This window comes from Panthera tigris, chromosome C1 (genome assembly GCF_018350195.1).
Source record: "Panthera tigris isolate Pti1 chromosome C1, P.tigris_Pti1_mat1.1, whole genome shotgun sequence".
Lineage (NCBI taxonomy): Eukaryota > Metazoa > Chordata > Mammalia > Carnivora > Felidae > Panthera > Panthera tigris.
Window position 1 is genome coordinate 162,651,020 of NC_056667.1, and position 144,179 is coordinate 162,795,198.

Sequence of the window (144,179 nt, forward strand, 5' to 3'; positions counted from 1 at the left end):
GTCTACTTTAATCTTACACAACAGTTATATGTCAATTATATCTTAATAAACCTGGGGTGGGGTGGGCAGGACACAAATGAAACAACAATGAGAACCAAAAAAAGATGGGTAATATCGGAAGGATTTTGAGCAGGCTTGCTCTCGCTGCTGCTGGGAATGGATTGGGAGGAAACCAGAAGAGTGCCTGCTGCCTGCTAACCCAGAAGAGAGACGAGAAGGGCTGAGAGCTGAGGGCAGGGCCCCTGTCTGGACAGCACAGAACATGAATGAGACTAGAGGCTGCCTCCAGGGACAGCCAGTATCTAGGTTACAGATGAATGTATTTACCAATTCCAATTTATAGCATTTATGTATTATTATGATTTCATAAAATCAGCCCATCAGAAAGAACACAAATTAGTTGCCTCTGGTATTAACACTGGTTGTAAAATAGACTGATGTATGCATCCTTTAAAGTTTCTACACACTCATGTTAAAAATTGAGACAAATGTTTGAAGAGTCACAGAAGGACCCTTGTGGAATCTTGGGGTTCTGTGGAACACAGCATGAAAACTAGAACTCCCTGGGCTGCTGGGAAAGATGCCATGCACTGGGAAGACCGATGGTCCCAGCTGTCAGGAGAGGTAGACTGTGAAGTGCTTAAAGGCAATAGGACGACCCACTTCCCCATCACTCTCTTTGGAGGGCCTGGGGCTCATAACCCTGAACTATTTCCTTACCTGCCTTACCAAACAACTGGCAATAATGCTTGACAGCAAAATGTGTTAGTAGAAGCTTGTAGAAGGCATGCTCTTTGTGAATAGACCCGTCACAACATGTGAGTTACATATAATAAACAAGAGTCATGAAAACTCCATGGAAAAGCTATCGAAGACCAAGGTAAAGGTTAATACCCCAAATCCAATAGCAGGGCATTCAAAGTATGGAGGTGCTGATGCTAGGCAAGCACAGGGTGACTGCACAGGAAGGATGTCAGAGGAAGGGGAGAGGGTCCAGACAAGGCAGCCAACTAGGGTGGGACCCTTTCTAGGGCCAGAGCCTCTAACCAAAGGTTAAGTGGAGAAAGGCAGCTGGTCGTCGATGCCTGAACCTCCAGGTAAATCCCAAGGGAATGGGACCTGTGGATAGCAAGTAGTCCAGACCCTTCCCTCTCTGACTTCCGTAGAAGACATGGAGGTACAAGGGAATCCAAAATTAAGGCTTCTTCCGCCCATTCAGGAGTCCCAAATTTCAAAGATAAGCATCTGTATCGGGGGGCACGATGTTTTGCTAAGAAACAATTTAACAAACATGCATGGAGCACATACTGTTTGCCAAGCACTGTTCTAAGTGGACAGTTGAAGGTACCTAAGAGAACAATTAATCTCTCGGCGAATGTGAAGTCCAGGAAGAAGTCTGCATCCTTTGTATAAACCAAACCAGCATTTGACAGATTGAAACACAGACAGAAAAACGTTTTGGTAGACAAAAAAAAAAAAAAAAAAAAAAATTAGAGTGCTCTCAGTAACAATCTCACTGGAAAGACAATTTTTTAAGCAACACAGTATCAAAGAATTTAGATGTTGATTTTAAAGTTCACTTAGTACCAAGAATAGGAATGTAATTTATATACAGAGCAACTTAGAATCATTTCTGTTGTCACAAATCAACTCAATTCTGCATGGCATCACAGAAGAGACATAGTCAATGACGAAAGCAGAAAGCATGCACACTACCCCTTATAAAGGGGAGGAGAAGCCAGCAAGCACTATAATATTCTTTTCCAGCTTTTAAAATAATAGTGACACCTCCAAAAGTGTTTTGCAAAATCAGGACCACCTAAGGAGTGGCCGTCTTCCTTAAAGGGATACTTGAAGGGGCGCCTGGGTGGTTCAGTCGGTTGAGTGTCCGACTTTGGCTCAGGCCATGACCTCACAGCTCGTGGGTTCCAGCCCCACATTGGGCGCTGTGCTGACAGCTCAGAGCCTGGAGCCTGCCTCAACTTCCGTGTCTCCTTCTCTGCCCCTCCCCAGCTCATGCTCTCGCTCTCTCTCTCTGTCTCAAATATAAATAAATTTTTAAAAAGGGATACTTGAAGATATTCTTCAGAATATTAGACAAAATTACGGAACATTTTTACAGGATATTTCCATCACTTTAAAGCATATAAGGTAAAGGAAGTGTGGATGTTAAAAAGCCAACTTTAACCAATAGATGAGATGGGAAATAGTGTGATACAATGAAACACATATCACGTATAGATAAACCTAGCTTCAAAGGCTGCCTTTGCCACTTGCTAAGTGCATGACCTTAGGTGAATTACTCACATGCTTTGAATTTCTGCTTGCTTATCTATAGGACGGAGATGAAAATTATCTATTTTGAAGAATCCTTTTAAGGATCAAATGACACTGTGTATATAAGATGCCTCATAGCAGCTCGGGTGTAGATTAAGCATTTGGTTAATTACAGTTCTTAAGTAGGAATCTGCGACATCAGAGTGGGCTCCAGGTACATCACTATACAGAAGCAGACACGTACAATAAGTGCCCACAAAGTAGATGTTTCTCCAAAATCTTACATATAGCGTTAATTTACCTATCTCATCTTCTAAATCATGAAATCCATTCTTATCCCTACCACAGACTACCAGAAATTCTCAATTGGGGATGCTATAATCAAATTTTGCTATAAATGCTATCACAAGGTAATTGTAGGCTAAACTCTACTAAGATGCCTTACTGTATACTGCATTATGATTATTTCTTAATGTTTATCAGAACCCAGATTTAGGAAAGTGTTTGAACATCCAAAAAAGTCTGGATAGTTGTGAGATTTCCAAAGAAGTATTTTAAGGGAAGATCAAAGATTACGGTGCCACGTTGCATATAACAAAGCAACTACTTATTCGAAGACAAAACCTTTGACTCATTCCTCTTAACTAAAGGAGTTAATAAGCTGTGTATGTCTATATATGTGAGCATAAAGGTGTGTAGAGAAAATATGTTAATGAAGGGGGGGGGGGCTTTCATACCACTCTACAAGCTGAGAGCGCTTCATTTAAGCTGCTGGTTCTAAAAAAGAAAATGATCCAAGCTTCTCAGATTCCTTCCTCATTTTTAAGTCTGTATCATTCATAAAGCATTCATCTTTCTCCTTTATTCCAAGGTTACCAAGGTCTCTATAAAAATATAGATACTGCTCAGATAAACTCATTCTTTTCTCATCCTTCTGAAGTTAAACTAAAATCAACTCTTTCCCATGACGTTGCCCATGTGAAAATATTCTGAATTTGGGAATAACTGAATTGTCAACTTAAATTTAAAAATCTTTCTGTGACACAGTGATTTGTTGTAGATCATTATTCCAGATTTTTAAAATTTTTTTTACTTGAAAAATTAGAATTGGTGAAAGTAATACACATTCTTGGTATTCAATTTGGAAAATACAGGAAAAAGAAGGTAAAGAAAAAAAAAAGTAAGCCATATACTACAACCCAAACATAGTTAAAATGTGTTGTATTTCTTTCCAGTCTCTCTCTCTCTCTCTCTCTCTCTCTCTCTCTCTCTCTCTCTATATATATATATATATATATATAGGAAATGTATATATATAGATATATATATATATAGGAGATATATATATATAGATATATATATATAGGAGATATATATATATATATATCCTTGCTTACAAGACCAGACTATAAGACTGTGCAAATGTATACCCACTTTTCTCTCAATATTAAATCATGAACATTTTCTTACATTATTAAAAAGACTTCAAAAATATTTAAACGCATTAAACACTCTCCCATTCTGGAACATTTTGATCACCTATTTTTTCACTATCAAAAATAATTCTGTGATGAACCTCATTTTACAATGCAGTATGTTTAGATCCACAAAGCAAATGTACAAACTTAAACTCTATGAAGGAGAAATGCAAGAGGAGATATTACAGGGAGGAGTAAGACCAGGCACCCAAGCCGTCAGTCTGTGTTTGCCTGAGTACAAGGGGAAAAACTTATTATCCCTTAACAGCTGCTCTGTGGCCTGTAAAAAGTTGAGGGTGCAAGCCTCTTCTCAAGTATCAGATGTCCATGGCTTGAGGTGTTTCGGAATGGACAGTAATTGACTCACAAGTCTGACAACAGCCCATGTGCAGGAAGCTGCAAGAGGCAAGTGGGACCCCACACAGTGCACCTCACTCTGTTTGGTTTAAGAATACAACTGTGTACAGGGGCATGCGGGTGGCTCAGTTGGTTAAGCGTCTGACTTTGGTTCAGGTCATGATCTCACGGTTCATGGGTTCGAGCTCCTCATCCAGCTCTGTGCTGAAGCCGGGCTCTGTGCTGACAGCCCGGAGCCTGGAGCCTGCTTCAGATTCTGTGTCCCCCTCTCTCTCTGACCCTTCCCATCGCACTCTGTGTGTGTGTGTGTGTGTGTGTGTGTGTGTGCCTCAAAAGTAAATAAACATTGAAAAAATACAACTGTGTACATATCAATCTGTAAAACATACAAGCTAAAAGGACTAAAGACTAAAAGGAAACCTAAGGAAGAAAAACAGTGGGTTACAACAATAGAATGTAGTAAAGAGCTTTTTAAATTTCTCTCTTACCATTGTGCTTTACATTTCTTATACTAAAAACCGAGAGAAAAAAATAAGCAGGCATCGGTGGAAAAAAAACAACTCTAACTTCATGACAGTATTGCATGAGCAGGAGATTCGGGGGTGCAGGGACAATTAAAGAACAATCTAGGGGGTGGAACTATAATATTTATAATATCAAAATCCAGTAAGATATCTGTGATCCCTTATAATACCGCATCTCATTTTCAAAATTCAACTTTGCTAGCTTGGCAAATTTTAAGCAATTTGCATGTCTAAAAGAGACCATCGATAAAGCTATTAGCAGTTGGAAAGCATATAGATATAAGACCTATACACTGAACTAGAGTTCCATTTTTATATTAATTTTGCCACCAGCGTGGCATTGCTGCTTTGCACCTGGCATACAGCTTCTGGCCACAGGGATCATTTAAAGGATTCTTTAATGCCCAGAGAAAGGTACTTGAGATTCAATTGATTTTTTTACATCATTAATCCAAATATTACAGTAATGTTAAGTAATATCTTTGATGGCTGTTCCCCTAGAAGAGAGCCGCAGCATGCCTGCTCTATTGACTCATGGTCCAACTTTGAAAATGACATAAGGGCTATGTATTCTCTCCCTGGAAAGATGTGCATGCACATACACAAAATCGTGTAGGAAATTTCTGGAGGTCCTTGGACCCTGTTATCCACCTCTGAACCAGGAAAAAAAAAAAAGTATAGAGAAATAGTGAACTGGCTAATTGAGAAGTGTAGGCGGAGGCAGAAGAAGGGTAGGAAGTAGAAAAAGAGGGTTTCTGTTCTGGGCCACACTTGGCCTAGAATTTCCTATTCTCTACTTTCCACAGCAGCTCTGTGCACTACATATTATTTTTTGATAGCCACAGAAACTAAGGTTCAGAGAGGTTATGTAACATCTCCAAGGTCAGACTGCGGGAAAGTGGCAGAACCAAAATGTGAACCCGGTCTCCTGCCTTTTTTAAGTCCAGCATACGTTTCACTTAGCACTCACTAAGTCAGCTTACTGCTTGCCCATCTTGGGACTTCTCGAGAGAGAACTGAGCTATTAGCCTAAACTCATCCGCTAGACTGGGAACTCCCTGAGAGCAGGGGCCATGCGTCATTCATTTTCCATCTCCTGCGCCTGGCACATAGAAGGCACTCATTAAAGGAGAAATGAATGTATAAATGATCACACTGGAGCGACAATCCCATAGAGAACGGCAGACACTCTCTACAGCTGTGTGTTGCTGCAACATAAAGGTCCCTGTCATCACTAAATACTCCTTTAGATGACCACTGGGAACAGACTTTAATACATTTGAAAACACATGTGGTAAAACGCTTTTGTAAAGAAACAGCATTTAATCCTTTTGAAAAATAACCTACTCATAAAACACAAAACAGCTTTACAACAATCTGCCTAAAATCATCAGGTCAGCAATTAACATCCTCTGGTAGCGAACTACTGCATCATATAAACACCAAACTCATGTGGAAAATAAGTGCATAAATTAGGACTATTTCTAAAGGTACTTAATTCTACAAAATTCATAATAAAAACTCCAATGCGTTTTGTTTTGCTTTTGCAATAATGGCTCTAAAGATGAAAACTAAAGCACCATTTCAATGTACTAAAGGTAATTGCAGCATTTACTGCTCATGTCATGTTGATGTATGACTATGTATCAAAGGTCATCCTTCTGTACTCATACATTATCAAATTTGAAAGCACAGTATTTGATTCTGACCAACCTTTAAACTGCCCACAATGCGTGTGAAAAATAGATGGAGTTCTACCTCGGGTTTTTTGTTTTTTGTTTTTAAATGAACCCATGTTTCGGAAGCAGAAGGGTCAAGAAGCCAGTGGCAAGGTTAGATGTCAGCACTATGAATCCCACACTGTCTTAGCTTATCAATGAGGTCTAGTACAATGATCACAAGCTAAAATTGCTGTACTAATGAAGACAAAGGTCTAAAAAATTAGATGGTACAGGCCCTCTGACGGAGGGCAGTACCTTGTGGGCGATAATGCAGAAATAAGGACATAAATCACTCTTTAGAGACAATAAAACCTATAATGAACAAAGTGAATTGTTTACATGTCTACTGGAGGCCCTGTTAAAAACTGAAGTGGCGACTGCCATACCTCTTGTTACTCATCTAGAACACAGCAGCCCTAAATTCAGCTTCTTTATTAAGACAAATCATCTGCTCCCCACTTCTCCTCTTCCAACTCCTAATACATAGCACGACTGTCCCCACAGACAGTTTAGTAGTTTTGTGCCATCCTACCCTGAAAGGAGTGCTGGATATTCACGCTTGCGTTGAACTATTGCTTACAACCATTTGCTGGGTGGATAAGTCACTCATACCCAAATCTACTAAAACCTGATGCTCTCCCCTTTGGTGGTTGGGGTGTGTGTGGAAGGGTAGGGAGAGGTGGAGAGCAGCAGGAAAGAGAAAATCCCCACACTTTAGTAATGATTGTGGTTGTCTTTCAATACATAAAATACTATTTAATTTCATCAAGCCCAACTACAGGAGATTGCCTACTGAAAAGAAGAAAGATCATACAAACCCACAGAGTCCAAGGTCTTCAAAAACTAAAAGAAAAAAAAAAGTGCTGAAAAGAATCCACAACATCCACCCAAAACATGTTTCAAGCATATCAATTTTATTTCAGCCTGTACTCAGTTTATAAAACTCACAGCATCCTAGTCTAAAACTTCGTGTATTATTTGGTTGTGTGAACAGTCATAATCAAGAATACAAGTTCATTCCAAACATTGAGTCCTTTTGGTTCCTAGGAAAAATATTTTTTAAAAAGCAAGCCACTATAATTTAATAAAATGTGTCAACTCTTGAAAGGTAGGCAAAGGCTTTAGAATTCTTGCTAGAGACAATAAGGCACAAATAGCCTATTTCATTTTTAGAAAAATAAATAACTTAGCCGACTATAATTCACAAAATATGTCATATGAGTGCAAGTTGTAATTAATACTTGCCATGTGCAGTATACAATACCTTTTAATGTTTTTTTTTGAGGCAAGCACTCAGCTTTAAGGTCTCAATTCCAATGACCTATAAAATGAAAGAGGAAATATTCCTAAATTGTATTTTGTGAGCGTGTCTATCCAGACTCCACCAGATACGGTATCAAAAAAGCACCTACTTAATCCAGAAAGGTCCTAAATTAACATCAGTCATAACATTAAATGGGTCAGAAATGAGATAATAAAAATAAACAGAAAAACAAAAAACAAAAAAATACCCCATTTGAAGTTAAATATGAGGTCATAGGGTGGGGAACGTAGAGATCATCGAGAATGGGGGTTAAACCACGTTATTTTATATACAATTTAGAAACCTTGCCCAAACATTGGATTCACGTGAATTAGGGAACAGCTTCCACACTGTAATCCCACCAACTAGCACACTGGTTATCTCCAGTTCGGTTCATTCAGTTACTGAGCATCTATGTTGGGCACTAAGAATATAAAAACAAACGAACCTTCCCCACGCTCAGTGTGCTCACAGTTTCCATATCCTCAAATCTTGAGCTAGTGCTTCTCACTTTCTAGCCACAATTACTTTATTTATTTATTTATTTATTATATTTATTTACAGCCCCAGTGGCTGACCCGGTCAGGTCTCTCACTTACTTATATGAATCGACTCTCTAAACATACATGGAGCAGGCACCACACCAGGTTTTAGTTTTGTTTCGTGTTGTGTTGTTTGAGGAGAGCGCGAGTGAGAAAATACAAATCGGGGGGACACAGCCTGTCCTCAGCGTTCACAATCAAATGAGGGAGGCAGACAGTATAACAAGAGGTCAGGAGACTGTAAGTTACATATGAATGTATAAGGTACAATGAGAACAAAAAGTAACTGCTTAGGAAAGCTGAGGAAGAGGTCACTCAGAAGATTATAAACCGGGGGCTAAAAGAAGTGAGAGTTTAACAAGAATAGCATCATGTAAGCTCAGTGCAGAGCATCTCTCAGAAGCACCAAACACTCATCTGTGGTCAGAGCATAAGGGAGAGCAGTGGGAGAGAAAGCTGGACTAGGGTATCCTCCCAGGCCGCCTAAGGAGTCAGCTGTATACAAAGGAATCTTAGAATAGTTTTTTAAACTTGTGTTTTAGAAAGCTCCTACGGCAATATGGATGGATGAATCAAAAACAAAAATAAAAACAAAAACAAAAAAGACAAAGGAGACTATTGAAATTCACCTAAATTGTGAGGATCGAATTATCTGGCCCTCTCCCTACTCAATAATTCAAAGTTGAGATTTACAGAATTGCCCACACTATAAAATCTGCACGAAGACTACAGCAGTTATTTCCTACTCTGTGTGTGTGTGTGCACTTGCACGCACCCGGGTGTGCATACGACCCATTCAACAGCTAACTTATCGTGTCTTTTACATGCCAGCCACTAGGAATATATTGACAAGTAAAAACAGATAGGGGCCTGCCTTCAAGGAGTTCACAGTCTGGCGTAGGAGACAATGTTATGAAGGAATTTCAAGGGGAGGGTGTGTGAGTAGAGAGACAAGTGTTCAGCTGAGAAGACTGTCCTGAAGAAGCAATACTTGAATGACCACAAAAATATGAGAAATCCAAAAGAACAGTAATCTATTCTTTCACCCAGCAAAAGAGAAGCCTCCCAGATAGCGACTAGGACAAGGACTTAAGGATCCTAGGTTCTGGGGCGCCTGGGTGGCTCAGGTCATGATCTCACCGTTCATGCGTTCGAGCCCTGTGTCCGGCTCTACACTGACAGTGGACGGCCTGCTTGGGATTCTTTCCCCGTCCTCTCTCCCTACCCGTCCTCCCCCTCATACTCTTTCTTTCAAAATAAACTTTTAAAAAAAAGGGTTAAAAAAAAAATCCTAGGTTCTGATTCCATTTACAACATCCATAAACTAAGAGGTCTTGGGGAATTAATTTAATTCCTGCTTGATAAGATTTCACCTCCTCACATGGTTGTAAGAGATGTATGTGAAAGTATCTAGCACCCAGGGCCTGACCAGGAGCAGGTATTCAAAAAATGTTAAGTCCCCACTTTCTTCACCCTCCAAAATCAGACTAAGATAAAAATATTTATTTTCACAAAAATAAATTATTTTCCCTAGTTTTCCTAAATCAAATGCCAGGGATCTGGTAAAAGTCTTTGGCAGCTGAAAATTTGGCCTGTTCCCATATAATCCTGGAATAAGAACTTAAAAAAACTAATTTATGAAGGAGATTTTTGAGAATACATTTTAATCTTCTCAGAGCTCTTCCAACTTCTACCATTTTTGCTGCCAAAGAAAAAAGAAAGGTATAAATATTAAAAAAAAAAAAAAAAAAAAAAAACCTAGAGAAAAATGAAGCAGAAAATCTAGGTTGTAAAAAACATCAAATAATATAGAATTATATAAGTGGATAGTGTTTTCTTCTCCTAAAGTCTACAAGTAGTATAAATTAAACCACATAGCAGGACCTCTGGACAAAGAATGGAAAATTAAGTGGAAGCTAAGTTTCACACAAAGGCAAACTAAAGGGCACTTGGGGGGGATACCTACTATCCAATAAATTCAACAATTTTTTTTAAATTTTTTTTTAATGTTTATTTATTTTTGAGACAGAGAGAGACAGAGCGTGAACGGGGGAGGGTCAGAGAGAGGGAGACACAGAATCTGAAACAGGCTCCAGGCTCTGAGCTGTCAGCACAGAGCCCGACGCGGGGCTCGAACTCACGGACTGCGAGATCGCGAGATCGTGACCTGAGCTGAAGTCGGACACTTAACCGACTGAGCCACCCAGGCGCCCCACCCCAACAATTTTTAAAAAAACATTTTTAAATAGTATCAAAGTAGAAAATGTAGATTCACTTCTGAGGAGGAAAGAAATTAGGTTGAGACAAATTAATAGTTTATGGAGCAATAAAATTTAGTAAGGTTTTTATTCTTTTTAATTTTTACTCTTATGTTTGTATTCTAATAAACGTACTCTGCTCTGTTTATAAATTTTTCTAAATTCAGAGCCTGAATACATTTACTTATCAGCTAGGTGGAGTTAATAAATTTAGATCTTCAATAAGTTTGAAACAGGAGTGCTTGGGTAGCTCAATCGGTTGAGAGCTTGAGTGTCTAACTCTTGATTTTGGCTCAGGTCATGATCTTACACTCGTGAGGCTGAGCCCTGTGTCAGGCTCCAAGCTCACCATGCTGAGCATGGGGCCTGCTTGGGATTCTCTCTGCCCCTCCCCCCATTCACTCGCACATACCCACGCACTCTGTCTCTCAAAATAAACATTAAAAAAAAAAAAAAAAAAACACTTTGAAACAAGTCAAATTACAAACTAAGATTTAGCAGATCATCAATTCATGATCATCTTTATATATATTAATAGTTATTTTGGAGTCCATAAACTATATCTAAATCTCTACAATTTTTACAATGAATTGAAGTTATACCATATAATAACTTACCACATTATTTTCTTCCGATTTTCTAAAGCAGCTCTGTTCTCCATGATTGTTTCAAAATAGCCAGTCACAATTCTGTAAATTACCCCCATTCTTTGACCCTTTGACTGATTTGCACACGATCTAACAGGTAGTATTATAATTTTGCAAAGTAATATTAGAAAAAAATAAGAAAACAGGTTACATTTTTAAAGTAATCTTAAACTCTAACACTATTATTGATTGGCAGTGTAAAATGGATGGTTCAGTGTAAAGTATCCTGCATTAAGAGCTGAGATCTGAGTTCCAGCTTGGTTTAGATGCTAGCTACTCCTGTGACATTAAATCATTTAGCTTTTCTGACACACTCAGCATATAATACTTAATGACAATCATTATATAATTAGAATATCTCTCCCTTTCTCTCTGTCTCACACACAAAAACACATATACACTCAAAGCTGTAACTCTCCTGACTCAGTCGTGTTCTCCATAACATTGTGTATCTAATGCATAAAATGCAAAAGACAAATTTCAGCAATAAAAGGCATAGGTTAACAACTAGCAAAATTTCCAAATGTGGGTTCTATTAGTATTTTGATGCAATTTGGCAACTATTTATTGAGTGTCCCCATGTCTGTGTGAGTGGGAGGATATCCCAAGCACGGGAAGAGGAAGCTAGGGGATTATAAAAAAAACTTTGCATATGCAAACCACAGAAAACATTAGGACAGCTACATTAGAAGTGGGACGGGGAGGGGAGCGGGGAGACCGGAGAACAATGGCAATAGTTGTGTTCTAGAAGCAAAATTACACAGGCTCTGTTGGCCCGATCAGTAAGTTTGAACCGCATCCCAAGAACAAGGAGGAATCATTGAACAGTTTAAGCAATGGTAGCAGGATTCCTTTTCCAATTCTGAAAATTCATTCGGGCTATAGTGCACATCATAAATAGCAAGTGGGCAAGACTGAAGATAGAAACCAGTGAAGAGACAGTTTGGAGATAATGGAAGCCTGAATTAGAAGGCAGCACAACAGTAATTAAGAGCAAGACTTCTGAAGTAATTTGCCTACATTCAAATCCCAGATTTTCCATTGCCCAAGTTGCTTACTCTCTCTACAGCTCAGGTTTCTCATCTATAATCCAGAAATAAAAATCCTCACAGGGTTATGCCAAAGAACAAATAAAATAAGATACATACAACAGTTAGCATGTTGCCTGGCACAGAGTAAGAATGCAAATGTTTTATTATCATTTATTGACGTAATGTTAATGGGATGGAAAAATGAGAAAATAACTCGAAGATGTTTTGGAGACAGAAACTGACAGTGAAGATATAAGAAAAAGGGGGAAAGGGTTGAATGGGCACTGTAGTTCAAACACATAATGTTTGAAAGTTTTGAAGGTCTGAAGGAGAAAATGGTGTTCGTTTTTTGATATACTGATTGTAAGAGACATTAAGAAGGCAGGTAAATATATCTCTCTGAAGTGAAGCAAACAGATCAAGGCTGGAGATTTGAGAATCAGAGAGACAGGTGTTAATTAAATTCATGGGGTTGATGATCCTCCAGGGACAGAATATGCAGAGTGAAAAAATGCTGGCACTAGGTAGAAGCTATGGAACACCAGTATTTAATGGGCACACAGGGAAAGAGAAAGGACGCTGAGAGAAAGGGGCCAGGGTGTGAGAGGTCAAAAGCCAAAACAACAAAAGAAAGTGTTTCAAACCAAGGGGAATGCTCAGCAATGTCAATACTGTCAAACAGTGAAATAAGTTAAGGACTGAGCGTTTTCACTGGATTTAGCAACAAGTTATTCATTCACATAATGAATATGTGTCAAACACTGTGTTAGACCTGGAGATACAGCCATGCATAAGACAAAAAAAGAGCCTTGCACACACAGATTTTATGTTGCGAAGGCAGACAGTAAACTGGTAAACAAATAAAATACTGGAAGTGTCCAATAGTAGAGATTAAGTGATATGACAGAAAGCAACAGGCAGAGGCCAGCTTTAGACCAGGAATGTAAGAGCGTACCTCTCTGAGAAGAGACCATTTAAGCGGAGACCTAATGCAGGAACAGGCTTAGCGTGGTCACAGAATTGGAAGGGCCCGTGAAGCTGTAGCAAATGGTGGAAGAGGCATGGAGGGGTAGCAGCCAGACCATGTTTGTAGATCATGCTGAGGACACAGTGAGAAGAGTTTAGAAAATATCTGTTGAGCATTTCTTAGTAGGGAAGCTCACTCTAGCTAATGGCACTCAATAGTTTGTTTTTCCTAGCCTCAATAGTAGTTTCTTATAGTAGTCTTAAGAATCGGAACATTTTACCACTCTCGCAAACCATTAACTACTTATTACAATATCAGAATAACCTTTTCTGTTTTCAAGCGTACTATACAATCACTATACAATGGGTAAGCATGTTACCCATTGCATTAATTTGACTAATCCCCTTTTAACCTTCTTCCACATTTCTTGCAAAGTTATTTCTCATAATATTTGCTTGATTCTATCATTAAGTTATATTTCTCTGAAATACTCCTCATTTTCAAGCAATGTATATCAGAATTTGAATGTTTTAAAACAAGACGACTCAACAAGATGTTACTAAAATATTTATGAGCCCATAACGTACAAAATCTGATGGATTCACTCCCCCCACCCCAAAAAATTACATTCAGAGATGATATTCCACAGCTTCAGGTTCCTATTTCCTTAATCTATGTGTTTCTATACATGTATAAGATAGAGAAAAGCTGATGCAGAGAATACTGGCTTGATTCTGAGCAGCTGAATTCTATGTTCACATTATTTTTTCATTTCCTTATTTGCAAGAGGAAGAATTTATAGCCCTTCATATTTCACAAGGATATCAATAATATAAATGCTACCATCTGCTTAATTATCTATGAATAATAGGCATATTATACAAATTATTTCTCACCTTCCCTATACTCCAACAAGTAGGTACCATACTTCCCATTTTACAGTTGAAAAACCAGTCTCAGGTTGAGTTACTTGCCCAAGACTGCAGAGCTGAAATTTAAAGCGTTTTGTAATCTCAAAAACTCTGGTCCCTGTGCCATAACGCCTCAGACTATTAACAGATTGGGTTCATTAAAATACCTATCATATATAAGATATTAAATCATAAATATGAATTTTTTAATAACAAATATTATTTTATTAAATTTTTAATAAACTACGTACAATTTAGAAATATTTCCCATATGTACCATTCCTGTATATGCTTCCCTTTGGCATAACTTGATTTCAATTTTTTGAATAATGGAGAAGAAAGATAAAAGGAAAATAAGATCACCAACCACACTGTATGCAAGGTATGAGAATTACCATTCTGGGTCTAATTTTTTGCCAGTTAATACATATATTAAACCCAATGAACTACTAGTAACTACCTATTCTCACAATACTTATTTGTCTCTCAAAATAAAAAATTACAAATGGCTTAAGGTTTTCCCGAATCAGGAAACTCTAATCTCTGATTAGAACGTCTACATGTCACTATTTCTCTGAGTTTGAAAGGCAATTGGTCTGAACAGAAGCATCAAAATTTGCTCTCAGGAGAGTCTATGGACTAATTTTATTGTGAGCTCCCCTTACTAAGATTTTTCAGATAGCCAAGTCATCTACCAAGACACTGTCTGAAGAAGTCTAGATATTTAACAAAAAGAAACTGCTGCCAGATCATCTTTATTTTCCTTAACAATACACACACAAGAGCACAAAATTCACTTATAATATCACCATTATTTTACAAGTATAAATAATGCTCAGAATTCAAGTACAGTCAAGTGCAGAGATATTTCCTATATGTTAATATGTAAACATAAGCTAATTATATACATCATGTGCCTTTGGCCCAGCTGCAAAATAAGAAACATCAAAAAGAAACACTGCACTTGACTGTTGTTCAGTTGCATTCTTACTGAGAATTCGTACCAATGCCTATATAGTTATTTGTAACTTTCATACCACTTAATGTAAATGCCTAAATAGACATTTCCCCTCCTGGAAAATATCTCAAGAATTAAAATTTTATCCATTTTTGATAATGAATTATTTAAAATCTTAATTGGGTTTCATTCCTTAAAACGAACACTATTAGAACTTACTCATAACCAAAGTTCTTCCTATGTCAAAATGGGTATTATTTACAGGTCACACATAGAGAAAACAAGAATGCTATGTTTGTTTACTTTTAGAATGGAAGAAAACATCTAAACGCTGGCTAAACAGTGTGGGTCTTTGTACATTCCAAAGGATCTTCCTTTAGTGATATCACTTGCCTTTAATTTAATACCCAGTAGCTACAATTCTGACATATTGAAATAGCTAAGTAATCTGAATTCAAATGATATCAAGCACATCCTTAGAGGGGAAAAAAAGAAAGCAGCACCTAAAAAGCAGTAACTGACATCAACAAGTCTACGAATGTCCAGTGGAAGGCACGTGGAAGCATTTACTACACTGCCATCAAAGATTCTCCACTGAGTTCAGGATTCGGAATAGAATCCACTCTGGGAACTGTTGATTTGGCTTCATTCACCGAGGTCTCCTCATTCTCGGTCTCTTGTCTCTCCTCTGGGTCCTCTGTGCCAGAAATTTTTTCAATCCCTTGGTTTGTCTGCTCTGTATCTGATATTTTCTGATCTGTCTGCTCTGTACTGTTATCAAGAACATCTTGTTCTTCTAAAGATTCTGAAAAGATAAAGAGTCAAGATTTTAGGCATACCCAAATGTTAACACTGCTAAATAAGATAAACAAAAGATAAGCCCACACATACATGAACTAAGAAACAGAAGAATGGTCTAACATTATCCTTAAAATCTTTTAAAATATGTACTTAACTCCTTGTAGCATACCCATATATGAGTTGGTATGAATGAAGGATGAAAAAAAACAATTTGGGGAAAACAAATGCATAAACACACTTTTACCCAAAGCCCTATATTTTCCTAAAATTTAGCAACTTTCACAATATTCAGGAAATTTCGTAAAGATGTATTTGAAAGTTAAATGTCCAAATAAAGCAAACTAAGTTCCAACAGATTTATGTGCCATAAGAAAACAGTACAGCAAATGAGGCCAATGTATTAACTCCCAGATCATGTTTCTTGAAAGAACTATGTCCCTGGCACCCAGGCAACCCTGTAAACAATAAATGTGTGTGTGTGTGTGTGTGTGTGTGTGTGTGTGTGTGTGTGTGTGTGTGTAGGCTGTGCTATTCCCCACACTGATTTGCATCTCTATTATCCAAAGACTGGGGTGATCTGGATCTACCTTTTCCCATGAAAAGTCTCCCTTCAACCCTCTGCAAGACAAGTTCTCAGGATTTAAACCTCTGGGTCAGAATATACTATATACCTAGAATACTAAGAGAAGGGAAGGGTCTTTGGCCCCTGTCGCCATAGTAGAAGCTAAGGGAGGGTCTTGGTTCCTACCTGAAAATTTACTCCCTTTAAACTCTCTTTTGAGTTTCATTAAACTCAAATCCCTAATAATAATTATTATTATTTTATTCAATAAAGTCCCTTTAATTCTTTAAAGTTTAAAAAAATTAAATGCCAGTGGGGAGGGGCAGATGTCAGAAGCAGAAAGCTTTGGGCCTCTTATTTTCCAAGTCAAAAATAAAAATCTAGCTTTTGTTTTTTGTAATAGATAGTAACAAATATCCTTGCTAGGAGAAATATCGTTAAATCACATCAGCTAAACAAATAAGCAGATTTTATTATGCTCATACAAGATCCCTTACGATACACTACAAATGTTATTAATTCAAAAAATCAGAGGAAAAACCAGTTTACGTTAGTAAAAAGTTCAAGTTCAAGTTTAGTTCCTTTACAGTACAGGTCAGAGTCTTGCTAAATAAATAAAATTAGTTAATAGTTTTGCAAAGAAATTATGTGCTGTATGCACACAGAAATGTGAAGGTCTTACAAAGTCGTGGTTTACCATTATCAGTTTTAATAAATACAAATTATCTATATTTCACATATATAGTAATTATGTAATTACATATATAGTAATTCACATAAAGTAATTATGTCTTTAAACATATCTTGGACTATAGTTTACAGAATTAGTTACAACCTCCTTCCCTCTTTCATATATAGAATGAAAGGCCAAAATTCCACAGTTGGGAACATCCAAGTTAATGAGGTTTTACTGTATGAAAATTCACATGATCCCCAAAAGTAGTGAGTAATGTTCACAAATCCTATTTATGTCAAATGTCACAAAAATGCTATTCTCATCTTAAAAGGAACTGAAAATGGCATTGCTGTACCACTTGGAATCTTCCAAAACTCAAGGTAGAAAGGCAGTAGATTGTTTGAGTTTTGTTATATGAATGTTCCAGTGCATAAAGGAAAAGCAGAAAGTACATACGAAACTCTCTAAACATGTACAGAGCATTTCTGCCACAAGGGCAAGCAAGTTCTTCAGTGGAAAACTTCAGGAGTTGCCAACCATTTGTAATTCTACCCTCTCAGAAATTATCCAGGGTAGAATTCTAAGACTCATGGTTTTCCACAACTCTCTGGCCATTGAGAGTTCTTACTTGCCAAGAACTTTACAATTTGTTGTATTTTAGAAAGCCTTCTGGAAAAAAAAAAAAAACACAAAACAAAACAATAAAGCCACACAAAATGAAAAGAAAAAGCTCAGAATCCGGGACTCACCAATAAATGTGTTTAAGTGAATAGAGGCCCATGTAATTTGTCACATTGTCTGACCAACTGCCTCAGTACTGAACTTAAACAGAAGTACTCAAGTTGATTGTTTATCATCTTAAAGCTTTGTCATGTAACTATTTTCAGAAGCAGACACATCATTGGTCAAATCCAATTTAATTAAAAAATTCTGGGGTCTTAAAGCAGATAACACAAAAAGAAGTACTACAATACTTAAATTTTTAAATGTCTATTAAGATGAATTCTAAGAAATACCATGGGCTATCATAATTAGAAAATGACATCGGGGCGCCTGGGTGGCTCAGTCAGTTAAGCAACCAACTTCAGCTCAGGTGATGATCTTGCAGTTTGTGAGTTCAAGCCTCATGTCGGGCTCTGTGCTGACAACTCAGAGCCTGGAGCCTACTTCAGATTCTGTGTCTCCCACTCTCTCTACCCCTCCCCTGCTCACCCTCTGTGTCTCTCTGTCTCTCAAAAATAAATATTAAAGAAAAAAAATTTTTAATTAAAAAAAAGAAAATGACATCACACACAAAGTTTGCTTGTCAATACTGTATCATATTGCAAAGAATACACAGAATACTAAAAATTGGTGAAATTATGGGTAGGGCTTGAAAATAATCAAAAAGCTATTAATGACTACTTCTCCTCTCCCAGGTTAATTTGCAGAAAAGTCATTTTAAGAATAGTAATACTACAGAAAAACCAGTATGTGTCATGATGCCTATATTGCAGACATAAGTCTAAATGACATAAATATTCGATTTTTAGGTGCCAATGCCATTTTGTGAAAAGTCATCCAAACAAGATTTAAGTGAATTAGGTGTACAAGATTAACAGAGAATTACGTGTTTAATAACTAAACCACAGGGCTTTATAATAAGATCATTAAATGTATTCTAAATTTACTTTATTTCTATGGGAGAATATCATTTGCCTATTCTAATAAAAACAGCAAATTTTTTCTGCAAAGTTGTAGTTTAAAATAGCTTGGTGGTAAAAAATACATTACAAAAGATGTCAACATCTGGGCAGAAAATACTAAAAAAGAAACCAGCCTGTGTGTTTACACTAATTAAACAGGCCTCTTCTCCCCTGTGCAAAACCAATTTAACACCAAAATTAAAACAAAGTTACCTGAATGACCTATGTAAGAAAATTTTAAAAATCAGTTTCGGCAAGCATAATGTTAAGAAACCAACATATCACAATCATAAAACAAAAATGACCCATGGAATTTGTTCCTTCCCCCACTCCTACCCCCTGCCCCACTCTCACCTCAGTATCTTTGAGAGAGAAGCTTTCTCTACCAAATTGTAACAACTGGCTTCCAGTTGGTTTGGGCAAAGCCTCCACTCAGCTAGACAACTCAAACTCATAACACTGAGTATAACTGTATAACAAATACCAATGCCTCATCTATAAACCATGCACATGCAAAAACATGTAAGAACATCACCTTACTTTTAGGTTTTTATTCTAGCTCTTGAAAGAATAATTTTCTAAGAAAACTAAAGAATAGTCTAGCAAAACAAATTCATGTATTTCCTTTAGAAATATATAATTTCCACAGGGAAAAAAACCCCACGATTCTATTTAGTTTATGCCTTTGAAAACCCTTCATATTTTAGTGGATTCATTTAGATTCTTACTTTTTATTCCTTTTACAATAACAAAAATTTGTCTTGCTAATGCATCAAACTTTTGCCTTGCCCACACATCAGTACCCACTATATGTGTAAAACTTACCCAAAGGAGAATTTGTTCAAATAAAATGAACAGTTTGTCTTTGAACTAACTCATAGGTTTTAAGCAAAGCAGTTTTTACAAGATTTTTCTGCCTTCAGGAAAATGGTCAACTTATATTAAGGAACAAAGACATGAATCCCATCTCATCTCAAAACTTAACCCAATAGTTCAATGAATAAAATTCAATTAAATAAAAACCACCTATGAGAAAATAACTCATAATGAGCAATAGAATATTGTTTAACAATAGTACTGTTATTTAGCATTGGTAAAAAAAAAATCCATTAGATGAGTAAGAAATGTCATTATTAGGCAACAATGTAAAACTATTAGGTGAAGGCGTTTTAGAAAAGAGAATCAGAAGGGCATAAGATCTCTATGTCTAAAACAAACATGCAAAAACATCCTATAGGCAAATATACACCTTGAGGAAGTTGTACATAATTAAATATCAACAAAGGTACAAGCTTTTTGGATCTGATAAATACACAGAATTCAACAAAGTTTACATTATCAAATAGTTCAATTTCCTAGAGCCTCACAACAAACAACACTAAAAATAGAATTTTCTCTAGTTTAACATACCTAACAGTAACAGTATATTGCTTAAAAGAAAAAAGCAGAAATCAATTACCAAAATAAATTTCACCTTAAATGAATTTTACTATTTTTGATAATATTGATTAAAGGTCATGAGTTTTATTATTAGCAAATTATTTCCAATTAAGTAAAAGCTATTTTTTATTAAAATAATTACATATGAGCTAGACAAATACAACTGAGCAATTAGAACAACATTAACATTTTTCAAACATGCTAACCTAAAATCACCGTACTGGTACACTAACAATACAGAAATCTCTTTTTCTAATTATTATCATAGTTAACAAAAAAGAATGCTACATATCAAGTATTCTGGAAAGCACATTTTAACAAAGCAAAACTGATAAACCACTTTAATGTGGCTTAGCGGAGATTCAGGTATTATTGCACCACTCATTTAGCCATTAAAGAAACCCAGTAACCTAAAAGTACTTCATTACTTTGGCATACCACATCTAGTATGCTCCTAGATAAAAAGAAAATCCATAGTCCTAACTTCTTGTGTTTCTTCAATATTCTATTACCAAAGCATCTGGACACACAATTCTAGAAAAAAAATTCTAGGAATCCAAATGAGTAATTAACGGGAGAAATTTCTTCCAGGTCTCCTTCTTTGATGAAAACTTTCCAACATTTCATATGTTGTTCTAAAGAGTGATCCAAAAATTTTTCAAAAACCTTGTGTCTCATCCTAAATGCAAAATCTTCCAGTAGCAGAATCAAGACAAAACTTAATTTCAAAGTCTTATATCATAGATTGAAAAAAAAAAAAAAAAAGGCTGCTTCTAATGACTCAAGATTATTCATATAAATGGTTATAGAATATTTGTTGAAAGAAAAATCCAGATGGAAAAAAGTTACCTTTTAGTTCCATCTGTGAATTCAATCACCTAATCTCTGCAGTTTCTATAATGACTAAGGAGCTACTTCACTACTTTTAAAAAATATGAAAATAAAAGCAGGAAAGATTTTTTTTTTCTTTTGGACCTCAAGTTTTTACATCAAGAATGTGGAAATCAGAAATATAAGCCCTCCATTATACTGGCTCTTGGCACCAAAAGTAGATGATTGAGATGATATGGCCTTACTTACTGTTCAATTTAAACTTAAGGGTATGCCGCCAGCAGTCACAACAAATGCAGCTTCATCTTTCATCAGAATACTTCCTAGTCGTCTACTAAAGAACTGCAGCTTGGAAATGATAACTGTGTATCACAGTGCTGAGACAGAATCTTGGAGAAAAGTTTCAATCTTCTGGAAAGCCAAAGAAGTAAAAAATTCTCATAGCCATTTCAATGAATCCAAAGAGAAGTATGAAAAAGTTACTCCTCCAAAGACCATCTCAACCAAATGGAATTGTTGCTTCAGTTTCCAGCCCTACACAGCTGTCAGACCTTGCCTCGAGCTTTGTCTTCACCTACAAACATTACCTTATTAGGGCTGAGTCTGAGCCAGTTAGACTTCGTTCTGGAGATTTCAGATAGAAAATGAGACATCTGGGGTATTGCTCCTCCTAGATTTGATGAGAAGGAAAGGTATAGCTGGGTGTTGTTTGCTAACTATCCATCTCAACCCTGGGAGAAGATATAAAGCATGGGACTCATCAAGATTTTTATTTTGTTGGCTGTTTTTCCTTTTGTTTCTTTTGTGTGTGTGTGTCCCAACTATTGGCTTTCAAATATTCACTTTAGCTTTCATAAGCAAGGTTACTTATTTATGGAAAGGACTTCAAATTTTCCTGTAGGCATCTTCAGTATGAAATTCCTTAGTTTTCAGTTCCAAGAGGCTGCAATAGCAAGGCAGGTGATTTGCATGCAATAATCAGCTTCAGAGCATGACTTAAGCAAAAGAAAAAATGTGATATGTTTGGAGTTGATACTGCAGACTTGGAGAAAATGAATGTATTGATTCAGTGTTGAAAGTATACACACTTCTTGTCATGGTTATCTGTGTTCAAATTCATTCTGATGCATGTTAGTAAGCCAAAAGCCAAGCCCAAATCAACACACGTATTTTAGGTTCGCTCTTCAAAGTTAAAAAAAAAAAAAAAAAAAAAAGATACTCAAATTTTTATATTAACCTTCCGATATCTGAAAATTCACTGCTTTATTGTTCTCAGTTAAAGCAGTTTTTTCACTACTCAGTGTTTGTATAAAGAAGAAATCAAATATCTATAAATGAGAATTCCTAGAAATTAAAAGGATGAATACAGACTGCTAAATACACTATGTGAACTAAACTTCGAATATGGATTTTTTTCTACATCAGGCATAGCACCAAAATATCATGGCCTGTGCCATAATTTTAGCATCTCCATGACTAGGAGCTGCTTAACAAATAGCTCTCCACCTAATATTAACAAGAAACAGTTGGCAATTAATAGTCAGATCTTCCACCTCATCTTTTCCATTTGCTTATGAAACTTCCACAAGAAGTCCTAAAACAGAATTAAAGATGAATCCTAAAAACCAATGAATTCTGATAAATTCTGTTTCTCTTTTGCAAAAGGTTGTTTTACATCAAAGGCATACAGCAGCAATGTTAAATCTTGTGCACCTCAATAAATTGTTTCAAAGAAACACCAGTCCTATCAACATACTTATCCAAAGAATGCCAAGGACGACTTTCCAGTTCCAAAGTTTCTTGCTTCTGGTAACCTTACCAATTCCAATGGTAGGCACGAATCTATTTTATCAATGTTAACTACAAATTATAGCAGAATTTTACCCTTACAAGTAGTTGCGTAATTCTTATAACATGCTTCACTTAAATAAATTGAAAAAATGATTCCATTAAAGTACCACTAGTCAAATCTCCCAACAGTTCCTAGATGTCACTCCATAAACAGTGTTTACCCAGCTGTGGGTGGATGCTGCTTAACACAGGGTAACCTACATTTTAAACCTGAAACACATCATACCAATCACACAGGAGGGCTGAGTATCAGAGCAATAGCTGATATATGCATGCTGCAAAATCTGATAAATTAATCCATTCTTATCTAAAAGCATTATGCTTTTAATGTTAAATAGCAAACATTATTAAGAGATAAAACTTTTTAATTAACATATTCATACCTTCACTGGTCTGGTTCTCTGACGAAATCACACTTCCTGAGGGCAAGGGACCAACTGAACTTGAGCTTTCCACTGCCTGCCTCTTCTCAAAACTAAACTCTGGAAGTCTTGGAGCCTGAGGTCTAGTTTTTCTTGCAGGATTCAAGAAAAAACAGTAGGCACATCGAAAAGCTGCAGAGAATTTTTTTAAAAAATAAACCAAACCACAAACCAAAAAAAAAAAAAAATTCAAGGACTAATCAGATCATTCTCAAGATTACTTTTGCAAATAGTCAAAGAACCCTTCAAAAGTTATTTATCCCTTGTGAAACTACATCTAGTTTTAATAACAATGCCAGGTGCTCTAACAAAAGCTAATTTTAAAGCATAATTTCTAATTATTATTAGAATTAGAATATTAATTTTAAAACAGAAAAGTCAGAGAAAGACAGATATATGTTTTCAGTCATATGAGGAATTTGAGAAACTTAACAGAAGACCATGGGAGAAGGGAAGGAGAAAAAAGTAGTTTCAACCAGAGAGGGAGGCAAATCATAAGAGACTCTTAAATACAGAGAACAAACTGAAGGTGGATGGGGGGGGGGGTTGAGGAATACGTAATGGGCATTGAAAAGAACACTTGTTGGGATGAGCACTGAGTGTTGTATGTAAGCAATGAGTCATGGGAATCTACTCCCGAAGCCAAGAGCACACTATGTACACTGTATGTTAGCTAACTTGACAATAAATTGTATTTTTAAAAATAATAAATAAATAATAAGTAAATAAATAAATCAGAAAAGATGGTAAGTTACACAGCAGGTTATCTAATAGCAAAATAATATTAATATTATGATCCAAATGTATTACAGAAATTACATTTCTAGTCACTATAATCATTAGGGATTTTAAAATCCAGAACATTGCTCACGTGCCCAAGAAACTATAGTATGTCATATTTAAGAAACACAAGTAATTTAGTACAATAATTTTTAATAGTGGCTGCACAAGAGAATCCTCTGAGGAGCTTAAAAAAAAAAAGCTTGGACCTACCCCAAATCAATTAAAACAGACTCTTAGTTGGTGGGTCTTGGGCATGGTATTTTTAAAAGCTCTTCAGGTGATTCTGATGCACAATGAAGTTTGAAAAGACCTAGAAGTTGTACACTATATGAGGAAAAAACCTGCATTGTTGTTCCTGCTTTGCTCTGTGTTCTAAAATAAGGACAATATGCCTGAACAATACAAACAGAGCACCTAAAACAAAGTGACATTACATGGGACTTGGCATAGGATGAAATATTTAAGAGTAAAATATTTTAATCTAAATGCCCAATAATTCTTACCAATGTATTCAAATTCTTCTTTCAAAGCCATTCCATTATGAGAAAAACACTGCTGACATATAAGGGCATACCTACACCAAAAGGAAAAATGAACAGATCAGTTACAAATGCAGACAAAGCCCATGAAAATAGCCATCACAGCTAACCAATATTTTACACAGCTAAATATGCCATAACAGACTAAATGTTACTTAGTAAACAATAAACAATACCCTTTAACCGTAACAGCCAAAATTTCAACCTTTCTAAAATATAATTTATACACAAAACGAAAAACAAACTAAGCAACAGTCAAATGAATATATCCTTACTAAGGTAACAAACATATTCAGTAACAGAACACTTAAATTTCAGTACTTCCTAACATGTATTTCTGACGATAATAGACCCAAAATCCGTGGTCAGATTAGATTGGAAAAGATGGAACCCCTTAGTGATTCACAATGAATGTTATTAAAACTTCTGAAAAATAAATAAAACAAAATAAAATAAAATAAAATAAAATAAAATAAAATAAAAATAAAACTTCTGAGAAGTCTGTAGTAAAGAAATGAATTTGTTTAGTCCAGTCCAAAGGTTAACTTCCAAACATCACGATTGCTGTGTCTATCCTAGTTATACATCTTCCTCATTTCCTATTTATACATTCTCTCTGTTCTCTGTGTATGCACTTAACACTTGGCCCGACCAAACAACAACTTGTCTGTTTTGAATAATATACAATTATTACATTAACATTAAATTCTAGTCCTTTTATTGAAATAATATTAACCAATAACCTTGTCAAATATTCTAGTCTACTATCCTAAAGTATTTTTGAAAAGTCTATATTATGACAGTTGCTCTGCTCACATCACCCCTATCTTCCTAGAATTATTGTAAAAATCAAATAAGATAATAATTGGAAAACTATTTTGAAAACCATAGTGTCAAACATATCTAAATTGTCCTCGTTGCCATTAAAATCATTACCATCACCGACTCCCATACTGACATCTATAAAACCCCATTTCTTACAAACTACCAAGTTTTCACTATTTGTGTGCTCTTCAAGTTTAAAAGTTTCAAACAAATGATTTAATTTCTCTAAAAATAATCTTATAGTAGGGTTACAACAGTTTTTGTTCTCTCTATATATTTTTTTGTATTTTATCAAAACTCTTACCAAAAAACAACTGAGTATGTTCTCTTTTACAGGGACATAAAATATTCTATTATGTTCTAAAATCAGGAAACAGGAGTCACAAAACCATAGAATGTCTAGTGTGCATGCAGGCACACACACACACACACACACCCTTTTGACCAATAAACTTCTTCATTTTCATTTACCTACCACCCTAACAAACATTACCTGTTCTGTGGACCATCACCAACTAAATATTCAACAATTCTATCCAGAGCACCTCGCTCTCGGGGGAGAATGGGTCTTGCTAAAGGTGGACCTGGAGGATGAAGACCTAGTAAAGGAACAATAAAATTTATTTACATAGTTATTTTTACATAATACATATTTAAATATTACTCACATATTTATTTATATGTATAAAATACATTTAAATTTTAATTAACTTACCAAGTACTATCCATGCTTGTCAGAACTTTTGAAAGATTTTAACAAAAATAACAGCAATTCTTATAAATCTCTTCAGAGCATTCAGGTTTTCATTAAAAATATATACTACAAAATATGTTAAATTATGTTCTATATCAAAACCGTCAACATAATCTATTAAGAAATGAAGCTACATTGGTCTCTGTACAAACTAATTTTTAAAATGCCCAGATTCTTAAAATCTTATGTAATAACAAATTAGGAGACTTCCATTTGGGGCAATAATAGAGTAAAACAGGGGTCAGATTTACCTTCCACCTAAAACAACTAAAATACTATGCAAAATATATTATGAAACAGTTGTAAGGACATTAAAAATCAGGCAAGGTAGGATAAAGATTCCTGAGAGACCAAAAGCAAGTAAGATGAACCTACAATTGCCCCAGCTTGTTGCCTGGAGAAAATCTCTAGGCAACAGCTCAGGGAGGGTAAACCCAGCTGAAATGTATCAGTCTCCCTAAATTTGAGAAGATAAAGCTGGAACTCTAGGAAGACCAAGGCAGCTTGGGTTTACAGGAAGAGTACTAGAGAGAAGAAAATGCACAGAGCAAGAACACCAAAGATCTACAGAGGATCCCTGAGACTATTCAACAGAGTACTGATTGGTACATGTGTATGATGAAACTGAGGACAGAGAAAGAATTGCCCCCAAATATTAAAGGTAATAGTGTTCACATGGGGCCAAAGTATAGCACGTTCTCACCAACCAGAGTGGAAAACTTCATAACTCACAGGTCACTGGGTAAGCATTCAGAGGACCTTATAGAGACATAAAAACATCCAGTGTTCAATAACATAAAACTTAGAATGCCTGATATCAGATTAAAAATTATTAGACATGATGGGGCACCTGGGTGACTCAGTGGGTTAAGCGTCTGACTTAGGCACAGGTCATGATCTCATGGTTTGTGAGTTCAGCCCTATGGCGGGCCCTGTCCTGACAGCTCAGAGACTGGGGCCTGCTCCGGATTCTGTTTCTCCCTCTCCCCCACTCATGCGCTGTCTCTCTCAAAAACTAAGCATTAACCAAGAACCATAAAATACCTAGGAATAAACCTAACCAAAGATGTAAAAGATCTGTATGCTGAAAACTATAGAGAGCTTATGAAGGAAATTGAAGAAGACACAAAGTAATGGAAAAACATTCCATGCTCATGGATTAAAAGAATAAATATTGTTAAAATGTCAATACTACCCAAAGCAATCTACACATTCAATGCAATCCCAATCAAAATTGCACCGGCATTCTTCTTGAAGTTAGAACAAACAATCCTAAAATTTGTATGGAACCACAAAAGACTCCAAATAGCCAAAGTAATACTGAAGAAGAAAACCAAAGCAGGAGGCATCACAATCCCTGAGTTTAACCTCTACTACAAAGCTGTAATCATCAAGACAGCATGGTATTGGCACAAAAACAGACACATAGACCAATGGAATAGAACAGAGAACCCAGAATTGGACCCACAAATGTATGGCCAACTAATCTTTGACAAAGCAGGAAAGAGTATCCAGTGGTAAAAAAGATAGTCTCTTTAGCAAATGGTGCTGGGAGAACGGGACAGCAACATGCAGAAGAATGAAAACTAGACCACTTTCTTACACCATACACAAAAATAAACTTAAAATGGATGAAAGACCTGAATGTGAGACAGAAAACTATCAAAACCCTAGAGGAGAAAGCAGGAAAAAACCTCTTTGACCTCAGCCAGAGCAATTTCTTACTCAACACATCTCCAAAGGCAAGGGAATTCAAAGCAAAAATGAACTATTGGGACCTCATCAAGATAAAAAGCTTCTGCACCGCAAAGGAAACAATCAACAAAACTAAAAGGCAACCGAAGAAATGGGAAAAGATATTTGCAAATGACATATCGGATAAAGGGCTAGTATCCAAAATCTATAAAGAACTCACCAAACTCCACACCTGAAAAACAAATAATCCAGTGAAGAAATGGGCAGAAGACATGAATAGACACTTTTCCAAAGAAGATATCCAGATGGCTAACAGAAATATGAAAAGATGTTCAACATCACTCATCATCAGGGAAATACAGATCAAAGCCACACTGAGATACCACCTCACACCACTCAGAGTGGCTAAAATGAACATATCAGGAGACTATAGATGCTGGCGAGGATGTGGAGAAACAGGAACCCTCTTGCACTGGTGGTGGGAATGCAAACTGGTGCAGCTTCTCCGGAAAAGTGTGGAGGTTCCTCAAAAAATTAAAAATAGAACTACCCTATGACCCAGCAATAGCATTGCTAGGAATTGACCCAAGGGATACAGGAGTGCTGATGCACAGGGGCACTTGTACCCCAATGTTTACAGCAGCACTTTCAACAATAGCTAAATTATGGAAAGAGCCTAAAAGTCCATCAACTGATGAATGGATAAAGATACGGCTTATATATACAATGGAATACTACTTGACAATGAGAAAGAATGAAATCCTGCCATTTGTGGCAATGTGGATGGAACTGAAAGGTATTATGCTAAGTGAAATAAGTCAGTCAGAGAAAGACAGATAGCATATGTTTTCACTCACATGTGGATCTTGAGAAACTTAACAGAAGACCATGGGGGAAGAGAAGGGGGAAAAAAAAAAAAACAGTTACAGAGAGGGAGGGAGGCAAACCATAAGAGACTCTTAAATACAGAGAACAAATTGAGGGTTGATGGGGGAGAGGGGAAAATGGGGGATGGGCATTGACCCATAAATTTAATTAAGTTAAAAAAAAGCATTAAAAAATTATTAGACATGCAAATAAGCAGGAAAATACAACCCATAATGAGAAAAATAACCAAAAATGACCTAGAAATGACAGTTTATAGAATTAGTAGACAAATACACATTATTTTAAAGCTTTGTATTTTGTTGGTTTTTTTTACATGTATTTATTTTTCAGAGACAGACAGAGCATGAGTGGGGGAGGGGCAGAGACAGAGAGGGAGACACAGAGTTCGAAGCAGGGTCCTGACCCTGAGCTGTCAGCACAGAGCCCGACACAGGGCTCTGTGAGATCATGACCTGAGCTGAAGTTGGACGCTTAACTGACTGAGCCACTCAGGCGCCTCAGTAGACAAATATATGCTTATTATGACTCTATTCTATACGCTTGAGAATCTACAGGAAAGATTCAATGTGGTAGTAAAGAAATGGAAAAATTTAAAAGACCTAAACTGAACTTCTACAGATGAAAACTATAATGTCTAGGATGAAAAGTCTGCTGATGGGATAAATAGCACTTTGGATATTACAGGGAAAAGAAAAAGTAAATTTGAAGATATAGCAATAGAAACCATACAAAATGAAACACAAAGAAAAGCCTATAAATTTTTTAAAAAAATCATCAGCAAGCTGCATAATATGCATATAATTGGAGTCCATAAGAAAGGAAAGAGAAAACAGTACTGCAAAAAAATAATGCACAAAAATTTTCCAAATTTGATGAAAGCTATAAACCCACAAATCCAAGAATATTAACAAACCCTAAGCACAAGAAATAATTTTGCACCAAGGCACAGATCATCAAATTGCTTAAGACCAGTGATAAGGAGAAAATCTTAAACACCGTCATAAAAAGGTGCATTACATACAGAGAAACAGAGATAAGAATGACAGATTTCTCATCAGAAAATAAGAAAACCAAAAGATAGTAAAACAATATTTTTAAAGAAAAACTATCAATTAGAATTCCGTATTAGCAAAAACATCTTTTAAAAATGAAGGCAAAATTAAAACTTTTTCAAACGTACAAAACTGAAAGAATTCATCATTTGCAGAACTGCACTGTAAAAATGTTAAAAGAAGTCCTCAGGCAGAAGGAAAATGACATCAGACACAAAGTGGGATCTATACAAAGGAAAGAAAAATAACGAAAATGGTTACCATGCGGGTAAATATAGAAAACTTTCATTATTTAAATCCCTTTAAAATATAATTGATAGCTTAAAGGAAAAATAACTCTTTTTGTGTGTGTGGTTTACAACATATCTAGAAGTGTATGGAAATAATAGCACAAAGTCCAGGAAAGGAGAAACCTAAGTATACTGTTGTTAGAATCTCAAACTACTTGTGAACTGGTATTATATCACTTGAAGGTGAACTGTAAGTTAAAGTATATACATATAAGACATATGTAAACCCCAAAACACCCACTAAAATAATGTGAAAAAGGGGCACCTGGGTGGCTCAGTCGGTTAAGCGTCCGACTTCGGCTCAGGTCATGATCTCACAGTTTGTGAGTTCAAGCCCGCATCGGGCTCTGTGCTGTCAGCTCAGAGCCTGGAGCCTGCTTCGGATTCTGTGTCTCCTTCTCTCTCTGCCCCTCCCCCACTTGTGCTCTGTCTCTCTCTCTCAAAAATAAATAAATGTAAAAAAAAAAAAAATTTAAATAACATGAGAAAGCAATACAGTTAGTAAGGCAATGAAAAAGGATAAAATAAAATAATAAAAGATACTCAATTCAAAAGAAGGCAGAGAAGTAATAGAACAGAAGGGACAAATAGAAAAAAAAATAAATAGCACAATAGAAGACTGAAACTCAAACCCAAATATACCAACCATATTAAATGTATGTAGCCCAAACATCTCCATTATGAGCCAAAGATGTCAGAATAGATTAAAAAGCAAGACCTGATATATGTTGTTTCAAAAAAAAAAAAATTAAAATACAAAGATACAAGGGCGCCTGGGTGGCTCAGTCAGCTGACTGGGTGGCTGAGTCATGATCTCACAGCTGTGAGTTTGAGCCCCGCATCAGGCTCTGTGCTGGCAGCTCAGAACCTGGAGCCTGCTTCAGATTCTGTGTCTCCCTCTCTCTCTGCCCCTCCCCTGCTCACACTCTGTCTCTCTCTCCTTCAAAAATAAATAAACATTGGAGTGCCTGGGTGGCTCAGTCAGTTGAGTGTCCGACTTTGGCTCAGGATCTCACAGTTCAGTTCGTAAGTTCGAGCCCTGCGTCGGGTTCTGTGCTGACAGCTCAGAGCCTGGAACATGCTTCAGATTCTGTGTCTCCCTCTCTCTCTGCCCCTAGCCCACTCTCATTCTGTCTCTGTCTCTCTTGAAAATAAATAAACATTAAAAAAAAATTTTTAATAAAATACAAAGACACAAATAGTTTAAAAATAAATAACAGAAACAATATATATAAATTTCCTAACACTAATCAAAAGAAATCTGGAGTAGCTGTATTAATATCATTATCAGGGATAAAAAAGGGTAATTTATAATGACAAAGGAGTCAATTTATCAAGAGAACACAATAATCCTAAACATACATATGCATCATAATGCGCTTCAAAACACATGAAGCAAAAACTAACAGAAGTACAAAAAGAAATAGACAAGTATATATTTGGTATATATGTAATCTATATATGTATACATAATAGTATATACAATATATATACACAATAATATATAAAATATATATATAACAGTATATACAACATATATATACAATATATATAATGTGTATATATATAATAGTATTTATTTATTTATACACACAAAATAATGTGGTTGGAGATTGAGCTTTCTCTCAATAATTGACAGAATAAAGACAGAAATCAGTAATGACGTAAAAGACTTGAACACCACTATCTGCTACCAACTTGACCTGACATTTATAGCCACTCTATTCAACAGAAACAGAATATGTATTCAAGTGAATATAAAACATTTACCAAGACAGATGATATTCTGAGACATAGAACAAGTTTCAGTACACTTAAGAAGATTCAAATACAAAGTATGTTTTCCGAACACAATAGAATTAAATTAGAAATCACCAACAGAAAGACATCAAGGAAATCTCCAAATAACAAATCTCTAAATAACATACATTTAAATAACCGAGGGTTCAAAGAAAAATCAAAATGGAATTTTGAATTGAATGAAAATGAAAAAACAACATATCAAATTTATGATATAAAGCTAAAGCAGTACTTAGAGGATAATTTATAACACTAAACATCTATGAAAGGGGGTAAATCTAAAATTCATGAACTCAGCTTCCGCCTTAAAAAACTAAAAGAAAAGAGCAAATGAAACCCAAGATAAACAGAATAAAGGAATAAAGAGTAAATAATAAAATAGAAAATATAAAAATAATTGAGAAAATCTGGTTGTTTTGAGAAGATCAAAACTGATAAACCTCAAGCCAGACTAATCAGAGAAAAAAAAAAAAAGGTAAGATAAAAAATACTATCAACAGGAATGAAAGAAATGGCATAAATCTAAATTATAAAGATATCAAAAGGACAGTAAGAGTATAATGAATAGCTTTATCCCAATAAATTCAAAAGTTAAGTGAAATAGACAAATCCTTTGAAAGACCACCAAACTACCACAGCTTACTCAACAAGAAACCGGTAACTATTCAGCATGCTAAAATTTCATTAAGAACTTTATATCTATGTTCCTAAGGGATATTAGTCTGTAGATTTTTTTTCAACTGAATTTTTAGTTTGAAAACAAAAACAAAAAACCCTCCACAAAGAAAACACCAGAGTCAGATGCTTCAACCTGTCAATTCTACCAAACATTTGAGGAAAAAATAATATAAACTCTCCACAAACTTGTCTGTGAAATTGAAGATGAGAGAATACTTTCTCATACGTTTGATAGCAAAATCAGACAAAGACATTATTAGAAAAAAAAAATACTGTTGACCAATATCCCTAAGGAAAATTAATGCAAACATTTTTAACAAACTTTTAGCAAATCAAACCCAACAATATATATAAAAAATAAAACACCATGACTAAGTCGGATTTATCCCAGGGAAGCAAGATAGTCTAATATTTAAAAATCAATGTATTTCACTGTATGAACAGACATTAAATAAACTAAAACCCCATTATTAGCATCTCAAGAGATGCAGAAAAAAAATATGATAAAATCCATTATCCATTATTGATAAAAGTCTTCAGCTACCTAGAAATAAAAGGGTACTTCCTCAACCTGATAAAAGTTATCCAGATACAACAAAACAATAACAACAACAACAGAAAAAACCCTACAGTTAACATCATGCTGACTGGTGAAAAAGTAACTTCTTTCCTCCTAGGATCAGCAATAAGGCAAGAATGTCTGCTTTTGCAATTTCTTTTTTTTTTTTTTTTTTTTTTTTTTTTAATATTTTAAGCAATCTCTATACCCAACATGGGGCTTGAACTCACAACCTCAAGATCAAGAGTCACACACTCCACCAACTGTACCAGCCAGGCGCCCCTGCTTTTGACACTTCTACTTAATATTATACTTAAAGGTTCTAGCTAGTGCAATAAGGTAAGAGTAAGAAACAAAAGGAATCCAGATTAGAAAAGAAGTAGAAATTACCGTTATTCACAGACAATGTAAGAGTCTATGTAGAAAATACTACAGAATCTATTTAAAAACTAATAAAACTAATAAGTAAGTTTAACAAGATTACAGGATACAAGACCAAAATACAAAAATTAATTGCATATATATATATATATAAGCTTATAATATATATATAATATATATAATATATATAATATAATTAATTGCATATATATATATATATATATATATATATATATATATATATATATATATATAAGCAATGAACAACTGGAGATACCAAAACAAAGCCATTTACATTAGGATCAAAAGTTGGAAACAATTACATATACATTTAACCAAAAAAACATACAAAACCTACACACTAAACACTACAAATCATTGCTGAGAAAAACTGAAGATCTAAACAAAGAGAGAGACATACTGTGTTCATGTAATAAACTAGGCAATATCAGAAGAGACAAGTGGAGAATAGAGAGTAAAAGAATAACATAGTTTTGGGGGGCTTTTTCGTTACTTTCATTTTTATTTGACAGAGAGCACACGCAAGCAGGGTACAGAAGCAGGGAGAGAATCTTAAGTAGGCTCCATGCTCAGCACAGAGCCTGATGTGGAGCTCAATCCCACGACACTGGGATCATGACCCGAGCCAAAATCAAGAGTCGGATGCTCAACCAACTAAGCCACCTAGGCGCCCCAATAACCTAGTTTTAATTAGTGATTTACATCACATAAACACATCAACAACAAAAATGAAGAGTTATGAACTGTAACTCCACAAACTTTGAAAACCGAAAGAGAACTGTTTGTAGGAGATACTCTGAACTGAGAGACAACACAGAAGGCAGCACTAAGAAGAAAGTGAGAGAATAAAATAAGTGATGTTTGCCTTTGTAAAGCAAGGCAGGATGAACACAAAAATAAGATGGGCAGCAATGAAGGTTTACATGAAGACCTCACAGAAGACTTTGCAACAAAATGAGACATTGCTGGAATAAGCCTTGCAATACAAGGATACAAGGTTTTCAAAATGATTCTGACAAAAACCAAAGTTTAAGAGTAACAATACTATGTTAATGTTTTAAAGGATAATAAAAGAGATTTGCTTTGTAAATCACCACAAACCTAAAGGCTGTTGCCATCTAAAAAAGGGCAAATGATGTCAAAATTGTAGCAATTAACAAATGAAATTTAAGTTGTAGAATAAGTTCTTAATATAACAAATCAAGAACATTTTTTCAGATTTCATCAGATATTAGTTTACTTGTATTAACATTCAATTGTTATCATCAAAAAGTAAACCTGGATGCAAACACTTAGATAATGCACACTCATTATCAAGTTTTCAACTAGAATAAGTATGCCAAATTATATCTTGAAAGCCTTCAAGTCAAATTACCTTTTGCTGGAATAGTTTACTTCTACATGTTTAAAATGAAAATGTCCATAAAGGAATCTGGATACATAAAACAACAGATTTCATAAAAAAATCTTAAATGCTGTGCATACTGATGACTTTTAAAATAACACATCTTCACATTTATGCTGTTATGGATAACGGTAATTAATACAAACATCAAAAGCAATCATTGTAGGAATACTGGTCATTTTTACACAGCCTGGCAAATTATCAAGTACCTGCTGGTTATTAATTTTCAAACATATGGGAGCCCTGTGGTAATACACATTAGATTGAGTCTCTTCCACAAATATGGCATAATGAAAAAATGAATTATTAATCTTCTCTATAAGAAATCATTTAACTCATTCATATTTTTGGCAATGTACAACTTAAATACTCTTCTACATGGAAAACAAAATCAAGAATATTAGTAAAATATGCTTTATTTACATGATCATGAAATTTAGGCCATTTTCCCTCTATAACCCTATTCTTATACATGCAATACAGTTTTTATTACTTTATACAGGTTTCTCCCTCTCTCTCTCTCTCAAAATAAATAAATACACGTTTATTTCCTTAAAACTAATTAGATACACAAATGTATATAATTCATGCATTCTCAGACAAGAAAAAGTTCTTTCATAACTTTTCAGTAACTAAGAACTTTACAAATCATGTGTATTTCAAATCAATCAGATAATAACAGAAAGATAAATAATTTTCAATCAACTTAATTTTTCTAAATTTCACAAAATACATGGCTGCCTTAAGTGACATCATTATATGTCAAATTTGAAAGTATTTTTTCAGTAACTACTTTAAAGTTATGACTTATATACATTTAATTTGCAGCCAGCTTTCTTAATTTGTTTATAAATTAACAGTTTTCTAAAATCTTATGCTCCTTTTTTTTTTTTACGCAAAGCAGGAAAAAACTCTACTGTCATAGTAACATTTAGATTGCTTTTATTATATAAGTGCCCTGTATACTTGATATCAACTACTCACTAGCCTCAAAATCATTATAAAGTACAGGTTAGTAATTACTCATGAAATAACAAAATCATCTAAATTAGAATTAAATATCCTAAAATAAGATAAATAGGGGCCCTGGGTAGCTCACTCAGTTAAACGTCCAACTCCTGATTTCAGCTCAGGTCATGATCTCACGGTTTAGAGTGAGCCCCAAATCCAGCTCTGTGCTGACAGCATGGAGACTGCTTGAGATCCTCTCCCTCCCTCTCTCTGCCCCGTGTGTGTATGCGCGCTCTCTCTCTCTCTCTCTCAAAATAAATAAATAAACTTTAATAAATAAATAAAGACAAGATAAATCATTTACTACCATATTCAAGAATATGACATGGAAATTTATATAAAATAATGTGATCTGCTGAAGCAGTAGATTTCCATGTACCATCACACTCCAAAAGAAATAATAATCAGGGTAATATAATCTATTACACTTCAAAAATGGGGTCTTCCCCTAGAGCTCTACCACACTGAAGAAAATCCAAAGAAATGAAATAGTAAAGGCAGCATGTTAATTTAATAGAACTTTATGCTAAAGTATCTGTCAGAAAATACTAAGGTTCTTTGGCTTAATGAAAGAAAAATCTACCAGCCCATAGTAACAATAATAGTACTGTAGACTACAATGCAGAAATAGTCTTCCTGGAATATGTTGTCATGCTTAAAAATGTATGTGAAGAGTTTAGCAAAAAACATGAATATATTCCAAAAGTGTTCTCTTCTATCCCCATTTTATATAAATCTGGAGCCATTCTAAATCTGAATATAAAAAGATATGCTATACTGTTGACTACAGAATACTACAAAGTTTTATTGCCATTTAAACAAAGAAGCCATAACAGTTAAATGAGCTCAAGAAATAGGTTTCAGTATCACAAGGTGCCAGCTGTAAAGAGTTATGGCTAATTGAATATGGAACTCCTGCTTAATCAGATAACTGCTCTGCTATTTCCAAATGAAATGCCATTTCCATACTGCCTGAAAATGGCCCGTTTTATTGGTAACCAGAGAAAACAATATAAACTGTAAATAACATTAAGTGCTCTGTTTACCCATTCCAGGCACTGAAGTAGCAGGGGATCCAAGACGTCTTGGTAACACATTTGATGATAGGGCTGGAGTAACAGTTCTTTCTGGGGGTCCACCAGGGGCTGAACTGTCCTTTGGTGGTCCAGGAGATACTGGAACTTGTGGAGAAGGGCCCTGGCTAGAGCTTGCTGGTGTTGGAGAAAGGTTTCTCTGAGCTGCAGTTCGCTGACGAATCTCTGAGAATAAGAATTAAAAAGTGTATTTTCAATTTAATATCTGTATTAGCCAATACCACAAATGACACGTTTAGTGAAGTTTTGTGGCACCAGAAAGCATCTCTAGGGTCAAGACTTCTTATAATAAGAAATCTATAAAATGTACATTGAAAACTGACTATAACAGAGTACTCCATTTCTGATCCTATACTTCCAACTGTATATATTCACACAAAAAGCCTCAATCTATCACAGGTATCACTTTTCAAAATAAATTCAATGAAAATAAAACCATCCCCAATAATGTGTCATGTCTTTTTATAGTAATCCTCTCTAACTTATGATGAAGGAAAGAAAGTTTATTAAAATTAGTGAAAACTCTAATGAAAATGGCAGATTTTTTTCAAGATAAGAAAAAAGATAACTAAGAAATGAATGAATGAAGTATATTCTAGAATCATCAAATAATTTATGAGGTACTTAATCTAAGTAGTCACAGAAATGCTGAAAAAGTATTCTTTACTATTAGGTACCATTCCCACTCTCCTTATATTATTAACATCCTTTTGGTAATTTTTTTTTTGTCAATACATTCAATAAAGGAAAACTTCCACTCTGCATAAACAGTATCATCACAAATAAATCTAAATAAATCTCATCTTTTAGTTGCAGAAATTACAAGATTTTCTGTATTAGGGGTTGGTAAATGTGCCATATCCAGGCTCCTGCCCCTTTTTATAGTTTTATTAAAACATGACAACACTCTTTTTTGTTTACATATTGCCTATAGCTGCTTTAGAAGAGCTGAGAAGAGACCATATGACTGTCAGAGCCATTTACTATATTTACTATCTGTCCCTTTACAGAAAGTTTCATAATTCCCTACTCCATAACATTTCACTTCTATCATTTCCCCTTCCCACCATATCTTACTTGAATGTCAATGGTAAGATCTCAAGTAAAGAAGTGCTTATAGCTTTTTAATTCTACATATCACCTTAAATTATCACAAATCTTTGAACAGTAGGCTGAAACTAAAGAAGTTAAGTTCCAATTGGCATGACTGGTAAAAATGCATACTTCCAGAAGCAAAATATTTTAAGTTTGGACTCTGTTTGGCAGTTAAAGATTTTCATTAAAAGTTCACTGCCACTAAAAGTATAGCTCTAGCATCAGATTTCAGTTTACTACAATCTAGTCTACCAGCTAAGAACCTGGGCCCTGTAATCAGAAAAGTCTGGTTAGAATCCTACAGCTTTACAAGACCTTAGATGGGATAACTTCACTAAACCTCTTTTCTTCATCTGTAAATTCAGGATAATAATATTAACTCATAGAACTGTAATAAGGATTAAATAAGATAATGTCTGTACTGATAGCTCACATTTACTGAATACATCCATAATATTTCAGATGACAGTGTTTTCACACAAAGTATTTTCAAATGACCAGTTAGGGTGTTATTACTGAGACCAACTAATTGTCCTCTGGCTCTTAATTTAGTCTCTAACCTAGCCACTGAAATAATAAATTACAAGCAGATCATCATTATAGAAATGGAACTGTCTTTGTATTTGGTGATTTTCCATGCAGTTTGGAAACTTTCAGATTTTACCTGGACTAATTGTATCCTAATATCTCTTGCAAATTAGCTGGTTACCTAATTATCTTTTACTCACAAGGAACACCTTAAGAGGTGGTAACACATTAGGAAAGCCATTAAATGCTGCAAAAAGTACTGAGGGGCACCTGGCTGGCTCAGTCAGTACAGCATGCAACGCTTGATCTCAGGGTCATGAGTTCAAGCCCCAGGTTGGGTATAGAGTCTACTTAAAAAAAAAAAAAACACACACACACACAAAAGGTACTAAGAGCAGTGAAATTATATTAAGATTTGGTCATTTGAATTGATTTCATTTTTTTTTTTTTTACGTTTATTTATTTTTGAGACAGAGAGAGACAGAGCATGAACGGGGGAGGGGCAGAGAGAGAGGGAGACACAGAACTGGAAGCAGGCTCCAGGCTCTGAGCCATCAGCCCAGAGCCCGACGCGGGGCTCGAACTCACGGTCCGTGAGATCGTGACCTGAGCTGAAGTCGGACGCTCAACCGACTGAGCCACCCAGGCGCCCCTGAATTGATTTTAAAAAACAAGGTATCAGGTACTGCAAATCATTTTCCAGCCAATTTTCAGGTAAACCATAACTCAAAAAAAGACATTTTCCTTCCAGATAAATAAAAGTTTAACATGTATTAGACTATATTAAAAGTAGCTATTAAGATTTGAAACTGCTTCCTCTAAATGCACATCTACCCTGGAGCACTTAACTAAAGTACCCTTTTAACATCAGCCATGTAGGACTGAAAGATGAGGTCTGTAACTAGCTAGTTAACAAAGGACACCATGTGTAGCATTCCATGAAAGAGACCCTTGGCTTAATAATTTCTAAATCTAAATTTAGGCAGAAAAGGGAGAAAAATGATATAAGAGAGTCAGGAAAGGGAGAAAACATAGTGTCATTGTTTTCAAAGGAAAAGCAAGTAACAAAGAATTAGAATATCAATAGGTGAAAGTACCTAGTAGTACAACATCCAATCTATAGTTGGTAAGGTGTTATGAAATATTCTGGTAGTCTCAATTTAAAACATCTAAGATTTATCTACTTTTAGTCACCTGCCATTCACAAATGCTTTGTATTATAATTTCTCTAAAATGTTTATGGTATTCAACTAAGTATTATATTGTTATATTCAACATTTCCTGCATTTAAATGTAAAATACCATCCCCCCAAAATATTTACCAAGCATTTCACATCATTCTGGCAAAGTATCATAAAGAGTGTTTCATAAATTCAAGTCTTCACTACAAGATGTTTCAACATCCTTATCTGTGATCAGTCACTGATTCAATAAAAATCACATTCAACAAGAATGAGTACATGTCTATATTTTTAAATTCCAAATGAAACAAACAGAATCTGAATGAGATTAAAAACCAGTACATTACAATAAACAAATTTTAAAATAATGAAAAAACAAGACAGTTGTTAAAAAGCATAGACTGCCAGAAATAAGTCAGAGAAAGACAAATACCATATGATTTCACTCACATATGGAATTCAAAAAACAAACAGATGAAGATAGGGGTGAAAAAAAGAGAGAGGCAAGCAATAACACAGACCCTTATCTATAGAGAACATACTGAGGGTTGCTGGAGGGGAGGAGGGCAGGGGAATGGGTTAAATGGGTGATAAGTATTAAGGAGGGCACTTGTGATGAGCACTAGGTATTATATATAAGTGATGAATCACTAAATCCTATACCTGAAACTAATATTACACTGTATGTTAACTAAGTGGAATTTAAATAAAAACTTGAAACTAAAAAAAAAAAAAAACAAAAAAAAAAACAACCAGACACCGGGATCAAGCTGTGTGGATTTAAGTTTCAGCTCTACCCTGTTTATTAGATGTGCATGCAACCTTTTCCAAGTTGATGACAACTTTCAGTTCAGCTTCCTCATAATAGGAATACTTAACCTCTTACGGTTATTGTAAAGATTAAATGAGATAAGCAACACAAAGGGCTTAACCAAAGCACAAGTACTTAATAAGTACTTAATAAACAATAACTATTAGTAGTATTCATCTGAACTTTCCAGAGATTACAATAAATCAAAAGCTAAGCAACCTACAACTTCTAAAGCCATAATTAAAATAAAATGTAGATATTAATGTACAAATTAAATGTTTTCCTAAAGTTATTTGTGAACTGACTTAAACGTGTAAATTCACAATTTATGCAAAAACTTAAATCTATAATTCTAGCATATTATCGATAATTCTTGAGATAAAAGTTCTAGAAATCAAATAATTCTCTTGATTTATCAGATTTTTACATACTGATTCTTTACATGTAGAGGGTTTTGTCTTCATTTCGGTATTAAGCTGGAATAGGAAGAATACCATATTATAGTTAGGAGACCTGGATTTTCATCCTAGTGATACCACCAGTTCCTTATGTAGATAAAAAGTCTTTTATCTACTCTGGGTTTCAAATTTCTTTAAAGAGTGTTGGCAAAACTACACAGATGATCCTCATATTTTCCCTAGCACTGGTCAAAGGTTTTCTGAACACCGTGTCCGGTTCTAAGCCTCATAAGAAAAAGTGTCAAGAAAAAGCTTTTGAATGATTCACATATGTAAATGCGGAGATTTTTAAATTGGGGGTGAATAAGGCTCTTTATAAGTGATTACTAAATGTAGTTCTGTGAGATATAAGGGATATATCTTCAGAATTTCCATTGTTAAATGTATATAAACTCTGGTCTCTAATGTTTAAATTTATATGATTCCTTTAAACAATCAAAATAATAAAGACCATGGATCTGACATCTCTTTTACTTTCAAAATTTTCTGAACTCTATATTCACTGTACCATCTTCTACATATTCTACTCATGCTAAGCTACTTTAAACTCAGCCTCTGCCCTATTTCTCCACTTAGTTTTCTCAATAGGTGGATGCCTTTTAACAACAAAATTACTCCATAACCTCTTCCTTCCCATAGAGGCAAAGCTTTTGGGAGGGAAGAAAAACTTCCCCAACATTTCACTTCTCAACCCAACACAATCTGTTTTTTGTCTTTCTTAGCTACAATATCACTTACCACTTACCACTGAAGACACCACTGCTTTGGTTACCAACAAACCTACACCATTACTGTTAACAGCTACTCTTTAAGGAATCCCTATTATCTACTAGGAACTACACTAGGTGATTAATGTGAGTTTACTAATTTCATCTAATATTTAAACCAACTCTTTGAGATAATTCTCATCCTTAGTTTTCAAAAGAAGAAACTAAAGCTCAAAAGCTAAGCAACTTGCAAATTCTCACAGTAAAATAAGAGATGGAGGCAGGATACAAATCCCAGTGTTTATTACAACAATGCCTTCAACTCTGTTATAACTTATCAGATTCAATGGCCTCACTTGTCTTCTACTCACCTGACCCTTTGCAGACTATGACAGCAGATGCATCCCTAACTACACTTCAACTTTCTAGGTGCCAGTTTAGTTCTGCTTTTAACTTTAATCATTCCTTCTTTTTCCTGGGCTCCTCCTTTTGCCATCTACCCTTAAATGTTAATATTCCCTGGAGTTCTGCCATAGGCCTTCTTACTCTGTTTTCTCTCCCTGGGCAATTTCACTCAATCCCATGGTTTGAATAACTATCATCTATACGTCCCAATCGTTCCTAATCTGTACCTATAACCTTAACCTTCTTCCTGAGCTTCATATGAAATAATCAATTACCTATAAACCATACCACTTAGATGTCACTTGACTCAACAAATCCAAAAGCAAATCCATTATCTTCTACACAAACGTACTACTCCAAGTCTTATGCTTATCTTGCTTAAAACATCTAACCAGTTGCCAAAAACCTAGGTGATATCTGGACCCCTCTTCCCACTCCCCACTTTCCAAATCTAATTGTCATAAAATCTTGTCAATCTAATCTTAAATCTTAATTATCTCTTAAATCTCTTCTTTTTCAACTCCTTTGCCACAACTTTATATCCTGTAGGCCTTTATCTCTTACCTATATTAGATTATATCCTAATCCATCTCCATGTCTTCAACCTTGTTCTCTCCAAATCCATTCTCCATATTACAAAAAAAAAAAAAAGTGTTCTTTCTAAAATGCAAAGCCTGCAGTGGCTTTCCATGTCACATATACAATAAAGTCTCAAACTCCAGAATGTTGCATACAAAATGCTTCATGATCATCCTTCCCTCACATAAACACTACCTCCCTTTTTTGGGCATACAGCACTATTTGCAGTCTCTTAAGGTAGCCCATTGTTTCCCTCTTCTTATCTTTGCATGTGAAGTAGACCTGAACAGTCCTATCCCAGTGTGTTCTCAAGGCACACTGTTACTAAAATTTATAATGCATTGTGATTTGTACCTACCACCTTCATTGTGGTCCTTAATACGTTAAGATTATTTACGTGAGCGCACCCTTTTGAACCAAGAGCTCCTAGACAGGAACTGCATCTTAGTAGCCCCAGGATTTGGTAAGTAATTACCACAGAGTGTGAGCTTAATAAACATCTGTGAAATAAATTTACTTTCCACTTGCATTTCAAGATTAAATTTCCAACTGCCTGTTATCCAACTTAGATGGTATAGTAGGCAGAAAAATGGCCTCCCACACATATGCACATTCTCATCCTCAGAACCTACAAATGTTATGTCACATGAAAGAGGAATTAAGATTGCAGACAGAATTAAGATTGTTAATCAGCTGAATTTGTGTTGCCTGCTTCATTGAGAATTTCAGCCTAACTTCAGGAGACCATACAAAAAAAGCCAACTTCAAGCAGAAAATATGCTAATCACATATGCCATTTGCCAGCCTGTAGTTTACTATTTGTGTTGTTCTGCTTTTTAAATTAATAATAAATTTTCTTATATTATTTTATAAACAAATAATCCAATTTAAAAACAGGCAGAGAACATGACTAGATGTTTTTCCAAAGAAGACACAAAGATGGCCAACAGACACATGAAAAGAAACTCAACATCACTAACCATCAGGGATATGAATATCAATGCCACTGTGAGATATCACCACACACTAGTCAGAATGGCTAGTACCAAAAAGACAAGAAATAACAGGTGTTGGCAAGGATGTGGAAGAAAGGGAACCTTTCTACAATATTGGTAGGAATGTAAATTGATGCAATCACTATGAAAAACAGTATGGAGCTTCCTTAAAAATTAAAAATTTTAAAGTAGAAATACCATACAACTTCCACTTCTGAGTATTTACCAGAGAAAAACAAAAACACTAATTTGAAAAGTTAAATACACCCTTATGTTCAACGCATCATTATTTACAATAGCCAAGATATGGAAGCAACCTAAGTGTCCATCAACAGATGAATGGATCAAGATGTGCCATTTACACACACACACACACACACACACACACACACACACACACACACCTATACATTTAATGGAATATTATTCAGCCATAAAAAGGGGTGAGAACTTGTCATTAGCAACAACATGGATGGACCTACAGGGTATAAAGCTAAGTGAAATAAGTCAGACAGAAAAAAGACAAGAACCATGTAATTTCACTTATAATGTGAAATCTAAAAAAAATAAACAGGGATGCCTGGGTGGCTCAGTCAGTTGAGAATCCAACTCTTGATTTTGGCTCAGGGGAGCCTGCTCAAGATTTTCTCTCTCTCTCTCTCTCTCTCTCTCTCTCTCTCTCTCTCTCTCCCTCTGTCTCCCACCTGCACTAAAATAAAAACTAAATTAAAATAAAATAAATAAATAAAATGAACAAACAAAATAAAAAATAGACTCATAAATACAGACAACAAACTGGTGGTTGCCAGAGAGGAGGGGAGGATAGAGGGATGGGCAAAATAGGTGAAGGTGCTTAAGGGATACAAATTTACAATTATAAAACAAGTAAGCCACTGGGATGAAAAGTACACCATAGGGAATACAGTCCACAATACTGCAAGAACTTTGTATGGTGACAGACGGTAGCTACACTTAGCTTGGAAAGCTAACGTACACAATTGTCAAATCACTATGTTGTACACTTAACACTAATACAATGTTGTATGTCAATTGTACTTCAGTTGAAAAGAGGATGTTTGGCAACACCTGGGAGGCTCAGTCAGTTGGGCATCCAACTCTTGATTTTGGCTCAGGTCATGATCTCATGGTTCATGGGTTCGAGCCCTGCTTGGGGCTCTGTGCTGACAGTGTGGAGCCTGCTTGGGATTCTCTCTCCCTCTCTCTCTGCCCCTCTCCCACTCATGGTCATGCTCGTTCTCTCTCCCCCAAAATATATAAACATTAAAAAAAAATGTTTTGCTTTATAATTCTTTATCTCAACATTTACTTTTTTCATCACCTTGATGGTTTATTTCTACTTAGTCTCCTACCTCTTTCAACTTTAAACAACCTGCACCTGGCAGCTCACCAACATCCCATTTGGTAAATTATTATTTTACAACATTTAAACACAATTTGTTAATTCTAAGAAAAAGTTTTCTTTTATTTCCTTCAACTCAGCACGTTTATTAAGCAACCACTCTGAGTAAAGCACCACTGAATGGAATGCAGAGTTGCACACAGAGGTGGCAAGCAAAGATCACACAAAAATCATGAAACAGCAGGTAAGTGCCATAAAAAAGGAACCAACAAAGTGCCATAGAGGGCCCTAGAATGGGGAGATTAAACTCGGTGATGGGATGAAGGAAGGGTTCATGGGAATGGGGCATTTAAGACGAACACTGAAAAATGGATGGAGACATAAATGCCTTTGTTACCTATATTAAGGCACACGTGGCAGTTTTAAAATACAAGCCCAGGATGCTTTGGTTTGCCTGCCATCAAATGGGGGATGGAGGACGTCTATGTCCCCTCCCTTGAATCTGTTCCTGTTTGACCAAGAGAATATAAATGTGCCAGTTTTCAGGACTACTTTCTGTCTCTTGGGCTGCTTGCTCTTAGAATCCAGCCACCATGTTGGAGCAAGCCCAAGTGACCCCATGAGAGAACTCCATGCGGAGAGGAACTAACAGCCAGCACCAACTTGTCAGCCATGTGAGTAAGCCATCCTGGTAGTAGATGTTCCAGGCCCAATCAGGTAGATCCAAAAGATGTGAGGCAGAGATGCTCAGTCTCTGTCAAACCTTGCCAACACTGAAAATTCATGAGCAAAACAAATGAATGTTGTTGTAAGCCACTAAGTTTTGGGGTGGTTTGTTATTCAATAGATAGCTGTGTGGGGCGCCTGGGTGGTTCAGTCGGTTAAGTGTCAGACTCCTGATTTTGGCTCAGGTCATGATCTCACGGTTCGTGAGACCGAGCCCTCTATCGGGCTCTGTGCTGACAGCATGCAGCCTGCTTACGATTCTCTCTCTCCCTCTCTCTCTGCACCTCCCCCACTCTCTCTCTTAAATAAATGAACATTAAAAAAAATAGATAACTGCAACAGTATAGATATGACACTTAAGAACATCCCAAAAAGTAAATTTACTATTTTACAAGTGTTTTCCAGATTTTTTAATCAAACATACACCTCAAAAAACAGTAAAATATGAAGTATCGTTCCCTTTGCTATCAAGATCAAAAACAGTGATTTCTACTTTAATCTTCCACATATGCCACGTAACACAAGTGAGTAAATTCTAAAAACCTACTTAAGAAGTTATAATCCATTTCCTAGAGCCATTAAATTTTTCTGCAATACTTATTGATTTCAAATTTAGCTGTGGCAGAATACAATTGACTTTTCTTTTGTTAATGTCATTAGTAGAGATGCAGGGTTGTGTACAAAGGTAAAAAAGAATGTATAGGTGACTTCCTTTTGAAACAAATATAAGAAAGTCTGTTAAGAATTTATGGTCATAACTTAATCTTAGAACTTTGCCATTAAAGGTAACTGCACCATTTTCAAGTTCAAGCATCCCACTCTGAAAGCACAGTTACCCTTCCAGCTTAATTTCTCAATTATTCTTTCAACTCCAGAGGGATCTATAATCCATTAGTTATTAAAGGGGTCAGCCAACTTTTGTAAAGGGTTACATAGTAAATATCTTAGGCTTTGTGGACCACATACAGCTTCAGTTGGATATTCTTATTCTTCTTTCTTATTTTTTAGAACACTTTAAAAATGTAAAACCAATTCTAAGGTCAAGAGCCATATAAAAGAGATCTTGTAATTCAGACCCCTGTATCACTACTACCAATACCTTTGATGTCCATCACCCGCCTCTCATGTCTTTACTTCCCTCATGATCATCTTAGATTCTACAATATATTGTCATAATCACTCCCTTGCAAACAATTTCACCACCCTGCCCCTTTATCACTTTATTTAATCCATTAGTCAAAACCCCAACCCTGGTTAAAACCAACTCTCTTCCTACTCCATGCCTCTACCCATACAGCTAAACAACAGGAAAACATGCACAACCATGCTTTAAATTCGTGACTGTTAACTTTAAGTGGGCTTTAGTGTCCCCTGGCATTCCTACATTTTCCTAATCCATTTACTCTCTTAGTCTCCTAGAGACCTATTTTATATATTCTCTTCAGGGCCCCAACAATGTCTCCCCCATTCTCACTCTCATTAAGAAAATAGATACAATCAGAAGAGAATTCTCACTACCTACTCATCTGCCCATGTTCTCTGTCTTCCCTTATTATTGATGAACTATGCACGCTCGTATCGAAAGCCAACTCCTGCACTTGTACACTAAATCCCATTCCTTCTTGCCTCCTTACGGACTCTCTACCAATTGTCCCCACTCTCTCCATCATCAATTATTCCATGTCTTATAGGCCATTCCCAATAGCACACAAATTTCTTACCAACCCCAAATATCTAGATTTCTTTATCCTATAGAATCTATTCAGAAAATTATACTTGCAAATATCATTTTTCATTAATTCCAAACTTTACTACTTTTTAATCTACTAAGAACAAAGTCTTCCCATCTCTCAGTCTACGATTTCTACAGAACTAGAAAGAATGCTAAGATTCTAAGTACCGTTATCATTCTATTAAATGTAAATATGTATATATACACATATATCTACCTTTTATGTTAATTTATTTCTTCATATCAAATGATTACCCTGATTTTCTAATATTAAGCACCCACTGATAAAAATTCCTTATAAAAAAGGGTCAAGACTAATACTGTCAAGGTCATGAAAAACAAGTCTGAGAAACAAGCACAGCCAAAAAAGCCTAAGAAGACAAGTCAACTAAATGCAATGTGGTATATCCTGGATGAGATCCTGAAACGTAAAAAGAACATTAAAAATAAATAAATAATAAATAAATAAAAAACTAAGGAAATCTGAATAAGCTATGTGGACTTTTAATAGTGAATCAATATTGGCTCATTACCCTTAACAAATGTACTATGCTAATGTAAGATGTTAGGGAAAACTTGGTACAAAGGTATATGGGAATTCTTTGTACTAGCTTGGTAATTTTTCTGTAAATCTAAAAATATTCGAAAACATTAACTTTATTAAAAAGAAGGTGAAGGTCAGGTTAGTATTGTTCCCAGTAAATATTACATTCCTTTTAATGCTAAACCTAAGAAAACCAAAGAATACTATTCTCAAATTTTATAATCAATCTCAGTATAATATACATTATTAATAATAAGTAATAAGAAATAAAAGAAATATATCTACTACACGTGAATCACAGTTCTGGTTCAGCAATCATGCAAGAGAGTTAGATTCAAATAAGAACAGCACAATTCAATTTGATTTGGGAGCAAATCTATTCAAGCACCATTTATGCACATATATATTCATATATACTTTTGCACATATATATATGCACATATATATTTTTCCCCTACCTATTTCAGTTCAGAAACAGGTAAAAGAGAGGAAAGGAAGGAAAAGGAGGGAGAGAAGGAGGAGGACGAAGGAAAGAACAAACGAATGAACAATGGTAAAAGCAAAGACATAAATATTTGACTAAATCACAGGAACAGAGAACTTAAACATAAATAAAATGTATGACTAAGTCACCTACACAATAATAGAAACCTAAAAGAGATTTGAAAGGATTAAACAACAAAACTCAATTATAATTCTCAAAAAGTAGAATGAAGTTGAGATATGTTTAGAATTTTTTTCGGGGCGCCTGGGTGGCGCAGTCGGTTAAGCGTCCGACTTTAGCCAGGTCACGATCTCGCGGTCCGTGAGTTCGAGCCCTGCGTCAGGCTCTGGGCTGATGGCTCGGAGCCTGGAGCCTGTTTCCGATTCTGTGTCTCCCTCTCTCTCTGCCCCTCCCCCATTCATGCTCTGTCTCTCTCTGTCCCAAAAATAAATAAAAAACGTTGAAAAAAAAAAATTTAAAAAAAAAAAAAAAAGAATTTTTTTCAATAAGGAAAAAATTCCAAACAGCAATTAATTACTGCAGATGAAGAACTAGTAATACTAGAATAGGACCCTCCAGAAGAAATACTTTTAAGAGGAAAAAAAAAAAAAAGGCTTATACGCTTCTTAAGGTTGAAAACCGTATTATATTCATCTCTGTACTCCTCATGGTATTTGCACATAAGAATTATTTAACATGTTCTTTTAAATAAACAATTCATTTATGGGGCACCTGGGTGGTGGCTCAGTCGGTTGAGCAACCGACTTCGGCTCAGGTCATGATCTTGCAGTTTGTGAGTTCGAACCCCACGTCGGGCTCTGTGCTGACAGCTCAGAGCCTCGAGCGTGCTTCGGATTCTGTGTCTCCCTTTCTCTGCCCCTTCCCCGCTCATGATCTGTCTCTCTCTGTCTCTCAAAAACGAATAAGCGTTTGGGGCACCTGGGTGGCTCAGTTGGCTAAGTGTCCAACTTTGGCCCACGTCATGATCTCACAGTGCGCGAGTTCAAGCCCCGCGTCAGGCTCTGTGCTGACGGCTTGGAGCCTGGAGCCTGCTTCGGATTCTGTGTCTCCCTCTCTCTCTTTGCACCTCCCCAGCTCATGCTCGCACTCTGTCTCTGTCAAAAATAAATAAACTTAAAAAAAAATTTTTTTAATGAATAAATGTTAAAAAAAATTTTTTAAATAAATAAAGAAACAAACAAACAATTCATTTATCTTATAACTAGTGGTTAATTCTCCCTAAAAGGCTAAAAGGATATCCAAAAGCAGTACCACAGGAATCCACAGCAGAGACCAGCAATGGTTTTTCTATGAGTACAATATGACATCAAAAGGAAAAAATGTATTTGAGTTTCAAAGGCTTCTAAGGAAAAATAAATTTAAATTCTTCAAGGAAATTATGTTGCCTAAATATTATTAAATACTTAAGAATGTCAGTAAAGGGTTCATACCTCTTTTTTTTTAATGAGAGAAAAGAGCAGATTTTTTTTAAGTAACAGCATCAGCTTTCTGCAAAATATCACATTTTAAAAATTTCCTAAGGTTATTTAAGAAGTAGTTTTGAAACGTTAGTACCAGTTATACAAAATACTGTAAAAATTATAGAAATCTGGCCTATAGACCGAACACTCTTTTTAAAATTACTAGAAAGGGGGTACCTGGGTGGCTCAGTCAGTTAAGCGTCTGACTTCAGCTCAGGTCATGACCTCATGGTTTGTGAGTTCGAGCCCCACATTGGGCTCTGTGCTGACAGCTCAGAGCCTGGAGCCTGTTTCGGATTCTGTGTCTCCCTATCTCTCTGGCTCTCCCCTGCTTAGACTCTGTCTCTCTCTCAAAAATAAATAAAAACATTTTAAGAAACATTTAAAATTACTAAAAACAAGTGTAAGTTGTAGAAAAATTTAAACGTATTATGAAGGCAGGAGTTTCAGTGCAAGTATCTATGACTAATTTATTTTAATCATATGTAAACTTATTATATTCATCAAAATATCAGGCTTCTATTTCTATAAACCAAAATCCTACTTATAGAAAACGGGAGAGGGTGGGATTCTTCCCATATAGCCCTGCCAATCAGAAAACCTAAAACTGGGGCACCTGGGTGGCTCAGTCATTTAAGCCTCTGACTTTGGCTCAGGTCATGATCTCACATTTCATGAGCTCAAGCCCCATGGCAGACTCTGTGTTGACAGCGGAGGCGGAGCCTGGAGCCCACTTCCAGTTCTGTGTCTCCTTCTCTCTGGCGCTCCCCTGCTCATTCTCTCTCTCTCAAAAATAAACATTTAAAAAAAAAAAAAAAGAAAGAAAAGAAAAAGAAAACCTAAAAGTATTATGGCTTATTTAGTACCAATGGTCTCTGTGGACATTTATAAAAGAATTGACTTCTGAAAGTTCTAAATGTCATCCTTAACTTTATAAACCAGGCTACAATTCTGATGATTTATAAGAATAAAAGTTAAATTTTAAAAAATGGTTTTTTTAATGTTTATTTATTTTTGAGAGAGAGAGAGACAGAGCACGAGCAGGGGAGGAGCAGAGAGGAGACACAGAATCCAAAGCAGGTTCCAGACTCCAGGCTCTGAGCTGTTAGCACAGAGCCCGACGCGGGGTTCAAACCCACGAACCGTGATACCATGACCTGAGCCGAAGTCGGACACTTAATCAACTGAAACACTCAGGCACCCCAAAAGTTAATTTTTTAAAAATGATATATTCTGTATTGTAACAAAAGCCTTACAAACTATGAAATTCTAGAAAAAAGAACAAAGAGGAAAGCCAATACAAACTCAAAAATATCTTTTCACATGCCAATCTTAGAATTACTTTATGTAGCCACTTAAAATAGTAACTTTTTAAATTTTATGTAATATTTAATACAATAGTAGTGATGGTTTCACTAATAATCTGACAACACAACTTTTGAAAGAGTTTGTTTTACATAGCAGTAATTCTATTTTTTCTTAATTATTAGAAATTCAAAATTTCTAAATTATTTTATTATCTTTCTAAATAAAAGTTTTTAGAAGAAACTTCAAGTTTGACAAAAATGTTCATTAAATTTCTCAAAAATAAATCATAAAAATGTAAGAATTTTCATAAGGCATTCTAAGAGATTCTTTATATATATATATATATATATATATATATATATTTATTTATTTGAGACAGAGAGAGTGAGAGAGAGTGCACGCACAGGGAACAGGCAGAGAAGGAGAGAGAAACAGAATCCCAAGCAAGCTCCCTACTGTCAGCACAGAGCCCAACATAGGGATCGATCTCACAAACCTTGAGATCACGACGAGAGCCGAAATCAAGAGTCCAATGTCTAACTGACTGAGCCACCCAGGCGCCCCTAAGAGATTCTTATAAGAAAGGGGGAAAAAACTTAACAAAATATTGATGGAATTATTCAAATTTCAAAAGCTTAAAATCAATTATATATTTAATCTCAAAAGATAACATCTTTACTTATTTATCAACATATTCCTGTAAAATAAAAATGAAGTAAACTTATTGCCATCCACTCCAAGTCATAACCCACACTACCAAGTATAAATCAACATAAAAGCATTCTACACAAGTTTTTACACACCTCTATCACACTTTTGAACTCACTTGGATAAATATGGATCTTTCCAACAGCAGCAGCAGTTTCTACAAAGTTATTTACCTTGTCCAGGTCTTGCAGTTACAGCTGCTCCAGCAGATGGCGGCTCAAACTCCTGTCAATTACAATTATGTTATTACAGTGACCTATTACAATGCACTATTTATAATAAAATAGCAGTGATATAACAGCCTTACCTTTGCTTTCTTTGAGTCTGGGTCAAACCTTTCAAGAATTAATTTAGCCGTTTTATAAGTTTCTTTTTCCATGACTTCTTCAAGCTACAAACAAAAATTTCCATAAATTGTCACACTTTAAAACATATACACTACTTATTTTTAAATGTCCTATTCTAAAAATGTTCAAGTACAATGCTTAAAATAAACAGCACATAATATATCCAAATAGCATGAAAGACTTCCTACATTCAAATAATTAAAATCCAGATTTTAAAATGGCTTCTAACCTCTAATATGTTACTTGTATTTAACAGCTTTACTGGAAGGAAATACCAAATACTGCTAATTGTTTACATATAATGAGGAGAATAATTACATGCACCAACTTCAATAATGGAATGTGCAAAAATCTATCAGCCATCATTATTGGAAGTTATTAGACATGACAAGCAAATGACAGGCAATTCCTCAGATTTATTTCCTCATAGCACTTAATGCTATTAATTTAAAGAAGGTCGTTAGCCAAGAGCTTTACAAAATAAAATCTCTGTGCCAATTAACTGCTGTCAGCATCGATTTTAGATTATTTATTAGCAGAAGCAATTAGCTTGCTGCAAATGCAGTGAAAACTCACTAACTGGGAGAACAGCCATGGAATTTGCTCAAATGACTTTAAAAGCTGAAGCTCCTCCTTTTTTACTTAGATCCAAACAACTTGAGAGGGAAAAAAACATAGTAAGAATTTAAATAAAAACTTTACTGAGTTCTATACTCACACCAGGGACTGTAATTAAAACAGTTCATTATTATAGCATTTTATTTACAATACATTCAAGTCACTCTATGGCTTAATACAGGGTTTAATTTAAAAAGCAATAAGTAGTAAAGTATCATTTTAGCAGTTATGGCCCAATATCAAGAAAGTTTAATTTTAGTACAAGACAGTCATATTATGACAAATAGCTAATGTGTAGTAGAAAATGCTTTTGCAAAAACTGGAATAGGACGTTTTCTTTTCCTTTTCAGTGACCACTATAGCCACTTAGATTTCAGTAAATGTCATATTTATTTCAAAGGTCATTTATTTTAGAATTCAACACAAGAGCACATTTACCAAGTTAAAAAAAATGCTGACAACAGTTGTTAATGGATTCCTCATTAAAAACTCAATTCAACATTTAAGAAGCTAAATGCTTACATGAATGATTTATCAACCTTGGTTCAGTGAAACTAAAAATTTTCCAAATTATTTCAAAATTATGATAAATTCTCAAAACAAGCAAGTTTAATTTTCTGATGTAAAGGAAAGGTTTGCAGTATCACCTGAGAGTTGAGGAAAAAGTAGGAATTGAGATAGAAAGATATTATACGCCCCCAAATCAACATAATCTACATGGAATCCACATGGAATATCAATGAACTAAGTCCCTGATCTCTACAAATTAATTTTTGATGTCTTAGACTAATAATGTTGTGGCAATAGAACTTTACGTGATGATGAAAACGGTTTACATCTTCACAATACAGTAACCACTAAGCCATATGTGACAAATGAGCACTTAAAATGTTGCTTGTGCAACTGAGGAATGGAATTGTAGTTTTATTACATTTTAAACAATGTACATTTAAAAGATACATGTAGCTCTGGCTACTGATCTGGATAGCATAGTTCTAGACTAAGATGATTTCTAGGCTTAAAAAGAAGATTAAATACAACCATGATCTTTAAAACAACACACAAAACTCAAAACCAAAATGACACTTCATCAAATGATTACAATTCCTGCTGATCATTCAGCCAGTATTCATGTTTATGTCCATGTTCATGTAAAGTATCTCCAATAAAATCATTTTTTAAAGCACTAAAAGACATAAATCCATTCTCTTTTGCACTTTTAACAAAAATTTTTCACATTTTTTTTTAATGTTTATTTATTTTTGAAGGAGAGACAGTCAGAGTGGGGGGGGGGGCGCAGACAGAGAGAGAGGGAGACACAGAATCTAAAGCAGGCTCCAGGCTCTGAGCTGTCAGCACAGGGCCCAACGCGGGGCTTTAACCCACAAACCGCAAGATCAGGACCTGAGCCGAAGTCGGAAGCTCAACTGACTAAGCCACCCAGGCGCCCCCCTCACATAATATCTTAATTAACACATGTATCCATGCAACATTTTAAGTGAATTCAACTTATTTTAAACACAGACATTCTGATCAGTGAAAAAAACATAAGCTTGAAACTCTGAAGTCCGAAAAAAATCAGGGTTAAAGCACATATCCATTCTTAATTACCCAGAAAGACTTTGAGCAAGTCTTCTGGCCTCAGTTTCTCTTTTTGTAAAGCAGATACATTAATACTTTCTTCATACTACTATTAGGCACTTTAGGGGCACCTGGGTGGCTCAGTGACTCTTGGTTTTGGCTCAGGTCATGATCTCACGGTTCATGGGGTCAAGCCCTATGTTGGGCTTGGGATTCTCTCTCTCTCTCTCTCTCTCTCTCTCTCTCTCTGCCCCTACCCCATTCTCTCACTCTAGCTCTCTCTCTCAAAAATATTTTTAAAGATAATTACAATAATGTAGGAGAAAGTCTACAACAGTACTCAATTACAGTAACACATAATCTTTAGTGATATCCCAATAAATCAGAATGGGTCTGAAAACAGTGTTTTCAAATACCCAACATATATTAATCCCAAGATGCAAGAATGAAAAATCAGATTCTCAGAATTCCCTAAAATATAAATTACCCTATATTTTTCATAATACTTTTTTATATTTTAAATAAATTATATAATTACTTTTCTGTGATACATTATACCAAAGGTTTCAGACCTTTTATTTAAAAAAATAATTTATTATGAATCAATATTATATATTTCAATAACGTGCAAAAATTACTTCTACTTGATATACACATTTCATCATAGACAACACTAAAAAGAAAACATTACCACAAATGTCAGAAAAATTTTTAATTTTAAAAGGTAATCCTACAAATACTTAAATTTTAAAATATCCTTCATGAAAGAATGAAATCTGGCCATTTGTAGCAACGTGGATGGAACTGAAGAGTATTACGCTAAGTGAAATAAGTCAGGCAGAGTCAGACAGATACCATATGTTTTCACTCATATGTGGATCCTGAGAAACTTAACAGAAGACCATGGCATGGCGGGGGGGGGGGGGGGGGGGGGAGTTACAGAAAGTGAAGGAGGCAAACCATAAGAAACTCTGAAATACTGAGAACAAACTGAGGGTGGATGGGGGGTGGGGGAGAGAGGAAAGTGGGTGATGGGCATTGAGAAGGGCACCTGTTGGGATGAGCACTGGGTGTTGTATGGAAACCAATTTGACAATAAATCATATAAATAAATAAATAGGTGAAAAAATAAAATAATAAATATCATTCATGAAATAAAATTTTAAAACACACAAAAAATCAATAGCTCTATCTAATATTTTTTATCTTTGCTTCATGGCAAATATTCTAGATGCAGCAAATTTCCTTTCATTTTACATTGACTTTGGTCAAATTATTAAGAGTGCACCCCAAAGTATCTTCAATTCAGAGCACTAGGGTACATGCTGCATTGTTTAAATTCATCTTTTTACAATGATGAAAATACTGTCTGCTTACCCTGATTTTGGTTATTCTGCTGAAATCAATATTGTTTTTACTAGTTCAGATTTTAAATCATATTCTGATTTCATATAGGAGTATTCCACAACAACAGTCACATCTTTTCTCTCTGCATTTCTTAGTATTTACAAAGATCTAAAGATCAATTTATATAATATATAGTGAATATTCAAACACTGAAAAATGGCAGCAAACATTATCTGGTAATATAACAATATAACATTTGAAACTTCTAGTGAGGTCAACAGCCCTACACGGAATCACATGCCAAACGTGCCAATTTAAGGACTTATCTTGCTTCTAAAATTTATTTCATGGAATGTCATTCACAGGATTATATATACAATATATTACATGTATAAGCTTATTATTACCTATTTGCAAGAATAACTCAACATTAACAAGAGACAGGACCCATAAAACATAATATGGCCACAAAAGCAAGACTGATTAATTAGGTTATAGTACTTCTCTACTACATGCTCCTGTCCTGTTTCCAGAAATGTCCACATTAACCTATAGCTCAGCATGTCAGCATTTCTTACTCTTTCTTTCAACTGGCGTTAGTGGATTCCTTTGAACCAGTAACATTTGTAGTTAATTGTTAAGTTTTAATACTCGGGGAATTATAACACTCCCTCCCATGTCCCTAATTTCTCAACTGATTTTTCTCAGGATGTAGAAAAACATAAATTTCCTGAGAATTCCAGAAAGGAATTACCACATAGAAATACTGTTCTTGAAAAAGTACACCATTTTCATGAAGCCACTTAAATTTCAACACTTGTGTTTGATGGATCTTGATTCTGAACTGTTTTGATGGGATGCTCTTGGATGCAGAGGGATTATCTACTAAACAATAAATTTTTTTTAAAGCTATATATATTTTTTTTTTTGAGTAGCAAAATGTACGCATCTAGACTTGGGAGTTTTTTAGATAATTAAAGATTAATTCCTAGGTTTATTTTAATAAGTAAATACTTACATTAAATTCTTAGATTTAAAACTGTCAAGATACTAATTTTCCTAAATAATTTAACTTTTTAATCAATTGATAATTCATGTTCATTGTTACAAATTACACTTATACAAATTTATAAATTATATTACAAGTCTATTCAGAATAAAGAGATGCATCCCTAAGGAAACCACCTTTAATAAAATGTCAAGTAGTAAATACAGTTTATATTCATTTTGTTATTAAAAGAGGAGAGACAGGAGTTGGATAATTGTACACTGATAAAAGTTATTTTTCTACAGGCATTTCAATAATAAAAGTATTTTTAAAGCTATAAATGTATAGTTTAAACTTAAACATCAATGAAGAAGATCAGTTTTTATTACAGTTAGCTTTTGTTCAAAAGTAGTATCCCTTCAGGGGCGCCTGGGTAGCCCAGTTGGTTAAGCATCCTCTTGATTTCGATTTAGGTCATGATCTCACAGTTTGTGAAATCAAGCCCCATGTCAGGCTCCACGCTGATAGTGCAGAGCCTGCTTGGGATTCTCTCTCCCTCTCTCTCTGCCCACTCCCTGTGCATGCATGCGCAGGCTTGCGCACACTCAATCTGTCTCTCAAAATAAATAAACGTTGAAAAAAAAGTAGTATCCTTCTTTTTCCTCTCATTACCAGCACAATCATGAGCAAGCACTGTGCTCCTTACCAACTCACCCTTAACACCTATTGTTCTAAACAAAATGTAATGCAACTCAAGCAAAGCAGCTCTGTTAAGGGCTTGAGTAATAAAGGCCAGGGACTAGTTCCCAGTAACAACAGTATTATAACAAACAACAGTCAAATCAATACAAATTGTGTTCCCTAATTAATGAGTAGGAGCAGCCAACTTATTTTTCTTTAATCATACTGCAAGAAACAAGACATACTGAACTATTCTGCAATATTGACGCCTCTTGAACCATATAGACATTTAAAAAATATAGAGATATATATAGGTTGAACCCTGAACTGAATTTCCCAACTGTCAGACCTAGGTAAAGTATATTTGTGTTGTGATTCCTTCAAGGGCTATTAAAGAAGAAACAAATAGCTTGGCTTGCCTTTTCACAGAGTTTTCCAAGTCTGCTGTTACTCCAAGATTACCCCAAGTTTCTGCTTTCTGGTCATGTGATACCAATGACACTGGGTCGGCTCTTCATCACTTAAAATTTTTTTTTAATTTTCTATTTTTTTCTTTTTTCTTTTGTCTTCTTCCTTGTACTTTCTACTTTCATCAGAATTTCTCCATTTTGGTACAAGTGGGGTTTGGCTCTGGTCAACTCTATCAGCTCTTCTTTTTATCACATCAGCAAACCGAATCAATCATATCACAACTTGTATATTACTGAGAAACATCAGTATTTCCTCATTTTGAATTTCTGGCTGTTCCATAATGCGTGAAACGCAAGAAATACAGTAAGATATAATGGCAATATTTCTGTTTCAGGACCATTAAAAATGCCAATGCAATGTTGACAAATAACTCAAAGAACACTGAAGCAGCTCAAACAAGAAATCCTTTCAGAATTAAAGGTCCTTTATTTTTCAAGTACTTAAAACCCTCAAGACCAGTGTCTTTTATTACCAATTCACAGAAAAAAAAATTTTTAGGTAAGCTCTAAGCCCAACATGGGGTTTGAACTCACGACCCCAAAATCAAAAGTCACATGCTCTACCAACCAAGTCAGCCAGGCACCTTCACAGAATAATTTTTGACATTAATCTTAACCTTCATAATTTTTATTAGTTTCATACATAATTGTTACTTATTACATGTTACTCTAAAATACATTGATCATTTGCATTTGATTAAATTTCATTAAATAAGTTTCTACATAACATGCTATTGCTATCAATTATCATTTTCATACTTCAAAAATAATTATACAAAAAAGTATACATAAATTCAAGTCAAACACCAAGTTCAACTCACTTATTAGAGACTAAGATATATCAACGTCTAAATATCTAGGGTCCTTCATCTCTTATGCTTAGCCCCCTTTCCAAATGTCTGAAGGACACATCTAACTGGCCCCACAAGAGATACCCATGTGATCAGAGCTGCTGATAGAAAATGAAAAAACAATTCTTTCCTTCCCCCTTTCTTCAGCCAGAATACCTGAGAACTGTCCAAAAAACCTAGAACTGACCTTTTTTGGCTCTAATAATCAAACTGGACACCTACCTTTTTACCCTTCTGCCTCATTTAATCCTCCAATATGATTCATTTACTTGCTTTTCAGCTTCCAACTGACATAGATTCTCAGAACCAAAAAGGTCCATGTAACTACTTTTTCCTGTCAATCATTATTAACTAGTAAAATTATACATAATTTAGCTTCAGCATTAAAATGCTATCTAAAAGCATACTTGTTACGTGGAGAGTCATTACTTATAACCGATAAACATTACTTATTCAATTCTTAATGTATTTGTTTTATATAAATTAATTTTAAATAACTTACTATTTTTTTCTTCTGGGATTTTAAATCATCCAATGCTTCATCTAGAAAACAAGATTTAAATCAAAGCTAAGTCAGATATTAAGATACTTAGATATCTTAAAATAGCATGCCAAATGATATATATTAAGCAACCACAAGAATACTTTCTCATTTTAGGATTTCTCACTGATGCGTACAGATAAAGATTATCTCAACTTTTACACATACATATTTCATATTTTTGCCTATATATTTACAATCAGAGAAAAATCAACTTCACATAGAGTAAAACACCTTTCAAAACTTAAAAAGATTTAAACATTTTACCAAATAGAATTTAAATAAATATCCTTAATTTTTAATTAAATTTATAATAAAATTATTATTTCTTCATCGAAGTTCTGGGGTAGCAAGCATCTGAATACCCAAATCAAAGTATATTATTTATGTAAAAATTCAAATACAAACTTATAAAAAGATTTTACTACAATTTCTCCAAAATATTTTAGTTTTTAATATGCTAGCAGACTTATTACTAAAGGGGAAAAAGAAGTCTGTTAACATCTTTAAAGAGAATAGTCATCTACAGTTAGTTAAGACCAAGCCAAATATTTATCCCTTAATCCAGAAGTCAGCAAACCTTTTCTACAAAGGACTAGACAGTAAATATTTTAGGTATTACGGGCCAAAAGGCAAAATTGAGTCAGCACGTTTAAGGCATAAGAAAAAACAAACATCCACAAATCCTTATTGATAAAATTCTAATACAATAATAATTGAGTTTAATTTTTTGGTAACATAGGTCTATCAATGAAAAAAACTGAATTATTTTCTTTTGGGTGGGGAGATAACGTTTCACTTAATTGAGGTTCAAAATTAGTGTTCCCTAAACAAAACAGATGAACATATGAGTGGGGGAGAAAAGGTAGAGAGGGAAACAAACCATAAGAAACTCAAAGAGAACAAACTGACGGTTGATGGAAAGAGGAAAGTGGGGGATGAGCTAGATGGGTGATGGGTATCATGAGGGCACTTGTTGTAATAGCCAAATTATGAAAATAGCCTAAATGTCCATCAACTGATAAATGAATAAAGAAGATGTGATTTATACGTACAATGGAATACTACTTGGCAATGAGAAAGAATGAAACCCTGCCATTTGCAGCAACATGGATGGAACTGGAAGGTATTATGTTAAGTGAAGTAAGTCAGTCAGAGAAAGACAGATATCATGTTTTCACTCATATGTGAACCTTGAGAAACTTAACAGAAGACCATGGGGGAAAGGAAGGGAGAAAAAGATAGTTACAAACAGGCAAACCATAAGAGACTCTTAAATACAGAGAACAAACGGAGGGATGATGGGGGCTGGGGAAGAAGGGAGAGGGGAAAATGGGTGATGGGCATTGAGGAGGGCACTTGTTGGGATGAGCACTGGGTGTTGTATGTAAGCGGTGAATCACGGGAATCTAACCCCAAAACCAAGAGCACACTGTATACACTGTATATTAGCGAACTTGACAATAAATTCTATTGGGGGGAAAAAAAAAAGGAGGGTACTTGTGATGAGTACTGGGTGTTATATGTGACTAATGAATCACTGAATTCTATTCCAGAAACCAATATTGCACTGTGTGTTCAGTAACTAGAATTTAAACAAAAACTGAAAAGAATAAAAGAAGTCAGTGTTCCCTATCAAAACTGACTGCAAATGTTAATATGTTAAAGTTGATTTGTGATGAAATTTTACATACTTGATTTTTCAAAATGTTTTTTCAAACAGATAGGTACTGCTAAATATTGAAATCAAACCACAAGCTCATGATTTAATTGAGCATATTCACTGTTTGGAAGGGATTTGTAGAATTCTTTAATTCTTCTATTGATATTTACCTTATCTTGTCATAACATTGGAAATGAATCACTTCCAATTGAAGATAAGTGGAAGCCCCTCAACTGCACAGTTAAATGGAAAGGAAATACGGAAATTTCCTTTCTGCTTGAGTGGGGTATGGAAAACACTGCTGGAACTATAGTTCGAGATCAGATAACATATCTGCTGCAAATTTCTGTGGGAATGGAGATCTTGCTTCTTGTTTTAACTTGTCATAGCCTTTTTTTTTTTTAATTACTTTTTGTCATTACAATGATACCTGTTTTACATCAGTATAGGTGTTGCATATAAGGACTGTTTTGTCTTGCAATCTTAGGTTTAATTCATTAAGAACCATTATCAACTCTGCAGCAAAAGCTAACTTTCCAAATTAGTCAGCATTCCATCACGGTGGTTGAAAATGGTTCTTCTCATGCAGAAATATTTCAGTGTAGGCCCTAAGCTCAAAATACCACCATAAAACTTTACCATTGCTGAGCCATCAAAGTGCTGTGGGGCTGGGCAGGTTAAGATATTCAGCTTCTATTTCTGATTAAAGTTCACATAACTGACAATATTTAAGTTCATGAGAATAAAGTTCCCCATTGACACTACTAATTTAATAACACATGATAGGTTCAACTATGCTCTGCAAAGTATCTGCTATTGCCTAACATGAGGAATAACCATTGAATTTAAACACCTTACAGTTTCACAAGTTTTGTAAATTAATCCAAATAACCCTTTTTTCTGCTTCACACATATTTTTTAGTATAGTTGACACACAATGTTACATTAGTTTCAGGTGTACAACTTAGTGATTTGACAAGTTTATATGTTAGGCTATTCACCACAAGTATAGCTATCATCTGTCCCATTATATCGCTATTACAGTATCATTGATTGTATGCTGTGCCTTTTAATACCATGACCTACTCATTCCATAACTAGAGGCCTATATTTCCCTCCCCTCTTCACCCATTTTTTCTCAATCCCCCACCCCCCTCTCCTCTGGCAACCATCAATTTGTTCTCTATATTTATAGGTCTGATTCTGCTTTTTGTTTATTCATATTTTTAGATTCCATTTATGAGTGGAATCATGTTTTTTGTCCTTCTCAGTCTGACTTGTTTCACTTAGCACTTAGCATAATACCCTCTAAGTCCATCCATGTTGTCTCAAATGGCCTTTTTATGGCTATGTAATATTCCATTGTATATCTACACACACACACAAACACACACACACACACACACACACACACACACACACACATACCACATTTTCCTTATCCATTTGTCTATTGATGAACACTTAGGTTGCTTCTGTAGCTATTGTAAACAATCTTGCAATAAACAGATAAACATAGGAGTACGTATACTTTTTTAAGTTAGGGTCTTCATTTTCTCTGGGTAAATAATGAAATTATTGAAATAATAATAAATAATAATGAAATAAAGAAAGGAAGGAAGGAAGGAAGGAAGGAAGGAAGGAAGGAAGGAAGGAAGGAAGGAAGGAAGGAAGGAAAAGAAAGAAATAAAGAAAGGATAAATAATAATGAAATTATTAGATCATATGGTATTTCTGTTTTTAATTTTGTGAAGAACCTCCATACTATTCTCCACAGTAGTTGTACCAATTTTCATTCCCACCAACAGTGCACAAGGGTTCCTTTTTCTCCACGTCCTTGCCAAAACTTGTTTCTTATCCTTTTGATACTAGTCATTCTGACTGGTGTGAAGTGATATCTCATTGTGGTTTTGATTTGTGTTTCCCTGATGTTGAGCACCTTTTCATTTGTCTGCAGGCCATCTGTATGTCGTCTTTGGAAATATTTTACCACCAATATTATAATACATCTTGGCAGATTCCACTTCAGGTCCTACTGAATTGGTAGGTTTTTAACTTTAAAAATATTCTGTCCTGAAGTTGTTTCACACAGACTTGTCACAGAAGTTAATTCAGTTACTTCAACCTCAGTACTGACTCCTCAAATAAACTACAACTGAGCAGTATCAGAGCCAACTGGAAGACCACTTGAAATCATTTGCCATGTTTTTAAATTAACTATCTTGCTTCCGATATTCTCAATTCTTCAAGCGATTGTTCTTGTCAAAAGGCTACTTACTAATTAAAAAAGAATACTTTCTCTGAACACATGTCTTCAGCTGCTGCAATCAAACACAATTTCATTAATTCACCATTGGTAAATGGCTTTCTCTGCTTCACTAATAAACCACTCAGAAACTTATTTGGTTGAAGCTTCATTTTCACTTTTTATTTTTATGAAGAAATTCAGCTCTGATGATAAATTCCATTTTAAATGTTCCAATTTTTCTGACCATTGCTTTTCTCTGAATTGGGAATATCATAATGAGTAATCAGTATGGTAATGTCAATGTATATTTGTATTCTTTTAGCACAGTTATAATGTCATTGAGTAATAAACACAATGCTTTGCAGTTTGATACCAAAATAATCCACAGTCCACTATGCCCTAAAAACGCAACATTCAAAGTCCAATCTTCTCTTACTGTTTTTATATGATGAGTATGCATTGATAATTTAATAAAAAGAAAACTGTCACAATACATATGGCACTTGAAATGTCGAGTTATAACTGTGTCAGTGTGATTTGTTGTACATCCTGTAACAGTCTGAAGTACTGAGTACCACATACACTCTGTCACAACTACTTAACTCTGAATTAAAGCAGCTACAGACAACATGGAAATGAATGGACAGCGTTTTGCTTTAATAAAAACAAATTTGGATTTCATATAAATGTAATATCAGTACATATTATTCTTTTGAATTTTTCAATGATTTAAAACTGCTAAAATCATTCTTAGATCATGACCTGTACAGGTGGTAAGCAGGACTTGACCCACAGGCTATGGTTTGCCAACACTTATTCTATACTAGGTATATAACAGAGGAAATAAAACTAAAGAGAGTAAAAGGCAAAGACACAATCAATAGCTTCAGGCTTAAAAAAATAAATATTATAACTGACTTTATGCTAAAAAAAAATATGTGCAGGATTGCAAGACAATCTTTTATGAAGTCTATTTTAAATGTACATGTAATACCTATTCAAATGTACAGTAATTCTTTTTATTTATTTTTTTAATCTTTATTTATTTTTGAGAGACAGAGCATGAGTGGTGGAGGGGCAGAGAGAGAGAGACACAGAATCCAAAGCAGGCTCCAGGCTCTGAGCTGTCAGCACAGAGCCCAACGTGGGGCTCAAACTCACGAACTGTGAGATCATGACCTGAGCCAAAGTTGGCTGCTCAACTGACTGAGCCACCCAGGTGCCCACAGTAACTCTTTTTAAATAAAAGGATCCATGAAATAAATTTTTAAACCAACCCCTTTATATAATAACCATGTCCTGGTGTGCCTATTTGTAAGATAAAATATTCATATATTTAATTTCCTTAGAGAAGAGTTTCCAACCACTCTTTTAAAATAAGTTTTCTTATATTTTTCACTAGTTTGTTAGTTCCATGAAGTCAGAGAACATATTTGTTTTAGACTTCTTCTTGTCCTCCTGGCATCTACTATATTACTAAATATCACTGGAAACAACACCATAACCTTAATTTCCTTAATATGATAAAAAGTATCAATGTTTTTTAAAACCACAGCAAATATCATCTATAACGGTAAAAATTAAAAGCTCTTCCACTGAAAATCAGAAATCAGACAAAGATATCTGCTGTTCCCACTTAAATCAGACAAAAATAATTCAAAAGGCAAGAAAAATAAAAAAGAATAAGGAATGGAAAAGAATAACCAGTGTCATCAGTCCACATGTATATAACACTTTGCAATTTTCATATGCTTTGGCATATAGTTTCTCTTAATACTCACAATAGCTTGCCAAAACAAATATTTCATGTTAATGATGTTGTTAATACATGCTTCCATTTTACAAATTAGGAAACTGATGTTCAGAGAACTAAAACTTGTCTGTAAGACAAAAAGATGGCTGGAGCAAAAGTTAAAAAAAAAAAAAGAGTGGAGAGAGATGAAGTTAGAGAAATGGGCATAAGCCAGAAAGTAGGGGTAAAGAATTCAGATTTACTCTGGCAGCCATCAGAGAATTTTAAGACAAGAGAACTAATCTATACCTCAAAAATAGACTAGTGAGGAAGCCATTGCAACAGTACAAGTAGGAGATAATAATGACGTGAATTAGGACACTAGTAGTGGTAAAGCAGGTTAGAAGTGGTCAGATTCAAGGTAATTGTGGAGGTAGAGATGATTAAGACTATGAAGGAGAGAAAGCAATGCATAGTAGATTAAAGGGAGTATGGGGTCAGGATAGGGTTTTCCCCTCCAGCTGACCGTATGGAGGCAGGATGATACACCAATAGAGACAATCCAACAGCAACAGACAATGCAGAAGAGGATAACTGCAAGAAGAGACAACGGCAAGCGCAAAGTTCTCGAGATGGCCAGAGTATCTAGAACCCAAAACATAAACGGAGGGCTTAACCATAAATGGGATCACACTCAGTCTTCCAGACTACCACTGAAGGATGACAACATAACTGAAGGAGAAACAGATGAAGCCAACTTGATACATTTGGTAGTAGAGGAAGCTCTCCTCTGTTTACATCTATTTTCTCCATAAAGTGAGACTATCACGTGAGAGTGACCAGGTGGATTTTGTGGGATTTTGTTTGTTTGTAGATTTTGAATTTTTATCTGGTTGGTTATTGGTTGGCTTTATTTTGATTTGATTTTTGGTTTTTTGCAGAGAGGCAGGTATTAGTGATTTGAAGAGAAATACAATCTCAAAAAATGCTCTCAAAGAGAAAAAAGTGAATTTTCTAGGGAACTATAAAATAGGACTGTGTAGCAGTACTGAATACATATTTAAATAAATTTAGCTTTTCTGATGCAGGGATAGATTAAGCATATAGAAGTTTTTGCCAGTCATAGATTAAGCATATTATTGTATTTAAACAAGGTGCAGTTTTTGCCAGACAAGTAGGATGGGAAAGAGGGACAAAGGAGTCAAGGGTATCTGCAAGGAAGGGTCACTAGACTAGACCAGAGAACCTAAACTGGGCTGAAGAGAAGTCATAAGTGAGGAGGGCCATATATCTGTATGAATCTTCTTTGGATCTTGAGTCAAACAAAACATATTTAATATTTTATGATATTAAAAATTTTTTAGATATAATATGTTCCTGAATGATAATATATTACATAATGTATTTTTAAAGCCTATTATGGATAGATATAACTGGGATCTACTTCAAAATAATACAGTAGGTAGAAAAGTGGGTGGAGGTAAAAATGACACAAGACTGACCATCAGTTGGTGATTGTTAACGTTGTGTGACAGGTATATGAGAACTTATTATTCACCCTACTTTTGTATAGGTAATTATGCATATGAAATTTCCCAAAATTAAAAGTTAAAACAAGAAAAAAGAAGTCACATATAAAGTTCATTTATAACAAAATTTGCCTATCTTTGTTTATAACTCATATTTTTAAGACCGGAAAATCTTTAAAATCTGTACACAGATTACAGAAGGAGATATTACCATAAGCTCCATGTTTCCATAAAAACAAAAGCCTAGGAGCTGTGAGGTTAAGGAGAATGGTGCAGGGGCGCCTGGGTGGCTCAGTCGGTTGAGTGTCCAACTTCGAATCTGGTCATGATCTCACACTCATAGGTTGGAGCCCCGCGTCGGGCTCTGTGCTGACAGCTCAGAGCCTGGAGCCTTGCTTTGGATTCTGTGTCTCCCTCTCTCTCTGTCCCTCCCCCACTCACACTCTGTCTCTCTCTCTCTCCCAAAATACGTAAACATAATAATAAAAAAAAAAATTTTTTTAAGAGAATGATGCAACAAAAGTTTTGTATAAAAATTAACAAGTAATAATTTCTCTTTATTTAAAGAAAGAAATTATTTGCATAAAAAATATTCTAAATGAAGACAAAAATAACACAAATGAAAAAAACAGAACAACGTTGATCATACAAAATGCTTGATAGTAAACAACTCTTCAATATTTACCACATTGTCATTTCAATATACATTTCACAACCTGCCATTCAATTAGAAACCAATGCACTAGAAGATAGAGTTTTTTTGTAATGTATTTATAAAAATATAGAAATTAAACTTACTATTTCTTTCTGTTCTCTTGGAAAAGAAGAAAATAAGTACTGTTCTTATGCTCCAGATGCTACGGAGGAAGCAAAATTCAGAAAGAAAAACCATCATTAGGATAAGTAAATTAAAAGCCTTATAAAATGAAAAGAAATACACATTTCCAATTAGAGTTCAGTATATTGCTTCCCTTTCTATTTTGAAAATCAGAAACTACTCCTTTCTTTCAGAGACCATCAAAGGTCTACCTCTGCTTTCAAAGAAGGAGTTCTCAATCTAAAATCCATGCACCTTCTGAGGATGCCCCAAAATTGTGAAATTACCTTTGTGTGCATAAGTGCATCCCTCTGGAGAGACCATTGTGTTCATCATTCTCAAAGAGGTTTATGAAGTCCCCAAAAGAAAACAAATTATAGATTTCTTCTTCTTAAGTAAGCATCAACCCCCAAAATTTGTCCACTCCCAGGTACTGAGGGAAAAGCACGTTTTACAACTCCAGCACACTGTACAAATGTAAGTTGTTACTCCTCCTCTATTATTTCACATTGGAAGGATCTTCTCTACTAAACAAAATAAGCTATCTGAAAGAAAAAGAAAACTTACCTTCAAATAAATATTTGATAAGTAAACCTGGCTAGACACCTCCTTTCAAAGATTTTATGAGGAGAATTCTTTAGGACTTACATTAGAATAAGACCTCAGATGATATTAAAAGGGAATCAAAGAATGATACTAATCACAAACTTGCTAAGATCATCTCTTAAATTCAATGTAAATATAGCAAAATACCTCTTTCTCCATAGAACATGGCAGAATAAGCATATAAACATTATTCACAATTTCATAAAAAAAAAATACATTGTATCTGGATTTACGTGACCTCTTCACTCTGAAATAGATCATTGCTATTCCTGGGAGTTCGCCTGCAAGGTAAGTCACCAGTGAACCCTGTCTCCTCGTAGCCACACCTTTATGTAGTCCTGTCTTACCGGTGTTGTTCTGTGTAACTAATAGAATATGGTGGAAGTGACAGTATGTCACTTCAAGATTACGTTATAAAGGACTGCAGCTTCCACGGTAGGCCTCCTCTTCCACTCCCCATCTTTCTCTCTCTTGGATTACTTGCTCTAAGAGAAGCCAGCTGGTATGATATGAGGAAATTCAGGGAACTCTACGGAAAGGCCCATGTGGCAAAAAATAGAGGTCTGTGGCAAATAGCCAGCAAAGAGAGGAGGCCTGCCAACAACTACGTGCGTTGAGCTCAGAAGTAAATTTTCCAGCCTTAGTTAAGCCTTGAGGTAACTGCAGCTCCAGCCAACAGCTTAACTGCAATTTATACATGAATAAAGACCCCGAGCTAGAACCACCCAAGTAATCTGCTCCCACATCCCTACCCCTCAGGAACTGTGAGAGATAATAAACATTTGTAGTTTTAGGCTACTAAGTTCTAAGAAAATTTATCACTACAATAGATAACCAATACATGCTTTTTATATTGTGCTGGTTCATTTTTATGATACAGACAACTACGTAAATACGAAAAAAGACATTATTGACAATGCTCGGTGTCTTTCTTTTTCGTACTTGGGTAGTTGTCTATATCATAAAAATGAAGGGAGAGGAGAAGGGAAAGGAGAAGGGAAAGGAGAAGGGAAGGGAAGGGAAGGGAAGGGAAGGGAAGGGAAGGGAAGGGAAGGGAAGGGAAGGGAAGGGAAGGGAAGGGAAGGGAAGGGAAGGGAAGGGAAGGGAGAGGAGAAGTTAAACGTACTTTTCACAATCTTCAAGGATCCTACAACAGAAAACTCTCATACTATTTCTCCATTACAAACCCACTGAAACAGTGCCAGCAGAGAGATGATATAGGAAAAAGAAAAAAGGATAGGAAAACAGAACACAGGACAAGGAATTGCAGAGATAGTGACAGAATTCTGTAAGAAATCAGTAAATTTTCTTAAATGGGTATTTTGAAAAAGCGTACATAATTTTCAAAGTGTAAAAACTGTAAGAATTGAAATGTATTTCTTTACTTCAAAATAAAACTCAGTAATCCCCCTTCGTGGACAATAGATTCTCCTTTTGGTTTTTATCAGAACTATTGCTGGAGAAAATGAACTATCAAACAATACATTTCCTTCAAGACTTAAAAAGGTAGAACACATAGTTTACCTTTAAGGCTAAATTAAATGAAATTCTTTTGTATTTTTAAAATGAAATTTAGGAAAAACAATAAGGTACTTCAAAAATCTATAAAATAAAGGTTTTTGCTCTCCTAATAATTAGATACAACTTATGAAAACAAAGCAACATATTTTGTGATGATACTAAAGATTTATTACTACTGACTCCTACTTAGAGAATAGTGGCATAATTCCCCTTTCCCTCTTCTCTCCTTAGAAATACTCCAAACAACAAGGAGAATAAAATACAAATTCTTGGGGCGACTGGGTGGCTCAGTCGGTTAAGTGTCCAACTTTATCTCAGGTCATGATCTCATGGTTTGTGGGTTCGAGCCCCATGTCCGGCTCTGTGCTGACAGCTCAGAGCCTGGAACCCCTTTTGGATTCTGAGTCTCCCTCTCTCTCTGCCTCTCCCCTGCTCACTGTCTCTCTTTCCTTCAAAAATAAATAAACATTTAAAAAATTTTAAAGAAAACACACAAATTCTTGTTCTGGTAAAATTAAGATATAGCTAAATCCAACTCCCAAAAGCCATGGAGATCATGAAGATTAAGAGTGCAAGCTGGGAAGGAAAACTGCTTATCTCACAAAGAGGGAGCAAGACAAACTTCTCAAAGTGGAAAAGCCTAAACCCCATGTTTATAACAAGAATAAGATAGAAGCGCCTGGGTGGCTCAGTTGGGATTCTCTCTCCCCCTCTCTCTCTGCCCCTCCCCACTTACACACTCTCTCCAAAAAAGAAAGAAAGAAAGGAGTAAGAAACACATGCTACATAGGCAGAAACTCCTCCATCTGGCTCCAGCAGTGAAACAGAGAAGGCAAGAGAGCTTAAAGAGAAATCATTCAGAAATGCCCTGTTTACAGAGGCAGTCAGTTAAGCCTCTGATTCTTGATTTTGGCTCAGGTCATGACCTCGCAGTCTGTCAGTTCGAGCCCTGTGTTGGGCTCTGTGCTGACAGCTCAGAGCCTGGAGCCTGCTTCAGATTCTGTGTCTTCCTCTCTCTCTGTCCCTCCACTGTTCACACTGTGTCTCTCAAAAATGAATAAATGTTAAAAAAAAAAAAAATTAGAAGTGCCCTGTTTACAAAGAACTTTGTTTCTATGGCAGCAGGGGAGAAAAGAAGTTTTGTTATTAGGAAAAAATATACAGTTGCCTAACCCTATTGGCTGGGAAAAATAAAAGCTGAGCAAATTAGCACATTAAATCCCGGATCGTAAGGAAAATTCTAGATAGCCTGGAATGTAGGAAGACATGCCCCCATACTCATACAACCTTCTACAAATAACTGGGCAAAAGTAAACATACCACATAGTTAGAAATTTATTTTTAAGTTAAAAAAAACACAAAAGCAAAATACAAAGTTATGTTTCAAAACCTAGGCCAACATCTTTCCTCTTAATAAATGTAAATGAGCTAAACTCACCGAGCAAAAGACTTTCAGACTGGAGCATAAAAACAAAACCCAACTCCATAACATAAACTAAAATCTAAAATTAAGAGTTTTTGAAAGCTGAAGATAATAAAACAAAGAGCAAAAGTATACTAGGCAAATACCAACAATACAAGAGTTGTATCTTAATACCCCACAAGGTTGAATTCAAGACCCCTCCCAAAAAAGGCTTAAACCAGAAAAAGATCATTTCATAGTGTTAAATATGATGCAATTCCTTTCCAACAAAAAGGGGCTAGAGCAACTGAACACCCATGTGCAAAATGAAAGAAAGAAGAAAAGAATCTCAACATGAACCTCACACCTCATACAAAAATTAACCCAAAATGACTTATGAACTTAAATGTGAAATGTTAGAAGAAAAAAAACAGAAAAAAAATAAATAAGAAAATCTTCAGAATCTATAGCCAGGGAAGGGTTCTTGATAACAAAACACAACCCATAAAAAGAAAAATTAATAAATTTTACTCTGCAAAAACCCTATTAAGAGAACAAAAAGACAAACTACAGACTGGGAAAAAATATTTGCAAACCATATGCCCAACAAATAACTTATATCTACAATATATAAAGAATTCTCGGGATGCCTGGGTGGCTCAGTCAGTTAGGCGTCGGACTTCACCTCAGGTCAAGATCTTGCGGTTCATGAGCCTGGTTCGAGCCCCACATCCAGCTCTGTGCTGACAGCTCAGAGCCTGGGGCCTGCTTTGGCTCCTGTGTCTCCTTTTCTTTCTATGCCCCTCCCCCATGCACATGCTTGCTCACGCGCTCTCTCTCTCTCTCTCTCTCTCTCTCTGTTCCTCAAAAATGAATAAACATTAAAAAAAAATTAAAGAATTCTCAGAACTCAACAGCAAAAAGACTAATAATCCAATCAGAAAAATAGAAGACATGAACAGATATTTCACAGAAAAGGAGATATAAATGGCAAGTAAACACATGAAAAGAAGTTTGACATCATTAGCCATTGGTGAAATGTGAATTAAAACCACAATGAAATATCACTACGTACCCATCAGAATGATCAGAATAGAAAATAGTGAAATATGAAATGCTGGCAAAGATGCAGAGAAACTAGATCATTTTTTAATATAATTTATTGTCCAATTGGCTTACATACAACACCTAGTGCTCATCCCAACAAGTTCCCTCCTCAATGCCTATCACCCGAAACTAGATCATTTATATGCAATCAGTGGAAATGTATAATGGTACATCTCCTCTGAAAAAACATTTATCAGTTTCTTATAAAACTAAACATGTATTTACCATATGCCTCAGAAATTACACTCTTGGACATATACCCCAAAGAAATGAAAACTTATGTTCTAATGCCTATATACAAATGTTCATAGAAGCTTTATTTGTAATAGCCAAAAACTGGAAGCTACCCAAATGTCCCTCAACAAGTGTATGGATAAACAACCGTGGTATGTCATTACCATGGAATACAACTCAACAATAAAAAAGAAACCATTGATACACTTAACATCTTGAATGGATCTCAAGAATATGCTAGATAAAAAAGAAAAAGGCCAGTTTCAAAAGGTTATATGCTACATGATCTCATTTTATAATTCTTGAAATAACAAAATTATAGAGATATAAAACAGATTAGTGGGTGGCAAGGATTAAGAAGGAGGCAGGTAGAGGAGAGTTGGTATGACTACAAAGGGGTAGCAAAAAGGAGCCTCATGGTCTTGTTTTTTTTTTCAATTTATTTATTTAAGTAATCTCTACACCCAACATGGGGCTCGAACTCACAACCCTGAGATCAACAGCCACATGCTCCACCAACTGAGCCAACCAAGTGCTCCCAGCTTTGTGGTTTTAGAACCGTTCTGGATCTGAATTGTGGGGAAGGGACATGAAGCTACACATGATAAAACTACATAGAAATGTAAAACACACACAAAAGAGTGCATGTAAAACTGGCAAAATCTGATAGGCTCTGTGAATTGAATCAATGTCAGTTTCCTGGTTGTGATATTTTACTGTACTCATACAAGATGTTACCACTGGGGAAGTCTGGGTAAAGGATGCATGGGACCTGCTTGCACACTTTCTCTCTCTCTCTCACTCTGCCCCTCTCCCCTGCTAGTGCTCTCTCTCTAAAATAAAAATAAATAAATAATAAAAAAAACTTTAAAAATAAGTAAAAACTTTTAATTAATGTATATACTATTTATTTATACACTATAGCAAACTTTTAATCAATGAAGTTTTATAATACATCTGATGCCTGGTAGACCTCTGCTTCTCATTCCTCTCCTTTTTTAGAATTATCAGGACTATTCTATGTGTTTATTTTTCCATTCAAAAGTATGGAATGAGTGTGCCAAGACCTTTAAAGTACTGTTGGTCAAAACTAAAAGGCAACCAACGGAATGGGAAAAGATATTTGCAAATGACATATCGGACAAAGGGCTAGTATCCAAAATATATAAAGAGCTCACCAAACTCCACACCCGAAAAACAAATAACCCAGTGAAGAAATGGGCAGAAAACATGAATAGACACTTCTCTAAAGAAGACATCCGGATGGCCAACAGGCACATGAAAAGATGCTCAACGTCGCTCCTTATCAGGGAAATACAAATCAAAACCACACTCAGATATCACCTCACGCCAGTCAGAGTGGCCAAAATGAACAAATCAGGAGACTATAGATGCTGGAGAGGATGTGGAGAAACGGGAACCCTCTTGCACTGTTGGTGGGAATGCAAATTGGTGCAGCCACTCTGGAAAACAGTGTGGAGGTTCCTCAGAAAATTAAAAATAGACCTACCCTATGACCCAGCAATAGCACTGCTAGGAATTTACCCAAGGGATACAGGAGTACTGATGCATAGGGGCACTTGTACCCCAATGTTTATAGCAGCACTCTCAACAATAGCCAAATTATGGAAAGAGCCGAAATGTCCATCAACTGATGAATGGATAAAGAAATTGTGGTTTATATACACAATGGAGTACTACATGGCAATGAGAAAGAACGAAATATGGCCCTTTGTAGCAACGTGGATGGAACTGGAGAGTGTGATGCTAAGTGAAATAAGCCATACAGAGAAAGACAGATATCATATGGTTTCACTCTTATGTGGATCCTGAGAAACTTAACAGAAACCCATGGGGGAGGGGAAGGAAAAAAAAAAAAAAAAAGAGGTTAGAGTGGGAGAGAGCCAAAGCATAAGAGACTTAAAAACTGAGAACAAACTGAGGGTTGATGGGGGGTGGGAGGGAGGGGAGGGTGGGTGATGGGGATTGAGGAGAGCACCTTTTGGGATGAGCACTGGGTGTTGTATGGAAACCAATTTGATGATAAATTTCATATATTGAAAAAAATAAAAATAAAAAAATAAAGTACTGTTGGTATTTTTAATGTGATCACACATTTTTAGATTAATTTAGGGAGAACTGATCTCATAATACTAAATCCTCCCATTAAAAAGTAAGATCTCTTAATTATGTCTCTGTACATAATTCTTTAAATGCAAAAATCTACCAAGTGAATAACTATCAATATTCAAATATCTGTCAATTGCAAAAGGGATGCTTGCAAAATGATTTCTTACCTACCAAAACCTCCTAGTAAAGATTATCCTTGAGTAAATATCAACAGATGTTCACAGAAACCTTCTTTAAGAGCCAACTATAGCTGATGCCAAAGTATAGAGATACTTTGTATTCTCATAAGATCACCATGAAAGAAATGTTAAACTTTCCTCAAAAGGCTACAAATTACGGAGCACCAGGGTGGCTCAGTTGGGACGACTTCAGCTCAGGTCATGATCTCAGGGTTCATGAGTTGGAGCCCCACATCTGGCTCTGTGCTGACAGCTCAGAGCCTAGAGCCTGCTTTGGATTCTGTGTCTCCTTCTCGCTCTCTCTGCCCCTCCCCCACTCACACTGTCTCTCTCTCTCTCTCTCTCTCTCTCTCTCTCTCTCTCTCTCGCAAAAATGAATAAACGGTAAAAAAAAAATTTTTTTTAAGGCTACAAATTATGCTTGCCAACCCTCCTGCTGGATTGAGGAAGTATCTTTTATCAGGGTTGGGAGGAGGGGGTGAGAGAGGAGGGGGAGTGAGAAGAAGGTGTTAAAAACTGTATAAGATCAAAGTCCTATCCTCAAATGACTTTAGATTTAAGTAGGAAAAAAAAACCATAAAAAATAGGGACAAGACCACCTTCTTCAGGTCCTTTGCTTAACTTTTTCCCCCCATAGCTCCATCTTAAGAGGAATTAAAAACAAACAAACAAACAAACAAACAAACAAAAACAGAAGGAAAATATAGCTGGGGCTCCTGGGTGGCTCAGTCAATTGAGCATCCAACTTTTTTTTTTTTTCCTTGAGTGTCCAACTCTTGATTTCAGCTCAGGTCATGATCCCAGGGTTGTGGGATCAAGCTTTACGTTGGGCTCCATGTTGAGCAGAAGAGCCTGCTTGAAATTCTCTCTCCCCCACCCTCCTCCCCACTTCCCAACTCATGCAGGTGCACACTCTCCAAGAAAGAAAGAAAGAAAGAAAGAAAGAAAGAAAGAAAGAAAGAAAGAAGAAAGGAAAAGAAAAGAAAGAGGGAGGGAGGGGGGAGAGAGGAAGAAAATATGGCTAAATCCTCTGAGAAGGTCAAGTTTTGTGCTAATAAGCCTCTGAAATGATCTTATAGAGAATGAGATTTCTAGAAAGTTATAATCTGGAAGAATAAGGTATCTAGGAGTAAAAGACTAAGACTGCCTGTAGAGTTAGTTAAGGATAGAGACAAAGTTTAATGGCTGTTCACTCTTAGAAAATGAACCAATTCCCAAGGTAATGCATATCTGCCAGCATAAGCAAGAAATATAAAATTTAAACTGCAATTTAAACCTTCCCTCATATTGGACGATAGCCATAATGATTCCAATGAAACAAATTCAGCATTTAGATTATAATTTGTTTCAGTAATAGTTGAAAAGATTAGGGATATAAATATACTATTGAATCTGAAAGGCAGAAAAATAATAGGTTGGGAATCATCCCAAGCTCCTCCCTATTACATCCTGAAAAGAAGATATGATAAAACATCAAAGCATCTTATACAGAGTATTGACATTCTATCATAAAAGATAACTTTAAGGTAGTTATGATTATGCAATATATGCTCATTCCTGAATCCATGACTGCTCTGTCCAGTAAAAGCATTTGGGAAATTTGGAACGCAGAAGTGCGTCACTTTCTGTAATATCAGGTAGATTGCTAAGCTTTATAATCAGTGTAGACTGTGATAAGTAAAACAATACATTTTATTACTAATTCTGCCTCCATTTCTTTAAGTAAACCCTGGTCCAGACCTCAAAACTTTTGTTTGCAAAGGAAAACGGTCCAGGCATAAGCTCAGGCAATAGCTCACATGAAAGAAAATGTCCTGTGGTAAGTCTTCTTTCTTTATACCACAGCATCCACTTTCACGTTGTTGTATTTTATTTCATGCTTTTTTGATTGCCATCAATCAGAAGGACAATTCTATTCTTTGTTTGATAACTGGTCTATGCTTCCAAAAGTGAAGAGCTCAGTGAAACAGAAGCTGCAGCAGTTGAGAACCAGGTCACAAATGTGAATGAGACAAAGTGAGAAATGGCTCTGAAGCTTAACAAACCAAGAAATACTAGATGCAGGTGATGCAGAACAGGCAGAAGGACACAGTAAGGACAATAAAGCCTCATACTCAAAAGAATAGAAAGATCAAACTGAAGAAATAAACATTTTTAAAGAAATTAAGTTTTTCTACTTTTATGAACAATTAGTATATATTTGCCAAAAAAAAAAAAGTCTTCTGCAGCATAGTAGCAGATCCAGTAGATCACAATTTGTGAACAGCCATTAGAATTAGCACAGTAAAGTTCCCTGTCATTCTTTTGCAACTAGATACAAATCTTTCATAATTCAAAAAAAAAAATCTATTTTTATATAATAATGGATGTCAAGTGAAGTGGGTTTGGGGGGGTTAAGTTTATTTATATATTTTTGAGAGAGAGAGAGAGAGAGCCCGTGCACATATGCAAGGGGGGGAGGGAGAGAGAAAGGGAGGGAGGGAGGGAGAGGGAGAGACAGAGAGAAAGAGAAAGGAGAGGGAGGGAGGGAAAGAGAATCCCAATCAGGCTCCACAATATCAGTACAGAGCCCCATTCAGGGCAAGAACTCACCAACCGTGAGACATCAAGAGTCAGACACTCAACAGACTAAGCCACCCAGGTGGCCCTCAAGTGAGTTTTTTTAAGTTTTTTAAAGATGTTTCAATCAAGTAAACATCACATCTATTCCCTTTCTAAATTTCTTTTCTCCCCTCTTTTAATGAAAAACTAGAAAGGAACGAGGGAAGGGGGCTCAGCATTATAAAATCCACTACTATACCTGGGATAAGAAGCATTCCAAAAGATTTCAAAAGAGAAAGAAAATGGCAGAGATGTTATTTCATAATATGCATGCACTCAATTTTTTATTCTTTTATCTACATATAAAAGCTAAAATTTTATGATCTCCCGGAGTTCCAATTTGAAATTATGTCCTGCACTACAGACTAAACAAATTTTTTTTTACTACAGCAGTCCCAAAGAAAGAGATCCTACACCCACCAAAAAACCTAAATATCACCGACTCCTCCTTTTCCATTACCTTCCATTTCCTCCCATCAAGTTGTCTCAGCTTTACTTCTGAAACACTGCTAAGTCATCTATTCATCTCCACTGCCACTGGGATGTCCCAATCCAGATGGATTTTTAGATTAAACTCCTATAACAGCACCCTAGCTGATCTGTTTCTATCCTTGTCCTCCTCTACTCAATCTCCACAGGCAGCACACATGAGCCTCTTAACTTAAATCTCATCATGCCATTCTTCCACTAAAACCTTTACAAGCTTCCCATTTCACCCAAAATGAAATTCAAACTCCTAGCACCAGGACCCTCCCATGATCCAGAACCTATCTGATTCTGCAAGCATACTTCCTATCACTCTCTCCATCACAGACCCTCAAATAAGTCATGCTCTCTTCCATTACACAGCCTTTGTATTTTCTGTTCTCTCTTCCTATAAAGATCTTCCCTTATCCATACCCCTTCTTAAAAATCTTCAATGACTTCCTATCACTCCTAGATTAAGTCCTAAACTCATTATCATGGACTATGAAGCCCTTAAGAAATATCCCTTGCCTAACTATCCAGACTTTCCCTATAATCCAGTCTTTGGCCTTCTTTCAATTCTTTAAACCTTCCACGGTCTATCCACCTCAGGGTCTTTATATATGCTGTTCCTTCTCCCTAACAGACTATCCACTCCCCTGTCACACCACCCTTAATACACATAATCATTCTTTGCATCTCAAACTCAAAGATCACTTTTCAGGGAGGCTATGGTAAGCAGAGTTCTAAAACTATCTCTCTCCCTCCCCAAGATTTCCATCCTCCAGTTATACAATCAAACAGTAATCTAGGTACTGCTGTGAAGGGACTTTGCAAATATAATTAAGTATTACTCAGATTTTAAGCAAGGGAGATTATCCTGGATTATCCTGGTGGGTCTAATATAATCAGTTAAACCCTTAAAGACAAAGCTTTCTCTGAGTTGAGGGCAGAATTGGAAGTCAGAGAGATACAGCACAAGTCAGCAAACAACCTGACTAAACCTTGAAGATTCTCCCCACAGAGACTCCAAATAAGATCCCGGTCCAGCTGATTGATTACTTTGATTTAGGCCTGCAAGACTCTAAGCAGAGAACCCAGTCAAGCCACCTGGATCTACACAAACTGTGATACAATAGATGGGTGTTGCTCTAAGCTGCTAAATTGGTGGCAACAATAGAAAATGAATACAAAGGCTCTTCCCTGACCCCCACCTCCATCCCAGACTGGGTTAGGGTCTCTGTTAAGTGTTTCCATAGCATGTGACACTTCTCTTTAGGATATTCATCATACTTACTAATTGATATATGCAGTCTAAAACCTATAGTCAAAGATTTTGTATTTTTGTATACCATACACCATTATAATCTAGTACCTACAAAATTGGTACCCATAAATACCAAGAATTGGTACCAATTTTTTATTCAATTGTCTCAAAAGTCAATCATTACACACTTTCAGTAAAGGCCTATATTATAAAATATTTCTATAATAAGGGTCAATTGCTTTATAGCAGTGACTAAGACAGGGGAAGAGAGATAGGATGAATGGAATATATTCGGAATTACTGGGTCAGTTGTTCTTTTTATTTTACAAACCCTCCCTCACTTACCACTACCCACAATCTGAGATGCCCACTGTATGCCCTATTACCCTAGGGAAGCATGATCATCTATTAGAGAATCACAAAAGATTCCCACCTAGAGTCATTATTACTAATGTCACTGAGTTAGATTCCTCAGATATGCAGAACTGTAAATTAAAGTTTAAAACAGTTGGTTTACTTTTTTAAAGAAATACTTTTCAAAATGAAAAACAAACAAACAAATTTACTCAAACTGAGACATTATTATTTCATACTAAAGAGAGACTTAATATATTTAAGCCATCTGGTCAAAAAAGAGGAAAAGTCAACTAAAAGAACAATTTACTTACATCAATGGGAAAGCAAAAAATGGAAGTGTCATGGCAAGTCTTGCTGTAAATTCATCAGGAAGATACCACAAGTATACAATTAAACATGTAAACAGATAGAGAATTGAAGAGTAGAGAATTAATCTTCCAACCCATAATTTTTGTAATCTCTGATTTTTTTCCCTAAATTCTTCCAATGCTTGAATTTCCTGTTAAGAGAGAATTATTCTATATTATTGAAGCGAATCTCAAATTTCATAAAGAAATCAAAATGTTAACAAAAAATTTTAACATTTTAGAGAGGTTATAAAGAAATAATTATTAAAAGTCAATGAAATATAATACCTTAATATTTTTAAGTAGAACATATGAAAAAGAAAATTTTAAATGAGGCTAAAAACATGAAATGCCTATTCTGACAAGTTACTCTTAAATGCAAAATTAAGATACTGTTTTTAACCTACCAAATTAGCAAAGATCAAGCATGAAATTGACATCAATAAATAGTATTTATTAAACTAAACAAGTAAAAATTCCCTTTTATAAGGTCTAAAAAAATCTGGCTATATAAAGAAAGAATGAATAAAAACTGGGGTGCCTGGGTGGCCCAGCTGGTTAAGCATCCGACTCTTGGTTTCAGCTCAAGTCATGATCTCACAGTTTCGTGAGTTCAGTGCTCCATGTCAGGCTCCGTGATGACAGTGTGGAGCCTGCTTGGGATTCTCTGTCTCCCTCTCTCTCTGCCCTTCGCCCACCTGGGCTGTCTCTGTCTCTCTCAAAATAAATAAATGAAATTAAAAAAAAAAAAAAAAAGGAATTAATAAAAATTAAAACAGTGACCCATACTAGATTCTTTCAATCTATTCATCACTCTTAATATTCCTAAGGAATAACCATTTTTGATAATATAAAGTAAAAAAAGCTGTGAAGTTTGTGTACTGATAAAAATTGTTGCAGACCACCTTATAATCTACTTTATCCTATCTGTAACATTGATTTATGCCATGCTATGCATCTAATTCCATTCTAACAGGTTCTATTGACACAGGCTTCTTAAGTCACTGATTCACTCTGAATTTTTTTGAAATAATGTAACATTAAAGTCCTCAGGCTTACTCTATATCATCTCTAATTCCCAAACCAGATCCAGTCTCCAAAATAATACGCATATACTATAATAATATTTATGTAATACCTAAAATGAATTAAAACACCCCAGAGCTAAAAAACATACCTTATCTATATTTTCCAGAACTTCTACAGTTGACGGTTTTGTCTGTTATAAAAACAGATGAGACATTAAAACTTGTTATTGCAAACTTAGATACATTTTGATTTATAAAATCATAAAAGAACATTTTAATTCAAAATTAAGCTTTTTCAAATATTGTTAAACAATGTATACTCCTATTTATTTATAAATAACATTTAGATTTAAATAAAAATTATAATTATAAAGAGAACTACGTAAGATTAAAGAAACAAGCATTTTCCTACTTTACTTTTTAGCCTGAGTACTTTTACTCTGATAGTTCATTTTTTACCATTCTTAATCCCAGAACATACTTTTATAGAGAAAAAGAAATTCTCCTCCAAGAAAAATTTTCTTAGACATGATTATTCAAAAGAACTCCTACATTAAAAAATTCAAGATTAAAGATGGTCTGATTTACTATTGCTAAAAGTTCATTTAGGACTCTGGAAGGAAGTCAAAATCAATAGGCTACCTTCATTCTGAATTCCTACGTTTCTGAAGATTAGATTTTAAAAAGGCACCTAAGAATACTTCATTATAGCAGAGCTTGTTTGTTAAAAATATTTTTTATACACCCCGAATAAAAACCAGCCAAAATGTCTCATACAACACTTGTGAAACCATTTACCAATTATGTACTCAATAATATAAGAGGATAATGAATATCAATTCATTGCAGTTCCCATAAGAGTTGTTAACATTAGGTTGAACCATATGAAATTGCTTTTTATGTAAGTCAAAACTGTTGAATATTGGTAATTTCATATGATTCAACCTAACAAAGACAAAGAAAAAATAGGCAAATTTGATCCTCAAGCAGAACTGTAATAGAGTTTTAAAGGAAAGAGCAAGGAGTCCATGGAATACCAAAACAAAGCAGTTTCAATAACAGTCCAAAAACTAGTATACCAAGCATTTCTAGGCTCCATTATTATACTAAAAAGGAATTAAAAATAAGCAAAGTAGTTTGTCTGAGATTACATTATCTCCTCTCATATTAGAAAAGAGCATATATTAATATATTTTATATTTTATAGTACTAAACTGGAGACACTTCCTCTAAAGCCTTAACCAATAAAATCAAACTACATTTCAAATTTTGTTTTAAGCCTCTAATTCCTAAAAGTATATCTAGTATAACTTCAGCAAATATTTATGACAAGCTTTAAGCAAAAAGAGATAGCCTGTAAAATCAGGTATTGTATAGCATACAACTATAATTTCAACCATTTCAACAATAATAATAGTTTCAACTACTTTTCAAATAAAATTGAAATGTAGGCAATATAAGGGAAAAAAGCTAGAAAAGATAGCTATTTTCACATGAATGAATAAACAAAAATAATTCATAAGTCAAAGTGAAACAATTATTTTAAACAGAGGCATTACATACCTACATGGCAAGCAGAACTATTAAAGTCCAAATATAATTCATAAGAATTATAATTCTTCTAATTCATAAGAAAAGGAAGAAAATTAAATAGAATTAGGGATAATATCAAGCTTTACTCAAGTCTATACTACAAAGGAGACTTTTACAAATAGGTTTATGTGACATTTTATATTAGACTAAGAACTGGCCATAAAGAAAAATAACTTACCTTCCACCGAGAAAATAATCCACCCATCTTTTATTTTTAGAAACTGGGCACAATGATAAATATCATCAATTGTCCAAAGGAATTCACAGCTAGAAAAAAAGCAAGTATTTAAAATTTTTAGGTTAAACACACAGCATACCCACTATAAAATATAAATGTTGCAATACTGCCAAAAAATAACATACAATACTAATTTCTCTGAACTCCACTTATGTGGAATTTTAATTTAGAGAGCCTTGGGATAGAGTCTACCCTTCAAGAAATCCCTTCTTCCAAATCAGGACATATTTAAAAGTAAAAATAAGCTGAAAAGGCTTTTAAATGGCAAGACATTTTAGCAGCGTATATTCATACTACTTTGCAATTTGCTGTTGTTTACAGTAGATCCCCTAATGTTGTAAGAAAAGTTTTATTAAACTACTTTCATTCCACACGCTTAAATACAATATCTCTATCATTCAGCTATCTACCAACTAAACTAGTTATTTGGAATTAGCATTTTACAATGCTTAGCATAACATTATTTTACAAGTAATGACAGAAAGCCAACTGGATTTTGAATAAGAAAATAAGGATTACAAAACTACCTGTGACCTTGAGCAAATCATTTATTGCTTCTGGAGCTTTAATTTTATTTTCTGTAAACTAGACTTACTATACCACCACTTTTCACAGGATAGCCTTCCTTACTACCATTTTACAGATAAGAAAATTAAGTGAAAAGACATTCAGCAATTTTCCCAATAGCTCAGAAGACACATGATTCAAAACCACTCTATCTTCAGACTTCTGGTCTGTTCACTACTGTTCCAACACCCAAATAAACATTCCTCTCTGAAACTGGGTCTAAGTCCCTCAAGTCAGTTGACCTTCATGTCAGTTAGTGTATATCTAATGTCCTTATTTCAGTCATTTTTCTAGTATTCTCAAATGTATTATAATATTACCATATGGATAAAAATGTATCAGCAAACTTAGGTTCTAAATCAATTTACCACTCAATAATTATATAAGTTTTTATTCTTTTAAGTTGAAAGAGTAAAAATATACTTTCAAATTTACATACTTTTATCAGGTGTAGTTATATACTGCCAATGTATAAAACTACTTCATTTCCACACACAAAAAAAAAGTTAGGCCATAATTCTTACATTTTTTAAAACCATTAATGTAATCACAAAATAATACCAGTACCAAGTAAATACATTCACTCTGCGACACTATTTATAGACTGGAATTAGCATAAGGCATACCCATCTTGGACTTTCTTGGGTAGAGAAGTAACAAAGAGCCTAATTATGAAATACTTTCACTTACAGAGCGATTTCTAGTACCAGATATACCAATAATCTGTCCTGAAATTTTCTGGTGTTTATAAATATAATGAATGTTATCCGCCACATTTAAGTTGCAACCTAAATATTATTAATCCTTCAATATTAACTAAGTATTCAAATTTCTAAAGTGCAGTTTTAGGAAATCCTGGAACTTTAATGAATAAAAGTATAAATTTCTCAGTTAAAACATTAAATAGATCTCAAAACCTTCTGAAGATGCTAAAAATACTAAGAAAGGTGACGGGGTGGGGGTGGATTTACATGAGCCACTTAACTTGGTATTTTCAAAGTATATAGTAATTCTCTACTATTCGGGAATTAATTGTACGCTGTCAAGCACAGTGTTTTGCACACAACCGGTCTACACGTTTTGGTTTCTAACAATTATATGCCTCCAAGTTAAGTTTGCAGCCATCACAAGTCAGGATTTTTAATACTTAAAAGTAATCACAGGGGTGTGTGCTGGCTCAGTTGGTAGAGCATGGGACTCCTGATCTTGGGGTCATGAGTTTGAGCCCCATGTTGGAGGTAGGGTTTACTTAAAAATAAATAATTCTTTAAAATAACATTGAAAAAAAAAGTAATGACAACAATAAAGATAGCAGTTAAATATTTGGTAAGTACTGCTATTTCTCTAGGAAACCCTAAAGCAAACGCCTTACATGACTTTTATTATTTAGATACTACTATCATCCCATTTTACAAATGTTGGAAACTGAGGCTAGGGAAGTAAAGTAATTTGGTCCCAAAAATACTACGTAGCAGAGCCAGACACAGCATTTTAGTTTTGGCTTTTTATGAAGAAACTAGTTATTCCCAGTAACACAAAATCAGAAACAAAGTCTGCTTTATATAAATTAGATTGGAATATTTATACATAAAATATATGAAAGCACCTCTGACATTCTCAAATAGCTGGTAAACAGAGCTACTGCAGTGGAAAGTAAGTTATAAACACAAGAGACAGTGTTGGTACAGTGGATCATGTAGCCCACGTCTGATTAAATCTGAATGTTTAAATCTGCATGGAAGAGAAGCTAAATGATTTGCCAAATCGTTTTGGCAGCTAGCTCTAGTTAGGGGCAGAACTGATACTAGAAGTCTGCAAGCACTGCTTTTACTTTTTTACTGAATATCACTTCTTAAGTAAGCATAATATGAAATATATGCATAATGTTGCAATTAATATCAATTATTTGCTTGGAGAACTGTTATGGTGTTAATGAAATAAACTATGAGATTTCTGAAGCAGAGTATTCTGCTTTAGAATTTGTCCTCGAAAACAACATGATGGTAAATAGTCATTAAATGTCATATCCATGCTTTCAGGGTCATAATCAAAGAATGAGTCAACACTCATTGTTCCAGCAATTTTCCTATCAAATTCCAGTATTTGTTTAAGAAGCTGATTTACTATGGGGCACCTTGGTGGCTCAGTTGGTTAAGCGTCGGACTTCAGCTCAGCTCACATAATCTCATAGTCTGTGAGTTCAAGCCCTGCATCAGGCTCTGTGCTGACAGCTCAGAGGCTGGATCCTGCTTCAGATTCTGTCTCTCTCTCTGCCCCTCCCTGCTCACACTCTGTCTCCCTCTCAAAAATAAAATAAAAACATTAAAAAATTAAAATAAAAAAAGAAGCTGATTTGCTATAATACACAACTAATGGTAGTACTTTCCATCAGATATGAAAGCATAACAAAATTAAGTAAATCAACTCTTTATAGCTTTCATTTCATACCTCTTCTGTTTTCCAACTCTTTTTCCCTCCTTGCCATACTCCAATTCCTGTAGCCCATTACTTACTATGACACCTTGGGCAAATAAGCTATTTAATGTCTCAGTTACTCAGTATCTTCATCTGCAAAAGAGGGATAGTTAAGGACCCTCTTTAAATGTTGAAAGGCTTGGGGCACCTGGGTGGCTCAGCCGGTTAAGCGACCAACTTTGGCTCAGCTCAGGTCATAATCTCACAGTTTGTGGGTTCAAGCACCACATCCGGCTCTGTGCTGACAGCTCAGAACATGGAGCCTGCTTCGAATTCTGTGTCTCCCCCTCTCTCTCTGCCCTTCCCCAACTTGTGCGTGCACACACGCGCTCTCTCTCTCAAAAATAAACATTAAAAAAAATTTTTTTAATGTTGAACGGCTTGAATGACACAATGCATTCTAAAGTATTTATAGCAGTGTCTAACACATAAATAATTCCTCAATATAAATTGTTTTTACTGCTGTGGTCATTGCTATTTCCTAATCCATCTCTTCCAACAAATGGAAAATACATGGGAAGCAAATAACTACCATTTCTTTCAGAAGCATAAATCAATGTTTGCCCTTGAGTGGACAGATGGCTCAATCTCAAGTGGCTTGTCCCCAAGAACTCTTCCATAAATGTGTACGGTCTCTTTCCACTCTGATATCACAGTGGAACCTGACATGACCTTAAGAGCTGGGTGCATCTAATGTGTTTTCCAGTAAGTAATTATGCCCACCATATTATTTCAATGTTTTGAATGTTCAATGTTAACTGATATTCACACTCAGGTTTGGGTGTCAGAATTTAAAATCCTGGGTCATGTCATTCTTAAATTCTCAGCTTACTTCAAGTCATATTAAAATAATGGAGTAGGGGCGTGGCTCAGTAAATTGAGCATCCAACTCATAATTTCAGCTCAGATCATGATCCCAGGGTCACAGAATCGACCCCCGCTAGGGCTCTGCGCTGAACATGGGGCCTGCTTAGGATTCTCTCTCTCCCTCTCCCTCTCCCTCTCTCCCTCTCTCTCTGCTCCTCTCCCCCTCCCCCCAAAAATAATTAATTAATTAATTATTTTAAATAATGGAAGGGTGCCTGGGTGGCTCAGTTGATTGAGTGACCAACTTTGGCTCAGGTCATGATCTCTTAGTTTGTAAGTTGGAGTCCCACATTGGGCTTGCTGCTGTCAGCGTCGAGCCTTCTTGAGATCCTATGTCCCCCTCTCTCTGCCTCTCCCCACTGGCATTCTCTCTTCTAAAAATAAATAAACATTTCAAAAAAAATTTTTAAATAAAATGAAAAAAATAAAGGAGTAAAAAAGATCTGGATTCCAAATATGGCTCAACCACATACTAGCAATGTGATCTTAGGTAAATTAAACTCTCTAAACCTCAGTTTCCACATCTGTAGAGTGGTGAAGATATCTGCACTTTACAGAATTATTGTATGAATTAAGTGAAATGATGTATCACCTGACACAGTGTCCAACTAGTATGCACATAATAAACTGTAGCCACTATTATTACTATTATCAGAAAGCAATACTCCTCATACAAACACCTTTCTTTCTAAACTCATAAAGTATCTGTTTTCATCATTTTAAAATGGGAAAAATAAGTTACAGTTTGTATTTTAACTGAAAATGTTTTGCTTCCATTTACTTTAACATTAAAAAAATAAAACAACATATCCTGCAGGTTCTTCCATTAAAATAATCTTGCAGGCCTTTAACAGCAAAGCAAGTTAACTTTTATATTTATCAACTTCCAAACCTAAGTGGAAACTATTCCGTCACCATCAACAGTACCTCTATTTGTACTATTCAGTTTAAGCTTAAGAGTGATTTGTTCTAGAACTCTAACTTTCAAATATCCTAGCTAAAGGCAATTCTGAAATATACCAAACCACCACATTTATTGCTCAAAAATAAAATTACTGAAAAGAGGTACACCTCTAAAAGTAACTTTACTACACGTTGATTAATTCTGGTGTTCATGGTAAGTTGATGTTCATTCTGAACTAACTTCCAAGAAGTGACTATGTTTAATATGGAAAGGTTTCTAATATTAAATCATACCTGTTTGACAGTCATAAGACTTCTTTTCTTACATTCTCTCTCAAGTTAATATATAATCACCATGTAACTTGATTAACAGTGTTGGACTGATCTTAGTAGATGACAGAGAAACTTAAAATTCTAATTTTAAAGGCACCATTCTTGTTTTTAAAAACGTGCTCAAAATCAACTTCCTCCTAAAATGGAACTATGGGGGCTGCTGAGAACAAGAGATTAGCATTCCCTGCCAGTTTGAACATATGCCTGAAGCCAAGCTCACTCAGATGCACACACACTGCTGTGAACAGGGTCATTTCTGTCAACGGTGACACCCAAGCCAGAGAGAAAGGAGAAAACAATTGACACAAACCAGAAGCCAACTGGTAAAAAAGCAGAACATGGAAAATTCAATGAGTCACCAGTTTTATTACCGAGAGGGCACCATCAGCAAAACTGAGTTCACCAATCACAGCTCTCAATACCCATACCCACTATTAAAAAAATTAAACTATTTTCTTTAAATAGTTTATTTGTAAGTAATCCCCACACTCAATGCGGGGCCCAAACCCATAACCTCGAGATCAAGAGTCGCAGGCTCCGCCCAACCCAGGCACCCCCAAGAAATAAACTATGGATGTAGTTTAGATTTGCTCTTCTCCTCCCGCTGCGCCCAAGACACCTACGCAACCTCTCCCTGCCCTCCAGCCTTACACCGCCCACCGTCCCTCAAATAAGGACAACGGTTGTAGAGAGGCTTCTCTAAGCAGCACACAATCCACGCCCACATGGCTGGGCCGAGCAGCATGACACTGACAGTTTTCGATCCCTCCCAATCTGTCCAATTCGTGGCGCCTCCGCACAACTCAGAGAAAAAAAAGAGAGACAGAACACTCAAGGCGACAGCTTAGCTTAGGGTAGAACCTTCGGACCCTTCGTCTCGACATAGGCGGGCCAAAGAGCCGATGCTCAGCTCAACCCAGACACCCACACCGGAATCTGAGAACAAGGCGGGGAAACCACCTCCCCTTCGCGGGGATAGGTGGGGGGAAGGGGTCTCTAGCACTCCAGAGTCAGCCCTGCCACTTGGCTGGGAAATCAAGAGGAGCAGGAGGCGATGTTGGTTAGCGCGCAGCCCGGCGGGAGTTTGACTAGCCGCCGCCGCAGAGCTCTTAGGCCACTTGGCATGAGGCGGGGGCGCCTGGGAGACGCAAGCGGGGGAACCGGGAGCGTATCTCCCAGGGAAAAGCTCGGCGCGCTTCCCCTTTGCCGAGCCCCCCACCCCCAGTTGCCTTCATTTTAAGCGTTCTACCTGCAAGAAGCGGGCAAAGCCCGGCGCTTGTGTCCACGTCTGCCAGCTTCGGCGGCCACCGCGCAGCCTGCCTCCCGAGCAGGCAGCAGCCGCCACTGACAGAGCGATGGGCCCGGCCAACTCCTTCCCATCAAACCCCGCGCTTCCGCCGCCGGCCAATCGGCGCCGCGGCCGGCGCGCGCCGCTCCCCGGTCACGTGACTGTGACCTGAGCGGACAGTTGGGGCGGGCCAGTCCGGCGGTTGGCCGGAGGCCTCCTGTCCCTGTGGCTTCCGCGGCTAAGCAGGGTGCTCTTCGTCGTGTCTCAGGGGTATACTGCCATTTATTATGAGTCTTACCAATAGCGGTTACTTCTTACTCGTCCTCTGCCCCCGGTTCTCTTGAAGCCTGTTCTGCCGAGTCTCACTGGAGAAGGAGAACCCCGAAATTGGTCCTGGTGGTCCTAGACCGGCCGCGGGAGAGACGAGTGCGGTTGAGGGTGGAGGCGGCTGTGTCTGGAAAGGACTCCGCCTTGAGGAGTCCCAGATCAGCTGTCATCCAGCCGGCAGCAGTGCGAGTGCTGAGAAGAGGCCAGTTCCCAAGCCAGTGGAGAAAATTCAGCCTAGACTCCAGGAGTGCTTGGGGCTCTTATCACCCATGGACGTCAAAAAGGGTCATTTGATGACAGGACGCTTACCTCACCCGTGTGTGGTGAGCTTCAAATGGCACATGATGTTGATTTCAAACCCATGTATGGCAGAAGCTGAGTTTTCTATTTCAAAACTCTTACCTCCAGGATACTCCCTTCACAGGTCGTGATACGTGGGCCCACGAATAAACCACCCAGGCTGCATTCACCTCAGATTTGAAACACTGGCTAAAGAGCAGTTTCCTAGTCAACTGGAAATGACAAGTCCCAATAAGGAAAGATACTTGAACCACACAAGATAACGATGGAGAAGGGTAGAAAAGCAAGCCAAAGCCTTGGTCAGTGTTTTATCTCCGTGACATGTTTTAACCCTTTGTGCAAACATTTTTCGTGGGATTTTTTTTTTTTTTTTTTTTTTTTTTTTGTTACATAGGCTTTTGAAAACAATGTTTTCAAAGGGGAACTCTCTTTCACTGGTGGTGGGAATGCAAACCGGTGCAGCCGCTCTGGAAAACAGTGTAGACGTTCCTCAAAAAATTAAAAATAGAACTACCCTATGACCCAGCAATAGCACTGCTAGGAATTTACCCAAGGGATACAGGAGTGCTGATGCATAGGGACACTTGTACCCCAATATTTATAGCAGCTCTTTCAACAATAGCCAAATTATGGAAAGAGCCTAAATGCCCATCAACTGATGAATGGATAAAGATGTGGTTTACATGTGCAATGGAATACTAGTTGGCAATGAGAAAGAATGAAATCCTGCCTTTTGCAGCAACATGGATGGAACTGGAGGGTATTATGCTAAGTGAAATAAGTCAGGCAGAGAAAGATACCATATGTTTTCACTCATGTGGATCTTCAGAAACTTAACAAAAGACCATGGGGGGAGGGGGGGAAATACAGTTACAGAGAGAGGGAGGCAAACCACAAGAGACTCTTAAATACTGAGAACAAACTGAGGTGGGATGGGGGAGAGGGGAAAATGGGTGATGGGCATTGAGGAGGGCACTTGTTGGGATGAGCAGTGGGTGTTGTAAGGAAGCCAATTTGACAATAAATTATATTAAAATAATGCTTCCGTGATTTTTAAAGACTAATTGTTTGTGCTATATTTAAACTTTGACAATGCAAACAAATAATGTAAAGTAACAAACTGAACATAGGATCTAGTTGGTAAGAATAAAATCTTACACTGGAAGCTACCAGATAATTCACTGTGGAATCGCTTGTCCTAACTTACAGCTTTTTAAGCTTGAAAGGATGACGGGAAGGGAACCCAAGTTTACTTCTTGTGTACTATGGGTCAGGCACTTTACAAATCTAGAAGAAAATGAAACATTTCATTTATTTTGATATAGAAATTAAACCATTTTGATTTTCATCCTATGCTATTTCAAAGTATATTTTTTAAAGGCCTATGCAGTTATGCAAATATATCTCCTCACCTCAGGAATATATTTTCCTAAGATAACAGGGAAGAAATGTTCTCCACTTGCTAATGGTTTGTTCTCTAGTTTTAACTGGGCCATCAAAGTCTGTTGTAAAGGGGGGAGGGGAGACCAGAACTAGATGGTTGCCAGTGATCCCAAATCTAATCCTGAGACAAAATTCCATAGGTAATTGCCCTAGAAGAGGAGAGGCTTGACCTGGCAAGGGGAGGGAGAGATGTATTGAATCCTTAACTCTTTTCATTGAACAACTTTGTAAGGTAAATATCATTTTTCAAATGAGGAAATTGAATAGAAATATACCGTTGAAGCTAGCATTATACCACTGCCTCCTTTATATTATGTGATGAAGGTTTGTCAGGCACAGCGAGGGAAGATACTAGAAGCAGAGAAATCAACATATGCACTATATCAGGGTCACACCCAATATTAGGGACAAGACCATGTGTTAAGTGTAAGGATACAGAAACAAATAAAATAGCTTCCCTGAAGCAATTGATACTAGCGAGAGAAACCTTCACAAAAATAAGCAAAAAAATACAATATAGGGTAAATAAGTGCTATGATCGAGGCAAATGTTCAGGAGTTGGAAAATGATAAAGCAACAGCAGCCAGAGGGGAAACGGGAAAGCCAATGAAGGTGGTGCTTTAGTGGAGTCCAAATATTAAAGAATTATTCCTTACTAATCCTAAAATAGTCCTAGAGTCTAGGTAGTGAATAGAGTCTAGTAATAGAGTCTAAGGAAGTGAAATCAGAAAAACACTAGAGAAGATGACCAAGGAAACAAACTACTCTAGGCAAAAGAATGCTAAAAGGCCTAATTCAACAAATAAGTAAACCACATTTCATTCAAGAACTAAATGAAAGTTGCAAGGGGTGAGTACCAGGAGGGCTTACAATAGAGTCACTCATTGAACTGGGCAGAAAGGTTAGGGAAGGCTGCCTTGAGGAAGTCACACTGGAGTGGAGATCTGAAGGATGAGATACTGAGGAAAGGAGAAAAGAAAACAAGGAACATCATGCGTAAAAACCTTTGTCAGAGGGGAAACATTGCAAGCCTGAGGGACAGATCAATGTGGCTAGCACATAGATTGCAGAAGAGAGTGCTACAGTATGAAACGGGAGACCAGACTAAGCAGGACCTTGTTGACCACACTGAGAACCTTCATCCTTTTCTTGAGAAGCAGAGAGGGGATTTAACCTGATCAGGTCTGTATTTTGAAAAAGATCATTCCAGCTGCAATGTGGGGATATGGACAATTAGGATCCACGGGTGGTAGTTACTGTTGGTGGTGGTACAACCCGATTGGGATGGAAACAAGGAGATGGAGACAGGTGGGGAAAATGGAGCAATTTAGGAAGTAAAATGGGAGACTTCGGTGATGGATGTATATACGGTGGGGTGGACTGGGGATTGAAAGAAAGGAAGGAGTCTGAGATGATGGGATCTCTGGTAGGCCCAGTGGGTGGATAGTAACGATCCCCAGTGAGATATGGGGAACATTGGAAGGCAGTTGGGTTTGGGGGGTAGATGGTGATTTCAATTTGAACATGTTGAGTTGAAGATGTTTTTGTGATTTCAAGGAGAGATGTCGTGTAAATAGATCTATTATCCTGCAGCACTGAGAAGTCTGGGCTAAAGGAAGAGAGGGAAAAAAAATTAGAGATTGTAATCTCTCTCCATAAGGTACTTATTTTTTTTCACAATGCAAAAAAAAAATACCACTTCCTTATTATAAATAAATGTTTTGTTTTTAAATATACTACAGAAAACAAAACGTAGAAGTCTTTAAAGCTGTTTCCCAGAATTCCCTATGAATCACCTGGACCTTGGTTAAAAACACAAATTCTCAGGCCCCTTGCCTGGAGATTCCGATTCCACATGTCTGGTATGGAGCCCAGAAATTGGGATTTTTAACAAGTGCCTCTGGTGATTCTTCTTATCAAAGACTTTCTCTGAGAAATGGTATGCCCGTGCCACAGGCCACGTGCATAAGAGCTACCCCAGGTACTTATTAGAAATAGACTCTTAGGCCTTGCAGACTAAGATCCCTAAGGGTAGAAGGGAGGAGAGGAACGGAGGGAGGGAGATACTACCGCACCAGGTGGTCTAAGATTTCGCCCTGTATCTCTGACAGGGGCGTCCTAGGCTCTCCACCAGGCAGTGCAGAGGAAAGCTGGTGTCCTTTGCTGAATGATGCACATGAGGCAGCAAGCAACCCTTGCAGACTGCTGTGATAATAGCTTTCCTGCCCCTAGCCCAGGCCTCCTGCCTTGTCTCCCAAAATGGTGCTTAGTCAACTCTGATGCTCTCTTTCCCTCCCCCCCGCATCGAACCTTTCCCTGTCTTGGCCCCCACCCCAATCTTCTTCAGGGTTATGCTGCATATACTCCTCCCAATTCAGGGGTCTGTGGTTTTGTTGTTGTTGTTTTTGTTTGTTAAGCTAATCTGGCCAGGACTGGAAGGGAAATAGGGTCAAAGGCTATGTTTCACTCTTGGCAAGGCTTTTTTTTATTCTCGAGAGCCTATTTTGGAAGTGTTTTTGTTTTTTTGTTTTTTAAGTTTATTCATTTTGAGAGAGACAGAGACAGCATGAGTGGGGGAGGGGCAGAGAGAGAGGGAGACAGAGAATCCCAAGCAGACTCCACACTATCGGCGAGGAGCCTGATGCAAGGCTCAAACTCACAAAACCATGAGATCATGACCTGAGCCAAAACCAAGAGTCAGATGCTTAACCGACTGAGCCACCCGGGCACCCTAAGAAGAGTTTTTGTTTTTCAAGACTAAATTGTTTGTTCTCTTTGTAGTCTTGCTGTAACAACTCCAAGTCTCTATGAGGCACTGTAGATTCTTCTAACTAGAGGAAGAATCAGGAAGTGTGGGGTAAAAAAGATTGGAATTATTTTTTGTCATGGGAACTATAGCAAACACACAGAAAAGTTAATAAAAAAAGAAGTGTACTGCTTAAAGACTAAAACCCAAACACTCATGTGACCCCACTGGGTCAAAAAGTAGAACATTACCAATACCCCATAAGGCCCCAGTGTGCCTCTTCCCTTATAACCCCCAAAGGCCTAGAGATAACCACTATCATTGTTCTTAGCATATTCACTTTCAGGCTTTTATTCATATTTTTTCTGCCTAATTACTCATTCTTAAAAATATAGCTTATGCCGGTTTTCAAATTGTATGTAAATTGAACCATAGAGTAAGTTTTTTTCATGTCTTAAATTGTTTTGATCAAGGTTATGTCTTTAAGGTTCACCCATGTGGACGTGTCTGTAGCTCATTCATTTTCATTGCTGTAAGGGACCATATTGCACGGAAATATAATTTATCTACTCTACTGTTGTTTGATGTAGGCTATTTCCAGATTTGGGCTATTATAAACAATGCTGGTGTGTGTGTGTGTGTGTGTGTGTGTGTGTGTGTGTGTGTGTGTGTGCATATGTATGTGTTTACCCCGGAGTACATAACCACAGATTTCTATAGAGTCTTTACCTTGGTATAGAATTCCTGGGCATGTTCATTTCCATGCTAAATAAATTGTTCCAATTTCTATAACCAACAATACCGTGTAAACATTTCTTCTGCTCCACATCCTCAGCAACACTTGAATTGTCCAACATTTTAATTATTGCCAATCCAATGGATGTGTAATATGAACTTATTGTGGTACTGTTTCGTATGTCCCTTACTTTAGTGAAGAATAACATCTTTTCATAAAAGCATTGGCTCATTGCTCATATATTTTCCCATTTTTCTACTGGGTTATCTTTTCCTTATTGATTTCTATTAATTGACTATATAATGTGGAAACAAGTTTTTGGTTGACTACATGTGCTACAAATATTTTTTTCTATCCTGGCTTGCCTTTTCACTCTCTCTTTTGTTTTTTTTTTTTTTTTTTTTTTTTTTTTGAGAGAGAGAGAGAGTGATCAGAGGAGGGGCAGACACAGAATCCAAAGCAGGCTCCAGGCTCTGAGCTGTCAGCACAGAGCCTGACACGGGGCTTGAACACACAAACTGTGAAATCGTGACCTGAGCTGAAGTCAGAAGCTTAACCGACTGAGCCACCCAGGTGCCCCGCCTTTTTACTCTCTTAATAATGTCTTTTGATGAAAAATTCTTTTTTTTTTATTTTTTTAACATTTATTTATTATTGAGAGACAGAGAGAGACACAGCATGAGCAGGGGAGGGGCAGAGAGAGAAGGAGACACAGAGTCCGAAGCAGGCTTCAGGCTCTGAGCTGTCAGCACAGAGCCTGACGCGGGGCTCGAACGCACGAACTGTGAGATCATGACCTGAGCCGAAGTCAGACGCTTAACTGATTGAGCCACCAAGCCGCCCCTGATGAAAAATTCTTAATGGAGTCATTTATCACTCTTTTCCTGAGTAGTGAGTGGTGTCTGTATCCTGTTTAAGAGATCTTTTCCTACCCAAAGGTCATGAAGATAGTCTCTTATGTTGTCTTCTAAAATTGTATTGTTTTCCTTTTCAAATTTAGTTCTAAGCATACCTGAAATTAACTTTTTTATTAATGGAGAAAGGGAGACACCTATACATCCTCATACCCCTACCCCCACCTCAATGTGGAAAATTAAACCAGCACTGCTTATTGTCAGGTGGTCCTCCCCATTCTACCCTGCAGTACTATCCTGGTCATAAAACAAGTAAGTAGTCATGTATGTGTGGATTTGTTTCTGACCTTCATATTCTGTTCCATTGATCTGTTTTCCTTTTTATATATTGCTGGATTTGACGTGCTAATATTTTGTTTAAGATCTGGGAGACTCTCCTATTTTGTTTAAGAAATGAGGAAACAGGGGCGCCTGGGTGGCTCAGTCGGTGGAGCGTCCGACTTCGGCTCAGGTCATGATCTCGCGGTCCGTGAGTTCAAGCCCCGCGTCGGGCTCTGTGCTGACTGCTCAGAGCCTGGAGCCTGTTTCAGATTCTGTGTCTCCCTCTCTCTCTGACCCTCCCCGTTCATGCTCTGTCTCTCTCTGTGTCAAAAATAAATAAACATTAAAAAAAAATTTTTTTTTAAAGAAATGAGGAAACAGTAGGTACCTGGGTGGCTCAATCAGTTAAGCGTCTGGCTCTGATCTCGGCTCAGGTCTTGATCTCAGGGCCTTTGAGTTCCAGCCTCACATTGGGCTCTGTGCTGGGCATGAAACCAACTTAAAAGTAGAATAGAATAGAATAGAATAGAATAGAATAGAATAGAATAGATAGAGTGGAATAGAATGAAATGCAATTGAAATAAAATAAAATAATAAAATAAAATAAAATAAGGAAAGAGGGAAAACTGACAATAAAGACAGGAAAAGACTATCTGCTGTGAGACACAAACGAATAGATGAGAAAGAATGAGATTGATCTCTAATTTTTCTTTCTGGTAATGTCTTTCTTTGGGTTTGGCATTAAAATTACACTAGCTAGCCTCATAAAATGAGTTGGGGAATATACTTTTTTTCTGACTCTCGTGTCATTTTTATTCATTTATTCTTGTCTTTGGAACCAGATTACCAAAAAACCCCCCAAAATCACATTTAGATCTTCCTTAAAATTTCTTTGCATTAATTTAAGGGGCAATAATATCCTTCCACATGAGCCTTTTCTTTCTGGAATATGGCATAACTCTGTATTTGTTCAAGTGTCTTTATACATTCTCAAAAAAAAAAAAAGATTATCGTTTTCATCGTATAGGCCTCATACCTTATAGTAGGCAGAATTCTAGATGTCCCTCCATGATTCCCATCCCCTAGTTAGTCAATAAAACACTAATCCAGGTACTACTGTAAAGGACAGTTACAGATGTAATTAAAGTTATAAATTATCCTGAACAGGGCACCTGGCTGGCTCAGTTGGTAGAGCACCTAACTCTTAATCGCAGGATCATGAGTTTGAGGCCCCGTTGGATGTAGAGATTACTTTTTAAAAAATTATCCTGAGGGGCACCTGGATGGCTCAGTTGGTTGAGCGTCCAACTCTTGATTTCAGCTCAGGTCATGATCTCACGGCTCATGGTTTCGAGCCCCCCCATCAGGCTCTGTGCTGATGGTGCAAAGCCTGCTTGATATTCTCTCTCTTCCTCTCCCTCTGCTTTCTCTCGCTCAAAAATACATAAATAAACATTTTTTTTTAATTATCCTGAATAAGCTAAGTGGGCCCAGTCTAGCCACCTGAGCCCTTGCAAAGGGAAATTTCTCTAGCTGGAGTCAGTCTGTGACGTTTGGCAGAAGAGGGAAGCTGAGATGAGAGATGAGTAGCAGCAGAGGAGGTCAGAGAGATTCAAAGCACAAGAAAGACTCCACCCCTCGTTGCTGACTTTGCAAATGAGGGAAAAGGAGTCTGAGCTCCGAGGAATGTAGGCAATCTCAAGAATCTGAGAGGGCCTCCTGCCTGACAGCTGGCAAGCAGACTGAGAACTCAGTCCTATAGCTTCATGGAACTGAATTCTGTCAACAACCTGAATGAACCCAGAAACAGATTCTCCCTTTGAGCCTCCAGAAAGGTATACAACCTGCTGACACCTTGATTTAAACCTTGTAAAACCCAGAGCAGGGGCGCCTGGGTGGCTCAGTCGGTTAAGCGGCCAACTTCGGCTCAGGTCATGATCTCGCGGTCTGTGAGTTCAAGCCCCGCATCGGGCTCTGTGCTGACAGCTCAGAGCCTGGAGCCTGTTTCAATTCTGTGTCTCCCTCTCTCTGACCCTCCCCCGTTCATGCTCTGTCTCTCTCTATGTCAAAAATAAACGTTAATTAAAAAAAAAAAAAAAAAAAAAAAAACCCAGAGCAGAGAACCAGCTGAGCCACGGCGTGCCCAGGTTTCTGACAGCCAGAATTGTGAGAGAATAAATGGCAGCAAAAGAAAACTAATACACACCCTACTTATTAAGCAAAATATCTGGGGGGCTCATCAAGTAAGCCTTGATACCAAGAAGGTCACATTCCTCAAATCCTGTGGCTGAGATTGTTTCACCTTTAAGAGTCCAAACTAAAAAATGCCCAAGAGAGAGGTGGTCCTGGAAGCTACTCGGCTACCTCCTGAAGGTGGGCTTGGAAGACAAGATAAATAGTATTTGGAAGGAGGAGGACAAAAAATCAGGGAAAGCACAGCACTAAAGCCAAGAGCTTGGGGTACAACAGAAGGAGCCACGCAGCTCCTCCAACCTCTGCTCGCTTCAGAATTAGACTCGTTCATCACACTCTCCTAAAGCAACTGTGTGCTAAGTGTGGTTCCCCTGCTCCAATAAAAAAGTGAGGAAATAGGGGCGCCTGGGTGGCTCCATCGGTTGAGCAGCCGACTTCGGCTCAGGTCACGATCTCGCGGTCCGTGAGTTCAAGCCCCGCATCCGGGCTCTGTGCTGACAGCTTGGAGCCTGGAGCCTGTTTCGGATTCTGTGTCTCCCTCTCTCTGTGCTCCTCCCCTGTTCATGCTCTGTCTCTCTCTGTCTCAAAAATAAATAAACGTTAAAAAAAAAATTTTTTTTTTAAGTGAGGAAATAAAGTCTAGACTGGTGTGAAATAACTCTGAAAATATCAATATATTTTGATATCGACACCTAATAAGTCTAATGGTAAAGATTCCAATTGTCACTCCTAGTAACTCCAGAGACCATTTGTCCTGAAAGACCAGATGTACAACTAGAACACAAGGCATCCGGGCATGTCGACAACTCTACTGATTTCAGTAGAGTTATCGAAAAAGAGAGGAACAGGGGCGCCTGGGTGGCTCAGTCGGTGGAGCGTCCGACTTCGGCTCAGGTCATGATCTCACCGTCCGTGAGTTCGAGCCCCGCGTCGGGCTCTGTGCTGACGGCTCGGAGCCTGGAGCCTGTTTCAGATTCTGTGTCTCCCTCTCTCTCTGACCCTCCCCCGTTCATGCTCTGTCTCTCTCTGTCTCAAAAATAAACATTAAAAAAAAAATTAAAAAAAGAAAAAAAAAGAAAAAGGAACATTTTCTTACAATGGAAAAAAGATTTTTGCTTTTTCTGGAGCAAAATACATGTAAACTAAGCAGGTTAAAATAAATTCTTGTCTTGGTGCCCAGTAATTCCAAAAGACGGCATTCTAACGCTACCTAAAAAGTAATGATACACATGACAGATCAAGTAGCTGGTGAAACTTGAGTCTTCACTCTTAAGCACATAAAGCTTACACATAAAACAAAGAAGATGTAAATTCAACTAATTTATACTGAGATTTATTGTTAGCAGGAGTCATAAGAGTGCATGGCATTTTACAAAGCATAAAATATTGGAAGACAAATTTTCTGCCCTGAGGAGCTTAGTAAAACATGTGTAGGCAGCAGCTAACAGGAAAAATATTAAGTCATGGTGATTTACAAAGTCATCGTCAATGGAAGACCGGGTAGAGAAAAAGATGTCTTATAAAAAGAGAGAATTGGAAAATGCCAGGGATTTCAGAGGGGGGAAGGATATTGCAGAAGCTTCAAGGAAGAATGAAGAAGAGATGAGAGGAATGAAAAAGAAAGTTCTAAGAAATGAGGAAAGAGGAAAAAATGAAGATAAAGATGGAGAAAAAGATTTGCTGCTGTGAGACACGGACCAATACATGAGAAAGAATGTAGGATTCATTTCCTTGACAAACCTCTGAAATTTGACAGCTGGAAATCCAAACTATACGACTCATTTTTTAAAAAATTTAAGACCTGATTTTCCCAAACAGTAGATGTTAAACCAAACCTCAATCAAACAATATTATCCCATCTGTAACAGATAGAATATACAAACAAAATTCCATGCAGATCGGAATGCAGCTTGAATTGTGAACAACTTAAAAAGTTTGATATTTTTGGGTTATAGTGTAAAAGGAATTTCACTTCCGAAGATATGTTCAAAAGCACTAGTTTTCCTTATGCATGCATATACTCTAGAAAAGTTCCAATGCTATAGCAACACTGAAATCAGACCCAATATTTTCCTACAAGATAAGGACCAAAGTCCTGTGCAGTGTGCTCAGGACCCACATCGTTTCCAGGAGTTGCCTTTGTGGGGAGAGCACCTGGACAGACTTCTCTTTATTCCCCAAATAGGTCATACTCAAGGAATTATCTGTTTTTAAAAATTATCCATTTTTAATGGCATTGTCTTTTTCTTGAGTTTTAAATATTCTTTGTAAATTCTGGATATTGTTCCTTTTCAGATATGTGATTTTCAAATATTTCTTCTAGTCTGTGACTTTATTCATTCTCCTGTCTTTCAAAGAGCAAAAGCTCATAATTTTGATGAGGAGAATTTTTTTTCTTTTATGGGTTATGTCTTTGGTATCAGATCTAAGAAATCTTTAACCCAGGATCACAAAGATTTTCTCCTAAGTTTTCATCTACACATTTTATGCTTTAGGTTTTGGTTTTAGGTCAATGATCCATCGTGAATTAATTTTGGATAAGGTGTAAAGTATGAGGTGAGGTTCATTTTCTTAATTTTCTTTGCATATAAATATGAAACTAGGTACCTGGGTGGCTCAGTCGGTTAAGTATCTGACTCTTGATTTCCACTCAGGTCATGATCTCACAGTTCACGGGATCGGGTCGAGTTCTGCCCTGACAGCTCGGAGCCTGCTTGGGGTTCTCTTTTCCTTTCTCTCACTGCCCCTCCCTGCTCATGCATGCTCTTTCTCTATCTCAAAATAACCTTTTAAAAAATTAAAATTAAAAAATTAAAATTGTTTCAGCTATCCTAGTCCTATATGAAATTTTAAATAAACCCATCAATTTCTTTAAAAAAAGTCTTATGGGATTTTTATTAGGATTACATTGAATGTTTAGATCAGTGTGTGGAAAAATGACATATTGACAATATTGAATCTTCCAAATGATGGGCACAGTATTTCTTTCCATTTAGTTAGATCTTTGATTTCTTTCATCATTATTTTATAATTTTTAGAATACGGATTCTGCATATTTTTGTGAGACTTATTTCATGTTTTTGGCACTATTATAAATGATACTGTGTTTTAAAATTTAATTTCCAAATATTAGTTGGTAATATGTAGAAATAAAACTTATTTTTGTATTGACCTTTTGTCCTGTGACTTTTCTAAAATGATTTATTAGTGCTAGGAGATTTTTAAAAATCCTTGGGATTTTCCATGTAGAAAATCATATAGCCTAAACAGAGAAAGTTTTATTTCTTCCTTTCTGATCTGTATTTTTTTTCTTTTGTTTCTCTTGACTTCTTGCACTATATAGAACCTCCGGTACAATATTGAATAGGAATAGTAAAATCGAATATCCTAGTCTTGTTCTCACCCTTAGGGAAAAACATTCTTTCAGTTTTAGTATAATATTAGGTGTAAAGTGTTTTGTAAATCTCTATCAGGTTAAAGAATTGCCTTCTTTGAATCCTCACTTTTCACCACAATTCAAAAATTAACTCAGAATGGATCAAAGAACTTAAGGATTAAAACTATGAAACTCTCAGAAGAAAACCTACGGTCCAAAGATAAAACTTTTGTATGTCAGAGTACAATATCACAGAAGTGAAAAAACAACTCATAGAATGGGAGAAAGTATTCATACCTCATGCATCTTTTAAGGGTCTAATATATAGAAAACGTAAAGAACTTCTAAACTCAAGAAGAAAAAGACAAAAACCATAACTCAAAGAAGGGTCTAAGGTCATAAATAGTTATTTCTCCAAAAAAGGTATACAAATGTCCAAGAAAGCATGAAAAGATGCTCAACAGCCACTAGTCATTAAGGAAATGCAAATGAAAACACAATGGGTTACCACCTCACACCTAGTAGGATGGCTATTACCACTCCAGGTTACAAACACATTATCCCTACTCCTAGACATATACCCATTAGAATGAAGGCAGGGACTCAGAGAGATACTTGTATCTCATGTCCATGGCAGCACTCTTCTCAGTAGCCAAAAAGTGGAAACAACCCAAGTGCTAATCAACAGTCGAATGGATTAAGAAAAATGTGGCGCATACGTGGAATGGAGTATTATGCAGCCTTAAAAAGGAATGGAATTCTGATACGTGCTATGGCGTAGGTCAACCTTGAAACCATGCTCGGTGAGATAAGGCAGACAAAAAAGAAGAAATAATGGATGATTCCATTTATATGATGTATCTAGAATAGGTACATTCATGGAGACAGAATGTAGAACACTGGTAACCATGGGCTGGTAGGAGGGGGAAAGGAGGAGTTAGTGTTTAATGCTATAGAGTTTCTATCTAGAATTATTTCTTTTAAGTTTTGCAAATGGACGGTGATGAAGGTTGTGTGACATCACAAAAATACTTAACGCCACTGAACCATACACTTAAAAATGGCAGCTCTGTGCCATCCCGTTTCCCCCATAATTTGCCCTATGCATCTCTCCTCTTTGGCTGTTCCTGAGTTGTATCCTTTAGAATAAACTAGTAACAGTAAGTAAGCTGTTTTCCTTAGTTCTGTGAGCTGTTTGAGCAAATTACTGAACCTGAGGGAAGCGGATTGTGGAAACCCCTGATGTGTAGCTAAGTCAGACAGAAGAGTGGGTAACCTGGAGACCCAACACTGGTGACTGACATCTGAAGTGATGGCAGCCTTGTCGGACTGAGCCCTTATATCCGTGGAGCCTGACACTAACGCCGGGTAGGTAGTGTGAGAACTGAATTGAACTGAATTGTAGAACACCCGGTGGATGTCCAGAGAGAGGGACAGTTGGTTGGTGTGAGGGAAAAACCCACATAATTACTGTCGGAAATATCGTAAAAGCAGCTCCCCAGCACACTAGTGAGGTTGGCTTTATGCTGGTTTATCACAGATTTGGGGGATCATCTTCTCCAAGTCTCTCACTTCCAAAACTTTCCCCACACTCTCCAGCCCACAGGGGTCCCTTCTACTGATCTTCTGTCGAGAAAGATGAGATTCCTCTTGGATTCCTACATGCCCATGCTGCTGCAGTGCTTACAATTGGAGGTGCCCATTGGGGCAAAGCAGAGAGGACAAAAAGAAAGATTTTTTTAAGTGTGTTTGTTTGTTTATTGAGAGAGAGAGAGAGAGGAAGGGAGGCAGAGAGAGAGAGAGAGAGAGAGAGAGAGAGAGAGAATCCCAAGCAGGCTCCACACCATCCGTGCAGAGAGCCCCATGTGGGGCTTGAATTCACGGAACTATGAGACAGTGACCTGAATAGAAACCAAGAGTCGGACACTTAACCGATTGAGCCACCCAGGCACCTCCCCCTGCCCCCCCCCAACACACAAAGATTTTTTAAAAGGAGTTCTTTCTACCTTCTCTTACCCTCAGGTCCCTTTTCTCAACTCCTCTGAACAAAAAGACTCAACAAAAAAACCTACAGCTTCAGCTCCATCACAGGCCAGCTCTCTGTAAGTCACAAACACCAAAAAACCAAGGACGTGAAAGAAAAAAGTGTTACTCCCATTTTCTCTGGCCCACGGGGATCCCCTTTCCTGGTCTTTTGGACAGGAAGGATTTCTCTGAGTTTAGCTGTCTGCAGTATGGATGCCCCAGCTCTGCCAAGGGCTCACCCTTGGTTTGAGAACATGGGCAAAAAGAGGGGGGAAAATGGGAAAATAACCCCCCTACAGCTCACTTCCCCCGGTTTTTACTTCCTTCCTTTACTTTTCAAAGTCCTCAGATAGTTGCATTTTTTATGTTGTCTAGAAAGAGATTTTAGTTGTAATCATCAGAGACACAGGCTTTCTCTCCCTTGGCCACATCAGAAGTTCTCCTGCATACTTTTTTTTTTTTTTTAAATTTTTTTTTTTTCAACATTTATTTTATTTTTGGGACAGAGAGAGACAGAGCATGAACGGGGGAGGCACAGAGAGAGAGGGAGACACAGAATCGGAAACAGGCTCCAGGCTCCGAGCCATCAGCCCAGAGCCCGACGCGGGGCTCGAACTCACGGACCGTGAGATCGTGACCTGGCTGAAGTCGGACGCTTAACCAACTGCGCCACCCAGGCGCCCCTCCTGCATACTTTTTAATCGCCTCTCCATGTGACAATCATTTTGTAATATCATTTTCTATTAAAAAATACAAATATAATTCAGTCTTCTGGTTGGTTAACAAGTTTTTTGCGGGGCGCCTGGGTGGCAGTCCGTTAAGCGTCTGACTCTTGTTTTCGGCTCAGGTCATGATCTCACAGTTCATGAGATCAAGCCCCGCATCAGGGTTTTCGCTGACAGCAAGGAGCCTACTTGGGATTCTCTCCCTCTCTCTCTCAGTGCCCCTTCCTCAACTTGCATATGCACTTTCTATCTTTCAAAATTATCAAACTTTTTTTTTAAACTTTTTTTTTGCATTGTTGACAGTTCATGCGAATATTTCAGCTTTGTGTTAATATCACGTAAATTTTTAGAATGGTTGTCAAACGCCGAGAAAGTGCTATCAGGTTGTTAGTTTTCTTAATATGTGCTATAAGATGTCTGGGACTTTCAAGTTTCCTTGTACACTAATTAATTTGAAATATTGTTTTAATCACTGACAGTTGTTACTATTACTATTGATGTCCTTGTTTCAATGGCATATTGTGAGTTTATGTTACTTTTTTCAGAGTAATCATTTTATGTCAAATCACCAAGAACTTTAAATCCTTTTTCAATGTGTTCTTATGGTTCCCTCCTCTCATTAGAAATGAATTATCAGACAATCCTAGAGCCTATTCAGTACTTCCAGTTGAAATCAATCTCCTCCTTCTAGTGAATTCCTGCTCTGGGTGATGATTTGAAATCTTTTTTTGTTATTTGTTAGAATAATTTCTATTGATTAGTTTCACACCTTTTTCTCCTTTTGTTTTATCTTCCATTAATTTTTTATCTGAAAATTTTCTCAGTTCTTTATGAATAGATTTAAAGATGACCAAAGATGGTCCCCTTCATGTAAATCAAATATCGTGATGACAATTTCTTTTTTTTTTAATTTTTTTTAATGTTTATTTATTTTTGAGACAGAGAGAGACAGAGCATGAACGGGGGAGGGGCAGAGAGAGAGGGAGACACAGAATCGGAGACAGGCTCCAGGCTCTGAGTCATCAGCCCGGAGCCGACACGGGGCTCGAACTCACGGACCGCGAGATCGTGACCTGAGCTGAAGTCGGACGCTTAACCGACTGAGCCACCCAGGCGCCCCGATGATGACGATTTGTTAAATGTCTCACGGAAACATTCCAAAGTGTCCTACTGAATTACATAGTTGAAATTATTTTATTTCTATCAACTTTTTATGTAAGATTTTGCTTTTCTCGTGTTGAGATTTTACTTCCAGATCTTTGAAAAATATGTTTTAGGGGCACCTGGGTGACTCAGTCGGTTAAGCACCCTACTCTTGATTTCGGCTTAGTTCATGATCTGCACTGACAGCAAGGAGCCCGCTTGGGATTTCTCTCTCTCCCTCTCTCTACCCCTCCCCCACTCACACACTCTCTCTCTCTCTAGCAAAATAAATAAATAAACACTTTTTAAAAAAAGAAAAATATTGTTTTAGAGTACATAAAATGTCTTTGCCCATGTTGCCAGGCCCGAACGGCTTTATAATGGTTAACTCATTATATTATACTTAGACTTTTTTTTAAGTCAAGTTGATATATGTAGGTAAAATACTCCGTTTATGAGAGGAAACTGAAAGGAAAATAAGTCGTAAATGCCAATGTGGTTAACAACCGTGGAGGCAGGTTTTTCTCTTACCAGATTAAAGGAATGAGCTGCACATGGTGTGCATCCTGCACACTTATTAATATCTTTAAAGAGTGCTAAGAGCCCTTTTCCTCACCTTTCGTGGCAGCCATGTTGCTGGACAAGACTGCATGAGTGTTTTCAACCACAGGTTACTATTGTCCAAAAGTTACTTTCCATTGTTGAATAAAGCCACGGGCTGTTTTCGAGTTCGTCAAAATGTTTAAAGCTATACATAGAGCTTTCAATCACAGCAGGAGAGAACAATAATGGCCAACTGATTAGCGTTGGACACCATCTAGCATAGAATCCGCAGCCACGGAGCAGGGTTTGGTGTCTGGTTTATTTGTTAAGGCTCTTATTATGCATATATTTTCCTATTATTTCTAGTTGTCGTACGTTGCATAGAATGATCACACCTTTTGAGGGCTTTCAATGTATTCATTAACTCTGAACACCCACCCAGTGTACGTCAAGTCTGGATTCAATTACTGTTGCAAATAATTTATAAACACAACAGTATCTATGACCTTTTTCTGCCTTAGACTAAACTCCTAAGAGTATGACTATTTAAAATATTTTTAAACATCCTTTTGAGAAACATCTCTTTTGCACATTTTATGTTCTCTTTGATTCTATATAAATATTGTTAGAATCAGGGGGCCTGGGTGGCTTAGTCAGATGGAACGTCTGACTCTGGCCCAGGTCATGATCTCACAGTTTGTGGGCTCGAGCCCCGTGTCAGGCTTTGTGCTGACAGTGTGGAGTCTGTTTCGGATTCTCTGTCTCCCTCCCTCTGCCCCCCTCTCTCAAAAATAAACATTAATAAAATCTTTTTTTTTTAACATTTATTTATTTTTGAGACAGAGAGAGACAGAGCATGAATGGGGGAGGCGCAGAGAGAGAGGGAGACACAGAATTGGAAGCAGGCTCCAGGCTCCGAGCCACCAGCCCAGAGCCCGACGCGGGGCTCGAACTCACGGACCGCGAGATCGTGACCTGAGCTGAAGTCGGAAGCTCAACTGACTGAGCCACCCAGGCGCCCCTAATAAAATCTTTTAAATATTATTAGAATCACAATTGTGAACGGAAAAAAAGTCTTTAAGTACTGAATGTCATTATTACTTTTTTGTTACAGGCCATAATGAAAGACCACAATCCTTGTTAAAGTCAATGAATCATAGGGTAGTTCTCTTTTTAGCATTTTGAGCAACTTCCATACTGTTTTCCAGAGTGGCTGCACCAGTTTGCATTCCCACCAACAGTGCAGGAAGGTTCCCCTTTCTCCACATTCTTGCCAACACCTGTTGTTTCTTATATTGTTGATTTTAGCCATTCTGACAGGCGTGAGGTGATATCTCATTGTAGTTTTGATTTGTATTTCCTTAATGATGACTGATGCTGACATCTTTCATGTGTCTGTTGGCCATGTGTATGTCTTTTTTGGAAAAATTTCCTATTCGCTGGAAAACAGTAGGAGTTTCCTCAAAAAGTTTTTTAAAAAATGAAATACCCTATGATCCAGCAGTTGCACTATGAGGCATTTATCCAAAGGACACAAAAAAACTAATTCAAAGGGATACATGCACCCCAATGTTCATAGCAGCATTATCTACAATAGCCAAACTATGGAAACAGCTCAAGTGTCCATCGACTGATGACTGGATAAAGAAGCTGTGGTTTATATATACAATGGAATATTACTCAACCATATAAAAGAATGCAATCTTGCCGTTTACAACAATGTGGGTGCAGCTAGACAGTATTATGCTAAGCAAAATAAGTCAGAGAAACACAAATACCATATGATTTCACTCATATGTGAAATTTAAGAAACAAAACAAACAAGCAAAGAGACAAGAAGAAAGAGACAAACCAAGAAACAAACTCTTGTTGTTGTTTTTTTTTAATATGAAATTTAATGTCAAATTGGTTTCCATACAACACCCAGTGCTCGTCCCGACAGGTGCCCTCCTAAAACACACTCTTCACTGCAGAGAACAAACTGAAGGTACCAGAAGGGAGGTGGGTGGGAGGGTAGGTGAATTAAGTGAGGGAGACTAAGGAGTGCAGTTGTATTGAGTACCAGGGATTGTATGGAAGGGTTGAATCACTATATTGTACCCCTGAAACTAATATCATACTGTATGTTAACTGGAATTTAAATAAAAACTTTAAAACAAAAACAAAAACCTCTTCCAAAATATGAACCAATAAATAAATAAATAAAGTCCATGAAGCCATCAACCTAAAGCTGCTGCCAACCTTCGTTGACTACACAAATTGTATTTGCTTTACTATTTTCTATTTTCTTCGGCTTTTTCATTTCCTCTTTTGCAGGGTCCTCATTCTCCCAATCTCTGTCTCTTTTGCTGTAATTTTAAACACCTGTATTTTCTTGGCTCTCGCAACTGCCCTTTTCTGCACAATTTTGACAGCTTTGGTGACAATCCTGATGTAATAAGGCAGTTTTTGATGTCTTGAGGCTTTTGTGAATCTCCAGTTTAAATCTTTGGCTTGCAAAAGGATATTTTCTTCCAGACACCTTTGAATTTAGAAGAATAATTCTAAAAATATCTTGTTCCAAAAAACCTGAAGTTAAGACAAGGAGGAGCAACTAACTCAACTATTTTTTAATTTGCTACTATATGGTGATAACCAGGAAAATGTGTAACTGAGTCGCTCCTATTCCATACACTGGTTTCTTATGAATATGCGCAGGGAGTTTTGTCACTGGAACACTTGTGTGCTCTGACCGTATCACCGTGTTAGTGGTAACTTTGCATGCCTAGTCTCCTAAACCACAAGACTTTGTCAGCAATAGATATGCCAGCAAGGCTAAGATGCCTTATAACACATTGGAATGCAAAAAATATACAGAATGCTCGCTCTGTCTCAAAAATAAGTAAATATGTTTCTTAAAAATAAAAGAAATATTCTTTGTACTATTGAAAAGTAACTTACTGTTTTGGAAATCTTTTAATAATTTCTATGGATAGGGCGCCTGGGTGGCTCAGTCAGTTAAGCGTCCAACACTTGAATTCCACTCAGGTCATGATCCCAAGGATTATGAGATAGAGGTCCAAGGCAGACTCAGCTCTTAACATGAGGACTGCTTAAGATTCTCTCTCTCTCTCTCTCTCTCTCTCTCTGCCCCTCCCTTGCCCATGCTCTCTCTCTCTCTCTCTCAAATAAAATAAAATTTTTTTTCTGTTGAGATAAAGCATCATTCTAGAATGAGCCACTCCGTTTTTTTCATACACTGAAGCTATTTAAATGTCACTCTCAACCTTTGCAGAATGGTTCATTTCAGAGTACTTCAGAGACCTTAGGCTTCCTTTAGGAATTCCACCTATATCGCGGTGCATTGTTCTTATTTTCCATCCAAATTATTTAGCCAAATCTATTTATGACTATGTCTCTGAGCCAGTGAAGTAAAATACTTCAAATATTCTACTTGAGATGTGATCTGTAATGTATACTCTCATACACTGTTAGTGGAGATTTTTTTTTAATTTTTTTTAACATTTATTTATTTTTGAGACAGAGAGAGACAGAGCATGAACAGGGGAGGGGCAGAGAGAGAGAGAGAGGGAGACACAGAATCTGAAACAGGCTCCAGGCTCTGAGCTGTCAGCACAGAGTCCGACGTGGGGCTTGAACTCACAGACCGTGAGATCCTGACCTGAGCCGAAGTCGGATGCTTAACCGACCAAGCCACCCAGGCGCCCCATGTTAGTGGAGATATAAATTGGCAGTAGCCCAACGTCAATTTGAAAACAACTACCAGATTTGAAATATGTATAACACATACTAATTTTATAGTTAAAATAGTTTTTTAAAGAAGTAGTTTTTCCCAATTTAACCTTCAGGGTGAACGGGTACAGGGTCTCTGGGTTCAAGGACCTCATACTTTAAGGGTGAAGGAGAAAAGAATGATAACACCTGCTCCTTACTTACATAGAGCATATTTTTAAATATTGGGGTGTATTTTCATATTTTAAATATGAATTATAATCCACAATTATAACCCACACAGAAAGTGTGAGCAGTCTACAAAATTTTGAAATTGGCTTAATGCTACATTTTTGAAATTGAAAATAATTGTGTATTAAATGTAAATAAACCCTCAAACTAAGAATAAATGAGTTGTGGGGCGCCTGGGTGGCTCAGTCGGTTGAGCGTCCGACTTCAGCTCAGGTCGTGATCTCACAGCTAGTGAGTTTGAGCCCTGCATCGGGCTCTCTGCCGACAGCTCAGAGCCTGGAGCCTGCTTCAGGTTCTGGGTCTCCCTCTCTGTCTACCCCTCCTCCGCTCATGCTCTGTCTCTCTCTGTCTCAAAAATAAATAAACATTTAAAAAAAATTTTTAAGAATAAATGGGTTGTTATACTATTCACAATATTTCTTTTCAAATTATTTTGTTTATTTTGTATAATGTTTATTCTTGAGGGAGAGAGAGAGACAGAGTGTGAGTGGGGGAGGGGCAGAAAGAGAGGGGGATACAGAATCTGAACCAGGCTCCAGGCTCTGAGCTGTCAGCACAGAGCCCGACATGGGCCTTGAACTCACGAGCCATGAGATCACGACCTGAGCTGAAGTCCAACGCTTAACCGACTGGGCCACCCAGGTGCCCCTTGTTTATTTTTTTAATGCTTATTTATTTCTTTTGAGAGAGAGGAGTGTATGCACAAGCGAGGGAGGGGCAGAGAGAGAGGGAGAGAGAGAGAATCCCAGGCAGTCTCTGCAGTCAGCCCATAGGCCAACCCCCGGCTCGATCTCATGAACTGTGAAATCATGACTTGAGCCAAAATCAAAAGTCCAACGCCACCCAGGCACCCTAATTTTGTTTATTTTTTTAAAGTTTTATTAACTTAAGTAACCTCTGCACCTGATATGGAGCTCAAACTCACGACCCTGAGATCAAGAGTCACATGCTTCTCCGACCGAGTCAGCGAGACCTCTATTTTGTTTATTTTTGAATGGGTAATACATGTATATGATACAAGATTCAAATGTTACAAAAAGACTATAGAAAAGTCTCTCTCTCACCCTGGCCTCAGGACTTATAGTTCCTCTCCCCGGAGGCAACCACGGTTGGCAGTTCTTGGGTAGCTTTTCAGATATATTTTGTGAATGTATGGATACATTTCTTTCTCTTTTTTTCTGGCACAAAGAGTAGTTCATTCTATATGCTATTCTGCATGTTATCTTAAGAATTAATTCTCAGCGGTGTTAGTGGCTGCGTTCAATTGCAAGGACGTAGCATTCTTCATCTAATCTTCTATTAATGGACATTGAGGTTGTTTCTGACCTTGTACAATTATAAACAACATAGCAGTCTATAACCTTGTGCATGTGCCATTTCTTTGTGTGCCGATATACATCTGCAAAAAAAAGGATTTCTAGAGGTGGAACCGGTGGGTTAAAGGATATGTGTAACTATAATTTTCAATAGATATTTCCCATTACTCTCCATGGAGACTGTACTGAATGACATTTCCACCAGAAATGTGCTTCTTTCCTCACTCTAGACAAAGCAATGTATGATCACATTTTTATTTTTGACAGTATGGTAGGTTTGAAAAAATGGTATCTCATTGTGTTTTTACATTTTTCTAATTATGAGGGAGGGTGAACATCACTTCATGTGTTTAAGAACAACATTTACTTTCAAGATTAACTACATGGGGGCGCCTGGGTGGCTCAATCAGTTAAGTGTCTGACTTTGGCTCAGGTCATGATCTCACAGTTTGTGAGTTCGAGCCCCACATCAGGCTCTGTGCTGACAGCTCAGAGCCTGGAGCCTGCTTTGGATTCTGTGTCTCCCTCTCTCTCTATTCCTCCTCAGCTTGCACTCTGTCTCTCTCTCTCTCTCTGTCTCAAAAATAAATAAATAAGTAAATATTTTTTTAAAAAGATTCATTACATAAAGAGTAGTCAATATTTCCTTCTAAATTTGATTAGATTTTCCCCCCTCAGTGAAAAAAAACCCTCCCTTTGGGTTGTAACTTTATATTGTCTACCATTTAACTAACCTACTAAATAAATAAATAGATAAATAAACAAACAAATAAATAATAAATCACTACAACATCTTAGAATATAAAAGCAGGGTTTTTCTACCTTTTCTGCAAGAATTCAAAAGTTTATGTTTGAATTTACAGCAAACATGGAAATTTTCACTAAAATTATCTATTAGTAAGGTTGGAAATCCCCATAATATACAAATACTTGATTTTAATTGTTTTTTATAATTCAGTGTCAAAATGCAAAACATATATACCTTAATGAAAAAAATGTTTTTTCTTTAAAACAATAGCTGCCAGTGGGTAATGGGTACTGAGGAGGGCATCTGTTGGGATGAGCACTGGGTGTTGTATGGAAACCAATTTGACAATAAATTTCATATTAATAAAAAATAAATAAATACATAAAAATAAAAAAATAAAACAATAGCTGCCATATTATCCAGTAATGAATAAACAAACTCCGAAGACTAAGAAAATATTTCCTAATGAAAGCTTATCGTTAGGGACTTTCCTATATGATTATTGATAAGTACTATAAATACAGTATAAAATTTTTTTTAAGATTTTATTTTTAAGGGGCACCTGGGTGGCTCAGCCGGTTAGGTACCCAACTTCAGCTCAGGTCATGATCTCATGGTCATGAGTTCGAGTCCAGCATTGGGCTCTCTGCTGTCAATGCAGCGTCCTCTTCAGATTCTCTGTTTCCCCCCTCTCTCTGCCTCTCCTTCCACCTCTCTCTCCCTCTCAAAAATAAATAAGCATTAAAGAAAAAAGTGTTTATTTTTAAGTCATCTCTACACCCAACATGGGGCTCAAACTCACAAGCCTGTGATCAAGAGTCACATGCTCTACCAACTGAGCCAGCCAGGCACCCCAAATACAGTATAAGTTTAAGGCAGCGTTCATAAATAGCATGTTTACATTGTTGCTAGTGTTCTGATACCAAAGTAAATAAATATTGTAGGGGCGCCTGGGTGGCTCATCTGGTTAAGCATCCAACTTCGGCTCAGGTCATGATCTCACAGTTCGTGAGTTCCAGCCCTGCGTCGGGCTCCGTGCTGACAGCTCAGAGCCTGGAGTCTGATTCTGATTCTGTGTCTCCCCCTGTCTCTGACCCTCCCCCATTCATGCTCTGTCTCTCTCTGTCAAAAATAAATAAACATTAAAAAATAAATAAATAAATAAATAAATAAATAAATATTGTAAATGGATATCAATTGTTTCTCTCTGTTCTGTGTCATTTCAAAGTCAACATTAAATTATCTTTCCATCGTTGCTATAAAAGTGAATTTTACTCAATAATACCTAGCGCTTGAAATGTGTCAAAAATCTTGGGACTCTCCCAGTTTGTATTGATCATATGGAAATTAGTACCTTAGAGTTCTATCTAGAGTTCTTAAATATCATTACTTTGGAAAATTAGTCTGTCTTCTCCCTATTTCCCACCCACCCCATAAGCCTCACCCAGAGAAATAACTCTCTCAAGTTATAGATAGGGGATGCCTATTAATCAATCCACTGGTCACTGGAATGAAAGATGTCACTGCCAGATCCTCTGATGCCCTGTATAGTGGCACAGACTTCTGGAATTGAAAGGGAGCCAGATCAAGGAGTCATTTAATCCAGACCTCTCTCTTCCTGCAAGGCTCTGCCTGAAACGCCTAAGACAGATGGTTTGTCCTTAAAATTCACCAGGGACAGAGATTCCACAATATTACTCTGGAGCCTTTTCTAATGTTTAATCACTATTTCTGTCAAGTCAGTTTAAGCTCTTTTCTGCTAGTTTTTCCTCTGCAGACATGGAAAACAGTTGGTCAGCGACCTCTACATAATCACCTTTTCTGTGTGAAAAGACACTTACCAAGGTGCCCTTCAGCCTTGTCTTTAAATTATATAATTTATTTTCTATCCATTTTAATGGCAACATTTTATCTCATTAATCATTTGGATTATGTTTCATTAAACTCTTCCCATTTGTTCTACATCACTCCTAACTTAGTATTATAATAAGCTCCTTAATTGTAATGTGTGTTTATAAATTTTAATTATTGTAGGACAAAATAACTACACTTTTACTTATTCACTAGGTAACTATTTTTTGAGTATTTTTTGCCAGCAAGAAAAAGATAGGCAAATCTCCTTCTCTCTTATAATATGTACTCTAATAGAAGAAATCAAGAGTAATTAAAAATGGATCTATAATATAACATTTTGATAAGAGAAAAGTCTCCTCTAGTACTTACAGAAAGGTCAGACTGCTGTGCTAGCGACCCAACAATAGCTAAGTGATTTGAAAAAGAGGTTTACTTCTTTTTTTTTTTAATTTTTTTTTAACGTTTATTTATTTTTGAGACAGAGAGAGACAGAGCACGAACGGGGGAGGGGCAGAGAGAGAGGGAGACACAGAATCGGAAGCAGGCTCCAGGCTTTGAGCTGTCAGCACAGAGCCCGATGCGGGGCTCGAACTCACGGACCTCGAGATCGTGACCTGAGCTGAAGTCGGCCGCTTAACCGACTGAGCCACCCAGGCGCCCCAGAAGAGGTTTACTTCTTACCTAACAGTCCAGTGTGACTGCTTTGGGTCACCAACAACTTCGGCTCCGTGAAGTCATTCAGAGACCCCAGTCCTTCTGCCATCTTCCATCATCAGACCTTAGGTCACTGTCATTATCTTTATAGTATAAGCTGAGTCACTCTGAGTTCCAGGCAGCAGGGAGGAGAAGGACAATATGGGTGGAGCTAACCTCGGCTCAGAAGTGGCACACATCACTCACACTGTTTATTGAAGAGAACACACCTGCAGGGCCACACATGACAAAGGCTGGGAAATGTAGCCTAATGTACCTTGCAGGTAGCCTTCCGTGGGCTTCCATATTCTCTTCCATAGAAGAGAATAGATTTTAGGGGACCAGATAGAGTGTTGCAAACACTATCAACGTTTCTTCCCAATATCTGCAGATCCCTTTTTACCTCTTTGTGTGTTTCTGCTTCAAACAGCGAACAATGGGCTATTTTTTGGAAGATGCCCTGGGGAAACTGGATCTCACTGTACCAACACTGGAAAGTGCCTAGGAATTTACTTCCCCCCACCCAGCTTCACCCAAGAGGGACTGATAGGTGCAGGAGTATGAAAGACCCTCTCTTTTACCCTCTGGTCAAGACAATTCTGAGGCATGGCTTCATTCCAGAGCGCTCATGCAGGCACAAGTAAAGCTACCCTGTGAGTTGGCCTGACATTCATTCTTGCTTGGCTGTCTTCTCTTCCCTGTCCTGCTTTCCACATCCCCTTACTTGGTTCCCCCAGGAGTACTGTCTTAATAAGTCCCTTGCATATGAATCCTCATCCGATGGCCTGCTTCTAGGAAACCTGATAAAAGACACAAGGTGAAGGTTTAAAGGTGCTGGATCATTTTTAGTAGCTTCAAACATAAGATCAAAAGGAGTATTTGGACAAGTATGAATGATTTAGATCATACCTATCCCTACCACTACGGAAAAACAAACTAACGTGTGTATTTTTCTTGTTTTGCTAGGGTCACATTCACATATATAAATTTAGCTTTTGTGATGGGGATATCTACAGCCTGTTCACAAAATGAATGCATTTGGAGGTGCCTGGGTGGTTCAGTCCGTTAAGCAGCCCGCTCTTGATTTTGGCTCAGGTCATGATCTCACATTTGGTGCAATCGAGCCCCACTTAGGGCTCCGTGTTGATAGGGGGAAGCCTACTTGGGATTCCCTCCCACGATCTCTCTCTGCCCCTCCCCTGCCCTCATCTCTCTCTCTCTCTCTCTCTCTCTCTCTCTCTCTTTCTCAAAATAAATAAGCTTAAAAAAAAAGTGAATGCTTTTGTATCTTAACTCTATATTACCACAGTAAGCTTCGTAAGAGCGATCTTCTAATTGGATCTTTGAACATAAAGGGAGTACATTTAAGTGAATAGAGTCAATGGACAACAAATGTGCTCAGCGATACTCAGCCCTGGGGAAACCAACAGAAACAGCATTTCAGAACACAGGATGGTTAACTAAAACACTGAAGAGTGACATCTTTCTGTGGGCTAGATATATCACAAATAACTGTTTTGGACAAGCATACTGGAGGAACTGGAGAGAGGACTTTAGAAGGAACAATTGGCAGAGTGCCTGGGTTGTTCAGTCGGTTAAATGTCTGACTTTGGCTCAGATCATGATCTCATGGTTCATGGATTCGAGTGTCAGTACAGAGCCCACTTCGGATCTTCTGTCCCCCTCTCTTTCTGCCCCCCTTCTCACTCTCTCTCAAAAAATAAACATTAGGGGGGCCTGGGTGGCTCAGTCGGTTGAGCATCCAACTTCAGCTCAGGTCATGATCTCATGGTCCATGAGTTCGAGCCCCGCGTCGGGCTCTGTGCTGACAGCTCAGAGCCTGGAGCCTGCTTCCGATTCTATGTCTCCCTCTCTCTCTCTGCCCCTCCCCCGCTCATGCTCTGTCTCTCTCTGTCTCAAAAATAAATACAAACATTAAAAATAAATAAATAAACATTAAAAAATAATATCGGGGGCGCCTGGGTGGCTCAGTCGGTTAAGCGTCCGACTTCGGCTCAGGTCACGATCTCGCGGTCCATGAGTTCGAGCCCCGCGTCAGGCTCTGGGCTGATGGCTCAGAGCCTGGAGCCTGCTTTGGATTCTGTGTCTCCCTCTCTCTCTGCCCCTCCCCCGTTCATGCTCTGTCTCTCTCTGTCCCAAAAATAAATAAACGTTAAAAAAAATAATAAAAATTAAAAAATAATAATATCGAAGTATGTAAATATTAGACTTATTAATGTATTGCAGAATTACTAGCTTTGTAAGAAATTGTAGTTGACTCAGAATTTTTTAAAAATAGGTTTCTAATTTAAAGTATCACCTTTGATAAACACAAAAATCAGGAAATGTAGATGCTACTTAAAGTAAAAATAACTTACATTGAAATTACCATTCTATGAATTTTACCCTCCAGGAGTCCCGTAGACTTGTCTCAGGCAGCTTTGTAGTTCTGATCAGTTACAATTGTAAATTCATTATTGTGCTTATTTGATCAATGTCTGTCTCTCACACTGAACGATAGACCTCTGAGGGCAGTTTTGGATTACCTTTATATCCTCAGCATCAAATACAATGCTACATAATAGGCACTCAAAAAATTTTTGACTGAAAAAAATTAATGAACATATTAACACAGAATAATTCATATTACATTTCAATCATAGCATCTTCGCCATTTAAAATGCATGGTGCAAGTATTATTATTTATTACTTTGTAAATTAAAGAAAGTAGATAACACAAATGATTTTTGTCCATAGAAAGGCAGACAAATTACCTCCAGTAGAAGGCAACTGATTATTGCTCTCTGTATAGATCAGTTTTGCATCTATTTGTAAATGTATTTTAACTTCCCATATTCCCACATGTATGTAGTTCTTTGAATTCTCTTTGTAACATTCTACTGTTTCCCTCACTAATTAATGCATTAAATAAAATATTTGGTCTCTAAAATGAACATTTTAGATTTGTGCGAGTCACGGTTTTACCTTCTTTTAGAAATATCCTCTAACATCTTAATAATACCTTAAAAACATCTTTAATAACGCTAATGGCTCACTCTACACAAAAATATATTGAGAATGAACTACACGAAGAGCACTGTGCGAGGCTAAGCACATTAAACAAGTGCAGGAACTGAATATCTTCATAACACTTCTTTAAAGAATTTACTAGTCAAGCTGCAAAGAGCTTAGTAAAAGAAGTATTCATACATATTTTGCTTTTCATCATTATTATTAGCTCATGCAACCACAAAGTACCAACACTGCATTCTATCATGGGGACCCAGCCCCCATTCCCTGGGATTTGCATGCTACAGAAATATTTTACACAGACCATCCATACGATGTTTTCCAACGGTTCTGGTTTTCAGTTAAATTCATTCTTTTCTGTTTCTCTTGTTGTTATTATTTTGCTCTATTTTATATAGTTTTCATAACAGAAAAATTACTCATAGTTGGAAAAAGAGATAGTTCAAGCATTGGAATGCCAACTCCATACATGTTTCAAAGAGTGCAAAAGGTTGTATTTCAGGAGGGTACTAAAATTACATATGATTTTTTTTTTTCAAACAAATGCCAAGAACTGTATCTGCTAATAAGTTTTGCCCAGCTTGGAAACCAAACTCAGCCACATAGTATGAGAATGCCAGATATACGACAATAAATATTTTTGGCATAGTTTCAAAGCTACATAATGCCAGACATAGGCATGTAAAAGTAATGGCAAGAACTACAAAGATTATAAAAGAAATAAAGTCACAGTTCGTAATTCATATGATTATGTTCAATAGCAGGCTTAGACAGCTTTTCACATAATAAGATCCACATGTAAAAGCATCAGTTTATTTTACTCAGAAAAAGATAACAAATATTAAAATGGCTTTTAAAAGTAAAATTTTGTTGAGAGCTTGTAAATGTATTTTTGCAAGCTAAAGGAGAGTAGCTTAAATTGGGTTTTTCTGTGTTTGTTTCTATTTAGATACCCAACCTCTGCTTCCCTTCCGTCACACAGAAAAATTAAGTAAAAAAAAGAGAACGCAATCTCAAAGACTGGACCGACTTTTAAATATTGTCACTATAATCAGCATATTAAAACTGGAGTTTAGGGAAAACGCCATTCCCCTAAAATTAAATTGTCCCTCGCATTTAGAGAAAGGATGAAGGAAATATAGTTGTCAGATGCTGAACCTGGATTTGACTACTGGGTACAGATTACGGGGAGCAGAGCCCAAGTGACTAAACTATTCCAGAGCAATCCCACTGCCACTTACATCACAAGATGAAGCATATCTAAGGCTGGTTTTTAAGTGCAGATATTCTAGCAAACGTTGGGTGCTACTCGGGACATTTTATTTTAGACCCAGAGAAATCAAACTAAATTGAGTTTGTGGTGCGTTTGATTTCCAGAGATAAAAGAAAGCACGCTTTTGTGTTTTCCTTCTGTTTAATTTATAGATTAGAAGTGGCCAGCCATCAGGGTGGGCTAATGAAAAGCAAGACCAAGGGGAAATGCTAGTGAAAGAAGGATGGAAGAAACTGTAGAATCTGAGATAAACTGTCAGTCCCTTGGGCAAGATAAGCCAGAACACCACAGTGCCAAGAGCAACCGTCTCGGGTTTCAGTTCTCAGTCACAAGCAACACTGCGAACTGAGGTTTATTTTCTAAAAAGGAATTTTATCAGGATAGAAGATAATAATTTAGTAGGTGAGCCAAAAATAGTCACGTTTTAAGATTTTATATTAAATACGCTAGAATATGTTTGTTAGTACTACAGGTCTGTATTGTGCTGAATTTGACTTTGGTTGTGTAAAATGTAAAAAACAAAATGCTTTTGTCTCTTTTCAACCCAGTATAGGTTGGACAATGTAGGGTAAGTTATGTGGCATCTCTTCTCTGACAACTATCATGAAAAAAAATAATGTTTTGCAAACACGTATTTTCCTCAGTTCCAAGTTTTGCATGAAATTTTTGAATACCTCTCTGGCAACGCAGCGTTTACATCGAGTACATGTGCAAGGTATTGGTGGTGATAGACAATTTCGTTTCCTTGTGGGTGAAAATGTTTGTTGCAAAAAGACACGTTCAGATTGAGTTCTATCTCCATTTACACACAGATCCCTTTAATGGATGTTGAGAGTTTTGATTCAGAACTTTTAATAGGCTCGTTTACATTTTGCAAATCTCTACCTTTGAAATAAAAATGCAGTGACCCACCCATCTGCAGACAATTAAGACCAGCAGCCAAGTATAAAAGGGTGGAGAACTTTTAATGGGTGTTTATAGATTGGAAGCACCGACCCCCTTTTAAATGAAAGAGGCCTAAGAAGAAATAGTAAGTGTTAAGGATAACCATGAAATTCATTTAACCCCCCAAGCAGAAGATCTGTTATCAAAGAATTGGCAGGACTCTATGCCTTCCAACTTAAGGTTCTTAGCTTAAGTACTTAGCAAAAGTACTCAGAAAAGAAATATCTTATTTAGAAGTGTCTTGATTATAATTTCTCAGCTGCTTTAAGGTCAAAACACAAGCCCACAGGAAGACCAACAGTAAGGTATGTGATATAAAAACAAATATTTCCATAAAATCTTTGCCCTAGCAAAAAGAGAAATTCTTAGTAGGTTCAAGGTGGGAATTTAGGGAATAGTATTTTTTTACAGGAAATACTGGTTAGGCGTTTTATATAGGGGGTTCTGCATTTGTGAAAGGATAATTTGCTCTAAAATATGTGGGCAACCAGCCTAAATTCTCTAATTGAGTAGTTTGCTCATAACCCCAGGCCATTAGGTGAATGTAAACTGTTACAGGCTTAGTAAGAAAATAGTCCCATTAGGATTTTTGTATTTGTATGTGGTTGTGGGCTAGAGTAACTGTTTCCAAAATCATGGATTAATGAAAGGCTCTTTTTTCTGAGTTTGCAAATACCAGCTTTGAAATGCTCAAACTCAAATTAAGGCAAAGATTCTTTCTTTCGTTGTTGTTTTGGTTTGGTGTGTTTTTTGTTTTGTTTTTTTTACAGTTAAAGAAACTTTACAAGATCCAATTTCAGCTATCAGTTCCATTGTTCGTTATCTAAGGAAAATTAGAGATACTTAACTGACTGGTTGTTAATAAAGGACAACAGCCATATCATCTTTGATACTGCTATTCAAATCCTTTGCTCATGTCCTAAAATTCCCCTCATTGGTCACTGCCAAGAAACTTGACACACAGAAAATGGGTATGACCTCTTGAAAATAAAGACGGGTGCAGAAATTCAAGAAATGTGTACATATGTTTCATTTGGTACTTGTCCTGCGTAGAAGCTCGCATTTTTGTGAAGGATAAGACGACTTTATGTGCCGTTTCTTGCATCCAATCTTGGGCTCCTCTCTCTTAATGCATCTCTTCAACTAAAATCCGTTTTCTTTCCTGTTCCCCAATCCCCCCGTCACCGTGTTATCATCGCACTGCTTCTTACAAAGCATAGTTTACTTGTATAGCCCAGAGCGGGGCAAGAAAGGACTATGTCATATTTCTTCAAATCAGTAACTGTCGATGCAGAAGAAATACAGTCAGAGGAGGAAAAGATCTGACCAAACAGATCAGATCAATTTAATAGACATACTCAAAATTAAGATAATTCATGTGTCTTTTGCATGTCTCCATAACCCCACTGGGTACTAATAAGGCTGGGGAGATGAGTATTACATCAAATCTTCTTTTAGAAACTGAGTTACATGAGAACTCTTCTTAGCAATCAAAGAAATAACAAAATCACAGAGCCCAACACCAATCTCTTACGCCACCTGGGGAAGCGCTTGGCATTTTCATAGGCTGTCTAAGTTTTTACTCAGTCAGGTTTCCTTTTTTCCGTTTTAAAATTTCCTATTTCAAAACACACCAGTACAGCCATACCATAAATATAACCTACATAGTTTGGCTGACAAATCAGAATAACGTGATATGGAAGGAAATGTCTTTTAAAAATTTTTTTTGAAGAAGATACTAAAGCAGAATTGTTCTGAAATGACTTGTGAGAAGTGAGATATTAAACTCACAGACACAGGAGTGTGTGAAAAAAAGAAGGGATCTTAAGAGAGCCTTGCTTTACGGTGAAGGTAGGTTTAAATTCCATACCTTGAAAGAATGTACTAAAGATTTCCAGAATAGTTCGATAGTTTTGAATAGCTTTCTTAAAAACTCTCTGTAAGATATAACAAAGAGATTGTATTTATTATCTTCTTTGGATTGAGATTGAAGCTATAATACTCGAATAATAAATTTTAGGCAAGTTGAGATATGAGATTTGCCTAAAGGACTGATGATAAAAGAAATACAAATTGAGCCTGGTAACAACCAAATGGAGAAAAAGAATTTATCTTTGAAATTCTTCCCTTAATTTCTCACTGTCAAAAATAATAATACTATAGAGAGGAAAGGCAGTGATTCATCAGATTCTTTCACCTAACGCGTCCTAAAAAAGATTTTCTTTTATTTTTTGAAGTAATCTCTATTAAACGTAGGGGATCGAACTCACAACCCCAAGGTCAAGAGCTGCACGCTCTACCACTGAGCCAGCCAGGTGCCCCTCACATACCACTTTACCAATACTTTTAATACCAGCATAACTATGAATTGTGTTAAGAGCAAAATGAAAATAGGTGTTTTTGTGGAGAACAATCCCACTTGAAGTGACCAAAGGACACAGTAAAATGTCAATGATAGCTGAGACCTAAAAAAGAAAAATCCATAAATATACACATAAAATTAAAAGCTACCTGTCTGTAAAGATGCTTCAAGAGGATTCCTAGATGATCCCTCAGAAGAGATAGAGGTGGAATTTTTAAAGATACAGGTGAACTTCATTTTAAATAAATGTCCCATATCTCTTAGTTCCATCTGGGACATACAATACCTTTAATAAACGTGTTTTGAATGAATGAGAAAGAAAGAAGAAAAGCAAGGCCGTTGAGACACAACATCTCTTCTGTGAGCAAGAAAATACTCTGTCTAAATGTTTGCTCTCTCAAGTTTACTAAAATATGGTGGAAAACAGGTTTCTGGTAGATAACTGTTGAAGTTGGGCGGGGGGAGGATTTCATTATGGCATTCTCTCTTTGGTATACGTTTGATATTTTTCATAACAAACACTTTAAAAATGAGGAAATGGACTCTACGTTTTAGAGACTAGATAAGTCGACATTTGCAAAATTCATATTTAGTAATCCAAACTTGGAGATCATTGTGAAATTTCTTCCCTAGGAAAGATTTGCCGGGGGAAGGAATAACAACGTGGCATGTGCTCTGTCTAGTGACAGAGAAGCGAGAAGGCAGAACGAGGCAGAAAGGGAAGTGAGGAGGGAGGGGCAAGGCACCGTTTTAAGTGTGGCGGCTATTTTAACATTACAAGACTTTGTTCTTCTTGATGCTTCACCACCTCATTAACCTATGTGTCATTCTGAAGTATTTTGCCATGCTCTGATGATCAGAGACTCACTCGCTAACAACACAACATTCTAAATGCGAGCTCGTCCCCGGAGTCGTGGTGAATTAATTTTCAATTAGTTTTCATTAATGAACTTCATTTTTATGGGTCTGATTGCCGTCCCGGCTTCGAGAAATTCAGCAAGCACTTTGGTGGGGGGGTGGGGGGGTGGGGGGAGGGGGGAACAAGCTATGGAGTCAGGAATATCCTGGGTCCTTCCCGTGAGACCTTACTTCAATCATTGGCCAAAACAAACAAACAAACAAAATGGCTAAATTATACATCAGACATGTACCAAGAGAACACACGAATCTTCTCGGAGGTCTTCAGAGGTAAGTTCTGTTGCTAGCTGTGGCTGGTGTTTGCCTTGTACCCCAAAACCATGCTCAAGAAGGGAAAACATCAGGTGTAATAGAAAAAACTCTGGGTGCACCACTCTTTCTATGCTTTAGTTTCCTTTCATGGGAAAGGTTTATCCAGATTGTCCAGATCCAAATAACTATTATGAGTCCATAATAGTTGGCAAATAATTACAAATAAATTTAATACAGAGAGACAAACTACGTAGTAAAACCGATGTTCTTGGATTGCTAATGAAGGACTAGTAGCCTGGGTAACATGCCCGCAAACCAAAATCCCAGCAGCTTCTCAGGAAAAGTGTGATGCTCTTGGGCCAAAAGACAATAAGGTTTCTATGCTCTTTCCATTTCCATTTTAAAAACCTGCAACTGAGAGCCGTGAGATACTCACCACCCACAGCCTAAGACTCTGCCTGTATAAAATTTAATGCACATTTTTCTTCCTTGTGATTTTTCCATGAAAAACGAAGTTTGTTGAGAGCTTAATCCTTTGGTGTTAGCTCTCGAAGAGGCACATGTTTTAAAGTACACTCTGACTGTAGAATTATAAAAAGGTATTTAATTCCATCTTGTTACTCTGACTCAAAAGTAAATAAAGCTCAGGGCACCTGGCTGGCTCAGTCAGTAGAGCATGCAACTCTTGGTCTTGGGGTTGTGAGTTTGAGCCCCACGTGGGATGTAGAGATTACTTAAAAATAAAATTTTTATAAATAAATAAATAAATAAATAAGGCGCGCTTATTTCTTAGTTAATGGTGTTAATTCTTCCCTTCACACAGAAATGATTATTTCAGCTTTCTTTCAGTAGGTATTTATTGAGTGCTGATTGATTCATAACACTGAGATCTTCAAGATCATATCTAAAAAGCAAAACAAAATCAAAAAACTAGAAGATGGGGTCCTGTTCTGGTGAAATTATAAAGTAGGTGAATGACGAAAGAGGAACGCACGAAACCATAGAATAGCGACAAAATAGCAGATGAGTGCAACACAATTCAGTAGAAATTATAAGGGGACATGCCCAGGGCATGTAAAATAAGGCAAATTATGATGGCCATAAACCTTAGCTGGTGCTTTATTGTCTTTATTTACTTTCTTCATCAGAAGCAGTTTCTCTGCATTGCTGATCACTTATTATGAAAACAAACTCAGATTTCAATTCTTTTTAAATGAGTGGTATCTTCTAAATGGAAGCATTTTCTGACATTCAGTTCTTTGCCCACAGAGAGGTATAAAAATAAAATTGGGGATCTTCTGTGATGATAGAAAGACAATGACTTCCACAAAAGTCAGCAGACGCTAGAAACGTAAAATACTTTATTATGTTCGTTACTTTTAAATATCTGGAACATCACGGTACAAATTAGAATCCAATCTGTAAAAAAGAAAAAGAATGATAGATAATAAAACTGAATTCTTCATGTACAGGAACAAAACTAATCCTCAAAAGAAGTAGGTGGCGCATTAGTTGCTACGATGAATTAAGGACAATTTGTCCAAGCATTTAGAAATGTTTATTCTTGAATAAGTGTACGTGTTTTTAACAAAAGATTGCCTAACTAACTGACTATGAACTTAAGGTCTGGAGTCTGATGATGGTGTAGTAAAGAGAGGTCAGGTTTTACAGTCAGACAGACCTAAATAAATCCCATATCTGACATTTATGAACAGATTCCTGGACAAGTTTCTCAACTTCTCTGAGCCTCAGTTCCATTATTGGTAAAGTACAAATAATAATAATGCCTACATTAGAAGGATTTGGGTGAGGTTTAATTGGGATAACTCATATAAAAAGTTTTGCACATGGTAAGCACCCAATAAAAATGAACTATTGCTATGATATATACTCGAGTAAACATTTGGAAGCAAGAAAGGCTCTAGGAGGATAGGGAGTTACTTTAAAAAGTTACCCCAGCGGGGTGTATAAAATACTTTTATTAAAAACCACTAAAAAATGTGGATATGTAACCAAATGAGAACGACGTGGCTTCCATTAGGCTACCAGGTGGTCGATTCAAAGCACTGATGACACGTTATCAGTTTCCAAATCTCAACTTCTGGCACAAAAATCGAGTATTTAGTATTATTTGCCTTCATAATTCCACAGAAACACCAGGCTACGGGGTTCTAGCTTTTGTCCTAAACTCTCCTGAGTTAAAATCAACAATAATATACGTGTCCTGTGTCTTCCCATGAGTAAAACATAAGTGGATATATGTGGTCTTATTAGGTCAGTTGGGAAAATAAAGTCCCCTGCAATCATGCACCTGTTTTCTACATGTTCTAATGTACGAAACGTCAGCTTCCTTACAGGAACCCCTGTGAAACTAGGCTCTTAAGTACATTTTCCTAAACTCAACATAATAATGCTTTTTCTTACATGATACAGGTTTTTCCAAAACATTGAAGGACTTTTTCAGGATTCTCTAAGAGTAGTCATAATGTTCTTATAAGGTGGATGATTTTTATGACTCTAGTATTTTTTTAGACACAGCCACACTGTAATAGCTGCAAGTCAAATAGTATTACCATAAAAAGGCAAGGAGAGAGAATTGAGTAAAATTATAATTCTGACTCTGCAAGATACTTTTAAAAATGAGCCATCTTTCCTGTGGTAAAATAATAGAATGGCATTGCCCCCATTTTTACCTTTGTAAAATGTTAATTATTTTGTTTTCATATTTTTAGAATAGTAAGACATGCACATAGTTACCAAAGTTTTAAAGTTCAAAAGGATATGCTTCCCTCACTGATCTCCCAATTAAACTTTGTTCTTAAGTTGGGGGATCTATGCAGTCGTGCAGAATATAAACGTAATTTTACATTGATTTTACCTAATATATGAATGATAGATGATGGATCGATAGAATTTACATCTGCTTTAATAATATAGTATATATTCTTATGTTATATATTGCATTTTATAATATTAGTTAATAATGTAGTATATTAAATCAGAAGTAAATTAACAAATAGAACGTAAGTTACTGCAAGTCTTTTGTGACTTTTGGTTTTGAAGAAAATCTCTAGCATGAAAGTCTATTGGACTGCAAAAAGACCGTGAAGAAAAGCTATGAAAACCATTTCACTTAGGGTGCTATTTATATAAAGTCAAAGGAGAATCGCAGCACACATGGTAAGCTCCTATCTGGCGGGACCCAAATAACTAGAATTCTTTGTAGTCACAGGCAGTGATTACTCATGCTTCCATAGAGGGCCCTACGCCTCTGCAAGACGCGAGTGCCTTCTGAAGCACAAAGCAATACAATCGTTTGACTTAGTCTTGATATTAAAGTCATCTTATTATATTCTATTTCCTTGAAATGTATGCCCCACAACGGAGAGTTTTATACGTGTGGCAATTGTTTTCTTACCCAGAGTATTACGTTAATCGTAATACGTATTACATTAATCGTAATACGTATTTCATTATCCTTCAATTCTTTAAAAAGAGGAGTTTCCTTTAAGTTTAACACGGATATAAGAGGACGCGTGGAGAGAAAGAAAGCTGATTTTTACCTCTACAGCGTTATGAGTAAGATGTTTGTCCTTTGTCCCCACTCTTGACTGCATTATTATTAATATTGCCTTAGAGTATACTGAGCAATTTCATCCCTTTGTTATTGTTTTTCCAAATAATTACAGTGATGTGTTATCAAACATTCAGGTGTTTCTTAATAGATTTTGTTTCCAAAAACATAATATCTTGAATGCATATAAATGTATTTCAAATGATTAAAGTGCAGCTCTTAAGGTATTTTCTACAAGGAAAAATACTTGAAGTAAAAGCAAGTAATCGTGCTGAGATATCATAAATGCACATTGAACATGTATGGTACTCAGTTTGATAAGTTAACAATTTAATACTATTTACTGGGTTTTTTTACATAATTTCTTCAGAGCTAGTTACCTCCGTTTTTTTACATCTATTTTAATAATTATGCATTGTACATGGATTGAAAAACCACCTTAAAGTGTCTCTCCCTGAATCTAATTTGGAAGGTAAATTATTAACACAGAAAACTGTTTTTAGAGGTTCCTACTGAAAAATTTAAAAATGTTTTATGTGTGCTTTGCTTTGAGTTTTTAAAATGCTTCGAGCACACTATATTGTTCCATTATTAACTATTAAACTTTTTTATATTTATATGCACCAAAATTAAAACATTTCTGTTTTGACAGACAGAAACCAAAGGAAGCAAGGAAATGCACAATTAAACCAGAAAGATACTGTGTCATCCAATACTCAGACACCACAGGGTATGTTAAGAGGGCCATTAAAACAGCATTCTGTTGTGTTACAATGACATATGGTAGGCTTCCAAAATTAACGGAGTATTTTGCTGCCTACTGGCTTGTATCACAGGCTTAATAGTCTGGGGGGGGAGGGGTGCAGTGGGGGGGGGAGGTGTTTAGGGTTGGGTTTTTTTTGGCAGAGGGAGCACTTAAAATGTCTTCTGTGTTTTGATAAGTACTTTTGAGAGTTTGTGAAGCATTAATCTCTTTTAGATAAGTGATTCTGGTTAAGAAAACACTCAGAAATCTCATTTCTTTCGGTTTTTTTTTTCACAGTGCCCTCCTTTGCTCTATGCCTATTCACTCCTCCTTGTTGACTAGGGTAGACTCTCCGTTCTCCTCCTCTCAGCCAAACTGCATTTTTTGAAAGATGTTTTTTAAATATATAAGGGAAGGCATAAAGCTGTTTGGTTATGATATCGGTCGCTTGCACCTGATCTACTGGGTGGTGAGTTCCCCTTGACCTTTCACATGTGAGGCAGCGTCTCCAATTTTGTTTAAGACACACAGGGTTAGCTCTGCCTCGGCACACCCCCGACACCCACGATGTAACTAGAGTCGCTCTCACTTAACTTCAGCTTTATACAATATTCAGTTTATGCCCTAGAATTTGTTCACTGCATAAATCAGATTCCAATACATTTCCAAAATATGGAATGTATTTCTAAACCGCAGGGAAGAACATAGAATCTCATCTCAAACGTCGCCTAGTCAGGTCACTATGTGGCCCTGGCTGTTTTCAAAATGAAATGAAGGCTTTCAGAGTCGTATAAACTCAACCTCAATGTCCCCGTATACACTTTCTAAATATTAATTAGGATACTCTGTGGCTTTTATAAACTGTGGTGGGGCCTCTCCTTCCAGACCCCCAACCACTGCCATCTGGGTCTAAAGCATCTACTGGCCACTTGTTCTACCAGATATCAAATTTCTTTTTGAGGACGTTATATTTAGATTTCTGAAAGAGATGGCAGTAATACTTAGCTTTACGCCCCTGACTCACCCCCAAGGGGGTCAAAGGGCAGTATATATTTTGACGTCAGTTACTCCGTCTCTCTTGTTTAGAAGGACCTCAGTTATGCAATCTTCAAGACACAAAGGGTAAAAGAGTTCTCCTGCAGCCAAAATTGCTGACGCCCCTGCGATGAGAGATTCCAGCCCTGGTGAATTCCTTCTTCACGTGGTGCTAACCCGACAAAGCACAGACACAAGTTCACCAGGCAAAGGAGAGCCGGAGCGTTGTTAGTTGCTTTTAGTTGACTTTCTCCTTGTAGAGCCACAGCATGTTAAGAACATGGAGTTGAAGTGGCCAGGGTTCAAACTTCACACATTGCTAGCTGTATGATTTGGGGCAAGTTAATTAAGCTTCACTTTCTCCTCTATAGAGTTCATAACAGCATCTACTTCATACAGCTTCGGTGTCACATTGCATGTAAAGTCCCCAGCATGTGGTGAGCACCATGTTAGTATGGTTACTTCTAGTTCATTCATTCACTTAACTAACACTGAACACCTACTGCAAAGCATTTTATGGATGGAGAACTGGGGCACAAAAATCTTGGGCAGTTATCCAAAGTTATCGTTTAAATAACAGTGGGACACAGATGTCCTGATGTCAGTTTTTAGCTCACTGGGCTAAGCTGGCTCTCTTAATGGGATATTAAAAACCCAACCTAGATTTGGGAAACAGCCAGGAGCCTCTCTAAAAATGCAACATTTTAATGAAAAGATAATTTCTTGTTTTGGTTTTGTGCAGGGTGTAATGATTTCAAACACGTTTATAAAGTTTTCATAAGCAGAACAGAAGAAGACTGAAGCATAATGATGACCCACTAAAAAGTGCCAACAGATCCTTAAGCCGTGCAAAAATCCATCTCGTGCTTTACCTGTGTCTCGTACAATCCAGAAAACATGCCTTGTTATAAAGTAAGGGCCCGAGATTTTTATTTCTTAAATTGTACATATTGTCTTTATTTCTTCATATAATGAGATTCTTAACACTTTTAATCAGTACTATTTATAATATAGAAAATAGTAAGGGCAAACAATGGGTGAAAGGCAGAAAGATAGAGTCCTTTGAATCAATGATTTATTTTCCCAAATGAACGCTTACCCTCAGAGATTGCTTAATAAAGTGAAACTATTACACTAAATAGATTAGCCCACATCCATCCTGCCAAATGCTGATTTCAGATTCCCTATGGAACAAATATTCCTTAAATCTTTAATTTCCGTATCAGTATACTGAACTGAAAATTTCAGGCTCTGTAAATTCAAGTAACTTAAAACTGGATAAAAGACTATGAAATAAAATTAAATATAGTTCTTCACATATTCTAGCAGGAACCTAAACATATGATACTTTGGTTGTTTCTGCACAACAATGCAAAAATATGTTTATTTTAAAAAGTAATAAAATCAGGGGCACCTGGCTGGCTCTGTCAGTGGAACACGCGACTCTTGATCTTGGGGCTGTAAGTTCGAGCCCCATGGTGGGTGTAGAGAGTACTTCCACATAAAATCTTTTTTTTAAAAAAGTGATGAAATCAATAACCAGTTAGTATGCTCACTAAAACACTTCAGAGCCAATCCGACAACGAGACAATGAGACTTTTTTTCCCACCAAAAGCACAGAAAGTAATTACATTAAGGCTGTCCAAATAATTTGACAAATTTAATGAATGCTCTACAGGTGGATTTTCCGAACATCTTTAACCAGAATGCTTAGGTTGATGAGATAGACTATACCCATATTTCATGACATAAATATTTCAAAGTAATAAACTTGATTCTTCTTAAATCCCTCTAATTGAAAACTGTGCCAAAATTAATACGAAAATAAATTTTGAAACAACCAGGAGTCAAAATGTGTATTTTGAATGACAGCAGTTCTACTGGCTTATAATCATTTCTTTAGCCCATATAAAAACCTCTTTATAGCTTCGGTTCCATGATTGTGCGTTTCTGATGCAGATAATTTATTATAAGAAAAGCAAGATCGTCCTGGTCTGTGTTTAAGTGCATTTTTTAAATTTTGCTCTGCTGTGAGATATAACCTTGGTAATATAAAAAAAGTGGGAATGCATATTTTTACAAATGGCAAGACTTTTTATGCAAAACTAGCATTTGACAATGTCATTTACAATAACAGTGAGTCTTTTAATCCATGTAATTCCTGGAGTAGCTACTCTGTTGTGCACCGGACTTACCAGTTTTGGGTCACATTGTTACCACAGCTGAGCTTAGTATTCACTTTTATGTTCCCTCTCCCCAGGCACAAGAGTAATTTTGAAACTGATCAAAGTAAGATTTCTCCTTATTGAATAGAAGTTGAGATGAATCCATTCATTCATTTCACACATTTTCACAGAATGCCTGTTATGTGCCATCTAGGGACCTGTGTGGAGAAATACTCACGGTCCCTGCTCTCACATGGCTGAGAGTTTAGTGGAGAGACCAAGAACAAGTAAGTGTATAATTTAAAGGTGATAAGCGTTGTGAAGGAAAATTGTAGGGTACTTTGAGCTAGAACAGGAAGGCTCTAATTTAGTCAGGGAGATCAGGGAAAGCCTCCCTGCTAGTGGCAGCCACCTCTCTATGAGGACAAAAGCCAGCTTGAAAATAAAGCCGACATATAGGAGAGAGAAGAACCCAGATAATCACAGTGAAATGAAGCCCTGATGGGACTGTGAATTAAGGACTAAACCCCTGGTCCCCCTAACTTGGGTTTGTTGTTAATGACTACAAAAGCATTCTGTCACAGGCAAAGAAGATAGAAAGAAGAGATAGAAAGAAGAGAAAATAGCCTACGTGAAAACCCTAATGCAGGAAAGCAGGTGATACAATGTTAAATACTTCCTATTTCCAACATAGATCCATTCCTTTGCCCCCTAAGGACACAAATCTGTGCTTATACTGTTCTCTCTGCCTCTAGTACTTTTTCACACCTACAATCTGCCTATCAAATCCTCCTCACCCTTCAAGGTTGTATTTAAGTGCCTCCTCCTTCTCCACAAAATCTTCTCTAACCATTTTTACCCATAACGATACCCTTTCTCCTTACTGATCCTAGCTAACGTTTTTCTAAATTGAATTTCGGCATCTGCTGTATCGCTCAACCTCCCCCTCCAACCTATTCTCCAGTGCACTTTTGCACCTGCTTGCCTTTGCCCAGCGTATTTCATATTCACTTGACCTGGAGTGAACCTTCTCCTACACAACCTATTGAAATCCTACATATCCTTCAGACATCTATAATGCCACCTTTCTTGGAAAGCTTGCTCTAACCCCCTCGTAGGACATGAGCATTATCTGTTTCTCCCGCAGGATTGTCCTTCTTTCATTGAATACAGAGACCATCTTTTATTCAACTTTGAGTTCTGAATGCAATACTACAACAGAGTGGACACTAGAGACAAATTTTTACTGAATGAATAAGTGGATGAATGGATGGATGGATGGATGAATAGATGGAAAGATTCCTCTAAAACATATTTTGTATGCATGGAAGTTCTTAGAAAAAGGAACCATATCTAATTTTTAATCCTCTGAGTACATAGAATACACATGCATATTGCAAAAACTAAATATAAATGTTTATTGAATAGAATTTAGAATAATCAGAAATACGGGAATTTAAGCAAATCTGTTTGATGTTTTTCTTTCTTGCTTTGCTTTGTTTTGTTTTGTTTTTTGTTTTAACTGGAAGCTATAGAATGTCATGTAGCCACATTTACTTTAATGCCAAGAGTTAAGCACATTCTTTGCTAATGACAGAAATCATCAGAGCCATTACTAAAGTCACTGATGCTCTTTAAAAGGGGTCTATGCTTGGAAGACACTGATCTATATATGTGTATCCTATTTAAAATAAATTTGCTTCCTTTGAATCTTAAGAAAGAAAGAAAGAAAGAAAGAAAGAAAGAAAGAAAGAAAGTCACTGATGTACAAGGATAGGAAGCTAATAGAAATGAGAAGTGTTGTTCATGTGGTTAAGCACTAAATTTTGGTGAATTGAATTTGAATAGAAACAGTTTCAGCTATAAATACTGGACTAAAAGAACTAAAGACCAATGTTTACTTCTTCCTATGAAATGCTCTTTTGAATGGGCCAATTGACTTTTACAGTGAGAATGTCTTCCAGTGGATCAAACTGGACACTTTATAGCTTTGTCATTTTCTTTAAAGTAAATGCCTCAAATCTTCAAGTTAGGTTAAGATTTTTGGTACTACTCATGCAGTGTTTGATGGGAATGTAATTGTTACAGATTTTTTGAATGACAATTTGACATTTTCTATCAAAATGTAAAATATGCATAACTTTTGACCCCACTGAATCTCTTAGGACCCCGTCCCAAATAAAAAAGCTCACACTAGACCATGAAGAGATACTTTTGAATTTTTGAAAATTTCTGTAATATAGTTATTTATGTATTTTTTTGTTTTTAAGTGATGTCTACACCCAATGTGGAGTTCAAACTTACAACCCTGAGATCAAGACTTGCACGCTCTACTGACTGAGCCAGCCGGGTGCCCCATAAGGAGTTTTTAAAATACAGGCATATCTCATTTTATTATGCTTTACTTTTTTGCCCTTCACGAATTTGCGGTTTTTTACAAATTGAAGGTTTGTGGCAACCCTGCATTCAGCAAGTCTATTGGTGCCATTTTTCCAAGAGCATTTGCTCACTTTGTGTCACAAGCATTTGCTCACAAAATGTGTCACATTTTGGTAGTTCTAGCAATATTTCAAACTTTTCCACTATTATTATATTTATTATGGTGATCTGTGATCAGGGATCCTTGATGTGACCACTGCAATTGTTTTGGGGTGCCACGAACCACACCCATATAAGGCAGTGAACCAAATCAATAAAAGTTTCGTGTATTTGACTGTTCCACTGACCAACCATTCCCCACTCTCTCTCCCTCTCCTCAAGCCTTCCTATTCCCTGGGACAAAACAATATTGAAATTAGGCCAATTAATAACCCTACAGTGGTTTCCAAGTGTTCAAATGAAAGGACAAATCATACATCTCTCACTTTAAATCAAAAGCTAGAGAGCCACCTGGGTGGCTAATCAGACTCTTGATTTAGGCTCAAAGTCATGATCTCGTGGTTCGTGGGTTTGAGCCCTGTGTTGGGCTCCGTGCTGACACTGGAGAACCTGCTTGGGATTCTGTCTCTCCTTCTTGAAAATTTCTGTAATATAGTTATTTATGTATTTACTTATTTCTTTATTTCTTAGCATCTCTGCCCCTCCCCCACTTGCATGCTTGCTCTTTCTCTAAATAAATAAATAGCTAGACATTATTAAGCTTAGCGATGAAGGCATGTCAAAAGCTGACCTAGGCTGAAAGCTAAGCCTCTTGTGCCACAACTGTTCGCCAAGTTGTGGATGCAGAGGAAAAGTCCTTGAAGGAAGTTAAAAGTGCACAGTGAACACACGAATGATAAAGTGAAACAGCCTTATTGCTGATATGGAGAAGGTTTTAGTGGTCTGGATAGAAGATCGAACCAGCCATGACATTCCCTTAAGCCAAAGCCCAATCCAGAGCAAGGCCCTAATGCTCTTCAATTCTGTGAAGGCTGAGAGAGGTGAGGAAGCTGCAGAAGAAAAGTTGGAAGCTAACAGAGGTGGGTCCATGAGCTTTGGGGAAAGAAGCTGCCTTTGTAACATAAAAGTACAAGGAGAAGCAGGGAACGCTGATGTGAAAGCTGCAGCAAGTTATCCAGAAGATCTAGCTAAGATCATGAATGAAGGTGGCTACACTAAACAAGAGATTCTCAGTGTAGATGAGACAGCCTTAGATTGGAAGAAAAGGCCATCTAAGACTTTCATAGCTACAGAGGAGAAGTCAAGGCCTGGTTTCAAAGCCTCAAAGGGCAGGCTGACTCTTTGTTAGGGCCTAATGTAGCTGGTGACTTTACGTTGAAGCCAATGCTCACTGACCATTCCAAAAATCCTAGAGCCCTTAAGAATTATGCTCAATCAACTCTGCCTGTGCCTAATGGAACAACAAAGCCTATGGATGACAGCACATCTGTTTACAACATGGCTCACTGATTATTTTCAGCCCACTGTTCAGACCTAGTGCTCAGAAAAAAAGATTCCCTTCAAAATATGACTGCACATGGGCAATGCACCTGGTCGCCCAAGAGCTCTGATGGAGACGTACAATGAGATTAATGTTGTTTCCATGCCTGCTAACACAGCATCCATTCTGCAGCCCAGGGATCAAGGAGTAATTTTGACTTTCAAGTCTTATTATTTAAGATATACATTTTATAGGTTACAGCTGCCATAGATAGTGATTCCTCTGATGAATCTGGGCAAAGTAAATTGAAAACCTTGTGGAAAGGATTTATCATTCCACATGCCATTAAGAACACTCGTGATTCATGGGAGGAGGTCAAAATATTAACATTAACAAGAGTTTGGAAGAAGTAATTCCAGCCTTCATGAATGAATTTAAGGGGTTCAAGACTTCAGTGAAGAAAGTAGCTGCAGATGTGGTCGAAATAACGAGAAAACTAGTATTAGAAGTGGAACGTGGGGGGACCTGACTAGCTCAGGTGATAGAGCATGCAACTCTTGTTCTTGGGGTTATAGGTTCAAACCCCACACTGGGTGTAGAGATTACTTAAAAACAAAATCTTTAAAAAAAGGAATAAGTGGAGCCTAAAGATGTGACAGAATTGTTGCAATCTCATGATAAAACTTAAACAGATGAGGAATTGCTCTTATGGATGAGAAAAGAAAGCGGTTTCTTGAGATGGAAGCTACTCCGGGTGAAGATGCCATAAAGATGATGGAAATGACAACAAAGGATTCAGAATATTATATAAACTTAGTTGATAAAGCAGCAGCAGGGTTTGAGAGGATTGACTCGAATTTTGAAAGAAATTCTACTGCAGGCAAAATGCTATCAAGCAGCATCACATGCTACAGAGACATCATTCACAAAAGAAAGAATCAATGGAGGAAACGTCATTGTTTTCTTTTTCTAAGTGCCACAGCCGCCCCAACCTTCAGCAACCAGCACCTTGATCTCGGCTCAGATCATGATCTCGCGGTTTGTGAGATCAAACCCTGCATGGGGCATTGAGACAAGACCCTCCACCACCAGCAAAAAGATTACAATTCACTAAAAGTTCAAGTGATGGTATTTTTAGCAATAAAATATTTTGAATTAAGGTATGTACATTATTTTTTAGACACAATGCTATTTCATACTTACTAGGTTACAGTATAGTGTAAAATGTGTAAGTTTTATATGCATTAGGAAACACGAAAATTCATTTGACTCACTTTATTGCAATATTCCCTCTATGGCAATAATCTAGAACTGAGCCCTCAATCTCTCTGAGATTTTTTAAAAATCCTTTTTTTTTTAAATTTTTTTTTAACGTTTATTTATTTTTGGGACAGAGAGAGACAGAGCATGAACGGCGGAGGGGCAGAAAGAGAGGGAGACACAGAATCGGAAGCAGGTTCCAGGCTCTGAGCCATCAGCCCAGAGCCCAACGCGGGGCTCGAACTCACGGACCGCGAGATCGTGACCTGAGCTGAAGTCGGACGCTTAACCGACTGAGCCACCCAGGTGCCCCTAAAAATTCTTTTTTAAAGAGTTTATTTATTTTTAGGTTTATTTGGAGAGAGAGAGTGTGCGTAGGGGAGGGGCAGAGAGACAGGGAGAGAGAATCCCAAGCAGGCTCCGTGCTGTCAGTGTGGAGCAGGACCTGGGGCTTGACCTCATGAACTTTGAGATCATGACCTGAGCTGAAACCAAGAGTTGGACATTTAGCCAACTGAGCTCTCCAAGCACCCCAATAGTTTACTTATTTATTTTCAAAAATTTTTAATGTTTAGTTATTATTGATAGAGAGAGAGCATGAGTGGAGAAGGGGCAGAGGGAGAGAGGGAGACAGAGGATCTGAAGCGAGCTCTGCGCTGACAGCAGCAAGGCAGATGTGGGGCTCGAACTCACAAACCATGAGATCATGACCTGAGCCGAAGTTGGATGCTCAAATGACTGAATCACCCAGGGGCCTCTAATTTACATATTTTGGGAGAGAGAGAGAGAGAGGAGCAGAGAGACAGGGAGAGAGAGAGAGAGAGAGAGAGAGAATCCCACGCAGGCTCCACACTGCCAGCGTGAAGCCAGATGTGGTGCTCAAACTCATGAATTGTGAGATCACAACGTGAGCTAAGTCGGACACTTAACTGACTGAGCCACCCAGGCACCCCTTAAGATTTTATTTTTCAGTAATCTCTACACCAGTTGTGGGGCTCAAACTTACAACCCCAAGATCAAGAGGTGTGTGCTCTACCGACTGAGCCAGCCAGGTACCCCCAGAGTTCCACATCTGCTTAGGATCTAGAAAGCTTCAAGAGAACATTTTTCCAGGGGTGCCTGGGTGGCTCGGTCGGTTAAGTATCCGACTTCGGCTCAGATCATGATCTCACCGTCCGTGAGTTCGAGCCCCGCATCGGGCTCTGTGCTGACAGCTCAGAGCCTGGAGCCTGTTTCAGATTCTGTGTCTCCCTCTCTCTCTGCCCCTCCCCTGTTCATGCTCTGTCTCTCTCTGTCTCAAAAATAAATAAACGTTTTAAAAAAATTAGAAAAAAAAAAGAGAACATTGTTCCCATCCTAAGAAGAAAAACAGATAATCTACAAAATCATAATTTTTCTTGAATCCATTAGAAACCTGAGTACACAAGGCAGCTAAGTGAATTAAATTCCAAAGAGTGGCAAACCCCTCCAAGAAAAAAGCGAACACATGAATTTTTACCTTTGTTACAGCATGGCAGTAAGGAATGGCCACCATTAAGGTAGGTAAGAAGAAAACGGCTAAACTTTCAACCAATTCTTAAAGACTGAATGTGCGCTATTTCAGTTTAGAAAAAAAAGGGAATCACAGACTTTTACAAGGAACATTGAACCTATTCCCAAGCTGTTACCGACCAGATTATCACAAGGGAGATTGGGGGAAGGGCAAGGGATAAGAGAGAATCCCCTTTCAGGGCTCAAGCATGCAGGTAATGATCAGGTACCACTGGGGGAGAGGTATGAAATATAGCCCACTTCCCCCCAAACCCTCTCTCATAGGAAGCAAAAGCTTTGAGCATCTGAGGAGCAGGAGAAGGTAGCAAAGCCTCCCAATTAGGGACTCAAGCAAAGATCCACGGCTTCTGTTATGGAAGGGGTAGAAACGAAAGCCCCTTGCCCTAGGGGAGGGCTAAGAGAAGCTACTGTAATCCTGCAGTAATACAAAGCAGGGGTCCTGGTCAGATAGGGAAGAAACAGGAAACTTTCATCTGCTCAAGACTCAGTATAGATGTCCTTGAGATGCATCCATAACTCGTATACGTTTTGAAGAATAAACTTACTGGGGCACCTGGGTGGCTCAGTCGGTTAAGTTCAACTCTTGATCTTGGCTCAGAGCATGATCTCATGGTCTGTGAGATCAAACCCTGCATGGGCTCTGTGCTGAGAGCACAGAGCCTGCTTGGGATTCTCTCTCTCCCTCTATCTCTCTGTCCTTCCTCTGTTCATTCTCTCTCTCTCAAAATAAATAAATAAACTTTTAAAAAAAGAATTAAATTACTAAAATTATCTCTTTCGGGGTGCCTGGCTGGCTTAGTTGGTACAGTTTTCAACTCTTGATCCTGGGGTTGTGAGTTCAAGCCCCAGGTTGGAGATTTTTTAAAAATAAAATATTTTAAAAATAATAATAATAAAATTATCTCTTCTACTAAGGGCCATGTTTATCTACTTGAAATTAGCAGATGGTGGTGGAAAATTTTGCAAATAGTCGGAAACAGCTGGTTTCCTAGCTTATCCTCCCAGACAGGCCATTCCTCCAGTTATTGGCAGATCTGAGACTGAAACCCAGGCCTCCTGCCTCACTCTGTCATTATAAAGCAGACAAGCTAAGTGTATTTTTAAAACCAAGTAACTGTGCTCATCCCTACATCATAATTAAAGACCTCTAAAATATGAAAAATGCCATAGTGAAGGCTTTCCTGGGTGAAAGTCCTTCAAGACCTCAGGAGAAAAGAAATTGTATTAATCCCAAGTTGTAGCCCCAGTCTTTATTATTATTACTATTATTCAAACATTTGGATTGTTTTAGTTAATTTTAATATTATACTCTGGTAGATTGAAAATGGCTGCAGATTTTTTGCTACCCCCTCTCCTAGAGTCTGGGCTGACCTCAGGAGCCTGCATGACCTATAAAATACAGCAGAAGTGAGGTCGTGAGGTTTCTGAAGCTAAGCATAAGAAGTCTGGCAGCATCTACCTGGATGTCTTGGAATCCTTTCTCTGAACACCATGAGCTGTCATGTAAGAAGTCCAAATATACAGCTTAACAACAACAACAAAATAACACAACTTAAAAATGGGCAAAGGACTTGAATAAACATTTCTCCAAATAGAACGTACAAACGTCCAGTAAGCATTAAAAGATGCTCAGTGTCACTAGTCATTAGGAAAATACATATCAAAAGCCCAATAAGATACCTCACACCCATTAGGATGATTATTATTTTTAAAAAACCAGAAAATAAAGTATGTTGGTGAAAATGTGTAGAAATTGGAACACTCATGCATTGCTGATAGGAGTGTAAAATTGGTGGAGCTGCAATGGAAAACAGTTGGGGTGGCTCTTCAAAAAGCTAAACGGGGTGCCTGGGTGGCTCAGTTGGTTGAGCATCTGACTTCAGCTCAGGTCATGATCTCGCGGTCCGTGGGTTCGAGCCCCGTGTTGGGCTCTGTGCTGACAGCTCGGAGCCTGGATCCTGCTTTGGATTCTGTGTCTCCCTCTCTCTCTGCTCTTTCCCTGCTCATGCTCTGTCTATCTCTGTCTCTCAGGAATGAATAAACATTAAAAAAAAATTTTTTTTAAAGCTAAACAAAGAAATGGGGTGCCTGGGTGGCTCAGTTGGTTAAGCGTCCAACTCTTGATTTCAGTTCAGGTCATGATCTCATGGTTGGTGAGATCGAGCCCCGTGTAGGGCTCTGTGCTGACAGCAAACAGCCGGCTTGGGATTCTCTCTCCCTGCCTCTCCCCTGTTCATGCATGCATGCACTCTCTCTTTCTCTCTCAAACAGATAAATATTTAAAAAAAAAAAAAAAAAAAAAGAATGACCATATGGCCCAGTAATTCGACTCCGACGTATACACCCAAAGGAATTGAAAGCAGGGACCTGAAGAGATATTTGTATACCCATGCTCACAGCAGCATTATTCACAATAGCCAAAAGATGGAAGCAACCCAAGGGTCCATCAACAGATGAAGGCATAAACAAAATGTGGTTACATAAACAAATGTGTATACAATGGAATATTATTCAGCCTTAAAGAGGAATGAGATTCTGACACATGCGAAAGCATACACGAACCCTGAAGACATTATGCTAAATGAACGAAGCCAGACACAAATACGATGTATCTAGAATAGGCAGATTCACAGAGGCAGGAAGTAGATCAGAGTTGCTTTCTATGGGCTGAGAAGGAGGGGAAATGGGAAGTTATCGCTTAATGGGTACAGGGTTTCTGCTTGGGGCCATGAAAAAATTGCAAGTAGACAGACGATTTACTACATTGTGAATTGAATTCGTGCCACTGAACTGACACTTCCAAAATGGTTAAAATGGTTAAAATGGTAAATTGTATGTTATGTGCATTTTACCACAATAAAAAATATAAGAAAAAAATGGCAACCCAAACCATGTATTAGAAGAGAAGGAGGAAAAGGAGGAAAAGGAGAAGGATGGCGGAGAGAAAGAGAAGAAAAAGAAGATTGCCCTAGTCCTAGTACCTTGAGAGCATCACTGGAGCGGTCACAGACCCAGATGATCCTGACCTTCCAGCCAGCCTGCAGGAACCAAACATGTGAGTGAAGCTGCCTCGAGCCCTCCAGAGCAGCCTAAATTCCAGCTGATTACCTCTGGGTGACGGACCTCAAGCAATGTCACTTGGGACTGAGGATTACCCGTCTGAGTCCTGCTCCTCAAAAGTACAGGCATGTTTTAGGCTGCCAGGTTTCAGAATAATCTGTCACACAGCAACAGATAACCAGAACATAATCCCTCTACTGTCCGTAAGTGGGTTGAACTGGTAGTTCCTAAGTCAGACCTAGGAGAGTGGTATCAGTAAAAATTCCACTCAGTCAAGTCGTGGGAGGTTTGGACAAGTATTTGGAGGGTGGTGCAGGACAGGTCCCCCTCCCCTAGGGCAGAGGGAACAACAATCTGCCTTGAACATTATATCCTAGATTGCTAGCCAACATCCTTTACAGACAAAGGCCAGTTCAGCCATAAATGAAAAAACTTACAGAGCGGATCTTGGTTTCATTCAAAATGAAGTTACTCCCACAGGAGGAGTGTATTGTCATAAAAAGTAAGATTATTCCCGGGGCGCCTGGGTGGCTCAGTCAGTTGAGCGTCCGACTTCAGCTCAGGTCACGATCTCGCGGTCCGTGAGTTCGAGCCCCGTGTCGGGCTCTGGGCTCATGGCTCAGAGCCTGGAGCCTGCTTCCAATTCTGTGTCTCCCTCTCTCTCTGCCCCTCCCCCGTTCATGCTCTGTCTCTCTCTGTCTCAAAAATAAATAAACGTTTTAAAAAAAAAAAGTAAGATTATTCCCTTTACTAAAATGACAATGAGGAAAGTGACACTGGTTTCCCGTGCAAAAAAAAACAAAAACAAAAACAAAACAAAACAAAACAAAAACATTACTATTGGGTGATATTTCAGAACTGTGAAAGCTGCTTTCCATCTTTTGTCCTAAAATTGGAAAGTTAGCAGGCTTCACTGTGCCTGTGAACCAGGGGCTGCTCCCCAGTGCCCCAGTGGAGAGGGGTGTCTCTCTTTGAAGCAAACATGAATACTACTGCTCATATGCGATGAACAGTATGTTAGAAGAGAGGTCAGGAGACCTGAGTTCTTTGTTCACTTCTACACACCGTGTAGCGTGGGCAGGACACATGACCTCTCTGGGCGTCAGTTTCCTTGTCCACAAAAAGGGAATAGTTTGGTTGCACACTGGAATTAGCAGCCTAAGATATAATACTCTAAAATCTTGATGCGCAGGCTGCACCTCAGGCCAATTACATCAGAATCTTTATGGGTAGAACACAGTCCTCAGGATTTTTTTTTTTTAACTTGCAATACTTTCCAATACAAAGCCATGGTTGAGAACCACTGAAATGGAGGAATGAAGCACAGAAGAAATTTTTTAAATTTCCATCCAGCTGTAAAAGTTGTGTAACTTAGCTATTTTATCAGCACGCTGGAAGAAGGCAGTCTTCTTTTCTTTTCTTTTTTTTTTTTTAAGACTTTATTTTTAAGTAATCTCTACACCCAATGTGGGACTCGAACTCACAACCCCAAGATCAAGGGTCACACGCACCACTGCCAGGCACCCTGGCAGCCTTCGTTTCATGCCTAGTGCAACCACGGTTCTTGGTCCCAAGAAGCGTCGGTAATGTGTAGCGGCTGCAAAGCATTGGAGGCTGGATAAACTGACCAGCGTGTTTGCTCCTTGCCCATCTGCCAGTCCTCACAAGCTGGGAATGTCTCCCTCTCATCATTTCCCTAAGGAACAAACTTAAGTATGCCCTAACAAAAGATGAAATCAAGAAGATCTGCACGCAGCAGTTCATTAAGATGCATGGCAAGGTCCAAACTGATATCACCTACCTTACTGGTTTATGGATGTCATCAAGACTGACAAGACTGTAGAGAATTTCCGTCTAATCTTTGACACCAAGAGTGGCCAAGTACAAGTTGCACAAAGTGAGAAAGATCGTTGTGGGAACAAAAGGAATCCCTCAACTGGTGACCCATGATTCTCACCCCGTCCGCTACCCTGATTCCCTCAACAAGGTGAACAACACCATTCAGAATGATGAGGAGACTGGCAAGATGACCAACTTCATCAAGTCTGACACTGGTAACCCGTGTGTGGCGACTGGAGGTGCTAACCTGGGAAGAACTGGTGTGATCACCACTAGAGACACCCTGCTTCTTTTGATGTGGTTCATGGGAAAGATGCCAGTGGCAATAGCTTCGCCATCCAACTCCCCAACGCTCTTGTTGTTGGCAAAGGCAACAAAAGGCCGAGGATTTCTCTTCCCCAAGAAAAAGCTATCCACTTCACCATTGCTGAAGTGAGAGACAAGAGACTGGTGGCCAAACACAGCAGTGGGTGAAATGATTTCTAGGTGACTTGAATAGAAGAGTCTTGGCATATAATGAAAGATAATATAGCATAAATAAATATTGTATAATCTGATACCCCAAAATGTTATCCTTCCATTAATAAATATTTATCACATGCTATGTTCCAGGCATTCTGCTTGACATACAGGTACCAAGAGAAGTTCAGCATTCTAGATATTAGGGGAGGGGGGAGGTGCATATGGGCATGGAGAGAGATCTAAAAGAAATACAGATTGTATTCAGTCTCAATTCAAGTGAAGAAATAGACCAATCAATTCTCCTTGGAGAAGGGGAAAGGGATTCAAGGAAAAAATACCTTGAGTCAAGTCTTTAAGAATGATTTGGCACTTAACCAAGGTAAGGTTCAGGTAGTGGAGGGTAAAGGAAGAACATCTTCAGTTGTCCAGCACCCCATTGTCTAACATCTGCACCTAGAGCTGTTGGTGCAATTAAGGGGAAACCTCTGTTTTGGGTTAATTCTGTGACGTCAATGACTCTAAAAGGGCTTGACTTATGAAGAAAAGAATGGCTCAAAGGCAGTCTGATCATGAAACTAATAATAACAGCTACCATTTATGAAGTGCTACCATGGGCCAGCATGGGCTAAACACACAATATTCATGAGTTCAGTGACTTCTGATCACACAAGCAAGCCGCCTGGAAATATAAAGAACCATAATGTGGGGAGGTCATTTGGATTTGTTCTGTGTGGTCCTGGTTAGAACTAGGATCAATGGGTGAAAGCCTTAGAAAGACAGATTTCAATTCAACCAAGGGAATAGCTGCCAAAAAAGCCTATATTAGGATAGGCTGAATGACCTCTGGACAAAGTAAGTTTTCTCCTTTTTTTTTCTTAAGTTTGTTTATTTATTTTGAGAGAGAGAGAGAGAGAGAGAGAGCGAGCATGTGTGTGAGTGGAGGAGGGGCAGGGAGAAAGGGAGAGAGAGAATCCCAAGCAGGCTCCATGCTCAGTGCCCAGCCTGATGTGGGGCTCGATCCCATGACTGTGAGATCCTTAACTGAGCCAAAAATCTCTTTCATTACCCCAACAGTAATAGGATTACTTGTTGTTATCCTAATCATCATATTCCCAAGCATTCTATTTCCCTCACCTAACTGACTAGTCAATAACCGCCTGATCTCATTACAATGACTAGTTCAACCAACATCAAAATAAATACTAGCTATTCACAATCACAAAGGACAAACCTGAGCCCAAATACTAACATCTCTAATCCTATTCACGGGCTCAACAAACCTACTAGACCTACTGCCACACTCATTCACACCAACCACGCAGCTATCAATGAATCTGAGAATGGCCATTCCCCTGTGAGAAGGGACTGTAGTCACCAGATTCCGACGCAAGACAAAAGCATTCCTACCCCAGGAAACCCCTCTTCCTGTAATTCCTATACTTGTAATTATTGAGACTATCAGCCTCTTTAGCCAACTAACAGCCCTAGTCGTGGGACTCACAG

The 144,179-nt window shown here is 37.1% G+C and overlaps 1 protein-coding gene and 1 pseudogene across 3 annotated transcripts; one reads left to right on the forward strand and one right to left on the reverse strand.

Annotated features, from left to right (window-relative positions):
- Nucleotides 1–15,515: 15,515 nt before the first annotated feature.
- Nucleotides 15,516–89,589, reverse strand: LNPK (lunapark, ER junction formation factor). Of its 3 annotated transcripts, XM_042994736.1 has the most exons (14): nucleotides 89,002–89,147; nucleotides 82,544–82,636; nucleotide 81,389; nucleotides 80,926–80,967; nucleotides 79,713–79,900; nucleotides 67,514–67,572; nucleotides 59,505–59,545; nucleotides 52,427–52,510; nucleotides 52,293–52,344; nucleotides 36,970–37,182; nucleotides 25,883–25,988; nucleotides 24,529–24,599; nucleotides 23,204–23,374; nucleotides 15,516–15,779 (listed from the first exon to the last, which is right to left on the reverse strand). In XM_042994736.1, the coding sequence occupies exons 1-14, from the start codon at nucleotides 89,130–89,132 to the stop codon at nucleotides 15,544–15,546; spliced, it is 1,488 nt and encodes a 495-aa protein (XP_042850670.1). In that variant the 5' UTR covers nucleotides 89,133–89,147; the 3' UTR covers nucleotides 15,516–15,543. The 3 variants fall into 3 exon arrangements, with proteins under 3 accessions (XP_042850670.1, XP_007074609.1, XP_007074608.1); XM_007074547.3 differs by lacking the exons at nucleotide 81,389; nucleotides 89,002–89,147 and adding an exon at nucleotides 89,339–89,589 and having other exon boundaries at nucleotides 82,548–82,636; XM_007074546.3 differs by lacking the exon at nucleotide 81,389 and having other exon boundaries at nucleotides 82,548–82,636; nucleotides 89,002–89,091.
- Nucleotides 89,590–141,380: 51,791 nt separating this feature from the next.
- On the forward strand, nucleotides 141,381–142,688 carry LOC102962876 (annotated as a pseudogene).
- The last annotated feature ends 1,491 nt before the right edge of the window (nucleotides 142,689–144,179 follow it).

Excerpts from the sequence above, each read along its gene's own strand:
- LNPK (XM_042994736.1), bottom strand. The coding sequence starts at position 89,132 with ATGGGAAGGAGTTGGCCGGGCCCATCGCTCTGTCAGTGGCGGCTGCTG. Across the intron at positions 67,573-79,712 it reads TTTTTTGCTTTCCCATTGAT|CATCTGGAGCATAAGAACAG; the intron begins GTAAGTAAATTG and ends CTTCCTCCGTAG. Across the intron at positions 23,375-24,528 it reads AGAAGAATTTGAATACATTG|CTTTTCGATGTGCCTACTGT; the intron begins GTAAGAATTATT and ends AATTCTCTGCAG.